Source organism: Pelodiscus sinensis, chromosome 2 (genome assembly GCF_049634645.1).
Source record: "Pelodiscus sinensis isolate JC-2024 chromosome 2, ASM4963464v1, whole genome shotgun sequence".
Lineage (NCBI taxonomy): Eukaryota > Metazoa > Chordata > Testudines > Trionychidae > Pelodiscus > Pelodiscus sinensis.
The window spans coordinates 212,056,971-212,201,149 of NC_134712.1; the positions used below are offsets into that span (position 1 = coordinate 212,056,971).

At 43.2% G+C, this 144,179-nt stretch overlaps 1 long non-coding RNA gene across 1 annotated transcript; it reads right to left on the minus strand.

Annotated features, from left to right (window-relative positions):
* Window positions 1-4,903: 4,903 nt before the first annotated feature.
* LOC112544340 (uncharacterized) lies at window positions 4,904-94,468 on the minus strand. Its single transcript, XR_012901104.1, has 3 exons — window positions 94,362-94,468; window positions 85,354-85,455; window positions 4,904-5,597 (listed from the first exon to the last, which is right to left on the minus strand). It is a non-coding gene; the product is annotated as an uncharacterized LOC112544340 (long non-coding RNA).
* Window positions 94,469-144,179: the final 49,711 nt, after the last annotated feature.

The following is a 144,179-nucleotide window of genomic DNA, read 5'->3' on the forward strand; positions in this document are numbered from 1 at the left end:
CTGCAAAGAAACAAGGTGTCATTTTTAAAACAAGATTTCCCTTCACATATTACAACCATCACTTAATTCCTTCCACACTCCCATGGAGTCCACCTTTTATCTTCACATTCCCTCAAATCACTTGCTTTGTCCTTTCAAAGGAAAATGTTTCTTATTCCTAGTAACTTTCCAATGTTTGCTCTACTTTCCTTATTCCTGCTAAATGACTTTTCCCAATGAGACAGGTTTGTCTACTATTAATTTGGTAAGGGAGGGTGAGCTTGTTCACTAAGCCTCATACCTCCTGGTCCTTTTCTTAAGCATATTCCTGAGGGAAGAAAAATAAATAAATAAATCTGAGAGTTGCTTTAACTCTCAGCACCCATCCTTAAGGGAATCTAGCTTTGTCTGGGTACTGAGGGACATGCATTTCTACCTCTCTAAGTCTGCAGCAGAGGTATCAGCCAATTTTGAAGAACACCTCTTTACAGGTTTTCCACAGAAGACAAAAGCTGCAGCTGTTTCCCTCTCCTTTGAAGTTGAGGGTTTACATATACACAAGTAAGTTAGTCAATTTGTCTTCTAGGTCTGAAATTGTATGGACAGCAATTAACACTTGATCAGACCAAGGGCTATGCCCGAACCTTTGCAAGATTTTGTTCAAAAGGGGTAACATCTTTTACAAATGCCAATTTCTCAGTCTTCTCTCTGCCTTCTCAAAAGACTGCTTACATTTAAACTTTTCCTAGTATACCCAACCTCCTATTGGGACTAAAATAGCAATACCAATACCTCCTTTTTCTTTCTTTCTGGAGGGTTACAATTTGAACTTTCTGGTCTCAGGTAGTTTGCTAATCAAACTTAGCTATTACCTGCAAAGCTTCTTTGTGCTGCCAGCTAGGGCATTTGCACCACAAAGGAAATCACAACCTGGTGTGGCTCCTGGAGCTTTCACAGCATTTTAGTTTGTTTGCAGTTTTTACTCATTCTATAGTTTACAGGAAAATGTGCAATCTTTGTTTACAACACTACTTAGCCACATTAAACTTTGCATATAGTGTAACTCTTTCTTTATGCTTACAGTTTTCCTGTACCTTCATTAAACAACTTGGACTAAAATGGTCTTACCAAACCAATCTGTTTTAAACCTACAAACAAACAAGATTACTGGACCTTGAAAACTTCATATATTACTTACACTATATATATATATCTACACACAGATACACATACATTCTCTCTGAACCTTTCTTACACTATTTCTACATAGCTGTACAACAATTACATTCCCTTTTTATTCATTGGGGTAGTTCAGTTCCAATAGAACCCCCTCTCTTTAGAGTTCTTTTAGCAGTCTCTCTAATCAAATGTTCAGATTTGAATCAAATTTGCCTGGATTATTTACAGACATTCCTTTGGAAAAAGGGCCCATTTTTCCTTCAGAATGACTGTAAAGAAACCACAGTTTTCTATCTACACCATTTTAGCATTTGCACAACTGCATTTGCTCTCCATTCTCTGCAGAGTTTAAATTCTCTGTGTTCTCTTGTCTTAAAACACTTTCTTATCTCTAAAATAAAAACTGGCCTTGTTTCAGATATTACTCTTGTAAGTATGCTTAAGGACTTAGATTTCCAGTACTTACAGCCTTTTTCTCAGTTCTACCACAAGGCTTTCAATCTTATCTGTTACCTGCCTGCTTGTCTGGGCCTGATCCTGTTTTCCTTTTTCTGCCTGCTTGCCTGGGCCTGATCCTGTTTTCCTTGCAAAATGGAAAGTGGCTCCTTTCCACAGACTCAGGCTTTGTCCCATTCTTTAGCTTGCAGGCAGTTCTATACTTACAGAACTGCACCCACAAATCCTCAGGATTTCCCCAATCCTTTCCTAACATTTCTCTATCCAATTTTGGGTTGCCCCAACCTTCCTGGGCAAACCCTTTCCCTATACCACTAAAATCCATGTCTGTCATGACAGGCTTCATGTTGCTGTATGTGAACCAGTAGCACAATCCTGCCGACTACGCCAATTCTGTCAGCCGACGGTCAGGGCAGTGTGTGTGTGTATGTTTCCGAGAAAAGGTTTAACGTCCGTGCCTTTACTGCTAGGACCGGGGTCCCATCGCAGAGGGTGGCCAGCAGGCCAACAGACGCCCCGTTATATAGGAAGAGCTTATTACATCTTAGATTTCAGCTGCTAGAATTTCATAATTCCTTCGCAGCGGGCAGCCTTGAGGAAAGACTGAAAGATGCCCCAGTGGGTCCTGTCACCTGGGAGTGACACAGATCCAAACGCCCAAGCTCTTCCTATAACTGTCCCTTTAGACCGGCTGAAGTTCTTTTAAATTGTGCTTGGTTCTGTTACAGCAACTGAAGGAGGCAGGTTAAAGCTTAAACAGTTACAGGTTTATTGAGGAAGCTTATAAATCATATGGTTGCAATGGCTATTGTTCTATTTCTTAACTATTAGCAAAATATAGGTCTTAAAAATGGTTACAAAGAAGATAAAGATAGAAAAATAGAAATAATGGTACCAAGTAACAGCTTACTCTTTCTATGTGTACACTTAAGACAGAGGACCACATCCAGGTACCATTTTTACCCCCTTCTGTGCCTCTCGACTCCAGCATGTCAGGCCAGGGCCGGTCCCTCAATTCCTAGGAAAGACGAAAATACGAGGTGGGCGTCCCCATAGAACCTCGGGAGGTCAAACACCTAACCCGACCAGCAGGTAGAGGGTAGAATGACACTCAAAGTGAGTGTGTGCTGGGCCCAACTTTTATAATCATGGGGTCACGTATTTCTCTTTCTTATCTTAATTGCCAATTGATGCTGGTCTGTCTGCTGTGAGACCAGTTCTTACAAGGGAGTTGTGAACTTAATTTACACTTGTAAGAGAGATTTGAGATGATTAAATTTTGAAGTACAGGACATTGTTTTCTCAGTGGGAAATTCCTCTTCCTGGGACTGTGTGTGTTCGAATCAACATAGGTGCCAGCCGCAGCCTCGAGGCCAGCTTATTGACTTAGCTGCTTCTCTATCCACATATCTGTGTTTCAGCTTCTCAGGATCAGATGTGCCAGCATAGACTATGCTGATATTATTGCTCCTTCTCTGCCCTGTGCTTCAGAGAGGCAAATAAGATGGATAATATGGAGGCAGGCTGTCTGGCCACACATGTTCTGCTGATTTCTCACCTTAACTGCTTTAATCTCTTCACTGGCTCTCCCCACTTTTTCAGCATGTTAAACATAATTGAATTCCCATAAGCCATCTCTCCGTGCAGAAATCCAGTATTACTAACACATTTTCCTTTCCTGTTAGTTTCCCATTTTTAACATCTCCCAATCTATTTTATGGTCTATCTAAAATTCTTGTTATTGGGAATGTTTCTTCCACCTCTTCCCTCAAAAAATCAAGCAGCAAAAAAATGGTCAGCTCATTTAGGCTCAAAATGAGAGATGCCAAGTGGTGCCAAATCATGTGTTTCCTGGATTAAATTCCATCATTTGCTCTGTCATTGTTGGCTGGTAATATAAAATTACAAGCATAGCATTTGGGTTAAATTGAGGTCTCTAGAATGATTTGGCCCACAATGCTTAGGGACTTGACATTGCTTTCCCATTGTGCCTCAGCAGTTGTTTACAGCAGTTGTTCAACCACTGTTAGGTTCATTGGAACATTGTTATGGGACAGTAAAATAATGGAGTATGAATATTGAACTGCACCCATATTACAAGTCTGGAACATAATCCGTACCCATCTCTTCTGTAATATATACATTCTTTCCCATGTTTCATTCTCCGAGAGATATTGTACAGTCCAAACACCATATTGACACCACATACAATGCCATTGTGACTAGGAATTCTATGAGACAATTACAGAAAGTCCCCAGACTAAGCAGATAAACTAAAGCTCTCTATATTTTCATTACTCTTTAACATACTAGTGAGTTATTTCATTAAACATTTTAAAACCATACACATTCTGAACAAAATATCCCATTTCAGGAATTCACTTCCTGTTCTTTTCTGCTTGTTACAGTAGTGAGGAATTTTAATTTCCTTCTACTATGAGCATTTTTTCCCAAATTATAAATCATCACCTTTAACTGTGTATTCAGTTTTGGTCACCCAATTTCAAAAACAAGATAGCAGAAATAAAATGGGAGCAATGCAAGCTACTAGAAGCATGGAACAACTCCAGTTTGGTAAGAAATTGAAATGGTTAGTAGAGAAACAAGAAGGAGCAAGAAGGAGGTGACACAAGAAGGGTATATACTGTAATAAAGAGTACAAAGAAAAATCAGACACTTTTGTTTACCATCCCTCATAATTCAAAAATTAGTAATTCATCTAAGGATTTTAAAACTGAAAGATTTTTTCCCTTTAAACATGGTATTTAACTGTCAAATTTATTTTCACAAGGTGTTAGGAAAGTGTTTAGTAGGAAAGCATTTATCATTTATCCAACATTACACTAGATCATTTTATGATTACCTGTTTTGTTCATTCCCTCTGGGACATCTGGATTGGCCACTGTTGGAAGACAGGATACTGGGCTAGTTGGACCTTTGGCCTGTCCCAATATGACTGTTCGTATGATCTTATTGGATTTGTAAAAATATATACAGGATATCAGTTTTTTGCTTCAGGATATATGACACACACTAAGGATATGTCTACACTGGTGCGATCTTGCGCCAGAGCTATGCAAATGAGGCTAAGTGTGGAATATTGCCGAGCCTCATTTGCATATATAACGAGTCACCATTTTTGCGGAAGAGGCTCTTGCGCAAGAAGGAGCTGTCTACACTGCCCCTTCTTGCGCAAGAAAAACCCTCTTGCGCAATGCCATTATTCCCGAAAATAATCAGCGTAGCAGCATTGCGCAAGAGGGTTTAGACATAGCCTAACTGACTGGGTTTAAGAAAGTCTCTTCAGAAACTTTTTGTTGCATAGTTGATTATTACAGCAATGTAAGCAAGCAGAGATCTGGCTCTGTTCTTAACAGGAAATATTCCGAATATATGTTATCCAAACAACCCCCCTTCCTCTGTTTGGCTTTGTGAATGTCCAAGGAACAAAGAGCAGCATGGAAGCCCTGCATTACTCTGGGACTTGGGAGACCTGGAGTCGATTCCCTGTTTTATTATAGACTGTGTCCTAAGACAAGTCACTAGTCTCTCAGTGCCTCAAGTCTCTATCTGTAAAATGGGGTTAAAATATGTATCTACACTGAAGGCATGTTGTGAGGATAAGTACATTCCCGATGGCCAGGTACTGTAGTAATGTGAATATAGAATATAGAGATATAGACAAACCTTAGCATAAGCACTTTCTTCTCAAGACTAGCCATTCCTAGGATTTCTGTGCAAGGCCTCTTCGGGCCCAGTCTGCAGTTCCAACAGCCTATTGTTGCCAAGAGACACACTCCTTTCCCTAATGTCTAGATTGGAGATAACAGGATGAACCACTAGGAATCAGCAATAATTACTCTCATCTTTATGCAGGTTTCAAGCACATCTCATCAGGATTCATCCATATGTAGTGGCTGAGAGTTTACCATTCTGATGCTGGTTTTTTTTTCACCCTTCTTTGAAGCAGCTGGTGTTGATGACTGTGGGAGACAGGAAACCAGAAAAGGTGAACCAATTGGGCAGTTACTACACTCTCATTACATATACATTTGGACTAAAATCTTCCATATGTTTTTGAAAGGGATATTTAAATATATGTAGATGGAAGCAGCATCAGCAAGAACAACCAAGTTATATCCCACAGGTTAGGGCATGTGCACAAGAGGTGGTGGCATAGATTCAATTCCCTCCCACCCCCAAAGGAAAAAGTATTTGAACATGAATCTCCCACTGCTAAAGAAAGTGCACTGAGCTACAGGATATGGCTGAAAAATATCAATGCTAAAATAATATATAATATCATTCTAAAGGCCAACACAAGAATGATTTGGATGACTAGGAATATGCAGTGTTTTTTCTGGGTACAACACTCCACTAATTCCCCATGAAACATTACACAGTAGCTTGTTTGCAACTGTACCATAACTAGAATTCTTTGAGCGGGTCAGCAAACATACAGACCAGAATGATACAGTGGACTTAGTATATTTAGATTTTCTGAAAGCTTTTGACAAGGTCCCTCACAAAAGGCTTGTAAGCAGAGTAAGCAGTGTGGGATAAGAGGGAAAGTCCTCTCATGGATTGATAACAGTTAAAAGATTGGAAACAAAGAGTAGGAATAAATGGTCAGTTTTTAGACTGCAGAGAGGTAAATAGTGGTATCCCTCAGGGATCTGTACTGGGGGACAATGGTGTTCAACATATTCCTAAGTAAATGGTGAGATGGCAAAATATGCAGATGATACAAAACTACTCAATATAGTTAAGTACAGAGCAGACTGTGAAGAGTTACAAAGGGATCTCACAAAACTGGGTGACTGGGTAACAAAATGTCAAATGAAATTCAATGTTGATAAATGCAAAGTAACGCACATTGGAAAACATAACCCTAATGAAACATATAAAATGATGGGGTCTAAATTTGCTGTTACCAATGAAAAAAGAGCTCTCAGAATCATTGTGTATAATTCTCTGCACATTCATCCAGTCAATATGCACCCACAGTCATAGGAATCATTAGGAACGAGATAAATAATAACGCAGAAAATATCACATTGTCTTTCTATAAATCCATAGTACATCTAAATCTTGTATAATATGTGCAGATCTGGTTGCCCCATATCAAAAAAGATATTTTACCATTAGAAATTTTCCAGAAAAAGGCAACCCAAATGATTAGGAGTATGGAACAGCTTCCATATGAGAAGAGATTATTCAGACTGGGACTTTTCCACTTGAAAAAGAGATGTCTAAGGGGCAGAGTATAACAGAGTTCTATAGAACCATGACTGGTGTGGAGAAAGTAAATAAGGAAGTATTATTTACTCTTCATAATACTAGGGGTCACCAAATGAAAATAATAGGCAGCAAGTTTAAACAAACAAAAGGGAGTATTTCTTCACACAGTGCACAGTCAACCTATGGAACTCTTTGCCAGAGGATGTACTGGAGGCCAAAACTATAACAGCATTAAAACAAAACAACAAAACAAACAAAAAACTCTCCAAAACCTAGATAAGTCAGCAGAGGATAGGTCTTTCGATGGCTGGATGGGCAGGGATGTGAAACTAAGTTCTGAAGTGTCCTAGTCTCTGTCAGAATCTGGGAATGGGCAACAGGAGATGGGTCATTTGGTGATTACCTGTTCTGTTCATACCCTCTGAAACACTGCCATTGGCCACTGTCAGAAGACAGGATACTGGACAGGATGGACCTTTGCTCAGACCCAGAACAACTATTTTTATGTTATGTTCTTAAGACTGGAGCTCTATTGTGGACTTCATTATTCCTTTCTATAAAAGCAAAAATAGACAGAGAGCATGTGGAAAGACTGCACTTTCTTCAAGGGAGTAATACAAATTTACACCATTGGAGTATATGGCCTATACTCACTTTTAAACTTCTACTGCGTTGCAGAGTATTGCTGATCTTTGAATGAATGCCAAAGTGAGGTAAAACTCAAAGCAGAAACAGATGTCAGTGACAATAATCAAGCTGCAAAATATTTATGTTTCATATATGTTTATGCCTCATACCTATGTAGTAGGGAAGAAGAAATATTTAAGAATCTTGCACCTAGAAGGCCCTGAATGTTGCTTGCCCCAAAATGTCTTTCATTTTTGTCGTCCCTGTTTAAATGACAGTACATTGACTCTGAATTGTTTTCAGCTTTTTCTGCTAAGCATTATGGGAGCCCACTCTTAAGTGATTGCAAATGTTTCTGCTGTAATCATTTCCATTAAAGACGCCAGCTGGATCCTCCTTTGTAACTAGCTAATACTTTCACAGTGCGCGTTTAAAACGTTAAGAACAAAATGGTACTAATACCCTGCATTGGTACAACTATAGTTGTTAAATTCTAACGTGCAGGTAAATGATAAAATGAATGTATAAAGCAAGGAGTCCTTAAAGCAGCAATATTCTCAAGAAAGAATTCATTTTCAGTGCACTGCGGTTTTGGAAAGCAGACCAAAAGAAAAATGAGATTTCCAGAAAAAACAGAGTAACGGGCCAAACTAAGCAAAATACTTAAAGTGAGCAAAGCAAACCAAGAGTCTGTTAACAGTTTGTAGCAAGAGTCCATATTTTCTTTTCTAACCTCCAACAGAGAGAACTTCGTTTTGAGATTAAGGGAAAAAACAGGAATAATGGATTGCTGGGGTTTCATTGCTTGTGCAGAAAACAGGATATTCCAAAGCAGATGTAATTGTATGCCTTTGTGTGGGACTTAATCCTTTAAATTTAAAAATGAAAGCTAAATCACTGTATACTCTGTGCTTTTGGTTATCTCAGCTATTGTATTTTTGGGTAGTCAGCCTATATCTCAAGGTTACATCAGATTCTTTATGTATTTTCAAAAGCATGAACCTTGTCTTTGCATGAACATTTCTCCTTCAAGTTACAGGAAGAAGAAAAGTACTTGGGAGAATCTGAGTTTACTGTGATATATTTGCATGAGCTGAGAGGAAGGTGGAGAAACAGAGCCCAGCTTTGGCACTGCAAATGTTTTCATCATTGTTTCTCAGCTTGATGAAGTCTTCACAGTCTACTTATCAGAATTTCAGGGGACATTTTATTAACCTGTTCATTAGTCACATTAGGGAGGATTGCTCTTCACTGTTTCTAAATAAATCCTCAGGGGACCAAGCTGTCTAAGCTCTGGTTTTGGATCTTCTTCGGCTAGAGTTGTATAGTGGATTTTTACATTTGAAATTCAACCTGGTGCAGAGGATCAGCACAAGTACTGTATGCAGTAGTGATGACATTATTTTTATAGTTGGGTTGGTAAAAGCCAAAACCACGTATCTGGGTTGTTATTACTACTTCAAGTGAGGAGGTATAGCAGCATTCCTAGTTCCTAAAACTTATGCCTACATGCAGCTTAAGTCCGATTTGTGCTTTCAAAATGGGACACATGTAGTCCAAAGACTCATGTTGGCTCACTGCACAGGGGTGAATTTCACCCTAACAGAATTGTTGAATCCCTGGAGATTGGTTTTGTATCAGAAAGGACAGCTCATCTCTAAAGTTTTATTGCCAATGAAAAGAAAATGTTTCTGTATTTGCTGTGAGAAAAGGAAAATAAGCTGAAGGCTGAACCAGGTTGCAGAGATGGGATGAAGATACTTGTTGTGGGAAGGCAGAGCTACTTCTGTCCTTCAGATTCTTGTTGGACCACACAAAGCCACCATTATTAAAGCCAGCAAAGTAGGAGAGCCAGTGCTGCTTATTTACTTGTCAATACCTCATCTTGGTAATCAGCTACATCAGTAAAGGCCCTATTTTACTCCAATCATAAAACCTTCCAATACATTACAATTATTTGATTATCTGTAACCATTGATCCTATTCATATAAAACTTTTTAAAATATCATATATTTTATGAAGAGCATGTAAGGTGACCTAAGGAAAATGTTGGGGTTGTCTCCCCCCCCCCCTTTGCTGCTTTATGATTCATCTAAGTAGTCTGGCAGGATTTAATAAGAGTCCAGTTTCTCTTTTACCTTGGAAAAATCAATATGGTGTGCTCTAATTTTATTGGCAGAAATCAATTGAGGTCATAGCTTTTCTCCAGCCTTTAAATCAAGACAGAATAAGGGTCTAAATGAATTTTTAAACAAAGGTACCTTTTGTCCCAAGTGTACCCCAGTGAGTCTTTTGATCTTAATATGTATTTAAAAATCATCACTTTATTTCCCATTTAGTCAGTTTTAATGGTATCTGATGTCATCCACTCAAGAGAGTTCTCCATTCACCCAAAGAGATTTTTAGGAAACATAAAGTAGACAAATTTTGAATTGATAATATATATTGTAGGGAGAAGACTGCAAACCCTAGAGCAGCAAGAATGTATGAAATGCAAAAGTTCTTTTTCTTTACTTTTAAGAACAATTACACTATTAAAAGAAGCCATTCAGCCCAGATGGTTTTCATCCTTTTGGGAAGCATCATCTCAAAATATTTTACTTTTTTAAATTGGTTACTATGGAGGATCGCATCTCTCAATTGGATTTAATGGGCAATTCCAGAATAAGATTGAGACCTAATAACCAATGCCCAGCAGAGCTAGAGGGGAGGAGAACCCTGCATTACTGAAGTACCACCCTTTGGATGTGATATAAAACTGAACTTTTGACCACTTGTGCTCTTTAAAGGTCCCATACCACTTTGTGCAGTGGGGGAGGGAGAAGGGGATTTTACCCTCCACCTTCTGGGGAAATCCAACAATTACCTAATTGAATTCCATCTACTTGAATGTCCCTGTAGTTTCAGCTGGTTGTAGAATCAATTTCCATGCCAGCTGCTGTCAGTCACTGTTGAATATGCTCTACCTAAAGTGTCATGTAACTTACTGTTTCTGCATTCTCTTTTAGTTATATATGCAGAAAGTCCTGTGTATTTAACTACCCACAGCAGTGTTTCTAGGCTTAATTAGTAACTTGCTAATTACTAAACTGTTTTGAGAGGCTTGGAGGAAAAAAGGCATACAAACGAAGAGAATGTTTTTTTTTTATTATTGTTGAGACAGTTTCCTTTTGTGGCAGGGGAGGTGATAACAAAGAGTCTTGCTGGCCTAAAGCATGTCCTAAACCTGACATAAAAAAATAAATGTGAGAAAATGGAAATTGGGTAGGTCCATTTCCTTGCCAGGCTACAGCACTGCTGAGCAATGCTGCACGCTGACAGGAGGAAATGGGCAAAGCTATTATGCAACATTAGTATTAAGGGTCAAACCCTAAAGAATGTAAGCCATTATAGCAACACTGATCTACAGCTGTTAAGTATCTGGCCCAAAATGAGGACTCCTTCACCCCCGACAACCTCAAGGAGCCCCCAGCTTTGGAATTAAAAGAGTAGGAATCTCTAGTGATGAAATTATCTGCCTCTCTAAGCAAACTCTGGGTGAATTTCCCTTCATGAGGAAAGAAAAAGATATACAATGGTGTGCTTGGTTCTCCAATGACCTGTAGCTCAGTGGTATAATTAATTGTCTTGTACAGTCTCTGGCTGAGAAATGTAAATACCAACATGAGTATCCCCCTCCTCTCCATTTCTAATGCATGTAAGTGCTGGTCACATGGCAGCATTGGAATTTGTGTAAGATTTTTCTCATTAAATAGAAATAGCTGCCAGTTACATGCTGTGGTCCGAGAGAAATATTTGAATGTATAAACAAAATGATATGGAAACAATGACCACATCACAGTCAGTCTCAGGCTAATTTCCCCCTTGCAACTAAAAGGTCTGCTTCATTTTCTCCTTTTGAAAGTCTTCACCCAGACATTTTCTCCCTGTTAAAAAAAAAAATTGCCCAAGTTAGTGCTTTTTTTTCCCTTTCTTTTTTCAGTAAAGGAAAAACACTAAGAGGCTCAATAAAGAGACTATTTTAACTTGGAATGTCAGTGATGTTTTAGGATGAATTGTGACAGTAATCCACAGCTTGTGGTAAAGGACAGGGATAAGGCCCACCATCTGGCAGCAGCTCCTGGAGGCGTGGTGCCTTAGGAGGGCACAAATACCTGATCCTGCACAATGCTTCAGGCAGGCACAGTGCTTCCAGGATAGCTGTAAAAGTATGACAGCCACCCAGTCAGTGGAGTGTGTGCTCTTCCCAGTGTGGAGCCAGCTCCGGCAGCTGATACAAAAGGCACAGGATCACGCATGACCCTTTTTTAGTCCCTTTAGGGAGTCTGGAACCACCAGTGGTGCTGGACTCCAGTAGTCCTCCTCTTCAGAGCCCATAAAGGCTAGGTGATGACCTGGCCTCTCCATAGGGCACATGGTGGGGAAGATTGTTCTCCCAACTCTGTGCACTGGAACTGGGGCAGGTAAGAAGCCAACCAATAACAGCAACAGAAGCAGATCTGACATGAAAAAATAGCCAAATTTTACTCAGGCAAAGAAGAGAGCTTGGCCTGAGTAAGAACTGAGTAAAAGCAAAGTAAGGGGTCTCAGGATTTGTCTGAGTGCTGCTGCATGAAGGTCTTAAGATTTTTCTGAATGTCTTTACATGGGTGGGAAGTAATACAGCAGTTTCCATGGCAAACATACACATTTAAACTAAAACAGCAAGCACACTGGCTAGAAAAACCTCCAGGCAGCTTTGAGCTGTACACTGGGTTTTTTTTTTCCTTTCTAAAAAGAATAGACTGAGCATAGGGAACTTTTTAAACCAATCCCAGTCATTTTTTGGAATGTGCTGCCTTCTTTCCATGAAGGCAAATTGCAGCACAAGTGTGTTGGATGGAAGGGAAATATATATTTATGGATTCCTTTGGGGTTTTGTTATTTTTTGATGGAGTGTTTCCCATAATCTAAAGTAAAATTGCATAGAAATGTCCACATATGTTATATAGTAGCATTTGTCCACTACAGCTAAAGAGTAGGATTCCATTTCTTCTAGTATTAGTGTTCTGAATTTTTTATCCCAGTTGAGACTCAGTTGTCGGCATTACACCTTAGTGTCTGCAGGGAGATTATAAACTTTGCTAGGACAAAGATACAACTATTTAGAGTCACAATTAAAACAGACAAGGAGAGGTGTTTATACTTTGTCTCTTGGGATTGCAGAAGTAATCCATGAGCAGCACTATGCATGTTGGGGACTGGTTTCTTAAAAATTCCTCTGGGTGATTTCCTGACATGCTGGTCTATACAACTAAACTGTGATTTTAAGGAATGAGATGGAAGTGTACCATGCCAGAAGAGACTTGTGGAGGCATTGTGGAGTGTTGGGGAGGACAGCTGCAGCTGTACCCTTTGAAAGGGCACAAGATACTCACCATCTTATGCGTAGCCATGGCTTTGCTCTCTCTTGATTCCTCCTTGCTCCTTTTGGAAATGCTGGTGCAACAGTCCCGGAGTCAGGAGCAGCATGCATGCTTTCTAAGTGCAAGAGCTAGGACTGTGTGACCAAAGAAGTGAGGTGGGAATAGGTTCTTCACTCTTTTCTTTCAAGATACAAAGCAGCAAGTGAGCTTTGAATGCTACGAGAAGTTGCAGTAATAGACATTTGAAGATAGAAATTCAGCAGGAGAATATTTTATTTATCAATACCTATGTATGAACATTAATAGAGATGTAGCTGTGTTAGTCTGGTCTTGCTGAAACAAAAGACAGGACTATGCAGCACTTTAAAGACTAACAAGATGGTTTATTAGGTGAAGTGGGTCTGGCCCATGAAAGTTCATCACCTAATAAACCATCTTGTTAGTCTTTAAAGTGCTGCATAGTCCTGTCTTTTGTATGAACATGTAGCAAATGCTAGTTACATAGTGTGACAGTCAGGCTAGGAGATTACAAGAGAGTAGTGGAGGAGCAATATATTAGCCCCAGATTAAATAGGTCTCTGATACTAGGATAGACTAACAAGGGCTGATCCTGAGCCAGCAGGAACCTTCCAGAATCAGTAAGAGCAATCAGGCCAATTAAAACACCAGTTAGGAGGCTTCCAGACTCAAGGGAGCCAGATTAATTAGAACTCCTGGGGACCAATTAAAAACCAGTTGAGACTGGTTTAAAAAGGCTTCTTGTCTGTTTGCTTAGTGTGTGAGGAAGGAGTGATGAGAGTAAATGTGGTAGAGCGTCTGGGTGAAGAAAGTGCAAATGGATGCCAAGAGGAAGAACCTCCAGTAAGGAAGATGCTGGGAAAGTGGCTGGTGCTGTGGTGGTCAAAAAGGCAAATAGGATGTTAGGCATTATTAAGAAAGGGATAGAAAATAAGACACAGAGGCTGTGTCTACACTGGCCACTTACTCTGGAAAATCAGCCGCTTTTCTGGAATAACTTGCCAGCTGTCTACACTGGCCCCTTGAATTTCCGGAAAAGCACTGACGATCTAATGTAAAATATGCTGCTCCCATTTGGGCAAAAGTCCTTTTCTGGAAAACTGTTCTGGAAAAGGGCCAGTGTAGACAGCACAGTAGTGTTTTCCGCAAAAAAGCCCCGATCGTGAAAATGACGATCGGGGCTTTTTTGCGGGAAAGCGCGTCTACATTGGCACAGACGCTTTTCCAGAAAAGCATCCTGCCAATGTAGATGCGCTTTTTCCGGAAATACTTATAACAGAAAACTGTTCCGTTTTAAGCATTTCTGGAAAAGGGTGCCAGTGTAGACGTAGCCAGAATACCTTACTGCCCCTATATAAAACTATGGTATGCCCATATCTTGAATAGTTTGTACAGATGTGGTCTCCTCACCTCAAAAAAGATATTTTGGCCTTGGAAAGGGTTCAGAAAAGGGCAACTAAAATGATTAGAGAAGAGAGGCTAAAGCAACTGGGAGTTTTCAGTTTAGAAAAGAGGAGACTGAGGGGAGATATGATAGAGGTCTATACAATCATGAGTGGTGTGGAGTAGGTGAATAAAGAAAAGTTCTTCATTAGTTCCCATAATATAAGGACTAGAGGACATCAAATGAAATTAATGGGTAGCAGGTTTAAAACTAATAAAAGAAAGTTCTTCTTCACACAGTGCACAGTCAACCTGTGGAACTCCTTGCCAGAAGAGGCTGTGAAGGCTAAAACTATAACAGAGTTTAAAGAGAAGGTAGATAAATTCAATGAGGTTAGGTCCATAAAAGGCTATTAGCCAGGGAGTAGAAATGGTGTCCCTGGCCTCTGTTTGTCAGAGGCTGGAGAGGGATGGCAGGAGACAAATTGCTTGATCATTGTCTTCGGTCCACCCCCTCCGGGGCACCTGGCACTGTCCACTGTCGGGAGACAGGCTACTGGGCTAGATGGACCTTTGATCTGACCCAGTACGGCCATTATTATGTCCTTATGATTTTGAGCTGTTAGAAATGTTACAGACAGCTGCTATTATAGGGTCCTTGGGATGGATCCTGGAGTAGATAGCGGGGCCAGGTTCCCTGTATCAGCAACTCCGAACTTTAGGACTAGAAAGAGACGGGTACAAGGATTTGTCCTACCCTGAAGCACTGGGAAAGGCTGCAAATATTATGTAGTTTGGTTTCTCCTCTTTTCCTTCTGCTAGCCCATGATGATGATAGCTCAACAAAGAGCAAGCTGGTGTTTAAATTGAGGTCTGCTGTGAGCCTCTGAGGCAAGTAAATCCACCTTAAAATTCAAGATACACTAAGTTTAAGGAAGAGTTTTATCACTATTGGTGTTAGAAGTGGGACTGATGCACAGCGCTGTGGAAGAAAATTAATTTTTTTTCCATCACGATGGATGCAGTAGTACAGGCTCTAGTTACTAGTACAAGCTACAATAGTTCAGCAAGAAGCTACCTGAGCCCAGATGAATGCCCAACAGGAGGCAGTGAGGCTGCAGCAGACCAATCAAATGATGCTGAATCAGGCAGCCCAGGATTCAGCTCTCCTAGTGGCCCAGCTGAAGTCCCTCATCCCTTGAAGGAGTGGAAAAAAGGATGAAAAGCCAAGAGGTTTTTTTTACCCAAGATGAATATGGAGGATGATGTAGAAGCCAACCTGCTTACCTTTTAAAGGGATGCAGAACGTGATGATTAGCTGAAAGACCATAGGTCAGTATCCTCATCCCCTTTCTGTGTAGAGAAGCCCAGAAAGTTTTCTATGGTCTGCCAACTGATACAGCAGCAGACCATCCTCAGTTGAAGGCAAAAATCTTGGCCAGAAAGGAATAACAATCATGGTGTGGCCCGGCTGTATTACAAGTGGAAATACAAGGAGAACAAACCTCCATGTTCTCAATTATATGACCTTATACCCTTCACACACAAGTGGTTATGACCTGAAGTTCGTAGTTCTGAAGAGATGCTAGAGGTTCTGGTCACTGACTGATACATGAGGGTCATATATCCGTACTGATACTTATGTATCTTGGTAAGCCAGAACATCCCAGCCCCTTATGATGAGGCAGTCATACTAGTGGAAAAGTGAAGGGCCACAAGGGAACTGACCCGTCCAGTTAAGGAGGAAGACCCATGGGTTACACTAATAGCACCAATCTCCAGAGTATGGGTAAATGAACCTCCAGTGAGGTCCAGGTGGAAGAAGGAGGGAGTTCAGGACCCACTGGAGGCCACAGAAACTCAGAGCACCAAGAGTGAAGGAGTTCTGGACACTAGACTCTCCAAGCTGAGAGACCAAGGGATGCCTAGAACTTTGCATAGATGCTACGTTTGTGGAGAATGGGGATATATAGCTGGACAGTATCCCAATACTGAAGAGACAAGGCAGTGCAGTTTAGGAGACTGGGAAAACTCATGCTCCCTGATCCACCTTGGCTATGTCTACATTGGCGGGTTATTGCGCAAGAATGGCCATTCATCTGGAAAGCGTACACACTGCCTGCCTGCTCTTGCGCAAGAAGATTTACAGTACGGTGTGGTAAGAGAGGGCTTCTTGAGCAGGTGCTACACTCTTTTTAACAGATGTAAGCCCTCCTGCGCAGGAGCTCTTGCACAAAAGGGCAGTGTGGACGCTTGGCAGGGATTTCTTGCGCAAGAAAGCCCTATGGCTAAAATGGCCATCAGAGTTTTCTTGTGCAAGAGAACATCCACACTGCCAAGGATGCTCTTCCGCAAAAGCACAGCTCGCACATGGCAGTGTGGACGTTTTCTTATGCAAGAGGCCTTGCACAAGAACCCTTACGCAAGATGTTCTTGTGCAAGAAGCCACAAGTATAGACATAGCCCTTGTGGGGGTCGCACTAACCCCACACAAATACACTAAGCCAGTAAGAGTAAATGGGGTAGAAACCACAGCACCAATAGATTCAAGTAGTGCCATCACACTCATCTCAGGGAAACTGGTGAAGCATAGTCAGTTACTCCAGGTGAAACATACAGGGGTAACATACGTCCATGGGAAAGTTTGTTATTACCCCCACCATCCCAGTAATGATTGAAATCCAGGGGAACAGTGGGCATAGTCCCTCAACTCCCACTAAGGACCCATTGGCTACGTCTAGACTGGCATGATTTTCCGCAAATGCTTTTAATGGAAAAGTTTTTCCGTTAAAAGCATTTGCGGGAAAGAGCGTCTAGATTGGCACGGACGTTTTTCCGCAAAAGCACTTTTTGCGGAAAAGCGTCCGTACCAATCTAGACGCGGTTTTTCACAAGAAAGCCCCTATCGCCATTTTCGCCATTGCCATTTGCGCAAAACAGTTTTTAGTTGTCTACAGTGGCCCTCTTGTGCAAAAACATTTCTGGAAAAGGGCTTTTGCCCAAATGGGAATGTCAAAGCATTTGCACAAGAAACACTGATTTCAGACAGTAGAACGTCAGTGCTCTTGCACAAAATCAAGCGGCCAGTGTAGACAGCTGGCAAGTTTTTGCGCAAAAGCAGGCGCTTTTGAGGAAAAACTTGCCAGTCTAGACAAGTTTAAGGAGTAGCTTTGTCATAATAATTGAATGTGCTATTAGAAAATGCTTGAATACCATAATGTTGAAGGTAGTAAAAGAACCCCTATAGTGCAGTACAGTGCAAAGCAGAAGAGAGAATTTTGTCCAAAGTTACAGAAAATATCAAAATCTTGATAACCCAAGGATACTTTCAGTAGTGTGTATAAGATGCATATTTTAGTTATATATATTTTACCATGTGAGCATTTATAATATATTGTGTGAACTTGATTCTCACCAAAAATGTTTGAATTACTTTTATTTTCAGGAAATAAACCCAGATTCTATTCCAGCACAACATACCTATTAAACTATATGAAACATGGTAAGCAATGTATTTGACATGTGAGGCCAAAAAAACCACGGAAAGTTCTATTAAGTTTGCTTATATATGTGTATGTTTATTTCTAAGTGGCTGATCAGTGTAACTGTCCAAGCATGTGATTTGCATGCAGCAGTATTCATAATAAAATATATACAGATGAATAGCTGTGTAGGTTCAATAAGAATTTGACCAAATACATACTTGAGAGTTTATTTCAGATAAGACTTTACAGAAACACCTGCTTTTGATCACAGAAGTTAGCAGTGCATGTTCCAGCCTGTTAGGTGTACGTTACATTGTGAGTGTGAACTGAGAAGCAGTTTCCATCATGTCATAACAGACAGTCTGGCTTCATAGCACGGTGCAAAAGAAGTTCTCCAGCTGCCCCATCTGAGTACGCCCCTGATAACTGCGAATGCTCTAGCATGTGTATATATATAGCTTAAAGTTTAAACCAAATTTAAAGTTGCTTGGTGGCAGACTTGACAGCAAGCATTGATTACAAGAGATAGAAGTATTTTTAAAAGAATTATTTACATGCTACAAGTTAGAGACCAGGATGCTGAAGACTTCTTGCTGCTTTCAGAATGGGCATAGCATGCGAAGCCAGAGTCTGAATTTCCCTGCATTGCCTACTGATATCTTTCAACCCTGCTCCGAAGTACTACTCAAACTTGCACTGGAGTGCGACAACCTTAAAGCACTTGAGGGCTATGTCTCCACTGGCGGCTTCTTGCACAAGATGTGCTTTTGCGCAATGCGCCCATGGCAGCGTGGATATGCGGCAGAGATTCTTGCGCAAGAAAGCCCTATGACTAAAATAGCCATAGGGCTTTCTTGCTCAAAAGAGCGTCCACAGTTGCACTCCTTGCACAAGAGCTATGTTCTTTTCTTACAAGTGTAAGCTCTTGCGCAAGAGAGCTTACACTTGTAAGAAAAGAGAGTAGCTCCTGCACAAGAAGCCCTCTCTTACCACGCTGTACTGTAAATCTTCTTGCGCAAGAGCGGGCGGGCAGTGTGGACACTCTGTGGATTCTTGCTCAAGAACAGCTGTTCTTGTGCAAGACCCTGCCAGTGTAGACATAGCTGCAGAGTGCAAAAGTGAATGTTTCTTTCAGTGCATGAGTAATGGACAGCTCGTGCACAAAATACTATAGCTGAAAAAGAGAAGTTAAATATATAAATAATAGGTAGGCCTGGCAGTACCTCCTATTAAGATTGCCCAACTTTTTCAATTTAAAATGCTGTGTTCATCAGTACTTATAGCTTTGCCCGACTTCAACTGTTCGAATTTCAACTGTTTCAACTTCAACTGTTTGTATTTTCCATGGCAGGTATCCGTCTGATGTGTGTGTGTGTGTTTTTTTAATTTCAGACAAAATGGTTGAGCCATCCCTGAGAAAAAGTCTACAGTCCTAGGCCGTGTCCACACTCAGGGGTTCTTTCGAAAAAAGTACCCTTTTTTCGAAAGAACTTCCCCTGCATCCAGACTCAAGCCGCGTTCTTTCGAAATTATTTCGAAAGAACGCGGCTTTTCTTTCGATGGCGGTAAACCTCGTTTCACGAGGAAGAACGCCTTCCTTCGAAAATTCCTCTTTCGAAGGAAGGCGTTCTTCAATGTAAAGAGGCCGTCTTCGAAAGAGAGCATCCAGACTCGCTGGGTGCTCTCTTTCGAAAAAGCGGATTTCCTCTATCGAAAGATCCGCCTGCTGTCTAGACGCGATCTTTCGAAAGAGGCTCTTTCGAAAGATGCTTTCGAAAGAGCCTCTTTCGAAAGAAGCCTGTAGTCTAGACACAGCCCTAGTGTAGACCAGGCTTAGAAAAGACACAGCTTCCACATGTTCAGTAGAACTTTGATTTTAGCTGCTAAATTCCCCAGAGATTCAGTTTGCACTGAGAGTGTCCCAATCAAGGTCTGAGCCAGATTTTCATTAAAATAGAAGCATTTGGCTACTGCAGGGCATAATAGATCCAGGAACTTAAACTGAGAGCGGGGAGATTATTCCTCCTGTGTTTTCAGTCACTCTCTTCTGGTCCAAGCAGTGTGTAGTAGAAAGCTTCCTGATTCAAATATAAAGGGCAAAAAGCCAGACTCATAGGAGTAGAAGTGGGAATAGTTTGGGAAATTCACCCTAATCTATTTGTGAATTTGTGTCAATTTACTGAATAGTTTAGACTGAAACAAAAATATTAATCTTTTCAGTAGAGTCTGGAACAAAATGTTTCATTTTAACTCAACTCAACAAATTTCATTTCAATTTCAGGCATTTTCCCATAGGTCAAGGATTAGATTCACAATATGGGAGGTCTTCCATCCCTCCTGCTCTCTTCATCTTTATCCTCTTCCCCATCCCTAGTTCCTCATCATGGTCAGTTTTCTTGCCTGGGCTCTTTATCAAATGTCACTTTGCCCCTGTCTGGTTCCTTATAGTAGATTCTGTGTCCAGCCTGTCCCAGCTCTCTTCTACTCTTGCTCATCATTGTATCTTATCATCCTTTTCCCCTCTCTTCCTCTGCTTCACTGGTTTCCAGTCTCCTACCACAGCCTGTCCTAGTCTATCCCCTACTCCTTTTTGTGCAAAAACTGCCTCTTGCACAAGAGCCATTCTTCCTGAAAAAATGAGGAAGAACGGCTCTTGCACAGGAAGGGTCTTTTTGCGCAAAAAGGAGCCGTCTACACAGCTCCTTTTTTTACACATGAAGCTTTTGCCCAAAAATGGCCCCTAATTAATTATGTAAATGAAGCACAGCGATATTCTACTCTGCGCCTCATTTGCATAAGTTTTTGCAGAAGAAGGGTGCAGTACAGATGTACCCTTAGAGGCATCTAAGGCCTGATTTTTTAGAGTCCTTAGCAGCTGGGAGGACGCCTTCCAGCCCATGTAGACAGACATGTACTAGCTCTACTTGAGCCAATGTGCTAATTATAGCAATGTGGACATTGTGGCATGGGTTAGCCACTCAAGGACAAACCCAAAGGCTTGGATGGGCTTCTACTCTGGTGATTAGCCAACCCTGCCACAGTGTCTACATAGGATAGCTTGAGCAGTTAGCATGTGTCTGTTTACCTGGGCTGGGAGGCACACCCCCCTGTGGCAGAGATGTACCCTCATTGACCACCCATGAAAAATGTGGCTTGAGTGACTTGTCTAGCATCATACTAGAACTCTATGCCATAGGAAGAGAGAGTTCTCCAGAGCAGCATTCATATGCATTAACTAAGAAATTGCCCTTTTTTTTCCTGCAGTCCCTTGCCTCATTCACTGCACTCTCTCTGACTTCTGCAAAATAGGCAGGGATCCTACCAACAAAAGCCTGCTTCAGTATATAACCATGTTTTGTCCTCAGAGAAGGTCCATTTTGTGCCCTGACTTGGGGAGAGCTATGGAAAAATATATGTGGTCATAAAAACAACGCATAGTCCTGTGGCATGTGATATGTGATCATGTAATTAAGGATCATACTATAATGCATATACACAAGCAGGCTGAGGTTGCACAGGTAAGCTTAATTCTGTCCTTTGTTAACTTTTGAGTGCTGGACTTTATGCCCTTAATTCTGTTTTAGCATATTTTGATATGCAATATAGATGATTAAGTACAAAAATGCCTATAAAAATCATCAACTGTATGAGAGAGACTAATCAAATGGTGGCTTCCTCATGTTAAAAAGTATGGAACTTAAGAAAATAAATCAACTCATTTTTCTCTTTAATGGCAGACGGCTTTAAGTACACACTTCAGGAGAGGTTTCAGTTAAACCTTAAAATCATGAAGGTACACAAATCCCAGGGCATCAATAAAACCAAAGAAAACAGTGCCAGGCTGCCTGAATCAGTTTACATGCTAGACCTTTTAAACTAGCTACACAAAACTGTAACCACAGAAGAGTTCAAGAAACCACTGAAACAAACTCCTGTGGAGCTCAGCAAGGAGCCAACTGTTGATGCAAGAGGGAAAAATATTTCCTTTAACACTGCATCTAAATCCTGCAGTTCCCATCCGAAATGAGGAGTGGCATTAACACAAGCTTTGTTTTACAATAAAATAAAATAAAAATGTAAGGGAAACTAGATTTATCTGGCATAACTTAGGTCCTTCAGGGCAGGAGAAGGGGGAGGAAGGGTTGTGGGAAGCAGGGTTGGGAGATGAGGAGGGGCTCAGGGCATGAGATTTGTGTGTGTGTGAGGGAGTGCTGTAGTCATGGGTTGGGAGTGAGGAGAGGCTCAGGGCAGGACCTGGGAGTGTGTGTGGGAGGTGCAGGAATCCGGGTTGAGAGGTGAGGAGGGGCTCAGGGCACAGGGGGTTGGTAGGTGGAGGGGCTGAAATCAGGGCTTGGGGGTGAGGAGTAGGTCGGGATTGGTGAGGTGTGGGGGCTGGAGTGAGGTTTGGGATCGAGGGGCTCCGAGCAAGGGAGTAGGTGTGTGAGGGGTGAAAGAGCTGATAGCAGCAATGCTGCCCACGTGGCAGCTCCCTGTGGGTCGGTACAGTGAGGGCCATGCTGCCTGGGCAGTGCCTTCCTGGGATAGGCATGGCGGGGGTTGCACTAAGCAGAGAGCTACTCCCTGGGGCTTGCAATGGCAGATGGGTGGTTCCTCTGGGGTGGCTGAGGCAGGGAGCTTCCTTCCCTGGGTGCAAGGCACCCAGCACCCTGCCCTCCGTTCCTCCCTATTCATCTGACTTTGTTTCATATTAAATCGCTCTTCTTTTCCTCTGTTCTATGTATGACATCGGCTTTCTCAACAGCGTTCTGAGTGTATTCTCCCACACGGTCCTTCACAAGAGGATCCTCAAACCCTCTCCCTTGTTATTGTCAGTCTAGGTGACCCCCTGATTCCATAATAGCTATAAGAAATCAGCTGCCTAATTCATCTAATTAGTTAATTATCTTGAGTGTACTGCAGAGAAAAAGAGATGAACGTTGGGAGGGAGAGAAAAGAAACAATATAGTTGTGGCTGGAGATCGCTAGGGCAGGAGGAAGAGGAGGGTTTGAATGATACAAGGGTGGGAATTTAGCATGTCTAAACACAACTGTACATAACTAACAAGATGAGTGTTCTTCATTGCCCTCATCACTTTATGCATGAGTTCTGTATAATTTCCTCAAACCATTGCTCTTGTCTACGTATGGTTTTTGCATTGATTTAATTGCATTCGTTTAGAAAATGTACTGACACAAGTAATACTATTACATCCAAAAATAATGTTAAAGGAATGTTAAGGTTGCTAAGTCAAGCACTCAAAAGTTAGGAAATGCTAGACTTAAGGTTGCTTATGAGCCCCCCACCCTTCATGCATATTCAGTATGATTTAGTATTTATTACATGATCACTAGGGGGTGGTGCCCCCTGCTCACTATTCTCACCAGTCCCCTTCTCTAGGGGCAGGCAGCCCCAGTTCTCCTGCTCCAGCCACTGGGGAGGGCCAGACCAAGGCGTGACAGCCCTGGCCTGCCCTGGCTCTCTCCCTCTGGCCGCTGGGGGTTGGGCCACCACTGTGCAGGTCTTAGCTCTCCCCCCGGCCACCAGAGTGGGTCTGTGGTTGAGGCCACACTGGTCTCAGTTCATCCCCACCTGCTCAAGGCTGAAGCCACTCAGGTCCTTGCTCCCACCTTCTCCTGGTTCTTTGTCCCTGCACATGCCCACCCAGGGAGGGGGGTCAAGGCCTGGCCACACCTCCAGCCATGAGGGTGGAGGCCTCACACCTCCTGGCTCCCCCTCTGAGAGTGAAGGGAGTGTCGCTCCCAGCCACCCCCGCTAGGGTGGAGGCCTTATGGCTCCTGACCCCTCTCCCCCGGGCGAGGGTGGAAGGTGGGCGGCTTCTACCCCTGCCACGAGGCGGGAGGGTGCGCAGCTTTTGGCCCCTCCCCAGAACACTGGGGAAGCCATGTGGCTGCCTCCCTGTCCCCCCAGAGCTCCGGGGAGAGTAGGAAGGCCATGAGGCTACCACCCCATCCCCTGGAGCTCCCGGGAGACTGGATAAGCTGTGTGGCTGCTGCCCTACCCCTTGGTGCTGTAGAGAGACTGGGGAAGCTGCATGGCTGCTGTCTCACCTCCCAGAGCTCCAAGGAGGCCACATGACTACAGCCTGCCCCAGGACCAGGGAGGCCGGGGCCTTCAACACCGGTAAGGGAGGGAGGAGGAGGCTGGGTCGGTGAGGGGGGAAGTGCTGCAGGACAGAGAGTGACATGTCATCCCACAGGAAAAATCTTTTTATATATATATATATATATATCTAGAAAGATATTTTATTTTAAAAAAGTCTTACAACCAGCTTGTCAACAGAGGCAAAACTATATTATTTTCCCCTAATCTTTTCTTTCAGAAACAAAACTTTAACTGAAACGGGGCCTTATATTGGAAAGTGTTGGACAGCCTTAACACTAGGCAGTGCTAACTTTGCTCCTAATAACAAACACCTTTATGAAGGCACTTAAAGACTTACGTGGCATTGCCTGATTCTCCCACCAGGGGCATTCTGTCTTCCTCCACCTCCCGCCCCAGCTCCCTCGTCTTCAGGAGTATTCTGTCTCCCCTGAGCCCTCCCAGCCAGCAATGGCCTTTGCCGCCCTCTGGTGCTGTGGCCAGAGGACAGTGGAGGAAGAGTTTGCAGTAGGGGGCTACTTACCTGGTCTGGTGGCAGGTAAGATGACAGAGCCCTAGCTCTGCTGGCCACTCTCTGCAGCTGCCCCCAGTGGTCACTCTGAAGTACCTTGGCCTTGGCCTTGCTTTTAAGTTAGGCCACGAGGAAGCTATATAGCAAATTTGGTGGTCCTACCTCCATTTAGGAGTTCTTGAACAGACTCACAGATGGACCAACAGACAGACTTTATAAAATGTATAGATAGATAATTGCATCAACACTAGGGAGTTGCATTGATTTATTAACCGTTTCTAAACCTCTATTGTTAAACTGGTGCAAAAGCTGTGTGTAGACAAGACCTAATTAGGCTAACTGTATACATGGACTGTATACTCTGTAGGACAGGGATTATTTGGAAAACAGCGTCCATGTTTTGGATGCTACTGCAGTACAAGTACTAAATACTATTTTAAAAAAAAATCAAAACACTCTAAAGTATAAAAAAGTTAAACTATAGTAAAATTTTATAAGTAATATAGTATTATAACATCTACCATCAGGCTTGATGTTTCAATTTTTATATATACATTTTGTGTTGAAAAGTGCAGGCAGAGGAGTATGATGCACAGAACTTTGGAGACAAAAATGCTGGTTTATTCTGTGACTAATCTTTATTCCTCATATTCCATATTCTGCATTGTTTTAAGAACTCTGGAGCACAAGGATTCCACCCTTGCTGATGTGGCACTGGTTATTCCAAGCCACCCTAGTTAGTTCTTTTTCGTTTGTCAAATAGAAGGTATTTCTATTACCTCCGCCTCCCCTTTTGTGCACTGGATCTCTACAGACGTGGCAACTGACTGAATCACATCCCAGTTATACAGTATTAATGCTGTAAACCTTATGACGAACACAACGCCAAGGGATTCAGCAATTCCAAATTAAAAGCACTGTAAAAAGAGACACAGAATATATATTGCCAAAATTTCTTCAGAGCTTTCTGAATTATATTGTCTGTCCTGTGAATGCTTAGAATTGCTAGATTTCAGGATTGATGGCCTAGGTTATTTATTGCCTCACCCTCCTCAAATACATAAACTGTTGCTGTTCCTGAATGAAGACTGAAAGATCAGGTCTAAAATGTGTAAAGGAGAGAAATCTTTGACTTGTCTTTCATAGTGTCTGCTTGCTCCTTTTTTCAGGGAGAGCACTGGAAGTCTACAAGATAAAATGACTCATTCCCCTGGACTTTTAATTTTAAGTGTCTCATCCTGCTACGAGTAAATCCAGGCTATGGAACACCCTTCTTCAAACAGGGTTTTATGACCCCAGCTCCACGTCATCCTGCAGCTCTCAAATCCCTGGAATGGTGTTATGGAGTTTCAGGAAGGGGGGAAAAATCCTCGGGCTTTCAATTTGCAGGTTTTCTTGCACTCTGTTAAAACATATGTGCCTTTAGCACATAGGCACATGTTTTGCCAACATTCTTTCCAAGTGCATTTCTCCTTCCTAATATTTGCTCTGGAGCCCAAGGAAAGGTAGTTCTCTTTCTTTTTCACAATAGAACAGAAGATTTGTACATTTCTTTTCATGCCTTTGTCCAATTTAGTTCAAGTTGCAAAAGGATTTTCATTCTTTATCAGTTATAATATTTCCAAAATGCTCAGCTTTTTACAAATGAAAACATATTGATATGCAGGTGTCAACGTTAGTTAAAACATGTAACCTGGGATGTGCAGGGGAAATCAATAGGCAGATTGTGGGCCAAATCTGGATCATGAAATACTTCTGAATAGGTTCCAAAATATTTTTATTTACTTATAATTTTTTATTATTTTCTCTGGATCTTGAATGTACCTTGACCAATAATTTAGACCTTATGAAAAAATAATTGCCTTTCTCAGAGCGGTAGCTGTGTTAATCTGTATCTGCAAAAACAACAAGGAGTCCTGTGGAACCTTAAAGACTTAGGGTATGTCTACACAGTAAAGTGATTTTGAAATAACAGCTGTTATTTCGAAATAACTTTACGAGCATCTACACAGCCAAACCACTATTTTGAAATTAATTCAAAATAATGGAGCGCTTATTTCAAATTTGGTAAACTTCATTCCATGAGGAATAATGCCAAATTCGAAATAGCTAAATCGAAATAAGCGCTGTGTAGACGCTTATTTTGAAATATGGGGCCTCCAGCCACTCTGGGCCAAACCAGGAAAACTCTTCTGCTCCCTCCAGCCCCGGAGCCCTTAAAGGGGTAGACTCTGGCCACAGTGCCTGTGCCAGCTGCAAGCCTGCCAGCACAGAACCAGCAGTCGCTGCCCCGGCCCAGCATAAGCCAGAAACCCACTGACACCCAGACCTCCACCGCTCCCCAGGAGCAGGCTGGCAGCTCCCAGGAGCCTGCAAGGGGCCACAAAAGGTGGGCACCTTCCTGTTCCAGTGTGGAGATCAGGGACCTGATTGAGGTTTGGGGGGAGGCGTCCAATGTCCACAATCTCTGCAGTAGATGCAGGAATGTGGCTGCCTACAGACGGCTGGCTGACAGCCTGGCCACCAAAAGCCACATGCGCACCCAGGAGCAGGTGCGTATGAAGATATAGGAACTGCGACAGGCCTATGCCAGGGCCACAGGGGGCAGCTCCCAAACAGGGGCTAACCCAGACCCCTGCCCCAATTATGATGCCCTGGACCACAGCCTGGGGGGCCAGATGGTCTGTGCTCCTCAGGTGGTCATCAACCCTAGGGCAAAGGGCCCTGACCAGGGCATGTAGAGGAGGAGGACGATGGCCAGGAGTCGCAAGAGCCTGGAGAGAGCATGGCACTCACCCAGGACCCCTGAGGCGTCACAGCAGCCATGTCACCAGTGTTGTCCGAGGCCGGGGAGGCCTCAACATGTGAGTGCCATCACTGTCCCCTTATGCGGGGAGGGGAGGAGGGGGAGACCAGGGACTGCACGTGTGGGCCTTGTTCACCACGGAGCACACAGCAACCTGTGCATGTGCTGTGCCACCCTGGGCATATGACCCTGGCTGGCTGCCACACAGGGGCCCTGGCCTGTTACCCACACGTGTGTATGTATGAAGGCACCTGACATGCTCCTGACCCTGGGGAGGGACACTGCATGATGCCCTCCCTCCACAAGCCCCCTCTACGCAGAGGCAGGGAGCATCTCCCCCCCTCCCCACACTATATACAGCACAGGGGCCTGGGTGCAGTCCCGGGCCAGGTCACATTCCTAGGGATGGCAGGACGTGCCATACATGGCCTGTGTGCAAGCACATCGACTCTGATGGTGCAGAGACCTGCCGTCCTCGCCTTGCAGGGGTGGGCTGGGCTTCACCCACTGTGTACTCAGGGATAACTGACCACTTCTCTTGTTTCTCCACAGCCGCAGCAGTTTCTCCACAGCCGCAGCAAGTGCAGGGCGCACCACCCTGCCAGGACAGCCTCCTGCACCCGGGCCAGCAGGCTGACCTGGAACCAGAAGGAGTACCAGTGGCAGCACCTGGGGATCCTGCAAAGGCATGTCCACATCCTGAAGCATGGGGTGTATGAAGACCTGCAGCTGCAGTGGGAGAGCTGGCGGGAGCTGCTTGCCCAGGGCTGTGCCATCTGCGACCACCTGCAGATCCTGGTGCAGAGATTGGTGCCTCCTGCTGCTCCAGCCCCTGCTGCTGCCCCAGCTATCACTCCTCCTCCTCCTCCTGCTCCCCCTCCTGCCTCTTCCTCCTGCCCCCACTCACCCCACCCTCCATACCTGCTCCCCGCCGGGGACGCCGAGGCCCCCGCATGTGCAGTGCTGGGAGACAGGTGGACTAGCAAGACCCTGAGCCCTGAGCTTCTCCTCCCCTTTCCTCTCCTTGCCTCCCCCTTCCAGGTCCCTCCTCCCAAGTTTACCCCTCCCCTCTCCCAACCTCTTGCCTCCTCTCTCCTGCCCTCTTCCCCGCCCCCCCATCCCAGTTATGTTCAATAAAGAGAGTTTGGTTTTGGCAACACACGTGTTTTTATTTTACATCAGGAAGGGGGGTTAGGGAAGGGAAAGTGGAAGGATGTGAAGGTGGAATAAAGCACAAGGCCCCAGTGGCGCACGCCCGGGATACTTCACTCCTCCTCCGTCTGGAAGCTCTCCCACAGGGCCTCTTGGATACCGAGAGCCCCCCAATGGGCCTTCTGGCTGGCAGCCATGCGGGGCTGTGTGTACAGGCCAGCCAAGTGGTTGGCCTCTGCCATCCAGGCTGGCAGGAAAGCCTCCCCCTTCTGCTCACACAAATTGTGCAGCACACAGCACGCCGCCACCACGTTCAGAATATTCCTCTCGGAGAGGTCCAGGCAGGTGAGGAGGCTTCTAAATTGGGCCATCAGCTGGCCAAAGGCCCCCTCCGCCATGATGCGGGCCCTGCTGAGCCTGACATTAAAGGCCTGCTGGGAGGGGTTGAGGTGTCCCATGTAGGGCTTCATGAGCCAGGGCTGTAGTGGGTAGGCTGCATCCCCCACCAGGCACACAGTCAAGTCCACGTCCCAGACCCTCATGTGGTGGTCAGGGAAGAAAGTCCCTTACTCCTCATGAAATGAGGGTTACATAAGTTGGAGTAAGAAACACATTGTTTTTAAATTATTTTGAAATAAAGGGCTTGCTGTGTAGACACACACTCTGTTGTTTCAAAATAATCATGCAGTATAGACATAATCTTAGTTTTTAAGGTGCCACAGGACTCCTGAGTGTTCTTTCTGTTACCCCCATCGTGCTATCTCTCTGATATCGTGGGACCTATATGGTTACAACTATCCTGCATGGAGTGTTGCTGCTAACATTCACAAGGAAATAACACTAAACTAGAGGAAAGAAGATTTGCTCAACTGCAGGGTTTGGGCTGAAAAAAGAAACTTCTACTTAGCACTACTGCTATGCAGCTAGAGAAAAATTGTGCATTTTGCTCCAAGAAGAAAAACTGCAATAGAGCATGAGCAATTGTCTCCAAAGTAGGGTTGGGAAGAACAATTTTAATGAACAGCAAATGTTTGGCTTTTTAAAAGCAGTGGTGGGGTGGGGTGGGAGTGGGAGGGAGTTTCCCTGCTCCTTGCCATAATACAAACACTATATGTGGCAGGTTTTTTTTTTAACTTAAAATCTGAGCTTGGTGCTGTGCAGTTAAAATTTTCATCTGGAAAACACATGCAGATTTAGCCATGATAGAGTCAGGGACTTGGCTGCACTATTCAGACTAAGATAAAAGGAATCTTATGTAGGAACTGGGCCAAGAGAAAACTGCTTGTTTCATTTTGTGACATGTCAAGGAGATACATATCATACAGTATGTAGGGGTCTTGCTATGGCTCAAGGTGGATGAAATCCAGAAATAGCTTTTGTTAAAAAACCCTTCATACTTGAGCTATTCCGATATGCTACAGTTACATACCAGTTTGAATAATTAGAAGTCTTTAAATACTTTAAAGTAAAAGAGGACTTTAAAAATGGATTTGATATATGACTAGAGCTGGTCAAAACACAGGAAAATTATATCACAAAAAAATCAAAATTTCAAATTTATTTCTGTTTGCAAGGTTTGGGTGGGATCCATGCTCCCCCCCTTTTTTTTTCTAAATATGCCTTGATTTTTTAAAACCAAAAATGGTTTTGAACATTTATCAAAAGTGTGTTTTCTAGTTAGAAAATGTGTTTGTGGTAAATGAAACACATGGCACAGGCAGCTAAAGTTAAGTTTCCTCACACTGCTCTGCCGATGTGTCCTGGGGGTAGTTCAGTCTCCATGCCTTTTACTTTATTGGCCTTTTCTGTTAAGGTTTCCAATTGCACAAGCCCCTCCCAAGTAACCATACTGGGGAGCTGAGCAAATGAGCAGGGAGCCAGGATGTGCAGAAGAATCCGCTATCTGGTCCATAATGAGGCTGGAGAGCAGCTCTGGAGAATGTATTAAAAAACAGTGACGGGGGTAGATTCTGTGGGCCCTTTTGGGCCCAACCATGTGTAGAGAGGCCACAGGAGAAAAGGACCAGTGAGGCAAAAGGAGCTGGAGCAACGAAGATCCTTAGGTTCCTAAGTCCAAAATTTAAGTGCTACTGACATTCTTAAAACCTTACTCAGCATTTCTTACTCAGCAGTTGCCTAATCTTGTAGACCCCCTACATTTCTCCTTGTAGGCATGCACAAAGCCACTTAAATCCTGATGCTACCTCATAACTAGCAAGCAGCTCAGAGGTCTAGCTCATTACTAAAACCTAGTGACATTCTTAGATTCCGTATTCCTCATTTATCAACCCAGTGAGACCTAATCTAGCAGGTGTCCTCAAAGCCCACCTGCCAAATTGGGGCTCACACAAAAGGCAGCTGGGAGTGAGCAAGTTGGCCTTTTTTCAGACAAAAGTGCATATATATCTCCAAAATGCTGAATGGGCCAGTGGTTAGAGCACTCAGCAGGGAGGAGGGTGATGCAGGCTCAAAACCCTCAGTTATAACTTAAATATTAACTGGATCACAGTGGACCTGTTCCACAGAAGAGAATGAGCCAGACCCACACCAGAATGCACAGTAACTTAATGGTTAGGAACTTGGTTCCTGGACAACCTGGTTCAAATTTCTCATCCAAATCAGACAGTGCAGATATTTGAATATGGGTCTTCTATAGTAAATACAGTGGTTAGGGCAACAGGTTATAATGGTGGTGGTGGGATAATAAGAAAGGGTTGACTTGAGTAACTTCGAAGGCACCTCATCAACTTGCTGCTTCTGAAGGTCCCTTTCTTTAGGTGCCTTACTCGCCCCATGCATTGTATGAGGAGCCTGGTCACCTAATTCAGGGCTGGCAGGCAGCTGAGGGTCTAGCAGTCCCTTTGTGAAGCTAGCCCTTGATCTTTTAGCCCCATCTCCCATGTACATGTTATTCAGGGAATCCACATGGTGCTGAGTTCTGCACTGCACGGGGGCTACCATTGAAAGTAGTGTCCATAAGTTTGTGGGACATGGAGAGAGGCTCCCGTTCAGTCAGAATTTGAGTTAAAACAATTCATGTTATCATGACCTTAAACAGGTATCAACTGGTGATAAAGTCTAGAAATTATTCCAGTGCTATATTTAAACTGGCAGCTAGGTCATTTAGACCTTTAACAATCTATTGAGACATCGAGTCCCCTTTTCATTTAAAATGAAATGAACCCCTATTGGTGGTATTATTTATACTGCTTAGTCTAGGAAGTTGAACATCAGTGAGATGTTTATGATCGATACTTCCTCCATCCACTTCTGGAAACATCAGATATTTGTACTCAAAGAGCATATTTGCAGACATTACTGGGCTAATTGATTTGAAAAGCTTGCGTGTTTAAGAATGTGTGATTCTTTTCTCCACGTAACATGACTCTCCACGCAACATGACTGTGTCATGTTATGGTCTAGATGGTGCTTGGTCCTGCTGTGAGGGCAGGGGATTGGACTCGATGACCTCTCGAGGTCCCTTCCAGTCCTAATATTCTATGATTCTATGATTCAGGAAGCTTTACTTAGCCACATTCACTCAAGCATCTCAAAGCACCCTAAAATGAATGGACAATCTCAGGGCTCTCTATCACTTCCTGCTGTCTTCCTCTAGTACAGCGATGGCCACATCTAGTACACATGTGGCTCGTGAAGAAAAAAATTGCGGCTCCTGACAGAACCGGGATGGTTCATAGCTCCCAGTGCTCTGCGTCATATCCTGCATGTGCAGGCCGGATCATACACACAGCATCCCAGCCTGCACATGCTAGCAGCCGGCTGCTGAGTGCAGGCAGTGGTGAGGCCTCCAGGTGTGGGTGCAGTGGTGGCACCAGCAGCGGCTCCTGCTTCAGGACCTGGGCATAAGGTTAGTGTGGGAGGGAATTTGGGGAATTGGGTTAGAGCCAGGGGAGAAGAGGAAGATGCCTGGCTTTGGAGAAGGGGAGGGGGGGGGACAGGAGTGGGAATCGGGTGTGGAGGAGTGCTCATGCATGTGGCGGTAGCAGCGGCTCTGGCTCCGGAACCCGATCATAAGGTTGGGTGGCGGAGGGGGATTGGATTAGAGTGGAGAGGGGAGGTGTCTGGCTCTGGGGAAGGGGAAGGGAGCAGGATTGGGTTGGGGGGTACGCCTGGCATGCCGGACGCTCAGTGCACATGGCTCAGCACCTGGAAGGAGACACGCAGCTGTAGCGGCGGTGGTGGCTCAGAGACCCGAGAATTAAGTTAGAGCAGGGGGAGGGGGATTGGGTTAGAGTGAGAGGGGGTGCCTGGCTTTAGTCTGGGGAAGAGGAGGCGAGGGGAGAGGAGAGGAGGGGGATTGGGTTGGTGGGGGGTACACACAGTGTCCCAGCCAGCACATCTCAAGGTCAGCCGCTCAGCGCACGCGCCCCAGTGCCCGGAGGGAGATACATGTGGCTGTAGCAGCTGTAGCTCTGCCTCTGGGACCCGAGAATTAGGTTAGAACCTTTTGTGTGTGGACGCTTTTCCAGAAGATCTCTCTGGAAGCTTTCAGTGTAGATGTACCCTGGCTGCACGTAGTCTCTCAGCCCAGCCCCGCCCTACTGGAGCACATTGTCTTTTTCAGATGCAGCATCCTTTCCCTCCTCATCCTCCCCATGTATTCACCACCGCCCTTGTAAGAGAATTTCCTCCTTGCCCCACTATATAATCTGACTTTGGGTTTTATATACAATTAGTACCAGGATTTAAAACTAGAAATCTGGGGCCTCTATAGAAAAAAAAATGTTAATCTCTAATATAGAATATAATCAGAGAGCACTGACCTGTAATTTACTTGGACAATCGCTAGTGGACATGACTGAACCGTATGAACACAGCACTCATAATTATCTTTTGACAAGGAATGAAATGTTTAAAGAGAGGAGTCTGCTTTGAATACTGAAATGTTTGTATGCTTATTTAAGCATAGACTGTCATGTTTTGATGGTCACAGGTATGCAAAAAGTTAATCAATGCATGTAATTATAAACACTCCATTTATTAGTTTGAGATTTTCAAAGGAGCAGTTCCAGCAGCATAGCACTGTTAGGTTTGTGTGCCTGCATCGCTCAGAGGTGTGGATCCTGCCTTTTGAAACCAGTTTTGCTTTACATACGTTGAAATAGGCCTCACTTTTTAGCAACTAGGCCCTTCAAATCACTTCAGTAGGCAGAATTAGAATTTTTCTCTTTGCCAGTTAGAATTTACATTGAGGTTTATGTGCGCCATTGACATTAATGGTAAAACTCTGAATGGGTGCATGTTCGAGGCCATGTCAGCTAAATAACATTACTTATATTTTTGTTCAGTGATAAATGACAGAACAGATTTTAAGTAAACTACAAAGACATTTACACAGGAATAGCATTCCAAAGGGGCAATGCATAAATTGCATCATGAAAAGACCAGCCCCATATGGAATTGTGCATCAGAGTCAGATCTTGCCCCCTCCCCCCCAAGACAAACTTCATTTTTACTTCAAGATTTAATACTTAAGTGGAACCTTACACAAACAATGGGTTTGGAATATGTAGCAGTCTTAAATGGATATTTATATACTACTGCTATATAACTTGCTGCCCCACTGACTTTTAAGTGGTAAAAAGTGTTTTTAAAAATATTGTAACAAATAGCAGATGGGGAAACTGAGGCACAAATAAGTGACTTGCCCAAGGCCACTCAGGAATTCATTGTCAGAGCCAGGAAAAGAACCAAGGCCTGAGCTCTAATTCAGTGCTTCCCATCATAAAACAATGTGTTTCATTTCCAAAGGCACGTGGCAATTATAGAGCAAAAGGGGTTTATTTTAAAGTCAAATGTACTGTATCATGATACCTAGAAATACCTTTCCATTTAAATAGAGAAAATAAACTTCATTATTCTGGCAAAGGGATTCATGTACATATCTTTCCTTTCCTTGTTTTCCTTTGTTCCCTAATGAAAGGGTTCATGGAGACTGGAGAAAGTCAGCAGCAGACATTTTATTTCTCCAGCTCATCACATATTTATATAACCAAAGTGAAATCTGTTTTCTGTTAGAAAAGAGTGGAGGGCAGAGTAAGGATTTTTTTTGTATGTTAACAGATCCAAATTTTGTCTGGAAGCTGTGCTGAAACAATAGCCTAAAAAGAATACATCTGGAAGCCATTAAGGAAACTTGCAGTGGACAATGATTAAAGCAGGATGGAATTTCTGCTTTTTTTTAACAATATCTAAGCCAATCAAGTGCTGCTTTTCGAAACTGGAGTTGGTCTTATGAATATGCAAGCAAGAAAATAATCCACCCCTTTACTTCCCAAGGGCAATTCCAATTATCTCTTCTGAAATGCTCCATTCTCCCACATGGCAAAAGAAGCCCCAGATCCCTGCCTCCATATTTTGTGAGTTCAAATTTATTTTATTTTGCACTGTTATTTTTCCACAGTAACAGCTGGAAAATTAGCTTCTCTCTCACTTCAAAGAGCAACAGCTAGAACATTTGCTAGTGATTACATTGATATAGTAAGATGCAGCACTATAACTTAGCATTAAAAAGAGACAGTAACTGCAAGAACTGCCTTACAAATGAATGCTGATCTCTTGGATCCTATTCAATCTTCAGATGAATGCCCTGCGGATACATCACTTTCCCATTGCAGCTAACAGCAAGAGGGGTAGAATGCTGCGGTGACCTTCCAATAGCACCTGCCAATATATGCAGTGGTAATAGCCAGCTAATTAATGCAGGGTTACTCCCACTTTCCTCTGTTTTTCTAACTCCAGCCCTCTCTTATGTCCTCCTTCTGCAGAGCATGTCTGATGCTGCTGAGACCTGGAAGCTTGATTCTTTATTATGCTGCTGAGGCCCAAACTTATTTAAATCTTTTCAAACTACCTACAAAGGAAAGTCTGCTGGGCGGCACAGTCAGATTCAGATATAGTCCAGACTACAATTACAAGTCTTCCAAACTGAAATTATTAATAAATATGTAGTTACCCACAGACACCAACTCTTCATCCCTCATCCCCATCACACAAGACCTTCTAAACAGAAAGGCTGATGACTAACTAACTCACCAACCATTTTCCGTGCCTGCAAAACACACCAGGTTTGAAGGAAGACAGCAGTAATGGCTCCTCTGGACTCCTATGCTTATATCCAGTTCCACTATTCAAAAACACCATCAGTCCTACACCTTTGTTCTTCAGATTCTCCATCTCTACAGTAGGGATAATGTTATTTACCTAAAGGTCCTTGAGATCTGTAGAGGAAAATGACTACATAAGAACATAAGAACAGCCGTACTGGGTCAGACCAATGGTCCATCTAGCCCAGTAGCCTGTTTACTGACAGTGGCCAGTGCCAGGTGCCCCAAAGGGGGTGGACCGAAGACAATGATCAAGCGATTTGTCTCCTGCCATCCTTCTCCAGCCTCTGACAAACAGAGGCCAGGGACACCATTTCTATCCCCTGGCTAATAGCCTTTTATGGACCTAACCTCCATGAAATTATCTAGCTTCTCTTTAAACTTTGTTATAGTCGTAGCCTTCAGAGCCTCCTCTGGCAAGGAGTTCCACAGGTTGACTACTCGCTGTGTGAAGAACTTTCTTTTATTAGTTTTAAACCTGGTACCCATTAATTTCATTTGGTGTCCTCTAGTTCTATTATGGGAACTAATAAATACCTTTTCTTTATTCACCCTCTCCACACCACTCATGATTTTATATACCTCTATCATATCCCCTCAGTCTCTTCTCTTCTAAACTGAAAAGTCCCAGTTGCTTTAGCCTCTCTTCATATGGGACCCGTTTCAAACCCTTAATAATTTAGGTGCCCTTTTCTGAACCCTTTCTAAGGCCAAAATATCTTTTTTGAGGTAAGGAGACCACATCTGTACACAGTATTCAAGATGTGGGCGTACCATAGTTTTATGCAGGGGCAATAAGATATTCTGTGTCTTATTTTCTATCCCTTTCTTAATAATTCCTAACATCCTATTTGCCTTTTTGACCACCGCTGCACAGTGTGGAAGTTTTCAGAGAACTATCCACGATAACTCCAAGTAAATGCAATTGTTATGACATGTTAGTAGAATGGTGCAAGGAACAACTGAGTTCTATTCCTGCTACTATCACTGACTGATGGTGTTGATTTCTGCAAGTCACTTGGGCCCTTATCAATGACAGGGATTTAGGCAGTGCATTGCTGACCATCACAATGCCTACGTTAGGTGTCTAGAAAATCACAGAAACAACTCTGTGATGCACAAAAATTAGTTATCTAGACCAAAGTTCTCTCTATTATTTTCCATCCATGTGTGGATTTTTCCTTCCAGGTACCGAATAATATTTCATCTGCACCAGAGCATGTGCAAATGTGCAGCACCAGCCCACTTTGCTCCACTTCACTGCAGTGGTGGGAACTGGAGTGCCCTGAGGCAAGGGTGCTTGGCTTCCTGCTGCTGTAGTGAAGCAGTCTGAGAGAAAGTGGTGGGACAGGTTGGGGTGGAGCAGGCTGCTGAGTGGCTTTGACTCCTGCCACCATGGTGAGTGCAGGAAGAGGCGACCCTTGCTGCCTCCCCATGCTAGGACTCCAGGTGATCTCCCAAGCTACCTTGGGCCCCATCCATAGGATGGTTCAGGTGAATACCACAGGGCTCCCCAAAAAAGGGGGCTGAGGTGGCCGCCCCAAACCAGCTTATGGACGGGTTGGCTCTGATGGCCAGCACCTTCTCCTTAGCCATGAGAGAGTCCTGGTTATACCCCTTCTCCTCAACAGACAATAGGGGAGAATTGAACCAGGGTCTCCCACATCCAGGTGAGGATGCTAATCAGTTGACTAAAGGTTAGAAATTAGGGCTGCCTCACCTCAGGCTATTTTGTGTGGGATTAGGTCGCCTCGGAACATGCTTCCTAAAAGGGTGTCACGAGGAGGAGGGAGAAGAATTATTCTCCTTGGCCAGTGTGGATAGGACAAGAAGCAATGGGCTTAACTTGTGGCGAGGGAGGTTTGGGTTGGTCATTGGGGAAGATTTCCTGGCAGGGTGGTCAAGCACTGGAGTGAATTGCCTAGGGGGGTTGTGGGATCTCCATCACTGGAGATATTTGAGAGCAGGTTGGACGAACACCTTCGGGGATGGTCTAGACGGTGCTTGGTCCTGCCGTGAGGGCAGGGGACTGGACTCCATGACCTCTCGAGGTCCCTTCCAGTTCTAATGATCTGTGATTACTGGACTGGGCCTTGCACATGACTCAGTCAGCCAGCAAACATCTCTCTTCCCTTTGGTTCATAAACCACCCAGGGCCTTAAATGGGAAATAGGTGCCTTGGTGCCTAAAGTGAGACACATGCTTAGAAGTAGACATACAGCTGCCTAGAAAATGTTTATTGCAAAAGATTAAGTGCAGAGCAATGTTAGGAGCCTATAGGGTTAGATGGCAGCCAAGTGGGAGTTTTGTTGATGCGTAAAAATGTGACATATGCCCATATCCCATCCCACTATACCTCTGTGTAGGATGAAGATCATTACTCCCAAGGGTGTTGTGAAATTGAGTTAGTGTTTGTATGGTGTTTCCAGATATAAAATAGTATGACAATGACCATCACACATATCTACAGCATAACTGGCTGGAGAAAGTTATGACACTTAAAAGAGAGTATAAACTTATGTGTTCTGCAAATGAAACTTGTCTCTTGAAATTCCTTTTCTGTGACTTCTCTGACAATATCGAATGACATACCTGAATGTAAGGTTGAGTATTTCATATACAGGCAATCCCCGAGTTACGCGGATCCAACTTATGTCGGATCCGCAGTTACGAACGGGGTTTGCTCCGTGTCTCCCTGGTCACCAGGGAGACGGGGAGCAAAGCCTCTGAGGACGCCGGCAGCGGGACAGCCGTGGTGCGTCTGGGCTGTCCGCTGCCCGCGTGCTCCGCAGCTTTGCTCCCCGTCTCCCTGGTCTGCTGGAGATGCCAGTTCCGACTTACATACAGATTCAACTTAAGAACAAACCTACAGTCCCTATCTTGTACGTAACCCGGGGACTGCCTGTACTAAAATCTAAATTCTGACATTTCACAGTCCTAGGAGAAAGCCCTAGAAAGGGAAGCAGCCAAGCAGTGGGGAGTGTGCTCAGTAGTCCTTACTGTTTCAAAATGATCAGCATGTACTCCGCCCAGTGGCAGCAGTAGGATGCCAGCAGGTGTGTAAGAAGGTGAATTGCTAGGAATGCATGAAGTCATCTGAGGCTCTGGAATCCTACTGGTTGCACCTGCTTTCTTCTGATCCCCCTCAAAGAGCATTAGTGGCAGCCTCAGTACAATAGTAATGGGCTCATCAGATAGTAATATACAGTAAAACTCCGAAGGTCCGGCATCCAACTGTTCGGCACTCCCGATACTCCGGCATCAAAATGCCAAACACTCCTGACCAGCTGATTAAAAAGCTTGCCGCTCAGCACAGGTGCTGGCTGTAACCAGAAGGAGCATAAGGTTGGGGGAGGGGGGGGGGGAGGGAGTGGGATCGTGTTACAGTAGGGAGAAGAGCGTTTTGCTTCAGCAAAGGGGAAAGGGGAGGCAAGGAGGAGGAGGATCAGGTTACAACATGGAGGAGAGAGAGCAAAGAGGAAAGGGGAAGGGAGGGGGAGGAGGATCCGGTTACAGCATGGAGGAGATGTGAAGAGGAAAGGGGAGGAGAGAGGGAGGGAGATTGTGTCCTGGCCAGCTGTTAAGTGTGCATCTGTACTGGACCTCTTGATTCTCCGGCAAATCTGATAATCTGGCATCACCTAGGTCCAAAAGGTGCCTGATTATCGGAAGTCTACTGTAAATAGAGTCTGTCTGATTCTTATTATTGATTGTCATAGTGGCCAGGAGCTTCAGCCAGCATCCCATTGTGGTAGGTCCTGCACAAATAGAACCAAAGGTCCATACCCAAACAGCTCACAGTCTAAGTAATCCCAATACTTCTTCCCCAGCCCAGGCCACTCCAGTAACACTAATCAGAATTTAGACCCCCGTGTTATTTTGGCTTTTGGGTCCCCCACAAGGGCTGTTTCAGAGATTACTTTTTTAAAACCTATGATGATCTACAATGTCTTTGCACCTGTCATCTAGACAGCCACTCTCTAGTCTTTGAGGGTATGTGTACACTGCCACCCTAGTTCAAACTAGGGTGGCTAATATAGGCATTTGAAGTTACAAATGAAGCCCAGGATTTAAATATCCCGGGCTTTATTTGCATCTTGCCGGGCGCCGCCATTTTTAAATCCCCGTTAGTGCGGACTCCGTGCCCGCGGCTACATGCGGCATGGAGTAAGTAGTTCGAATTAGGCTCTCTAATTCGAACTACCGGTACACCTCGTTCCACGATGAGTAACGGTAGATCGAATTAGAGAGCCTAATTCGAACTACCTACTCCGTGCCGCGTGTAGCCGCGGGCACGGAGTCCGCACTAACGGGGATTTAAAAATGGCGGCGCCCGGCAAGATGCAAATGAAGCCCGGGATATTTAAATCCCGGGCTTCATTTGCAACTTCAAATGCCTACATTAGCCACCCTAGTTCGAACTAGGGTGACAGTGTAGACATACCCTGACTGAGTTAGACTCATTTTTCTCTCCTGATGTTTTCTCAGCTTTGTGTTTGGCGTTTCTCAGCTTTACTCAATAGTGATGACAGAGTTGTTAGAGCAACAGTCAAGCCATTATTTCCTTCCTGCACACCATTAAACTCTGGCCATTTGGGACTGGACAGAGTTTGTCTGAGGCCAGGTGCAGAAAGAAGACAAAAAAAATCTATAACAACAATATGAAAGGAGTGTACAAGATTCTGTCTCTGCTATGTTGCTCAGAACCTCCTGATATAGAATGCAAAGTGAGGTCAAAGTGCTAAAATATAAGTAATACAAGAAAAATATGATACAAAATATTGGAAGCATACATAAGAATACTAACACAGATAATGTTGGGCCAGATCCTGGGGTCATTATACATGGCCAGAGTATAAAATACAGGAGACTGGAGTAGATGACTTCTCAAGTTCCCTTCCAGTTTTATACTTCTAGGGTTCTAAACATAGTTTTATTGAAATCAGTGGAGCTATTAAATGTTGCTGTGTCCTGGCCTAACATGATTAATTAACACCTGGAGGGAGGTCCCATTTCTTGGGTGACAGCACTAAGGAGGTAAACAAATCATTAGGAAGAAAACAGAACCCTTGTGCTATGGAAGGTAAGTGCAAAGGGCAGAAGGCTAAGAAGCCACAATGTCTGAGCCAGCTGAAATAAGTCTTCTTTTTAGCAATGGAGAAGATAAATTAGGAATATAGAGATGAGGTAAAGAATATGTCAAGAATAGGTCAAGCATATACAGGGACATGTTGCTCAATGATTTGTTCCTGCAAATTAATCAAGCTAATCCTATGCTGTGTGATGCAACCTCTAATAAATGCAATATACAGTAATGTGTAAATGTATGTAAAGGAAGAGGTTTATCTGTGTGGTACAACCTATATCCATCCCCAATGCTTGAGCCTGATCTGCTCAGTAATTTTGCTTTATGACAAATAAAGGCACCTCTATGGCAAAGTGTAGAGTCACACTGAGTTCTTTTGGAACCCAGATAACTGGATTAAGTGTTTCCCCAGAACTGGACAAGTGTTCCAGATAAGCCAAGTGAAAAAGATCTCAGAGGGAATCCTGCCATTAATTGCCAGCAATTGGTCCTTACTCAGGTTAATCTACCAACAAGGAGAACACTTTGGCTACAAAAATAATACAATGGAGCTTGTGGATTATTCTTGGTTTAATATGAATAAACATGGGCCAGACTTTCAGGCAACTTATATGTAACTTTCAGGCAACTTAGAAAGCTTCATTATGTGACTACTGTATTTAAAAAAAGGATTATATGTGTGGTACTATGCTCCTATATTTTTATGGAAATGTGTTTTTGAATATGAGTATGCATAACTTAAATACGCTTTATTTGAGCAATCACTTAAATGTCACTTTTATACTTAATAAAATCACTTTTGTTTATTATCAAACCCAGTGTAAATACTTGTTAATTGCACTGGAACAAAATCCACAAATATCTCTCTGACATTGATAAAGGAAACAAACTTTATGCACATTCTCTGTGTAAAACTTTTATACGGAGTAAGACAAATGCATCTGGGGTTCTGATCCCATTGGGGCTGTACATCAGAATGCTATGTCAAGCCCCAGAGCTTGAGCTGTTCTGTGTCTGTGTTACTCTGCTAGGGGTTAGCCCAACTTTGGGCCTTTTCTGGGGAAACCAAAGATTCTGGCTCAGCAGGGTGGAGGGGAAAAGAGGAGGGGGACACCCAAGAGGGAAAATAGGCGGGCACAGTGGTATGATCAGCCTATCAGGTGACAGTCTCAAGGGGCTCTCTGTGATCCAACCCATCATAATATGCAGTTGTGATTTTGTGAGCTTTGTGAAAGGTGCAAGGTAGGATGAAATTTTGCAGGCAATGCTGCATTAACTTACAGTAACCAGGACCACACCTTCTACAGGAGGAATTAATTTGTGGAAGAGTACATTGGGGTAGTATGATCATGAGATCACCATGGATGCTGAAAAAATGATCCCCACGACCACTGTGAACATACATTCTGTCGTTTTGGATTTCTGCTTGTAGTCACTGACATCGCTGATCACCCAAGCAACTACCTTAACGCTGAAGTTAGAAAATGATGAGGGTTCCTTCTAAGGAACCTGACTACCACAGGTAAACAGACATAATGACAGTCAAACAGGACTTAAAGAGTTCTCCAAACAACCATTAGATATACTGGGCTTGCAGTAATGTGGTATAATATCCAAGAACAGCAGCAGGCATCACCACTGGAATGCGGAGGATGAAACTGCCAAGTTTTCCAGACAGTGAAATAAGAGAGTTTCCAGATTTAAGTGGGTGTGGGGCTGTTCAAAACTCAAAGGGAAAGCCATAAACCCTTCCTAGCTCACTGCAGTTGGTTCATACGCTGTAGGTGTTTTGTTTTTCCAACTCGCTTTTTCATTTCTTTCCCTGAGCTGTAACTTTCACTGCATTCTGCCTGCAAAGGAGCTCCTGCCTCTCATATATTTCAGTGAACAGACCCAAAGGAGGCAGGGCAAACAGACATGCAAACACAAATGGAAAACAGCTATAGAATGACAGCTGGGAAGACTGAGTGATCAGTAATGTATTGCTAATGTGTGCTCCTAAGCTTTGTGCGCTGATCTTTCAGAAAGACACAAAGAAAAATGAATAAATACTGTATTTGCTGCAACAGCCTTGGTGTGTTCTCCATTATTGTGTTCTCTCTCCAACCTTTGCAGACAAGCATTGTACAACATCTGAGATGGATTTCTATTTGGTGGTCTCAGCCCAGTTTTGAGTGGGCAGATATCTACATCATATGCAAAAACAAACAAAAAGCACTTTTGCTGGCAATCTGAAAGTAGGATTGGCTCCTGGGCTATGCACTGTCCCCTAGAAGTGATCCTTCCATGTCAGGCCTTCCTGAGGTACACCAAGAGAGCAAGGGGAAGTTTTTCCTCTCACTGTTTGTACAATTCCACTTTTTTGAAGAAGTAGAGGATTCAGCCTCTACTTGATGAACCCAGAAGTAGAGGGTTCATCAAGCTGGCATGTTTCCCACATGTTGTAAATTTGTTGGGTTACTATTTCTCTCCTTACCTCACAACAAACAAACTTGGAGGTCACCCTTTAATAACTCTGTACAGTATTGGCTAGTCATGAGGGGAGAGAGAGAGAGAGAGAGAGAGAGAGAGAGAGGAAAGCAGACATTACATATGATTAACAAAGCCTGGTGGTTGTTGCCATTTGGAAGTCTATTAAACTATCTTCCCTGAGAAGAAAGGAACAAGTTTGGGAACTGTTCAGTTGCCAGGCTAGTGACCTTCCTTTCTTTTTCCAGATCCAGGGAGACTAAGCCGTGGCATCTGAGTGTAACATTCCCAAAGAGAGGCAGCGTGGCAGTTGGAGAGAATCAATGGGGCCCCATGTGAGGTCAGACGATTAAGAGTAAGGTCTGGGAGCCAGGTGAGATGACATGTGTGGCCAACATTGATACAGCACACATTTTTACAGGCATCACAAAGATATAGTCAACTATAAATACAAAAAAACGAGCAAAACAATATCACCAGAGTCTAAACAAAGAAAGAGAATAAAGTTAATAAAAGGTTAATAAAAACAATACCAAGTGTCAAAAAAATCTGAGTAAGGTAGTCATGTTAGTCTGTAACTTCAAAAATGAGTGGAACCTTAGAGACTAACTATTATATATAGGATCATGAGCTTTTGTGGGTAAGACCCACTTCATCAGATGAGTTGGAGTGGAACTAACAGAATACAAGTTATGTATAACAGCAAAAAGAAATACCTGTCATCATAGGTCCTACAACTGGTCCTATATATTATTTTCTTTTGGCTCTCAGCCCCGGTCTACACTAGGGAGTTATTTCAAAATAATTCCCCTTATTTTGAAATAACAAGCAGAGCATCCACACTACCAAGCCTGTTATTTCAAAATAAGTAGCTGGTTATTTTGGAATAATATTTCCTGCTTTCCACGAGGATTAACACTTATTTTGAAATTGAAATTACAGTAGTAGGGACTCTCCAGTTCTGCTATTTCAAAATAACTACTCCCCCCAGAGTCATTTAAAGTAATTACTACCCAGTGTCCCTGTAGTATGGACACGCTATTTTGAAATAGTTATTTCTGGAGTTATTATTTCAAAGTAAGTTATTTCAAAATAATTTCCTAGTGTAGACATGCCGTAAGGTGCACAAGATACTTATTTTTACTAGCACATGTCATTATCTAGCAAGTTAATCATATGCTCATATGCAGTAAAGGGGAATGAGACAAGGCAAAGGAGGGTTTTAAGAAGGGGCTGAAGAGGGAGAATATGGAGCTGGGTAAAAAAATATGCCCTTCCCTCTCTCTCCTACAGAAGTTTCAATTTTTCATCAAAAAACCAAGGACCTGAAAAATCAAATTTTTTGGTTAAAAACTGAAACATCTCTTGATGAAAATGGAACATTTTCTGCTATGGGGTTGTCAGTTTTCTGGCAAAATTCTTTAAAAAAAAAAGAGTAGATTTTTTTGTAAAATTGTCTTTGAACCGAAATGTCAATTCTCTGCCAAGTAAATGTTTTGACAGGAAACGTTTAGAGAGCAAGGTTGCCTGACACATAGGAAGAGAGAAGTCATTCCAGTTGTAGGGAGAAGGGGAAGGCACAACAGGAGCTATGGCTATGTCTACATGAGACTGCTTTTTCAGAAAAAGGTACGCAAATTGTACTCCACAATTTGCGTACCTTTTTCCGATTGTTTTTTCGGAAGAGGCTTTTCCGAAATTTGACCCATGTACACTGGGCCAAATTTTGGAAAAACCTTCTCTTTTGGAAGAGCCCTTCTTCCTTGTGAAACGAGGTTTACAGGACTTCCAAAAAAGCACATCTGCTCTTCTGCAAAAAATGCGTTCCCTGGATGCAGCAGAGTTTTTCCGGGATACCTGTGGTATCCTGGAAAAATTCTGTTGGGTAGACATAGCCTACATGAAGGAACAAAGTGATAAAGTGGGGATGGGGGTGGATGAAGTGATGCAAGGATTAACAGGTGAAAAGTGATGAGATGGGCAGAGGATTGGGAAAGAGCTGGGAGAATACAGAGACTGGAGCAGGACTGAAGCTGGTATCACACTAAAGAGAGGAGAAACTATGGCCACAATATAGTCAAAGAACTGCAGTAGGAGGCCCCAGTGCTTTCACAGGACCATCACCCACAAGTGCTGCTGCATTCTCTGAGCAGCCAGACCAGACAGCCTATATTTTGAACCCCATAGCAGGGGGTTCTTCCTTTCATAAAGAAGCAGGAACTAGACAGGACAAAAAAGTCCTTGTCTGAAGGAAGGAGTGCCATGAACAAGAGAGCAATTAGCCTATGAGTTGAGCCACTGGAACTTAGGATAGGCACAATGTGTGCTGCATACTGCACTTGAAGGTTGGGAAGGGGGGGGTCACCTGACTATTGTCCTTAATGGAAGGTCTTGCAGTCAAGGGAAAACTGACTGATTAGTGTCACAGTCACTAAAAAATGATACAGAAAGGTCCCAGAAAGGCCACCTGGGTGTTGCTCTCTAGGACAGAGTGGATTGTTAGTGGGATAGGCACACGGTTTTTTGGAAGGCAAACCACACCTCCAAGAGAAGCTGGCTGGTGGCTAACTTAACATTTCTGGCCTACGTCATAGGCATAGCCACGGAAACATGAGACAAAAATGAAGATTTTGGAAAAAAAGCTAGTTGGCGTTCAGGCAAGAACATAGTTCTGAGCCTTCCCTTATCATGAGACAGCTACTTAGCACAATGGATAAGGGAGGGTGCAGTTACCATTCAACTCCCTGGTAGCCCCCATGCAGAATTTTGACTGAGTCACCCAAAGTTTCTGCTTTGGATTCCAGCAGCAGCATAGCCCTCTGGACCTCCTTCAGAATGCCTTTGCTTGTAAAAGCAGAGACCGTTTTAAGCCTTAAATGCAGACTTCAGAACCTACCCCATGATTACTGTTGATGAGCTGCTGAGGGAAGAGGTCTTTTTCTCTTTTGCACCATGGTTTTCCCTATGGCAACGTGTTTCTAACATTGATTCTTGAACTTTAAAACTCAATAATTTGTTTAGTTTTAAGCACTGTCTTCCTCCTCTGCCACTAAGTGCTCTCTGCTTTCCCCTGTGAGGACCTTCTGTCACTTTCTTTAACCTCTTTCCCTATGTACTTAAATGGCCCCATGAAAGTGTGTCTAGTCCTGATGGCTAACACAGAAAGGTGTCTTCCTCAGACTATTCAAACTGAACACCACAGACTGCTGATTTTAGCTTGGCTTCCTATTCCTCCCTAGCATTGGTAAATTAAACTTCCATTTTCAGAGTCCAAATACTGTTCCATGGTTTATGTGATTCCTTTAATTATGGCTTGAAGTATAGGGACAGGCATTTCAAGATACCAACAATTACCTGGAACGTGTCATTAGAGAGAGAATTACTGAGGCCTACTGAATCTCTGGTGAAACATCATGGAAAGTAAGTGAAGCAGAGAGTGCAGAAGATAGAGCAGTAATGCAGTTTAAACATTTTGGAGGAGTCATATTGCAATGCAAGGGTGATGTGATAAACTAAAATTTGAGATGATCATCAGCTTACCATTGATTTACCTGGAAATGCATTAAAATAGGTTTTCATCAATCAAGTGAATACTGTGTTTGAGATGCGGCTCATTTTAAGATGGCATAATTGGCGCATATTTTATCCTCATTTCTTTGTTTAAAGAGACTTGGCTTAGAAACAATGCAGTTACAGCTATTTGTAAATTCAGTAGAGCATATGCTTGTCAGTTTGCTTTCCTTAACTTGTGCACATATTCAGAACCCTGTAGTTACATCTTTGCATATATAGTTCTCTGACAATGGCAGTGGATAGTGTGATGGAGATGGATTAAACCTAGCAATAGTTTAGAACAGAAGAACTTTCATATTTAATGGCAAAATGGCTCTAAATTCTGCAGCAAGATCTATCTAGTGACAACTGAACTTAGATTCTGCGATGCTCTGATGAAATTTTAGTGGGCATACAGATCACAGAGTATGTTTCATATCCCTGAGTTTATAACTGTAACTCTTAGAATCAGGTTTTGAAATGAATTTACTTTGGAATATGGATTCACAAATTTGACCACTCTTTCCAGGAAATTTCCTCAATAATTCATGTAAATTATGCTCCATCACCAAAGCTGTTTTGCTCAAATATTTCCTACAAATGAGCAAGAAAAGAGTGCACATCCAGCTGAATTACTTTTATGAGAAAATGATATATCTAAACCTTTTTTGTAGTGTTCTTCCATCTCTATTATAGAAAACTCTGGTAGTACTATTATCAAAATATGGCTAGCCTCATGTTGCATGAGATAACATAGTGCAGGTGAGAGTGAGTTTTGGAGGAGCAAATGTGGCATAATATCATCTTGTGGTTCCCTGATCCTGAGTTTGGCTGTGGGCTGACTCAGCTTTTATCATAGTTCAGAGCCACCTCAAGGCTTTGCTAAATTATGGCCAAATTGCATCCTAAGGACCATTTCAGCAGCCAGTGATCACCAGAGCACAGCCACTTTGGCCAGGCTTTCTTTTTCCCAGCTATACCCCAGTGCTTGGAATTGTGGTATTTGTGTGGATGTGTCAGTAGAGAGCCACTATAGATGCTCTATATGCCATCTGGAGTGTACCCCTACACTGGGGAATGCACAGTGGACCATCTGAGCTGGGTTCCCATCTGGTTTATGCCACTAGAGCAGAGACAGGTCTGGACCCAAAAAAGCAGACTTTTATTTCAGTCGGTAACCATACCATTTTAGGTCTTTATTTTAGGTTTTTGCTTACCAGTAATGATAATCCCCCATTTGATGTTGCCTTGCTTTATTACATTTCTGTATTTTCCCACCTCTAGTCACATAAAACTTTATATTTGTTCATTCTTGAGAGAAATAATGTATGAGATGATTTCACCTTAGCTCTATTTGAGAAGGTGCACAAGGGTCTTTCTTTCTGGCCCCATGGACTTCAGAAGCAAGTTTCAGTGCTTTCCAGTGTCCAGCATTCAGACACAGTCCTGATAATAGAGATAGAGTTCTGTTGTTACTGGTGTTTTGGCATGGTAATGGCAGCTGGCATGGGTCAATGTTATAATTTTCTATTACTATTTATAAAGAATGTTTTTATTTCATCAAGAAAGTTTATTGCTATCACTGCTTCATTCCATAGAATGGTTATTCAAAATAATAAAGATAAACATGTGATCAGGGACAATTGGGAATTAGTATGCAAAGACTATTCCTCACTCCAGTTCTCTATAGCAATTCATACTTCAACTGCTTCCTTACATCAATCCATATTATGAATAACTCCATCCCGCATTTCATAAGTGGTCATGTCATTTGTAAGTACATTGCAAGGCTCTAAAATGCCATACCCTTCCAAGCACCCCACAAGCACATTCATAAAGATGCTATTTCCCCTTTTACTGGGTCATGTAAGTCCATAACGTGGGAGCACAAAGCATCCCTGATTACTGTTGCCCAGATACATCCAGACCCAGCTGTGGTCAGCCTTTCTGGCTACATGTACTGATTCAAGGTCCTCTTCGTGTCACAGGCTCATTCAGAGGAAAATGGCTCTCCTAGGGCTTTACAAGCATTGGGAAGAGCACAGAAAGCCCCAGTGATGCGCAGAGCACTGGTAACACTGGAATCCAAATGGGTCTGTAAACAGCTCAAGCAGGATTTCAGTATGCCAAATGCACTTTAAACAACCAATTTGCACCTCCTGAGTGTGTAATTAAGTTGTCACTTGCCAGAGCTCTGAAATCGGGGTATGATTTCATAAGCCAAGTCACAAGCTGCGTCCTTCAAAATAACAGTGGGTACAGTAACTCCGTTTATGACAATGCTATTTGATGGGAATAGTGCTGCAGTCTGCCCTTGAAAGTAGGCTCCTTATCAGCAGAAAACCCTGGAATCATGAAGCTTTCCTGTATAATCCATATCGATGTTCATAAATCACTCTCCATGGTCCATGAGGGCCTGTATAATAATAGACTAGTGCTCACTGCAGTTTGTGCTGCATCAATGGACCCTGTCACTTTGGGGTAAAACACACACCTGATTGCTGCAGAAACCTTCACAACCACTTGACTTGCCAATTCCAAAGTGATCTGCAGCAGAGCTATAGCAGTCTAGGATAGCCAGCTTTCAGATGGCTATAGCAACCTGGTTTTGGATGGTCAGGGGTGTCTTCGTGTTTATGTCTTTATGCTAGAGAGTCAGGACAAGCTGCTCCCAAAGTTCTAGAACTGTAGTTTTCTTCTTGCAAAAGTTCTAAACCCACTACTACCTATCCATGGTATAAAGTTATATTGAGTGTTTGCCTTGCAAATCTGTGTAACTGCAACTTACCAAACAGGATGAGAAGCATAATGAAGGCAAAGTGCAATACATGGCCCATTGAAGGGAAATATGGCATTGTGTAGCATCAAAGGACAACGACCTTGTTAATTGCTTTCGTCACTTTCTCCAAGCAGCCGTTAAACCTCACTGACAAGGAGAAATTTGGAATCTTTGCCTAGACACTTACATTACCTTTTTAAAATCAAAGGCTGTAACTCATTTGTGTGTGTATGCTTCCTGTTTTAACCTTGGTAAATACTTCATTTCTTTTCTTTGTTAATACATCTTTAGTTAGTTTAGTACAAGACTGGCTATATGTGTTGCTTTTGATATGAGATCAGGATATAAATGACCTGGGATAAGTGAATGGTCCTTTGGGACTGGGAGTAACCTGAATATTGTTGTGATTTTTGGTGTAAAGTCACTGTCTATGGGTGCAAGACCAGTCAACACAAGGGAAGTGTCTGTGACTCCATAATGAGAATGCTTCAGTGCTTTAGGAGTTCACACTTCTTATTAGGTTAGTAAAATTTAATTATAGAACATACCACCAGTTTGTGGTGTCAGCTCTGCTTTTTGACAATTTGCCCTGAGGTATACATTGTCAGTTGTGCGACACTCCAGACAGCATGAAAAGTGGTAACATGATAATAATTCACACAATAACAGAGAAAGTGAGACAGGAACAGATATCATTAATAGAAACGTGAAAATTTACTAGAAAATGGTCACTAGGCCACCAAAGAGATGCCAACCTGAAAATTCATATATGGGCTTTTATAGCTTATGAACTCAGGTGTTGCACATGTGAGATCAGAACTTGCTACAGCTTTTAAAATACTTGAAAATGTACTATTACAAATCTAAAATGCCAGAAGAAACAATGGGTATTAATTTGAATGGTCCGTAATAATTTGAATGTATTAGTGCAATACTCAGGCTCCGGGTGTAGGCAACCAATCAGCACCAAGTAAAACATAACACTTCCCCAAATGCCTGGAGGTAGACCATATTGCCAGTATATGATTGACCCAACAGAGAGAGTACACTTCAGGGAATAAGTGGGGTTGGCAGAATAACCATTGAGTGGATACATAATTGGTTAAACAACCGCAAACAGAGTAACTATTAATGGAATGATTTCAGACTGGAGGGAGGTCTCAGGTGGGGTTCCAGATGGATTTGTTATGGATTCAGTGTTGTTTAGCATCTGTATTAATAGCCTGTAGGAATAGAGAACATACTGATCAAATTTGCAGGTGGCACAGAGCTGGGGTTCAACACTTTGGAGGATAGAGCTAAAATTTAGAGTGATAAATCTGAGAATTGGGCTATAGACACTAACATGAAAATTAACAAAAACAAATGTAAGATGTCCCTTAGGACACATCTACACTGCAGGGCAAAAGTCGAATTAAGATACGTAACTTCAGCTATGTCAATTGCATAGCTGAAGTCAAAATAGCTTAATTTGGCTTTTGGCACTGTCTACACAGCAGGCAGTCTAAGGAAGAATATTCTTCTTTTGACTTCTCTTGCTGTGTAGATGTGCACTATGGGTATGTCTACACAGCAAAGTTTTTTTCGAAATAACAGTCCTTATTTCAAAATAACTTTCCTAGCCAAATTGCTATTTCGAAATAAATTTGAAATAGCGGAGCGCTTATTTAGAATGTGGTAAACCTCATTCCACGAGGAATAACACCAAATTCGAAATAGCTATTTCAAAAAACTTGCTGTGTAGACACTTATTTCAAAATAGGGGGCCTCCAGCCTTCCCAGGGTGCCCTGGTGGCCACTCCAGCCTCAACCAAGAACATTCCTCTCCCTCTCCCCCTCCCCGGAACCCTTAAAGGGATAGACTCTGGCCACAGTGCCTGTGCCAGCTCCAAGCCTGCCAGTCCAGAGCCAGCAGTCACTGCCCCTAACCCAGTGGCCCCAAAACATGAGCCAACAAGCCACTGGCAGCCAGCCTTCCACCGCTCCCCAGGTGCAATCTCCCAGCTCCCAGGAGCCTGCCAGGCCCCAGAGAAGGCGGGCACCTTCCTAGTCCAGGGTGGAGATCATGGACCTTATTCAGGTTTGGGGAGGATGCCCCCAATGTCCATGATCTCTGTACTAGATGAAGGAATGTGGCAGCCTGGCCATCAAAGGCCATATGCAAACCCAGGAGCAGGTTTGCATGACAATCAAGTTGGTCCGGCGAGACCCCCAACCCTGACCTTCCCCTCCCCCTTCTTCCTCTTGCTTCCCCCTTCCAGCTCCCTCCTCCCAGGTTTCCCCCTCCCCTCTCCCACTCCCTCTTCTCCCACCTCCTTTCCCCAGTCTCACCAGAGCTTCATTCCCCACCCCCATTGTTTTGTTAAATAAAGAGAGGTTGTGTTCATGAAGATACGTGTATTTTATTTGACATCAGGAACAGGCGCTAGGGAGGGGTAAGTGGAAGGATGTGAGGGAGGAATGAGGCACAAGACCACAGTGGGGCAGACCAGGGAGGCTCTTAGTGCTCCTCAGGGTGGAAGCTCTCCCATAGTGCCTCCTGGATACTGATAGCCCCCTGATGGACCTCCTGGATGGCAGCCTGCAGAAAGTGCAGCCAGGCTTGCAGCAGTGCGTCCAAGAGAAGCACCAGAGTGCCCAGGGGCAGCTCTGGCTCTATGTTGCAGAGTGCTGTGGTGTCCCGAGTGAGGGCAACCAGAGCATGCAGAGACAAAATGCTTTGCTGTCCCTCATCGAGGTAGACAAGCAAGCAGGGAAACCTGAGAACTGGCTGTCCAGGGGGGTCCCTTTAAGCACAGACCTCAGATAGCCTCAGGCAGCAGCCCCACACAGTAAATCCTGACCTGGTGCCCTGCTAGAACTGGTTCCAGCCAGCCTTCAATGCAATTCAGAGTCTACTCAGTGTGGACGCACTATTTCGAAATAGCAAAATGCTATTTCGAAATGCATTTTGTGTGTAAATGCGTTATTTGGAAATAAGCTATTTTGAAATAACTATTTCAAAATAAGATATTTCAAAATAACACTGTAGTGTAGACATACCCTATGTTATTTCGAAATAACATCAGTTATTCCGGAATTACACTGCTATGCAGATATATCTTTAGGAAAGAAAAATCAAGTGCACAAATACAAAATGATTTTGCAGCAACACTGCTGAGAAGGATCTGTGCGTTGTGGTGGATCACAACCTCAATATGAGTCAGAAATGCAATGTTGCAGAAAATGCAAATGCGGTTTTAGGTTGCATTAGTAGAAGCATAGAGTACAACTCATGGAAGATGATAGTATTCTCTACTCAGTACTGTTTAGCTGGAGTGCTGTGCCAAGTTTTGGTCACCAATGTACAGAAAGGATGTAGAGAAACTGGGCAGGATCCAGAGGTGAGAGATAAAGATGATCAAAGGAATGGAACACAAGCCCTGTGAGCAAAGGCTGAAGAAACTAGGCATGTTTAGTTTGGAAAAGAGATTAAGGGGGGGGATATGATAGTAGCCTGCAAATACTTGAAAAGCTGCCATAAACAATATGGGGAAAAACTTTTCTATCTTGCCACAGAGGGCAGGACAAGAGGCAATGGGTTCAAACAACAGCACAGCAGATGTAGATTAAATCTTGGGAAACATTTCCTTACTGTAAGAACAGTAGGACAATGGAACAGACAGCCTAGACAGGCTGTGGAAGCTTCTTCACTGAGGTTTTCAAAAAGAGACTGGCTAGCCATCTGTCTTGGATGGCTTAGACATAACAAATTCTTCATCTCAGCAAGGTGTTAGAGTACTAGATGATCCTTGTGGTCCCTTTTTACCCTATGAATCTATAATAGCTTCAGCCATGGGCTGCTGGTGAACCCCTGTCTTGGGGAGGCTAGAGAGCGGTGGCCAAATTAGTCTGTACGGGTGTATCTGCACAGCAGTTATTTTGAAATAACTGATGTTATTTCAAAATAACAATGCGAGTGTCTACACATCCATTCTGTTATTTCAAAATAATTTTGAAATAATGTACGGTTTATTTAGAAATCTGTAAAACTCATTCCAAGAGGAATAATGCTTATTCTGAACTAGCTATTTCAGAATAGCAATTGTGTGCATGCTCCACTGCTACTATTTTGAAATAGCTCCTCCCCAGGACCATTCAAAGTAATTACTCCCCAGTGCCTTAAAGGGCTCTAATTTGAGGTAGCACATCTGCGTTAGGGAATCCTGCCCAAGATAGTGGCTATTAATATTTCAAATATGAATGAACAGACATAAAACACACTATCAAACCAACTAAATAGGAAATAATACACTCAAATGAAGGGCATTTGAATTGTAACAGTTTTTCATTCTCTACGTTTGGGTTTAAAAATGAAAACAAGGTTTTACAGATGGTGAAAAGGGAAGCAAACACTTGTCTATGCCACCATTTCGGTTTTGCTCCGAGAATGGGAACATACTGAACAACAAAATGCTACCATCAGGGATGAAGTCCATTCCTTCAATCCATACTCAAACGTGTAGTTCCACAAAAGTTAATGGGAGTAAAGGCTGCCTTATGGCCTTGCATTAAATCCAACTGTTAACTACAATAAAGGTTTTTGTGAAGTTAACTGTGTACATTTTTCCATTCCCATGTGAATGTTTTTATTCTTTCCCACCTTACTTCCTCCGGCAAGGGTATGCAATGCACAGGTTTCATTTCATTTTTCTATAGGTGTAGTCAAACTTTTGCTCGCAGTAAAACTGTAGAATGGCTATTAACAGTAAAGGCCTTTTACATTTCGATGTTCAATTCATCACTAATTTTGGGAGCCGTAACCAATGATATTGGGTTAATGTTTATAAACTTTTGAGAAGACAAACCCTATATTAGGGAGCATCACACACATCAGACTCCGAAGAGGAAAAAGAATCAACTGTTTTTCATACATTTGAGGATGAATTCCAGTATTATTGATATATGTATAATAAAGTTACAAATTGAAAATAAATTTAGGCTCTTCAGATCAATCTAATTCAGGTAATTTTTTATGCATCTTAATTCTTCATTTTTAAAACGTTTTTCTTGTCCAGATACTGTGACTTCTGTTTTTAGTTATACTTCTGCCAAAAGGAAATGAGTCCAACAGTTGTCTCAGTTCTATCTTACCCTCAGCTCAATTTTTTAAGTCTATGTGTGTGATTGTGTGTGTGCATGTAATCTTCAGAGAAAGCTGACGTGACATTCAAGCCTCCATATTTAAACCTGGAAAATTGTTTTCTGACTGAATAACCTGGAATTAGCTCTGTTTCAGTTTTTGCAAATAAGCACACACTCCTGAGGGAATGGTCTGCTTAGGGTATGTAGACTTCTGGAAATTTCAATGACTTCTCAACCTTGGAAACAGTTCATCTTGAAGAAGGGTTGCAGCATATTGATGGGGTGGAGAATTCTGTTTCCCATGTTGCAGATCGAGAGAGGAGTTTTGGTTTCCACAACTACCAGTCTTGTGCTTTTTTTGTATACTGAAATTCATGCAAACTCAAGAGGGAAAAATAAAACCTAGAGGCTGATTCATGCGTCTTTACATTTAAAACTTCCCAGCATTCTCTACACAGCCCAGATTCTTTGACTGTGCTCTTTGCATTTTACATGAAACTCACCAAGTGAATACATAGCCCCTCTAGATAGACAAGCATTTCCATAGATGCAATGGTAATTGAATACAGCCATTGGCAGAAATGTAGAAACCAGAGTGCTGCCAAGATTTGACTTTTTTTTTATTATGTTGGAACGTTCAGCCTTCCACAAAAAGGAATGTGCAAGAGCAGCATACAAAACGCTATGCAACTGATTCACATTTTACAGACGTCTAAGAATCAGTTTGGTTTTATTCATCTAGATTATCATGCTTTACCCTATTCTTTGTACCTTTATATCAGAAATATACATGATTGTTTTCTACAGTGTTTATTCAAGAGCAACTGATCTTCTTTAATGTTAGTGCTGCTCAATGGAAACAAAGATCAAATGCAAAATGAAACTAAAAACTGTTTAAAAAACCAAGAGTTGTGTTTAATTTACACAGAAAATATTTCATGTGAATAACGCTGAAGCACAGTAATGATCTGTAGGATGAAGAAGAGAGGGAATTGTCTGAAATCAAAAAATCCAACCAAGTGAGGTGGAGGAGGTGACGTGGCTGTCAGTAGCACCAGTTATTTAGAATCAACTGGAAGAGCACATGCCTCAAATTCTGCATGCCAAATAAAGTTCTTCTAAATGATATAGCTAGAGTTCCAAATGAGACCTGGCATGTCAGATTTGATTTCACTAGAACCACAATACTATGCATAGTAATTAGGCTGGTCAAAAATATGGGAGGGGTCAGTTTCCTTTTGTTCAAACCCCTTTGGCTGTAGAGTTTGTTACATATGTGAGTAAAGGGGCTGTTGTTTTACTCAATTAACTGTTCATTTGCATGTAATTGCATGCATAACAGAAGGTGGAACAAGTCATATGCACAGAACGCATGCATTTTAACACTAAGTCTCAGTCTGTCATACTCTTATCCCCCAAAATTCTCAGTCAGTTCATATTTTTTAAGCCTGAGAAGAATGTAGACTATATTGTGCCAGGGTCGATCCATGGGCCTAATGCTTTTACTAGTTCTTATGGTTTGATATTTGCAAAAAGATCAGTGGAGCAACTTGATGGGTGCATCTACACTGCATCCTTACTTCGAAATAAACTACGCAAATTGCGTAGCTTGTTTCAAGGTAATTTCAAAATAAAGTGCTATTCTGAAACATCCCTTAACCCTTGTGGAAGGAGGGTTACAGGGATGCTGGAATAGCATGCCTGTTATTTCAAAATCTATTTAGAAATAATGGGTTGCTTTAAAGACGTGGACTAGCTATTTCCGGATACTTCTAGTATCCGGAAATAGCTCCAAAGTGTAGATGTAGACTCAGGAACTTACTAAATATTGCTTCAAGAAGATAGAGGAAGAAGACATAACCTAACCCCTTCATTATCAGAGATCAGAAAATAGGTTTTCTGTTCAGGTCTGCATTGCTCTCCATACTCAGTACAGAAATTATAACCTTTTAAACATGCAATGTTAACAGTTGGAGGGTTTCATTTAGACTTAAAACAACACACATTTTAAAAAACTGATAGAAGACAATGGAGGAAAAAGAAAGTATTTGAATGTAAGAGAAGCTGAGTGTTAAGGTCTGAATGCTCTCCTCAGTTTTGTTTGCAGAAGGACGCTAAAAGGTGCAGAAAAGAACAGTGGATCTGTGACATGCTCTTGCTTCTGCCAAGCTGATGTTGGTCGTTCCTTAGGTATATACCTTGAAGCCGAGCTATAAACTAACCAAGAGTGGCTTGGGTTTCAACTTTTTCTTTATTCTTCTGTAAAGTGTGTCTCACCATTGCCCTGCATGTTAGGCAGACACTCAAACTGGTGCAAAATGGGTCTAAGTACCTACTCTAGATGTAAGCGAATGAGAAATCAACCTTATAATCACGTAGAACCTTACATGGACCCACTAACTTTCACCTACTCATTACATAGTCCAATTATTTTCCTTTTTTATATTTTCTCGTACTTAAACAACAAACATACTTTCTGCCACAATGAACTACTATTCTTTGACAGTGCATCCTCTGTCTGTATGTATGTCCTTTGTGTGGGTCTTTATTGAACTGAACACAAAATGGCTGCCTCTCTCCAGGTATAGGTAGCCTCAGAGCCTTAAAGGTGCATTATGTAGGCAATAAATAACATAACAGTTACATAGCAATCACCACCACGCTTTCATAGGAAGACTAGTGAACAGGTTTATCAACTAAATCAGGAATTGATTATTTAAAAATCAGAAAGCTGACACTAAATAAAGTGTTATAGGCTGAAACAACAGGACTGGCTGAATTGAGATTATTAGATAGGCCGTACATCTTCGTGCTGAGGGAATGTTTCATACCAGATTAGAACATGAAGCTTTAAATTACAAGTCACATTGTAACTAATTACTACAATTTACTACATTTTGTATCTGTGGTTTGTCTTCCTTCTGAGTTGCTCCTGCTGCTCTTTACTTGAATAGTCATCCCTAGTTCACTTTCACCATTTCCTTAGCAAGATCCTGAGACCAAAGCAAATGAGGGTTGCTTTTGTGGCAAATTGTAGAGGGTAGTGTGCCACATGTACTCATCCATCTTGAGTCACGGTGGACTCATTTTGAAGCAGTTAAAGTGCTTCTCCCAGGGTGTGTCTAAACTACACCTCTTTGTCGACAGAAAGATGTAGATTAGGGACATCAAAATTGCTAATGAAGCTGGAATTTAAATATCCCATGCCTCATTAGCATAAACATGGCCACCGCTTTTTTTCGAAACAGTTTTTTCGGAAAAAAATGGCAGTCTAGTCGAAACTAAAGCCTTTTTCTACAGATCCTGTAAACCTCATTTTTTGAGGAATACAGGATCTGTCGAAAAAGGCATTAGTTTTTTCTAATCTGCGTCTAAACTGTCTTTTTTTTAAAAAAAAACTCCGTTTAAAAAAGAAGCAGTGGACATGTTTATGCTAATGAGGCATGGGATATTTAAATCCCTGTTTCATTAGCAATTTCAACATGCTTAATTTGCATCCCTCTGTCGACAGGGATGCAGCCGAGACGTAGCCATCTTGAGTCACAGTAGACTCTCATTTCGAAGCAGTTCAAGTGTTTCTCCAGGGACTACCTTGTTATAGATAGAGAACAGCCCTGCACAGATCCCTGTAAAAACAGATTCTACTTTTCTTGGAGCAAAGCTGTCAAGAGAGAAGCGAGGATGTGGAAAAGGAGAGAAGACCTTAAGTACAATTTCCTTCCATTGCTGAACTCAGTCAAACTGCCTCTCATGATTTCTTTTAAAGATTTTGTTATTATAGGCCTGAACTAGGAAAGACTTTTTTTGGCCTTCTCAGACAGCAAGACTTGGCACTCAGTCAAAGCACAAGATCCCACTGAATCAGCCTTTACACCTGTGTGCACTCTGCTTCCACAAATATTTCTGTTACCTACAACAGAGGGGCTTGCTTAGTATTTACTGGCAGTAGAGACATGAGTTTACTCTTTCTATTAAAATAATTATTGTGCTGAATATGTCCCATTAGGCAAAAATGTGTGAAGGGGAAACAAACCCAAATCCTGAGCGGTGGGTTTCCTCCTAGTCTGAGGTGGAAAATAAGAAGGCAAGTCGCTGGGCTTATGCCTCAAGGACAGCAGAACCCACAGACCTGCAGATAGGAAAGGACCCTACTTTTGCAACTCCTCTGCCAGCTAGGAAGACTCTTCCTCTGCACTTCCTCTTAGTGTGTCTTGTCACCAGCAGCCAAGGTGGCCCAAATGGGCCAGTAGCCATGCTGCCACTGGCTGCTGGCCCACCTTAGGGTTCTTTGATATCTTTCTGTGAGGAACACATACCAGGCAACCAAATGAATGCTGCTTCATCCTGTATTAGCATTCATGGCTTTTTTTTCCCACAGTCCAAGGGAAGGGGGTGGAGACACATACTGTACTGCTTAATGCAGCTCCTTCCCCTGACCAGGCCCCTCTGTTCTGTACGGCCCACTGATAGCGTGGATTTTGTGTGGAGGAGAACTGGGGAGACATGCAGTGGGTAGGGGAAAGCCCATCCCATATAATTCCTTTTGTGTCTCTTTATAAATCCCTTTTCACTGCTTCTGTGATTTTGCACCCTGTCCATCATGCAGCTGAGAGTGGAGGAGGGAGAGTGATGTTAAATACAAAAAACAAGTTCCCAATAAAAACTTTATCACAGGAGTGCTGTAGCATTCTCCCCTCCCCGTTTGGACTCAAATGGTTTAGACTTGATTTGACTGGCTAGTCTCAAAGCTGTTTCAAATGTGGTTTGTCTCCATCCCCACAAACTACCCTCTTCAGGAAACACAGATCATCATGTCGCAGTGCAGATGGGGCCCATTAGTTAGAGGTTACAGGCTAGTAAGGAGTAAATCAATTCATCTAGCATAAGAAATAGCCTGAATGTCAGCCCAATCAGAACCATTTAAGAGTTGTTGAACTTGAGTGTAGGTGTTAAGTGTGTTTGTGTGTGTGTGTGTGTGGTAGGAGGTTGCTGTACAGCATTTTAGCAGTTAATGAGGCTGGTGCTCTCAAGTGATGGTTATTGTCAAAAAAATGTGCATGTTGCATGCCCTAGTGAGCAATGCAAGCAGGATGGGATGCAGGAAGCTCCGATTCCATGTAGTTTGTATTTGGAGATAATGGATGTCTTACGGCAGTATTTCTGAAAGTGTGCCGTGAAATCACTTTGAGAAACACATTAACTGGCCACCCCAGTTTATTTATTTACTGGCACCGTGGCCACAGAGCCTCATGGCTCCAATTGGCTCCGTTTCGTCCTTTTGCAGCCAAGGAGGACTACAGGGCAACTGTGGCTGGTTTTAGGAACATGTGAGAAGGGGCACAATCATGCAGAAGGCAGGGAAAGATACTTCAGAAGGCTCTGATTAGTTCACATAAGTTATGATGAATTTGCTCTGTCCTCATGCAATTATCCCAGAGTTGTGAGCAGCAGATGCACTCAAGCTAGGCTCTCTTTAATAAAATCCCACAGAAACCCTGAGCTCAGATTATTCGAGTTCTAGTAAAAAATTTGTGGCGGCAGCAGAGGTGTCATTATGATTCCAGGCCCTGGGCAAGGTAGGGGGAGGCCATGCTCTGAGGTTCAGGAAGGGGCAGGCCTTGGGCGAAGGGGTGAGGCTGGGGCTAGCCACCCCCTGCCAGCCATTTAGCACCACTGGGAGTGCAGCACCTGGGCCCTAGTAGCAATTTAAAGGGTCTGGAATTCGGGCTGCCACCATTGCTGCAGTAGCTGCAGCAGCAGCTGAGAGCTCTGGGCCCCTTTGAATTGCTGGGGCCCAGGGCAGTTGCCTATTTGACCCTCCCATCAGTGGGCCTGGGAGACAGAAAGACAAGGGGGAGGACCACACTGACAGTCTCTTAATGGAGTTCTTTCCAGGTTGTTCTGCTGGGGACCCACTGGAATGGAATCAAGGTCAGACCCCAAAGCCAGTAGAGCTACTGGGAATCACTGGAGGGTCAGGCCTGTATCTCCAGGCTCTTTTTCACTTTGTCAGCAAAATGCAGCCATACTGACATGGCTTCCCCACTGGCTGCCATCCCTTGAGCCAGTCTTTAAAGGCATGGAGTGGGCTTGCCTTGAAAATGCATGCTTGCCCAGGCTGTATTACTTTCTCAGAAGATTCCCTATTGGGCTGGAGTGTGTTATGGGTCTTTCCTGCCCTGCATGGGGTCCCAGCACATTATTTTCCACAGTAGCAACTCCTGGACATCGCAGAGAGCTCTCCACAAGGTCTGGTGGGAATAGTGCTATATATTGGACTGATCGCCTTTCCACATAGAAGGGAGTCAGATGCACAAAAGCTGGGTCTATTGCATATTTCTTCACATGGCAACCTAGCCCCATGTCATTAATAGGGCCCATGGAAAGAGTCACTGGGCAATTGGTATACACTAGCAATAACTGAGGGAAATGCAGGGGAAAAGCAAGTAAGAGAGATAACAGATGGGAAAATTGTGAGGGAGTGGGGGAGGGAGAGAAAAGAAGGGAAAACATTGGAAGAATGCTGAGGCCAGTATTGGGAGAGATCAGCTACACTACATCGTAGTTCATGATGAGTCAGTATATCTCGCTGTGATTCGTTGCTTCCTTGTCCGACTATAGAACACTTCTGGGGGCTCACACAGCATTTAGTTAATGGACCAGACTTATCAATAGTGTGATAACATTTTGCTTTCTGCAGTTGAATTAGATGGCAAGGATTGAGCTTCCTTTATTGCAAATATAATGGAAGTTACTAAGGAGAGAAAGAGAGAGAGGGTATGTCTACACTACCCCTCTAGTTCGAACTAGCGGGGGTAATGTAGTCATCCGCAGTTGCAAATGAAGCCCGGGATTTGAATTTAAAAAATATAGGACAGACCTCATATCTTATGCCTCTGTCTTGACTTGAATTTCTGGGGGGCAAGTCTTTTGTATCTTCGGGTTTCTCTTTCTCCAGCTCTGGATGCTGAGAGAACCCAAGGCCTCAGGTGCTGGGCCAAAAGCAGTGGTTCCTGTCCATTGGTGGTGCATCTTTTTTCAACTCACACCTGAACCTATTCCCTGAGTGTGACCACTGCAGCACTGAAAGGCCAGGGGTGAGAGGGGAGTGAAAAGATACACCCATGAGTATGGGGGTCCCTGCTGTTGAATCACTGGATAAAAGGCATCGAGCACTGATTTAGTACAGGACAGGCACTTTTCTGCTTAAATAAGGGATGTCCTTTGTAAGATGGAACTGTTGGCATTGGCAACCCTTGCTGAAGGGGTAGAGGGTGGTGATGGAGTGGAAGGTGCATGGGATAGAATAGCAGCTCCCTCAGACTATGTGTAGTGGTAGGTAAGGGGAGTCCTAGAGCACTGAGAGTGTCCTGGAGTAACTGGAGACAGTGGAGGGAGGAAGGTGAGGAAGGCGAGGGGGCAACCAAGGAGGTTTGGGTAAAGGTGTTGGGGAAATGAGGATGCTGGGTCTCCTGGACTCGTGTACCAGCAAGGCTGCATGGATGATGTGGCGTTTCCCTTGTAGTTCATCCTCCTGGCCTCTACTTGCAGCTACAAAAGTAGGTATTAAATAGGCAATTTATCAAGTCTCTCCTCAGATTCCTACTACCTTCTTCTGGTGCCCTCGGATGAATCGCACGTCAGAGAACCTAGAGGAAAACATACCTACAGAGAGGAAAAGAAACAGCTGTGCAGGGTGCCTTAGTTTCCAATGTGCCATGTACTTCCTGAGCCGAACAGAAGAACTAAAGCAGTAAGAAATCAGGACCAGGGAAGGCAGATCCTGGAAAAGAAATTGAGGCAAGGAAAGAAAGAGTGCCAGGAAAGGCACAGACCCAGCCACGTGGAGTGAGGGAGATACAGCACTAAGAAAGAATGTGGTGGAAGTGGAATGATGAGTGACTGGGACAAGATGATGGTAGAGGAATCCAGGAGAGGTGCTTTGGAAAGACATTGCTTCGACTGGAAGGGAGATCTGGGGAAATATGGGATGGAAAGGGTGTCTGGGCACACATTAAAAAAGAAAATGCAAGTCTCAACATTGTATTATGAAAAATGCTTGTGCACTCCCTAGAAACTTTACTCACTGCCCTTGTGGCATTTTGTGAGAAATGTCACTCACAGACAGCACAAAACTGGCCATAAGTCCCACTAGCATGCATAAGTTTGATGTGGAAAAAACGAAGTTGCCTTTGCAATTATCTCCTTTGGACCCAATCCTGCCATGTCAGGTGCCAAACATAGTTAGCTGGCATTAAATCCAAAGTACATTTGCAAGTAGTGGTTGGCCCATATTTCAAGATTGGATTCTTTGAATTTATCATTTAAAAAAAATTAGGGAGTTAATATCCTGCAGAATTTTCCTAGATTTATCCAGCATAGTTTCCTTTGAACCCTAGGAGTTGCACAGCACTCATCCACGTTGACTAAAATGAAAAAAAAAAAAAAGAGCCACACATGCGCATGAACACATCTGGAGCCAGATCCTTTGGCTAGTGTACAATTCACAGCCCTTTTAAGGAACGGGAATTCTGGCAAGTTTCATGGTGCGTGGAAGCTGGTTTCATTTTTCTATTTTTGCATGGGGAGGGAGGTGCAGGCAGGGAAGAAGGAAGGGAGGGACAGACTGTGGGGAATGAATCACTCAGCTAAAAGGCAAAGATATTAGCATCGTTCTGTGAAGAGAACTATTTCAGATCACACTCTACTTCATGCAAGGTATGGGTTGGTAGGTGGATTATCTTAGGGCCACTGTCAATTGATTCTTTATGTCAGGAGTGGAGAACCTTTGTTTGGGTCGGGGGCTGCTGACCCACAGAAAAATCAGTTGGGGATTGGGAGGAGTTGGTGAGGGTGCTGAAGTGCCACTGTGGGTTTCCCAATGCTGGGGAGGCCCTAAGCCTCAGAGGTCGGATCCAGGCAACTCAGGGGCCACATTGGGCCCTGGGCCTTAGGTTCCCCACTGTGTGTTATGTGGGCCTTAGGTTCACCACTGAAAGAACACTTTTGATTCCTCACTAGACAGCCATCAGCCTTTAGTTTAGCGCCTTCTATCTCACTTATTTTGATGGTGACCCACTTAGCTTTGAGAGGCCATAGTTCTGGCCTTGCCAGTCAAGCTCCTTTTGACAAAAAACTGCAATATGGGTCTAATTAGGTTACCCTTTGTTGATATTTAAAGTGACAGTGACATGAACATGAAATTTTTCAGTTAACTGGTGACTTTGAAATGATGTAGAAAGGCATCTGAAAGGCTATGAGGACTATTATTTTGAAGAAAAAACATTTTATTCTCCTTATGGTAAGAACCTGAGGAGACCTACAAACTGCTTGATTGAAGCTTGAGCTTGACCTCAAAAGTGGGACTGACCTTTATTTACATAGTAAATTGATCTCAGGGAATTGTTTTATGAATTCCATAATTCACCTTAAAAATGAGTTGAACTTTCTATTGCTGGCCTCTTAAAATAAACAGTTTGTGAAACACTCGCTCAGACTTATTAATTTGGAAATAAGACTCCCCCATTATGTTCAAAACTTGAGTATTTTATTTTTAACTCTTTTTTTTCTAAGCTCTTTTCGTAAATCAACCACTCTGTATTACAGGGTGTTTCCAAATACAGAAGAATCTCTAGCCAATTGTTTTTAAGCAACTTTCCAAGTGGCTGCACTGTTCAGCCTCAGAGACTGAGAATGCCACGTCGATCTTCAGTTTTAAAGGCTGAGAAAGACATTCTGGTTGCTTTTGCAGTTCTTGATGTGGTTCTGGGCGGTAACTTCCAATTGCCAGTATAGGTTTTTTTCCCCTCCGCTGTAAAGACATCCAAAATTGTGCTTGGCTAAATCTACAATAAATCTTTCTAAAATGCAAAACTGAATCACAGGGACCATCTAGTGTTCTCAGTGGTGCATTCTTCACAATTACTATTATCCGGGTAATAAAGTTGCAAACGCACAGTAGCCTGCTGGTTAAATCATTTCTATTTTTAAGTAAACAAGGGAAATACAACTTTTAAAATAAAAATATTAAATACTGCTAAATATGAATACCATAGATCTCTGGGATAAGGTTTCAAGGATGTTAGTCTATATAGGGGGGAAACAAAAATATATGAAGTGGGATTTGGTAGGTGCTCAAAAATTCCCCAAAATTAAGACTGGGATTTCAATGTATTTGCAAGGAATCCATTGCTACCCATTTACTTATTTTTATAAAATAAATAGGGTGACCATATTTCCCTATGCTGCATACAGAACAACTGGTAAAATTACTTGTATTCAAGTGAGTTCAATGGCAATCAATCAGAACTATGCAATTTAAATGTTCAAATTATCCTCAAGATGACTGAGCCCCTGTTCCTGGGCCAGAGGGCTTGAGTTTTTCCTGGGTGCCAATCCATCCAGAGGCAGTGGGGGAAGGAAGGAGCCTGCCATCCAGGATGTTAGTGAGCTGAAAGATCTCACCAGGGGCTGGTTCTCTGCACAAGGCTGGGAGTGGGACACACCTAGTCCCGAGGCGGTGGGGAGATGGAGGGTATGGAAGAGCAGTGGGGTTGGGAGAAGAGTGAATAGGCAAAGCAGAGAGAGCATGTAAAGAGCACATAAAGAGCCATGAATAGCAGAGGTGACATGTAAACAGCCATCACTTGCCCACAGTTACCAGCCACCACAGCTATCAGCCAGTCCTGGCTGGAAACAGGGCAGGTGGGGAGGGGAGAGCCTGCTAGCTAAGGGTATGTCTACACTACAGCACTAATTTGAACTAACTTAGTTCGAATTAGTTAATTCTAACTAAGCTAATTCGAACTAACGCGTCTAGAACTAAAAACTAGTTCGAATTAGCGTTTTGCTAATTCGAACTAGCATGTCCACATTAAGTGGACCCTGAACAGGGCTTAAGGATGGCCGGAAGCAGTGCCGGCAGGGCATCAGAGGAGGACTTAGAGCGTGGAGATGCTGTCTCAGGTTAGCCGAGAGCTGTGCTTAAAGGGTCCCGACCCCCACCCCGGACAGACAGTTCTCAGGGGTGCTCCGCTTGAAAACCAGTCCTGGCTTGGAGTGCCCAGAGTGCCCACACTGGGCACATCACACCACTCGGCCATCAGCCCGGCTTCACTTGCCGCAGGCTGCCATCTGGGGAGAGGGGGCAATTGGGGGGCTGCAGGAGAGCTTCCACCCCCAGAAGCCTGCAGAGCCAGCCCAGTCCTCCCCATCGGGGGCTCGTGCCCCATTCCTTCCTCACCTCCTTCCACTTACCCTTCCCTAGCCCCTTTTCTTGATGTACAAAATAAAGGACAATTGTGTTCAAAAATGGAATCTGTCTTTATTGAACAAAACTGGGGGAGACTGGGAAAAGGAGGTGGGAGAGGGGAAGAGAGAGGCTGGGAGAGGGGAGGGCAACTACAATGATCAGGGGTTGGGAACAGGTCCCATATGAAGAGAGGCTAAAGAGACTGGGACTTTTCAGCTTAGAAAAGAGGAGACGGAGGGGGGACAGGATAGAGGTCTCTAAAAGCAGGAGTTGGGCGGAGAGGGTGCATACAGAAAAGTTCTTCATTAGTTCCCACAAAGAAGGGCTAGAGGACACCAAAGGAAAGGAATGGGTAGCAGGCTTCAAACTAGTAACAGAAAGTTGTTCTTCACAAAGCAAAGAGTCAACCTGTGGAACTCCTTGCTGCAGGAGGCTGTGAAGGCTACAACTAGAACAGAGTTGAAAGGGAAGTGAGATCAAGTGATGGAGGTTGGGTCCATGGAGTGGTATTAGCCAGGGGGTAGGAGTGGTGTCCCTGGCCAAAGTTTGGGGAAGGCTGGAGAGGGATGGCACGAGACAAATGGCTTGGTCACTGTCTCCGGTCCATCCCCTCCAGGGTCCCTAGGATTGGCCGCTGTCGGCAGACAGGCTACTGGGCTAGATGGACCTTTGGTCTGACCCAGGACGGACATTGTAAGCTCAGGGCTCAGGGTCGGGGGTCTCAGTGGACCACCTTGATTTTCATGCACTCCTGCTCCTGGGTGGCCAGGCTGGCAGCTCTCCTGCCCTAGACGGCTCCCTTCTTGTGCCTAGTGCGGAGATCGTGGACGAGGTCCATGATGTCCTCAGTAGCCCAGGCGGGTGCCCACCTCTTGCGGTCCCGGGCAAGCTCCCGGGAGCCGCCAGCCTGGTCCCGGGAAGAGGGGGAGGGCTGGGGGGCATCGGGTGGCTGGCTCGAGCCGTGCCAGGTACAGGGTCTGCTGGCTGGGTGCTGGCAGGCTTGCACCTGGCACGGGCACTGTAGCCAGCCCGTGCCCCTTTAAGGGGCCCGGGGCCGGGAGGGGGGCATAGAGTTTCCCTGGTGTTGGCCAGAGTGGCCACCAGGGAAACCTGGGAAGCCTTAGCCTCCCACTAGTTCAAATTAAGGGTCTACAAAGCCCTTAATTCGAACTAGCTAGTTCGAACGAGGCTTAATCCTCGTAAAATGAGGTTTACCTAGTTCGAACGAAGCGCTCCGCTAGTTCGAATTAAATTCGAATTAAATTCGAACTAGCGGAGCGCTAGTGTAGCACCTATTAATGTTAGTTCGAACTAACGTCCTTTAGTTCGAACTAACTCTGTAGTGTAGACATACCCTAAAAGAGGGCACACAACAGGGACTGCACTGATGGATCAGCAGGGGGAGCAGCCGTCCCTGCGCTTTTCAGCATTCTCCAACCACCAGCCTTGTACTCTAACCTCCATCTTCAGCCACTGGACCCTCCTCACCAGTAATAGGACCCAGCAGTACTGGTGAAAAAAAAGAGACAGAAAATATGGGCCAAATTGCCTTTTTTTAATGGGACACAGGCTAAAGGACTTAAATCCAGGACTGTCCCTTTTAAAATGGGACATCTGGTAATGCTAGATATGGGGTTCAGTCACCCCTGCCAGCCAGAGGAGGGCACCCCTGACAGCACAGCACCGCCTATGGGAGTAACTTGGAATGACACCTTATTCATCAACACTGTTTATTAGAGCAGTGTTTCCCAATTTTATTTGGCTGAGGAACCCTTTTCAGCTTTTCAAAATTTCAAGGAACCTGTAGGTTTGTCAAGCAAAAAAAGGGGGGGGGAAGAGAGAGGGACCCACCAATTCATGACCCAAGACCCCCCCCCCCCCCCATCTCCTTTCTGTGAGGCCTCATCCACTCTGTTTCCCTCCTCTCCATCACTTGCTATACCCAGCCCTTATACTTGTCTCAACCTAGTGAGTGAGATGTGGGGTGGGAATGAGGGATTTGGGTGTGGAAAGGGGTGAGAAGTACAAGCTCTGGGAGGGAATTTGGATGCAGGAGAAAGGGCTTTTGACTCAGGGAGGGGGCTCTAGGCTGGGGAGTGTTGGGTTCAGGTGGAAGGTTGGGGTGCTGAGCAAGCCAGGGCTTGTGGATGTGAGGGTGCAGGAGTTTGGGATGGATATGTGAGGGACTCAGGGCAATAAGGTTGTGAGTATGATGGGCTCAGGACACAGATTTGTGATGTGTGGATGGTGGAGGAATGTTGTGGCAGAAGACTGAGGATGTGGGGATGCAGGAGTGTGGGGATGTAAGAGGCTCAGGACAGGGGATTCCAGTGTACGATAGGCTCAGATTTGGGGTCAGGTGGTGCAGGAGTGTTATGATGTTGCAGTGAAATGGGGGTTTGGTCCCAACTGGGGGCTTGTTGGCCTGGCTTCATTTTTAAATAAAATATTATGTCAAACTCAAAAGGTTTTAGCATCGTCTTTATATGTGAGAGGGGTGAGGAACCTGTTTTGAGTCAAAGGTCACTGACCCACAGAAAAGTCAGTTGGGGCCACACAAGTGAGATGCAAAAAAACAAAAATAAGCTCCTCCAAAAAACCCCAAGCCTCACTAATGTGGTCCCAAATGTGCTGGTGGGGGTAGGGGACAGAGTGCTAGTGGGTGCTGGGAAGAGGGTGCTGCTGGGTGGAAGGATGCTGGCTCAGGTGGCAGGGTGCTGGGGCAAGGTGCTGGGACAGGCAGGTGGCAGGGTGCTGGGGTCAGGGACATGGTCCTGCTGGGCACTAGGGTGACTGGCAGGGTGCTGGGACAAGGAACAGGGTGCTGCTGGGTGCTAGCGTGGATGGCAGGGTGTTGGGGCTGGGGCCAGGGCCAGGGCCAAGGTGGTGCTGAGTCCTGAGGTGTGAGGCAAGGTGCTGGGGCCAGGGCGGTGCTAGGGTGGATGGCAGGGCTGCCAAGGAGTGGGATAGGGATGGGGTGCAGGATCTGGGAGGGAGCTGGGGGGCGGAAGGGGACAAGGTCTGGGTAGGGTTCAGACCAGATAGGTAGGGTGCAGAAGCAGGCTGGATGTAGGGTGTCTGTCTACGAGGGAGGGTGCGAGGAGGGGAATTGGGTAGGAGTTGGACCTCCCTGATCTGGCACCCTCTAGACCTGACTGGTCCCAAATGAGGAATTTTTGGACCAGGGGACGTCATTTCAGGGCTATGCTTCTTTGCACCTCTATGCTTCTTTGCACCTCTATCCCCTGCAACCAAACTAAGCTGCCCACCCCTGCTGGTTCCCTGCACTTCCCCCAAAACCATCCCTCACACTCCAAGGGAGTGCAGCACCAGTTCCCTGCAGCCCCTCACAGCCCAGCTGAGCTGCCCGTCTGTTCTGTATGCCCTCCCCCATCCACCTCAGCCCAGCTGAGCCCTGCACTGGTTCCCTGCATGCCTCCCCCACAACACAGCTGATCCTCGTTTCCCTGCACCTCTCTAAGCCCCACAAAACTGCTGAGCCAAGAGCCGATTCCCTGTCCCTTCCTCCCCTTGAGTCTAGCCCTGGTTCCCGGCACCTCCCTCCTCCTGCAGTCAAACTGAGCTCTGAGCTCCACACACACACCCCACCCCATCCCACCCCACCCCACCGCCCAGCCCAGCCCAGCTCCCCAGACCTCCCCATTCTGCAACCCCAGCTGAGCTCAATTTCCCTGCACCTTCCCCCAAACCATGTAGACATGCTGAGCCAGTGCTGATTCCCTGCCCCTGCCTTCCTCCCTCCCCTTGGCTGTGTCTACACTGGCACAATCTTGCGCCAAAGCGGCCGCTCTTGCGCAAAAATTTGCTGCCTGTCTACACTGGCCGTGTGTTCTTGCGCAAGTACACTAACGTTCTCATGTATGAAATCAGGGCTTCTTCCACAAGAACTACGATGCTCCCACTCAGGAATAAGCCCTTTTGAGCAACTATTCTTGCGCAAGAGGCCAGTGTAGATAGGCAACATGAATTTCTTGAGCAAGAAAGCCCTATGGCTAAAATGGCCATCAGCACTTTCTTGGGCAAGAGAGTGTCCACACTGCCATAGATGCTCTTGTGCAAAAGCACAGCTCGCACATGGAAGAGTGGATGTGTTCTTGCACAAGAAACAACCAGTGTAGACATAGCCTAAGAGTTTCCTCACATGAGCAAAATGAATTTTGTGTTGTGCACCAGTACTGAGCTCATGTGGATTGTTTGGATGTGCCACCCAATTTATTAATAAATATTTTTAAACCTCTACCTTTTCCCTCTGCTGCCATGTCAGCTCCCCTGGTGCCTGCTGCCCCCCGACTCCTCACCCTCCTCTGCTGTCCTGACTCCTGCTCTTCTCACTGTCCTCAGCCCTCCTGCAACCTGCCCCGCTCCACCAGCCATTCTCTCCTCCCTGTGCCCACTTCTCCAGTAGCCCCATGTGAGCTACCCCTCCTCATCCCCTTTTCTAACACCTCCCTCTACAAACCTGCCCTGCGTCTCTCCTCTGATGGTGGTCCCTCCACTGGGCAGGTGTCTGCCCAGAATCCCCTGGCACCTGCACCTTCTCTTACCCCTGCACCCTCCTGGTGCCTCCCCCTTCCCTCACTTCCCCTGCCCTCTTTGCTCCATTATTCCCTGATGCCCACCCCTCACCACCCTCTGCCCCCATTCCCCTCATGCCCCTCTGCCCTCACACATGACTTGCTCCAACCCAGCCTTCCTCATGCCCACCCCTTCTTTCAAGCCTTCTCCCAGCACCTCCCCTCACCCCTCTAGCCCCCAATGCTCTTACTCTCTCCCCTCCCAGCATCAACCTGTCCCCCTCCCACTGACACCTCCTCTCCCCTCCTTCCCTTTTCCTCATTGTCTGTGCTTGGCCCCCTGGCAATTGTCTCTCTTCCACCCCTGTCCCTTTGGTGCAGTGGTCCCCAACCACTGGAGGTTGCTGGGCACCAGGGGGTGTGGCCATTCGCCCGCCAGGTGCCAGAAGGCGGGGCAGGGCGGGCCCCCCGCCAGCACCACGAGCTCGGGGCCAGAGCCCCCCCCAAGTGCCGCGAGCCCGGGGCCGGCACCCCCCCCCAAGTGCCACATGCCTGGGGCCGGCGCCACTCCCCCCCCCAGAGCGCGGGAGGCCAATCTGCAGCGCTCCCGGGGCCGGCGCTCACCTTCAGGGAAGGTCGTGCACGGCAGGGATGGGTCCGGGGGAGAGACGCTCTGGGGCCGGGCTGGGAGGACGCGTGCGCGGGGTCAGGACCAGCTACATGCTGGCTAGCTGTCTCTCTCTCTCTTTTTCAGAGGGGGCGGGGGAGCGCTGGCTCCTCGCGGAACCCCTCTTTGAGCACCAATTGGAAAACACTGCAATCCGTCCACATCCTTTCTGTAGAGGGGGGCCCAGAACTGGATGCAATACTCCAGATGTGGCCTCACCAGTGCCAAATAAAGGGGAATAATCACTTCTCTAGATCTGCTGGCAGTGCTTCTCCTAATGCATCCTAATATGCCATCAACCTTCTTGGCTCCAAGGGCACACTGTTGACTCATATCCAGCTTCTCATCCACTGCAATCCCCAGGTCCTCTTCTGCCAAACTGCTACTTAGCCAGTCAGTCCCCAGCCTGTAACAATGCTTGGGAAAACTTGGATACCCTGCAGGCTTTGTTGCAGGAGAATGTGCTGAAATCTCAGAAACAAGTTGAGCTCAATGGCCCCAAATGTGAAAATTAAAATCCTGTTAGAGAGTTTGTTGTTGCTGCCAACCTTGAAGTCAAAACTGCTAGTCAACTGGCAAGGATCATTCAAGGTTTTAAACAGGGCCAGGGCAACTGATGATGAAATCTGCCATCCAGGGAAGAGAAATGAGACAGAAGTACTGAAATGAGACAGAGGCACTGGGGTACTGAAGACTTGAAAAGTCATTATGCCTTTTTCACCAGAACCTGAGTTTGAGCTGCCAGTGCCCTTAATCGAGGGTGCTTGAAAGAAAAGAAACAAAAGGAAATACATATTGTAAATACAGTAAATTGAAGACCTCTCCTTGGTGTTCTTAGCATTGTGAGAACATTCCAACAGACTCTGCCATCAAGTGCAGATCATCATGGGGGAAAAGGTCCCTGAGATCTGACTAGGACCCTATCAATTTCACAGCCATGAAAAATGTGTCATTGATTAGGAAATCTGCCCTACACTGTGAAATCTGATCTCCCCATGCTGCTAGGAACCTGAGGCATTCAGCTGCTACTCTAGCCAGGCTGTGAAGGGACAGGAGTTGACCTTTGGCTACACAGTCACTCTTGGTGGGGAGATCTGAGACACGGTGCAGAAATGAGGGTGTAACCAACTCAAGACTGTACAGAAGTGAAGATGGTATATTTAGGACCCCATCCCCACAAAAACTTTTCAAACCGCCACCCCACATTGTGCACAATCCTATTTTGGGTCAGGACCTGCATAGGATTAATAGATTCGACCTTATCTCCTAGTGTAGACATGACCTAAGTTGCACAGGGATCCAAGTCTGTCTGATTCTGGGAAACAAAACAACTGTGAAAAGCCACCTTTGACTCTTCCTTCTAGTTTTCCCCCCAACCACAGCTCCTCTGGAGAGAATCCAGCTCATATATATATATATATATATATATATATATATATATATATATATATATATATATATACACAAAGTACTCTACCCATACTCACACTTTTCTAAACCTTAACTCTAGTATATTTGTATCATGGCAAAAGTGAAATGCTCTAGTGTGTGTAGTTATCTTAGTTACCACATGGTGTCTGTAGTGTCAAGGAAAAGAAATCACGTAAAAAATAATTTGACACTTGTAAGAGAGGGATTTGCACAGAAACCCAACCACATTTGTTTGGAGTTGAAAAGAGGACAAACAGATGTATATTGAAACAATAAATATTCTTTGTTTCTTACTATTAATTAATTGCATCAAATGGATGTTATAAATCAAAAAATCATGGATAGGAATGAATTTCTAGTGGGTCATCTTCTATGCCATTCCCTACATTGTATCAGCACTGATTTTACTGTCTCCAAACCAGCTGAATACTTATGAAAAATAATATAAACCACTAAAAGGGTAATACAGTCATCATAGCTTCAACAGTTCTTAGTACCAAAACCCGGGAGAATTCTAGTTAAAAACTAGGATAACACTAAGGATTCTTACAGGATCAAATCCTGCAGTTCTTACTCAGGCTGGATTCTCTGAGGCTATGTCTATACTGCCCCCATTTTGCGCAAAAAATATGCAAAGGAGGCGAAGCATGGACTATCGCCATGCCTCATTTGCATAATTAATGAAGCTCCATTTTTGCGCAAAACCCCTCTCTTGCACAAGAGTCATTCTTCCTGAAAAAATGCGGATGAAGGACTCTTGCACAAAAGCCTCTTGCGCAAAAACGGAGCCTCATTAATTATGCAAATGATGTGTGGCGATATTCCACGCTTCACTTCATTTGCATAGTTTTTGTGCAAACGTAAGCAGTATAGTCATAGCCTGAAAGAGTCTGCAGAAAGTGCTGCATGACTTGTAGCAAATGCTCCAAGAGCTGAAGAGTGCCCAGAGGCAGCTCCTGCTCCATAGAAGAAAGTGCTGTGGTATCCACATGCAGAGAAAATGCTTTGCTGTCCCCAAAGAGGTAGGCAAGCAACAGGAAAACCAGAGAAATGGCTATCCTGGGGTGTCCCTTTAAGCACAAGCCTCAGGCAGCCTCAAGCAGCTGCAACATGGAGTAACTACTGACCTGATTCCCTGCCTGAACTGGTTCTGGGTGGCCTTAAATGCAATTCAGTGTCCAACCAGTGTGGACACTCTATTTCAAAATAACTAAGCGCTATTTCAATAGGCATTTTGTATGTAGATGTGCTATTTTGAAATAAAATATTCCAGAAAATCTCTTCCAGATTAGCTTATTCCAAAAAAAATGTGCAGTATAGACATAGCATAAATGGGCCTTCTCCTGCCCTTCCCTTATGTAGGTCGTGGAACCAGTCAGATTAGAGAGTCAGCAGTGGTGAGCCAGGATTCAGTTAGGAGACCCTGATTTGTAATGTACTGGTGTTGTGGTCTGCATTATTCCTCAGAGGCTGAGCACATCATCAGCATTAATGTCAAACCAATCTTATAGCTTTCTTTGATAGGATAACGAGTCTTGTGGATAAGGGAGAAGCGGTGGATGTGGTATACCTAGACTTTAGTAAGGCATTTGATATGGTCTCGCATGATATTCTTATGAATAAACTAGGTAAATACAACTTAGACGGGGCTACTATAAGGTGGGTGCATAACTGGCTGGATAACCATACTCAGAGAGTAGTTATTAATGGTTCTCAATCCTACTGGAAAGGTATACCAAGTGGGGTTCCGCAGTGGTCTTTTTTGGGACCTGCTCTGTTCAATACCTTCATCAACGATTTAGATATTGGCATGGAAAGTACACTTACTAAGTTTGCAGATGATACCAAGCTGGGAGGGGCTGCGACTAATTGGAGGATAGGGTCATAATTCAAAATGATCTGGACAAATTGGAGAAATGGTCTGAGGTAAATAGGATGAAGTTTAATAAAGACAAATGCAAAGTGCTCCACTTAGGAAGGAACAATCAGTTTCACACATGCCAAATGGGAAGCAACTGTCTATGAAGGAGTACAGCAGAAAGGAATCTAGGGGTTATAGTGGACCACAAGCTGAATATGAGTCATCAGTGTGATGCTGTTGCAAAAAAAGCAAACATGGTTCTGGGATGCATTAACAGGTGTGTTGTGAGCAAGACACAAGAAGTCATTCTGCCACTCTACTCTGCACTAGCTAGGCCTCAGTTGGAGTATTGTGTTCAGTTCTGGGCACCGCATTTCAAAAAAGATGTGGAGAAACTGGAGAGGGTCCAGAGAAGAACAACAAGAATGATTAAAGGTCTAGAGAACACAAGCTATGAAGGAAGGCTGAAAGCATTGGGTTTGTTTAGAAAAGAGAAGATTGAGGGGGGACATGATAGCAGTTTCCAGGTATCTAAAAGGGTGTCATAAGGAGGAGGGAGAAAACTTGTTCATCTTGGCCTCTGAGGATAGAACAAGAAGCAATGGGCTTAAACTGCAGCAAGGGAAGTTTAGGTTGGACATTAGGAAAAAGTTCCTAACTGTCAGGGTAGTCAAACACTGGAATAAATTGCCCAGGGAGGTTGTGGAATCCCCATCTCTGGAGATATTTAAGAGCAGGTTAGATAAATGTCTATCAGGGATCGTCTAGACAGTATTTGATCCTGCCATGAGAGTAGGGCACTGGACTCAATGACCTCTAAGGTCCTTCCAGTCCTAGTATTCTGTGATTCTATGATTAACCAGGTGCTCATATAATCATATCATGAAACTGTATCTTAGTTTAAGATCATGACTCAATTTAAACACAGAGACCAGCTCTGGGGGTGAAACATTACAGCTATTTAGCAACACACTGCAGTACCATTACCACAGTGTAGGAAGAGGAACTGAATATTTTACCCACTTTATTCTATGAAACGCTGCTTACTCCAGGACCTGAGATGATCAGATCATTCTCCAAAGGGGCTTCCTTTCCTACAGCAGGCTGCTGTAGAGCTTCTGAGCCATCACCTTTAGCTGACCTTAAATTTGCAGCAGACAAGCTAGTGTCATACAGAATAGCTGAGAGAGAATCTCCGAGGATTGCCCCGTTATTCATTTCTGGTTTTTCGCTTTTTCTTTTTAAATAAAGTTTTATCTCTGATTAGAAACATCTTCAGTCATTAATTAGAACATAAAAAATGGGACAATCCTAAACAGGATGCAAGCTCGTCATTCATTTTAATAGCAACTCGTCACCATGCTCAGATATCTAATGGTATTTAGTGTTGCTGAGAACAATTCCTAAACACTTTTAAAAATCTGGGCATCAGTGGGGAGTTATATGGTCCCATTGTGCCTCAGCCCCAGACATATTTCTGGCTTGGGGCCAGGCTCCACCAAAGCTTGCCGTCAGCCGTTCCTGCATCCCCGCCCTGCCTGCCACCCCTGGGTGACTTGCCAATACTTTGCCTTTGGGGAGTAGACAGTGGGTTGAATTCTATTGAGAGTATTTGTTACATCAGCAGTTCTAGCAACCAACAACTGCTGAAGGTGGAAATGGGCTCTAGTTGCCAAATCAGATGCAGATTTTCAGTACTATAAAGCTTGACATCTTCATTCTGGAGTTTTGCGTCAGCCATTATAGGAGATTGTCATCATTTACAAGATTTGGATCTGGGTCACAATTTGGATTTAACACTAGAGGTTTTATGTGTTTGAATCCAAACTTTTCCCTCTATGAAAGGGTTACTTTTTCACTCTGACCAGGAAATGGGAAGTCCCCGTCCTATCTAGCACTGAAAAATCTCTGTTAGCAAAGCCAAATGAAAGGGGAATTGCTCTTTTGCTATCACAAAACACATGACCACTTAAAGGAAGAAAGTGTTTTTAATGAGCATTTTAATGTATGAGAGACCTGCAAACAGTCAAAGATGCACAAGCAATTAACAGACATGCCAGAAAAAGAGAAAAGAAATTATGGTTGATCCTGTAACAATTACTCAGATGGGTAGGATCATTGTCTTTAGTGGGATGAGTCATATAGTAGTTCAAGCCTACAGACTGATTTAAATGTTCTTAGGGCTGCATAAGCTGATAATAGTGAAATAATTATTTTTGCAGTGTAAATGATGGAAGAGCAATTTTCCTGTTGAATTAAACCAGAGAGTGAATTCCCTTCCTCCTTGCATTGCTCAGTCTTCAGGGGCTCCCCTTCCAATTCCTGGAGCACAACATTTCAAGGAAATCACTTGGCAAATATGAATTATTTATCCAGCCACCCACACATCAAATCCACAGTTGAATGCTCAGATTTAGAGAGGTTTGAATTTATTAGTGCAGAGAATTATAATAAGAAAAGAAATCTTTGCAAATTCAAAGCTCAACTAAAGAATTTGGTAAAATCTCAAGAAATGCAGTTGTTTTGTTATTTTCCATTTGCATGTGCATGTCCAATTTTGTCTTATTTATATATTTTAAAATCTTTTCTTTATTAAAAGAAGACTGGGTTTCCAGCACCAGTTCAGGGAATGAGAGTGAGAGCACACAAGTTGATTATAGAAGAACACAGGAAAAAAGGCTGTGTCTCTGGTAGGCAAGGTGCTTGGGCAGATAGGACAACACCTAACAGTCTTTGAAACATTGGAACGTTTTCTTTGCCATTCCCAACACTTAAAACATTGGCATTCTGCACTGGCTGCAACTTTCAATAAGCCTTGGTGTGTCGTGCCGGTGCAGAGAGCATTGCAGTGCAGTAACCTAATCTAGGAGTGACAGACCTGGATAATGGTGGCAAGTGCCACCTCACAGATATGTCACAATCTTTGTTCTAAACAGAGTTAAACAAAAATGTTAGTCATCAAACACCTGTGACTCCAAGAACTGAGAGATCCAGAATATTTGGAGGTGGGGAGCCACATTAACAAATGATAGATAAACCCCTGACTCATGGGCAGTCCCCATCTCTACCCTACTTTCTTAATGAGTCTCCAAAGCAACCATCACTGCCTCTCAGCTGCTAATTCCATTTCTCATCACATCCAAAATTTGTCAGGCGCTGGGGAGGTGAAGTACAGTCTGACTGCAGCACAGTCCAAACTTCCTCATTCTCTCCCCAACACTGCTGCACACATGCACTAGAGGGTATGTCTACACTACCCTCCTAGTTCGAACTAGGAGGGTAATGTAGGCATACCGCACTTGCTAATGAAGCCCGGGATTTGAATTTCCCGGGCTTCATTAGCATAAGCGGGGAGCCACCATTTTTAAATCCCCGCTGCTTCGAACCCCGTGTAGCGCGGCTACACGGGGCTCGAACTAGGTAGTTCGGACTAGGGTGCCTATTCCGAACTACCGGTACACCTCGTTTCACGAGGAGTAACGGTAGTTCGGAATAGGCACCTAGTCCGAACTACCTAGTTCGAGTCCCGTGTAGCCGCGCTACACGGGGTTCGAGCAGCGGGGATTTAAAAATGGCGGCTCCCCGCTTATGCTAATGAAGCCCGGGAAATTCAAATCCCGGGCTTCATTAGCAAGTGCGGTATGCCTACATTACCCCGCTAGTTCGAACTAGCGGGGTAGTGTAGACATACCCAGACAGACAAGAAATTCCCAAGTAAGCCTTCAGTGGATGAGCAATTGCCCAACATTTCCCACAGGGATCTCTGAGGACAGTACTTCATCAGTGTGATCCCATCTGTCTCTGACAGGATCCACAGCTGAATCGTTATATCGAAGGAGGTAGCTAATAATAGGTCCCAAGAGAGTCATGGTGGAGCAGTTTGTCTGTTGCTGGGAGATGGTTATTAGCCCGGGTGACCAGGGAAGTTCCCATCCTGTCCTCAGACTGAAAGCTGGGCTTGACAAAGAAATTTGATGACTCTGGCTGTTGATAAAATTGCTACTGCACCAACTTTTCAAAATCTGTGACCAAAAAAAGCAGGTTAGTTACAAAGTGAAGTGCAATGAGAAACTTGATATCAAAAGATTGTGTCCTTCCTGAGGGCTCACTTAAGGGAACTTGGTAACCAACCAGCTCTTAGGCCAGGGATGGGCAAAGGGCCTCCACAAGCTGAATCCAGTCCACCAAGTGGGTTGATCCAGCCTGCGGCGGTTCTGCCACTCCTCCGCCACCAGGCCAATCAGGGCCTAGGGGTATGGGAGCACGTGGCACTTAAAATGAACCCCGGAAGTTGACTCTAAGCACCACGTGCTGAAGGGCAGGGAATAAGAGACTTCACTCTCCTCCTTCCCCCAGGCCAATCAACGCTTGGGGGTGAGGGCAGTGCATGAAGTCTCCTCCCGCTCTGCAAGAGGCTCAGCATTTAGAGTCAACTGCCAGCTGCTGCTCAGCTTGTGGGTGACTCTAAGCGCGGCGCTTCCTTGCAGGGTGGGGGCAGACTTCGCACACTCCTTCTCACTCCCAGACTCTAATTGACCTGGGGGCACCACGCAAATATCCTCCCACCACCAGGGGCACGGGTGCCTACAGGAACTGACAGTTCTCTCGGGGGGAGGCAAAGACTTAATGCGCTTCCCCACCCACAGACCAATCAGGGTCTGTGGGCAGGGAAACATAGAAGTGCCCTGGCCCCGCACCATCTGCCTGAAGCCCTACCCCTTCTGGGGTGGCCTGGGGCCACTTCAAAAATTTCTGAAGTGTCCGCCAGTCAAAAATTATTGCCTATCTCTGGCTTAGACAGACATTAACAGTCTCAAACTAATGGTCCCAAAACCTCCCTTTGATACTTAATTTTATTAACCACAAAAATTGGCTCTGTGGATGTGGGAAAGTCAGTGGATGTGATGTACCTTGACTTTAGCAAAGCATTTGATACGGTCTCCCACAATATTCTTGCCAGCAAGTTAAGGAAGTATGGATTAGATAAATGGACTGTAAAATGAATAGAAAGCTGGCTAGATTGTCGGGCCCAAAGGGTAGTGTTCAATGGCTTGATGTCAGGTTGGTAGTCGGTTTCTAGCAGAGGGCCCCAAGGATTAATTCTAGGGCCAGTTTTGGTCAACATCTTTATTAATTACCTGGATGAGGGGATGGATTGCACCCTCAGCAAGCTGGCGGATGTCACTAAGCTAGAGGGAGAGGTAGATAAGCTGGAGGGCAGGGATAGGGTCCAGAGTGACCGGGACAGATTAGAGGATTGGGCCAAAAGCAATCTGATGAGGTTCAACAAGGACAAGTGTAGAGTCCTTCACTTGGGATGGAAGAATCCCAAGCATTGTTATAGGCTGGGGACTGAGTGGCTAAGTAGCAGTTCTGCAGAAAAGGACCTGCGGATTACAGTGGATGAGAAGCTGGATATGAGTCAAAAGAATGTCCTTATAGCCAAGAAGGCTAATGGCATATTAGGTTGCATTAGGAGGAACACTGCCAGCGGATCTAGAAAAGCGATTATTCCCCTTTATTCGGCTCTGGTGAGGCCACGTCTGGAGTATTGCGTCCAGTTCTGGGGCCCCCCACTATAAAAAGAATGTGGACGCATTGGAGAGGGTCCAGCAGAGAGTGATCAGAATGATTAGGGGGCTGGAGCACATGACCTATGAGGAGAGACTGAGGGATTTGGGTTTATTTAGTCTGCAGAAGGGAAGAGTGAGGGGGGATTTGATAGCAGCCTTCAACTTCCTGAAGGGAGGTTTCAAAGCGGATGGAGAAAGGGTATTCTCAGTAGTGATGGATGGCAGAACAAGGAGCAATGGTTTCAAGATACAGTGGGAGAGGTCTAGGTTGGATATTAGAAAAAATTATTTCACTAGGAGGGTGGTGAAGCACTGGAATGTGTTACCTAGGGAGGTGGTGGAATTTCCATCCCTAGAAATTTTTAAGTCTTGGCTTGACAAAGCCCTGACTGGGTTGATTTAGTTGGGGTTGGTCCTGCTTTGGGCAGGGGGCTGGACTTAATGACCTCCTGAGGTCTCTTCCAGCTCTATGACTCTATGAAAAAGAACAGATCTAGTGCCCAGAAAGCTCTGTAATGTTTCCAGCACAACCGAGTCCTCTGTGAGTGAAATTGGTGAAAGGTGAAACAGAGAGAACATATGACATCTTCAGACAAGGCCGCAGCATGGAAGCCCCAGCCCTGCAGCTGGCCAGGAAGAATCAGGCTGGGGTGGGCAAGGCTTTACTCCAGGGGTGGAACCTCATGTAGAGGGGAGGGACTGGGGCTTGCCTTCCCCAGCTGTGCCTTCACCGGCTGCCCATGGGCTTGAGTACTCTTACAAATGTTTCCAGAAGTAATAGTATTACTCTGACTTCTGAACTGAGATGTTGTGGGGGAAAACTAAAGCATCCATAATCTCTTTGGGGCAGATAGAGCCTTTTTTGTTATGTGTCTGTACAATTCTAAAGATAGCATGGCCTTGGTCCATGTTTGGGCAACTGCAATGCAAATTATAAATAGTAACAGCTAGAGCTGGACAGGAAACAGCGTTTCAAATCCATAAAAAATTATAGAACTTTTTCATCTTGAATTAGGATGAACAAAAAAAACCCCTCAAAATATTGCACAAAACTGAAATCACGCAACTTTGCGTTTCAGAAACACCCAGACGTCCCCACTGCAGGAACATTTCACTGCTTCTGAAATAAATAGGCTCCCCAAGATCCCCAGAGGCTAATCTGGGAGTCTGAGTCCTGGTTCTGAGACAGACCGCCTTGCATGCTGTCATGGAGTCTAGATACCTGGCCTACCATGGAGTGGGTGAGCCAGAGAGCTGGGAACAATATTCCAATGAAGAACTGAAATTTGTCATCAAAATGAAATTTTTTCCATGGAAAATTTCTGTTTGTGAAAGGTGAATTTTTTGTGGGCAAATCATGCTGACAGAAAATTCCCATCCATCAATGGTGATAAATGACCAAATTCTCTGTTGATATAAATCAATACAGCTGTACCAAGTAAAAACTTTAACCTAGAGGAATAAATATTTTGAACCAAATACATCCAATTCAATAAATCTTTGAGTGCCTAAAATTAGGCACTTACATCCATATTTCAGTTGGCAACTAAATAAATCTGCTTTTGAGAGAGTGATTTAGTGACTGCCACAGAAGCCGTGGGTACTAGGCAGCTGTGAAATGAAGCGCTCATTTTAAGTACCTAACCTCGGGCATCCAAGTCTCAAAATTGTGGCCTGTGTTTTGTATCACTAAGCATAAAATTACAAATAGCTCTACATATTAATGCTGGCCCCTTTTTAGTGCTGTTGTAAAGCAAATGCTTATACTGTACTATCTATACTCAAATTCTTTCCAGTGTCAACAACATTGTTCAGACTTTATAACTTGTTAGGGTGGAGCTGACCTACTATAAAACAATATCAACAATTCCATTATATTTCCCATTCTATACAAAGCCCAGCATCTTTCTGTAAGTTTCCACATTCCTATAGTGTTGAATTAAAATACAGGTTGAACCTCTCTAGTTCAGCACTCTCAGGTCTGGCAATATCTGAGGTCCTGCATGATTTTAGTTAGCTGGATATCGACTTATTATCAAGTTTCCCACAGTCCCAGAAAATTTGTTTACTGACACCTGTTCTGGCTCTCAGTGATTGGTGCTGTTATTTAGCGCTATTTTACCACTAAATGTCTTCTAACAGCCCAGTAACCAGTGGAAGTGTTGGTAATGCTGCTGGACAATATTGAACCTCCTGGTGTTCAATGTTGGTTAGGCAAATTCCCTGGTTTGGCATCAGTCAGGTCCCAAAAGCGCTGGACTAGAGAGGTTCAACTTATAAGTATTTTATCATATACTAAATTTGCAAAGTGTAATGGCAGAGTTTATAAGTTTTATCACCCCCCCCCCTTTTCAAATACCTATAATAATTAGAAGGCAAAATTGAGATTCTAAGACAAATATACACGCTACAATGGAATTTTGATTGGGACCAGCTTTATATTGTACCAGTAGAAGAACAGCACACTCTAGTGACAGATATTTTCCCACTATTTAAAAGCCATGTTCTCTGAGGGAAACTGCTCCCAGAATTACTAATTGCAGGGTTTATTTAATGCTGCTACTGATATTCTTTTGAAATAATTTTACTCCAACATGCCAACTTGCTCAACCATATAACATATGCTAGGATAATGTCCCTTGGGTTTCATACAAATGAGCATAGCTGGAATACAGTTAAAATCTTGGTTCAGTTAGAGCTGAGCAAAAATCAGAATCCTTTATTTTTTACCTCACAGGTTAAAAAAAGACAACTGGAGAGCAGTTTTGAAAGCAAATAAACAGATTTTCACAGGAGAATGAATTTAGGACCAAGATGAGGCAGATGTCCTTCTCCCTTGCTGTGATGGGGCACCTCGGCTCTGCACTGTAGAACAGGCTGTATTTACCCCAATAGAGGGGAGCGTTACAAGGACTAGGCTTAAGGGCCGTATTTACCCAATAGAGGGGCATACTTCAAAGACCAGGCCACAAGGCTGTTTTGACCCTGATAGAGGGGAGTGTTACTAAGACTGGGCCTCTGGACCATAGTGACCCCATAAAAGCTGGATTAACCCCATAAGAGGGGGATCTGGGACTCAGACTCCAGTCATTGGGCAATGCAGATCCCGATAAGTGGACCTGTGGGGGATTTTGACGGTGGGAGTCCGCACGAGGGGAGCTCGCCCCTCAACACTTTCGCACTGCACTTGTGTGGGAATAAGCATACTCTGCCTGCAAGTGCCAAAGAACACAAATGGAGAAGAGGGACTATCTAATACAAATGTGTCTGAGTGGAGGGGATAGGCAATATTATGATCTTGTCTTTCCTCTCATCTTAGTAAGCATCAATAGGGGAGCACAAGACTGGGATCAAGTTACATTTCTCTTCCTAGTGTCCCAAATACCACAGCCTCCTGCTACCTGTAGGACCTGTGTGAGGTAGGGAAGTGCACAGCTGCACTTAAATTTTGAATTGATCTGACTTATAGCAACTGAGTGTCTCAGAAATCAGGCTGTCTTGAAGTGGAGGATTAAAAGAAAAGCTGATATTTGGATGAAAGAAATAATACTTGCAATTACATTCCTGAGGACTAGAAGATTTCATGCTGTTTTAGCACTATGCACTCGTCAGACTGAAGGAGCATGGAAATAAAGAAGTTTATTATCGAGACAATTCAAAACTGAGTGCCTCTGAATAAAGTTTGTATCAGCCATCGGCAAAGCAAGAAAATCTCACTAGCATTCATATATTTATGTCAGCAAATTGAACACTTGCATTTTAAGATAAATTCAATACTACTAGGCTATGTCTATACAGCAGCGTTATTTTGGAATAACTAATGTTATTCTGAAATAACACAGTTTGCGTCTCTACACAAGCAGTTATTTCAACGTAATGACAAAATGTTGAGCTGGAGGACTGCTTACTCTGACTCCTGTAACCCGCATTGTACAAGGAGTAAAGGAAGTTGGGGGAAGAGTGCTCTATCTCAAAATAACTGCTGTGTAGACAGCGCCAAAAGTTGAAATAGCTTATTTTAAAATAAGCTATTTCGACTCAAGCTACGCAATTAGCATAGCTTAAATTGCATATCTTATTAGCTATTAGCATAGATTAAATTACGTAGCTTATTTCAAGTTTAGCCCTGCAGTGTAGACGTGCCCTATGATTTAGTGTGTTAGTCCAGAAATTAAAGAGCCCAGAACAGATTCCTCAAACTTTGGTCTATTTGCAATTCATGAGGGAAAGAAACATGGGATAATTTTACTGCATAGTATCTCTCACATGAGAAGGGCTTCTAAAGCTTGTGACCTTCCCAAATTCATCTTTCAAATCATTCACATTTATAACTTTTAAATTATTATTTTTCTTCAAATCTTCCAATTTTGTAGAAGAAGGGAGTCTTAAATATCAAGCTAAATCTGCAGATTGTGCATACTGCAGTTTAAACCAAGTTTTTGAGGACTTCAGTAACTCAGCCAGATGATATGGGCCTATTACTGGAGCGGGTGGGTAAGTTTCTGTGGTTTGCAATGTGCAGGAGGTCAGACTAAAACATCATGGTGGTTCCTTCTGGACTTAAAATCTATGAATCTATAAGTTAAAATTGAGCTTTCAACCTTAACTCTGTCTTTCCCAACTGTTGCTTGTTTCCCCACCTTTAATGCTTCAGCAGCTTTAGTATGCTGTATGGAATACTTATATAGACCTAAATAAATGTAAGATGTAGACAAATATGGATACTAAATGCCCTAGATGTCTTTAATACTATATTGTTGCTTTTCATGCTGTTCTTTTGTGTGTGCTTTCTGTTTCACAAATGTATTTGATCAAATACATTGATTAAATTAAAATGTGCATATTTGCTTATGGATAATACCACTGATATTGATTTAAGCTTACCCCAATCTTTTCACAAAGGTTATATTTCTGCCTACACATACATTAATGGTGGGTGCCCGGGGAAACCAAGGAGTGGAATGTCACTGACTTGATTTCCTGAGAATTTGATCACATGCAACCCATGGTGATTTCATTTAACGTTGTAGGTGATGATTACCTCTGGAATTAAGAAACCAGACTACTTTTAGATACATACTAGTAGTAAAAATTCACAAAACACATTAAAATGAAAGCAGCAATTTACTGAGGTTGCAAGAAGCCAGACAAGTTAATTATACGCTTTAGACTCTACTGTCCTTGCAAGTCCTAGTACACAAACATTTTTCTTTCTAGAGTTTATGTATTGAGGGTTGCTGTCACATGGTCCTTTCAGGTGACTGACAGAATAATTTGAAGTCTTTCACAATAGTGCTTAGAGCACAATCCCTTTCTTCAAAAATGCTCACCCCTAATGGTAATGGCCTCTAAGGTACCTGACATGACAATGGTATTCACATTAATATTCCAATGTGTACATTAAATAAAACCATGGGCACTTTGTGCAGGACCTCTCTCCATTAATGAGATCATCAGCAAAAGAAAGGACATACTGTCTATTCTAAGGGTGCAATATAGTATAGAGTAGAATTTTAAGTGTACACATTACTTACATATGGCTCTTAACTGGCCCGATAAAAGGACTTCTGAAACTACTGTACATTAACTTGTCAGCATTTCCTGTCCACTTTCAGATGTCACCAGCCTCCATTGACCTAGTGAAATAGAAATAGCATGAAGCTGGTGAAGAAACATGTTCCTGTCTTGTTGTTGGCTGTCAACACTCATATGCTTGAATCTGATTTTTGTTAGAAATGTATGTGTCTTGTTCTGTTAGGCAATAGTTAGAGGTCAGATCCAGCATTTTTTGGCTTGGACCTTAACATCCCTGAACTATGAGAACTTTGGATATGGATCTGAAATTTATGGCAGTACCCTTTATTATATACACAGTAATTTATATCTCTGACAAACGTCAACAAAACTTAAAAGCAGCCAATAATTGTCTGCAAAAGCAGCCCATAAACCTCACCCACAATGAAAATACATACCCTTTAGCAGATAGATATGGCACATCACTCTAGCATAGCTATTCACATACTACTGGTCTATGGGACACTAGCTGGTGATCTGCAAAGGCATGACTAGTTAGTTGGTGCCAGATCCTCTTCCTTGTTTTCAGATGGCAAGTTGCATTAAGACACCAGGTTACAATTGAAGAAGTTTCCCAATATTACTTTCCTTATAAACAATTGGCTGTAGTTGCAATAAGGAAGTTATATCCTCACAAATGAGAAGGAGTTAATGGGTAAAGAAGTGTCCAAGAGATGCTATTAAGTGCTGGTCCATATTATCAAAATACTTGAGGGCCCCTTGTCAAAAAGATGCCAACGTTGATTTATGGCAAGCAAATTTTGGACCTTGGGTCCCTCCACATAGACTGCCTTATTGCTTATATACCTACCATCACCTGTTGAAAAGTCAGGAGAAGCATCTGTAGCCAGACAGGAACCCCCTTGTAACATCCATTTTTGCTTGCCTGGAGCATACAGGGCACACAGAGCAGAAGGCCCAGGCTGCTGTGACCGTGAATGGCTGTAAACAGAGATACGCCAATTGTTGACCAAGAGGCTGCCAAGGAGTGCCCTTGACTCAAACCCATATTGATACGAACACACATCCATCCGCGGGGGGAGGAATCTCTCGCCCAGTAAAAAAATGTCTAGTGCTCACAATTTAGTTATCTCTCTTGCAAGTGTAAATTAACTTGAAACTTGCTTGTAAGAACTGGCGCCACAAAACGGACCAGTACAATTCGGCATCTTAGATAAGAAAGAGAATACGGGCCCCCAGGGGTATAAAGATAGGTCCAGCAGCGCATTTTCTCTGAGTGTCAATCTACCATCTATCTGCTGGTCGGGTTTGGTGTTTGATCTCCCGAGGTTCCAAGGGGACGCCCACCTCGTATTCATCTTTCCTAGGAATTGAGAGACCGGCCCTGGCCTGACACGCTGGAGTCGAGAGGCACAGAAAGGGGTAAAAATTGTACCTGGATGTGGTCCTTTGTTTAAGTATAAATATACATAGACTTAGAGCTCTTTAAAGATTAAGCTGTCACTTGGTACCATTATTTCTATTTTCTATCTTTATTTTCTTTGTAACCATTTTTAAATCTGTATTTGTTAGCATTTAAGAAATAGAGCAATAGCCATTGTAACCATATGCTTTTATAAGTCTTTTAATAAACCTGTAACTGTTTAAGCTTTAACCTGACTCCTCCAGTTGCTGTAACAGAACCAAGCACAATTTAAAAGAACTTCAGCCGGTCATAAAGGGACAGACATAGGGAGAGCTTGGGCGTTTAGATCTGTGTCACTCCCAGGTGACAAGATCCGTTGGGGCACCTTTCCAGCCTTTCCCAGGCTGCCCGCTGCGAAGGAACTTTGTGTTCTAACAGTTAAAATCTAAGGTGTAATAAGCTCTTTCTATATAACGGGGCGTCTGTTGGCCTGCTGGCCACCCTCTGCGACGGGACCCCGGTCCTAGCAGTAAAGACACGGACGTTAAACCTTTTCTCAGAAGCATACACACACATACTGCCCTGACCGTCGGCTGACAGCATCCCAGGTGATGAGAAGCGTTTTGATAGAAGATAAGGGAAAGGGCTGTCTTGGAGTTAAGCCTATGAACCCATGAGGAGCTTCTAAAATAGATGATGAAACACTTGATTTCCAACTCCCAACAGCCTAAGCTCTTCAGATGATATTTTTTGCAAATGACATTGTCCTAATTGCGTCTCAACCTGAAACATATCAAACCCTCCTCAATGACATCAATAAGAATGCAAAGGAGATTGGCCTGATCATCCACACCAGAAAAACTAAGTGGATGAAGAAAGCATATTGTTCAGAATACGCTATGTAGCTGGATGGACAGATTGTCGAGCTCATGCATCAATATGTACATCTTGGACAAGCATTGTAGATGGACAGTGAGTTGGGCCTGAAGTTGAGCAGGAGGTGGAGGTTGTGTTGGATTGCTTTTGGGAATCTGTAGGGCATTTTTGTTGAGACCAAACTTTCCACCATTGCAAAAGCCCATCTATTTACCAGTATCCTTCTGGTTATGCTGTATGGCTGCGAAACCTGGAACATGACTCTTACAGAAGAATTTAAGCTGCAAACTACCCAAAGAGCAATGGAAAGACGCATGGTGGGTGTAAGTAGGTTACAGCATGTTACTATTAGCGATTTGCGTATAAGACACTGTGTCAACGATATCATCCAAGTTATGGAAAAGCAGATGGGCTGGACATGTAGTGAGACTGAGAGACAACAGATGGACAGCACGTATAATCCACTGGTATCCATGAGACATAAAAAGAACAACAGGGGTACATCTATACTGTATGCTTATTTTGAAATAAGCTATTCTGGAATAGTTATTCCAAAATAGCTTATTTAAAAATAAGACATCTACACTGCAGAGAAGCCTCAAAATTAATGTGAGGCAGGCTTCCCTAATGTAGCTGTGCTATCTCGATTTAGAGCCCCAAGAGGCTCTGGGGAGGAATAACTTAGAATGGCTTTGGTAAGGGGCTAAATTGAAATAGCAGCAGTGGAGCTTCTATACATGCCTTATTTCAGAATAGTTATTTTGGAAGAGGAGTTATTCCTCATGGAATGAGGTTTACAGAAGTTGGAATAAGCTGCCCGTTATTTCGATATTAATTTGAAATAATGAAATTACTGTGTAGACGCTCGCATTGTTATTTCAGAATAACACTAGTTGTTCCGAAATAACAGTGCAGTGTAGATGCACCCCAGGACATTGGGTGGATCCTTTATAGAGGATTCATGAAAGGACATGGATGAGAACCACACAAAATAGGACAGCAAGGAAAAATTGGGATGTACATTGGTGGCGAGACTATTTGCATAGATGAAATCACGGATCTTCCAAGTATCAACCTAAGTCGTGCAGCTCCTTTGAAAATCTCAGCTTTGATTTGCACTTAGTAGTCAATTGAGAATAGAGCTAATCAAAACTCAGGCTCTGTTCCATGTCGTGATGGGATGCACTCACCTCAAACTGGATGAGGAAGGATTAACTCCACACTGTGGGTTGAGCAAACCTTGCCTTCATCACTCTACTGGGCATACTCTCAGTGCCTTGGTGTAAAAGGGAGAAGCTGAACTCAGTTGTGGGGGACTGGTGGGGAGGAAGGATGTATGCTACTCGCTCTAGCCAAGAATCAGCTGATGCCTGAGCCTATAGAAACCAGAGATGTCACAATCCAGGCAGATACCAAGATACCTTCAGAGACCTTGCTGCGTTCAGAGTTGCCAGGGACAGCGCAGATTGGAGCATCTGGATAGAACTGAGATGTTCAGATTATGGCAGGAGGAACTATGGTAGGAAGCAGCCCAGGGGAATTGGATGGGGTCCAGTTATTGAAATGGAATCTTGAGTCTATGTATTTGGATCAGAAACCACCTCCCCCACCCTCCCACACACATACTGATTCAGTGGCAAAGAGACAGTGAGGAAAAAGGTCAGCAGACAAGGAATAGGAGAGGTACTCCGGGTACATACCCTACAAGTGTGGTTTTACTCTCCTGACTTAAATCAATGCTTTAGTGTCTATGCTGCTGTTTACACCCATGTCTAGTGGGTTAGTGGTGGTCCCTCCTTGTCAGGGTCAGTGGGAGGCCACTCCAACTCACTACATAAGCAGGCATTGCCTGTAGTCAGGAAACTAGCAAAGACTGAACATCTTTTGGGTCTGGCCTGTAATCCAGGCAGAGCAATGAGTATCGGGGTCCCAGACCCTCAAGCAGAGCAAGGTACCAATCAGCCTAGGATTCCTGCCTGTAGTCAGGGCAGACCAGCAAACAGTTAGGGGCTCTGGCCTGCAATGAAGTTTGGGCAGCAAAAGAGTCTCTTCCCACAGGTCCTCAGTCAGGGTGTGGCAGTAAATAGACTATGGCTCTGACCCGTGCTCAGTACAGAGCAGCAAAGGGGGTCAAGCATGCTAGCTTTGGCAGGCAGCCAAAAATACAGACCTTGTGGCTTAGAGAGGGGAGGTTGCCACCCCCAAGGGGAAGTGGCAGGGGGTCAAAGGGCCCAGACCCACCTGACTCCACCAGGGACCTAATAGTGAGAGAATATTCCACCACTGGATCAGCAAGGAATCCATCTGCAGCACACTGACTATCTCTGGCAGCCACACAGCCATACTGGGGCTTGCTCCTGGGCCACTTACAAGCCCCTCCTTGGAGTGTCCCTGGTTCATGGGGTTCCTTCATTTCCTTGGATTAGAAGGCTAGTGGCAGTCCCAGCAACTCCTCAGTACCCGGGCCAGTGGGTGGCTCCACCATCTCTGGTCAGTCCATGGCTCTGATATGGTCTCCCAGTTCAGGACCAGGCAGGAGACATCTGTCTCCTCTGGTGGCTGCAGCACAGCTGAGTTCCAGGACCCACCCTTTATACATGCTGTTCTGCCCCTGATTTTCAATGGGAGGAGCAAGCACCACCTGGCTCAATCCACTGGGTTCAGAGCATGGTCCTCCCCCTCTGGCTCAATGAAAGGCAACTTCACCCCACTGCAGCATGCTAGCAGGGCTATGTGTGTATGTGTACTACATTCTGCCTAAAGAATCCTGCAGTGTAGCTATACCCATAAAGTGCGATGGAAAATGCATAACCATGCTCAAAGTTAAACAACAGTGCAGAATTGCTGGTGGCATCTCTTTTGGGACAACAATAAATTCAGCACAGAGGCAGAGACAGTGGAGTGAGAACGGGGTCCTTTCAGCTGGAGTTGAAACAATTTTTAATTCATTTCACATAAATACTATGGCAATGGATGTACGAAAGAAAAGAAGGAAAAAAGTAATAAATTCAGCACACAGTTTCACACTCACTACCTGTAATGATCTAGAATTTTTTTTATCTTATAGACTCTATTAATGGGTGACCAACACAGAGCAAGTATGGAGAAACAGAATTTCTAAAATCTCCAGGGGAGGACATCCACTGGGATTATTGTATGTCAATCTACTAAACTAGATTCTAAAAATTCTGGGTCTATATTAGTAGGATAATTGGAAAGTGAAGAAAACTTCCTTTTTATTTAAATTTGCCTCCATATAAAGAAAAACCTCAGATCCAATCTACACAGCATTCTAAGTGTTCTAATTTATTTCTGTAAAACTGATTCAGCTTCCTTAGCTCCCAATTCTTGTGTCATGTCAGTTTAATTAAAGATTTGTCCTACCGGATTCCACAGTGGCAAAGTCAGGAAAGTGTCGAACACTTCAAAAACCTATTCATTTCCCCTGCTTTGAAAAGCAACTAACTCTTCAGTGTGACCATTGCACCAATAGGTGGCACCATTCCACTTTCCCAAACTTACCTTCTTGTAAAAACTTTAAAAAACAAGGTAGTCTTGCAGCACCTTAGAGATTAACAAAACACGTAGATGGTATCATGAGCTTTCGTGGGCACAACCCACTTCTTCAGATAAACTCCATTCATCTGAAGAAGTGGATTGTGCCCATGAAAGCTCATGATACCATCTACATTTTTTGTTAGTCTCTAAGGTGCTGCAAGACTATTTTTTTTTAAAGTTTTTCCAGTTACCGACTAACACGGCTATCCCTCTGAAACTTTTTACCTTCTTGTAGACCCAGTGAAATTCTGCTGGAACCTCACTCAGTCTCAGTCTCAATCTTGCTGTTTGTGTGTGTCTAGCCTTTGCAGCAGACATGATCATTTCATTTTCGCCATTTGTTTTGGTGCCATCATTCCAAATAAAATATTGTACAAGTTCAGTATCATGGCATAACTTCACATATCTGTCCAGAAGAGGATGGCTCTATTTTTGTAAAAACAATGAGTTGTCCTGTGGCAACTGAGGGCATGTCTACACTGGGGAGTTATTTCGAAATAACTAGGGAAGGGCATGTCTACACTACCACCCTAGTTCGAACTAGGGTGGTTAATGTAGGCAACCGAAGTTGCAAATGAAGCCCGGGATTTAAATATCCTGGGCTTCATTTGCATCTTGCCGGGCACCGCCATTTTGAAAGCCCCGGTAGTTCGGACTCCGTGCCCGCGGCTACACGCGGCACGGAGTAGGTAGTTCGGATTAGGCTCTCTAATCTGAACTACTGGTACACCATGCTGCGTGTAGCTGCGGGCATGGAGTCTGAACTACCGGGGCTTTAAAAATGGCGGCACCCGGCAAGATGCAAATGAAGCCCGGGATATTTAAATCCTGGGCTTCATTTGCAACTCTGGTTGACTACATTAACCACCCTAGTTCGAACTAGGGTGGTAGTGTAGACATACCCGAAGAGTCCACACTACCAAGCCCACTATTTCAAAATAACAGGCTGGTTATTTCGAAATCTGTACTCCTGCTTTCCTGGAGGAATAAGCTTATTTTGAAAGTTATTTCAGAATTATTATTTCAAATTTTAGTTATTTCGAAATAATTTCCAAGTGTAGGCATGCCCTAAGGTGCCACAGGATTCCTCAATGTTTTTCTAGATACAAACTAACACAGCTACCCCTCTGAGTCTATTTCTGTAGTTAGCTGCTTTCCAAACCAGGATATATGTTTGAACACAGCCAAAAAAATTAGATTGCAAAAAACATGTTATTGAGCTTATAAATATATGCTCTTCACAAAGTTGTAGAGCACATTTATCAAACATTTCAAGACTACCAGCAAATGCATTTTAAAAGTATGAAAGTAGTTTGTTGCTTCAGTCTAGTTTGTTGTGAACAGTGTCAGCGATATAAAACGAACACACTGTTGACGTTCTCAGGAGTCTCAGAGGCCAAAGGCTGTGAGGAAAATGAGCTGTCTTTTCATCCTCATGTGGTTCCTCCAAGGGCAGATTTAATGTAAGCCAGCCCAGCCATTTAGATTTTTTTAAAATGCCCATCACGCTGTTATCCGAGTGCCCCAGGGCTGAGGAATGTTGTTGCACAATGTAGAGAACCGTTCATCGCAAGCTATCTGTTAATTAGAGAAAACTAATCTGGAATAGCTACCTCAAACCTTTCATAATGCAATAACAGCTTCCTTCTTGCCTTCCCTCCTCACCTGCCCTATTTGGCTTTCTGGGTATATATACAGAATCCAAAACACATCTATTCCCCACCACCATAAAGCAGAGAATGAACACATTTGCCAACCATTGCTGTTTGTGTGTTGTATCCCTTTTGCCCACCCTTTGTCTACATTATTTATGTAGATTGTAAACTCTTGGGTGGGGGGGCAGCAAAGCCAAGGACTGTATCATACATGTTTGTAGAGCATGTAGTAAAATGGAGCACAGATCCTAACCGGGGCCTCTATTGGTATGTCTACAATGCAGTAAAAGAGCTGCAGCTGACCTGGGTCAGCCGCTGCTAGGGATTAGGAAGCAGAGCTAAAAATTGAAGTATAGATGTGTGGGCTAATGGGCTTGATGGAATCCAGCTTCTGGGTTGAGGGGGTTGTTTCTCAGACAATGTAAACAAAGGCTGGAGCGGAAGAGGTGCAACGCAGAAGCAGCAATGGTTGGCAAATGTCATACTCATTAAGCTCTGAAGTTCACCTCCACTATGGGGTTTCCATCCTGATCCCTACTGTCCACCACACTGCCATTTTATCCCCACAGCCTGGGCCCCCAACCCAAATCAGTGACCAAGACTCTGAGCCTTACTGCTGTGATTTTTTTAGGGCAACATAGATGCATCCTTTTATTTTGCAATAATAATAATTGATACTCAATACAAATGCAATGAATACTCCCATATACTAACATTCAACACAAATACATAGTCCATGCAAACCTAGGATGTTGAGCACTGGGAAGATGTTTGATTTTCAAAAGAACTGAGCTCCCTGATCTTAGAAATTAGGCTTTCATTGTAAAGAGCTACCAGCTTGTTAAAAGACCTGCACGAGTCCAAACAGCACTCTGATGCTGTTTGTTTCCCTAATTATCAGGGCTTGTTAGTTATACAAATAACCAGCTTCATTGTGGAAGGTGTGTCTCCTGCAGCATAAAATTAGAGGTGATTGTTTTTAAAAAAAATCTGCCAGTTTGTGTCTTTTTCCAGATAATGACACACACAAGAGGAGGAAATTGGTTTCCATTCAGAGGTTTCCTAGCAACAACACAGGTAATGCAGAAAGCCGGGATGAGGTTGCATACTCTTGGTAACTCAAATGGTTAAAACAACAAAGCCTCACAACATTATCAACAGCTGTTCTAGAATAAAGAGTTGCTTGAGTAGGGATCAGCTGGTGAAAGGTTGGAATGAGTAACAGCTATGGCTTTCAGCACCCTTCTATATGCAACTTGACAAGAGGTGATCATGAGGCATTTACAATTAACAGGAGTTTGGAGGGAAAACTCAAATCCAGCAATATCTTAGCAGCCTGACAGTTTGGTAAAAGTTTCTCAGGTTATGGAGATAACAGTGGGGCTTGAGAGTAAATGGGCTTTGTGATTATTTCCTAAAGGGAATGTCAAATACCCAACCAAATAATTAACCTAAAATCATCATCACCTCAATCTACATGCTCCGATTTCGAATAGTTAAAACGTCCACCTACCTTTCATTTCTGAATTTTGTGGGGGGTTTTGTTCGCCAGAAACAATAGCGAGGGCTCTGCTAGCTTTCTCAGACACACAGAAACAGGACATTTTACCAAAGACCTCTATGCACCCTCTGCTGGATTTATTCAGACTAGCAAACACTATTTCTGCATCTGGAAAGTCACCAACACTGATGCACAACACAAGCTGTATGCAAAACACACTCACATTGATGTTGGACACCATCAAAAAACCCAGATCCCATTTTTTGCCAAATAGGAGAGAATAAAGTCTGTAAGGAAGCATCAGTTAGAAATGCTACATACATCCTATTGACCTGCTGACATTGGTCAATGAAACTAGTATGGAACAGACGCAGAAATAATCTAGCCTTTAATTATGTTAGCAAATCTTCACACTCAATCCACTCTGTGCTCAGAGTTTTAGCCAAATAATTTGTAGTAAAGCATCAGAAATCTGATTCCAGTCGTCAACAAAATATCAAGAGTCACAATTACAGCTGAAGCAGCCTTGCTTAAAAAGGGGCATAAGAGCAATCGGAACTGTAGCAGCTTCTCAAATGGTCTTAATGAAGCCATTATAGTCAAGAAAAATCCTTGTACAGTTTATATTGTTGGTGCTGAAATAGCAATTCTACACTGACAGCAATGCTAATTTAGAAATACAAGCTCTCATACAAAACAGGATTCCTATGATAGAAACACAGTTAGCTTTATTTAAAATTGTATGTCCTCCCCTTTTCCTCTAAAATATTAGAATCCAAGCATGTGTCCCTAGGTGAAAATGACTATTTTCAGACTTCCAAGTTTTTCCTGGTTTTGCAAGTTACTTATTTTTTCATTTCATTTTTGGGTAATGGTTTATGCAGCTCCAGTTGAGAGCATTAAAGTGCATGCACAGACTACTGAATGCTCAGTTAGACACAGACACGCAGTACTAGTATTTCAGTGTAACTTTATGTGTATCTCAGCAAGTTATTTTAGATTGAATCCAGGAACTATTAAATACTGATAATATGTCAATACACTTGAAATAATTTGTGTAGTGCAATATATAGGAGTCACAATCTTACAAGTTAAACAAGAATGCCACCAGAGTCATAGTGCTGGGAATTTGGTTTGGTGGGGGGAAGATGGTTTTGTAATATTTGCTACCAAATGGCACACATGGGAGGGATGGATTTGCTGCTTTAAAAAAAAGTATTTTAATGATAATGGTCTGCTTAGTGGTTAGAGGCAAGGACAGACTAACATTTATATTGAAACAAATAAATGTTGTAATTGAAAAGTGAAGTTGCATCACAAAGCAAATTTTGCTATAGTAAAGGTCACTTAACTAGCTTTGGGCAAAGTTAGCTGCTCTATTGTCATCCATTATGCCAGCATAATAGGAAGTGTAATAGCCTAAACACTATTTAGTCCTCCCAATACCTTTCTCTGTTTAGGTGGCCCATCTAGTCTACTTTCTGCTGTCTATTGTTCTACACAGAGCTGAAGGCACTTCCCTGTACCAACAGCACTTCAAAAACTGTGGGGAGAAAATGTCTTTTTAAAGGACCAGAGTTTGAAAATGTTAAAGTTTTGCACTCAAACCAGCCACAATGATCCACTAAGGCTTATGTGACAATTGATTAGTACAATTCTCTGTTAATATATTCTGGGGCCTAATTAAGAGCAAAAGGGGAAAAAATGACCAGGTGGCTTTGATCTACAGCTCCTATTCATATCAGGAAGCCCAAGTGTTGAAATCCTGTAATATGCTCTGGCTCATTTGCTATTGTCACTGCATGGCATGCTATGTAATGTTATACAACTCCCCACCACATCAGCATCTACCCTTCAAATGTCTTACTTATGCCATCAGCTCATTAACTAGAGAAGCCACCTTCCGCAGGGTGATCCCCACATTATGCCATTCTCTCAACATCAGGATCTAGTGCTACATTGTCAGGACTAGCTCACCACAGAATTTGAGAAAAATATCTTTCCTCATTATACAAGTGTAACTTGGTCCATCAGTTGATAGTTGCAGTCCAGACCCCAAACACCACCCGATGAATAGTTTCCAGAAGAATTGTACAAAGTTAGACAGTGCAGGGCTGGTGGATGGATATTGGGGAAGTACCTACATCTGATCTCCATCTGGACAAGCAATATAGCACCAGTGCAGTTCACCAATGCTGAGAGCTTTGGGTAGTCTTTAAGAACTGCCAATGAGAAACAGGGTCACTGAATGCAGCAGAGAAAGCTGCGAAGTTTCATACAGCTAGAGGTGAAAGATAATGCAAGTAATTTAGTGAGCTAATGTGAATGTGACCATAGCTTTCAGTTAACTCCTCTCCTCGAGCATTGAGGGGTATAGCACACAAAGCCACTCACAACACTTGGCAGCCGGGTCTGGAGCAAGTAGGCAAATGGGTAGGCAGGAGTGTGTTTAGCGGTGCTGGGGACAGGTGGTGGGGTGCTGGAAGTCAGCTGGCAGTGCTGAGTTAGGTGGGTGAGTTCTGGGGTGCTTGGGTCAGTGGGTGCAGTCTAGCAGTTGCGAAGTGTGGAGGTGCTGGGAGGTGTAAAGGCTGGATGAGTGGATGCTGTCTAGGAATGCTGGAGTATGGCAGAATTTGCTGAGTGTGAAGGGAGGAGGGGTCGGCCGAAGGAACTGGGGTGGGGCATTGAGTGTTTGCTGCCTGGATGGGGAGTGCTAAATGAGCATCAGAGGAGTTTGGTGAAGCTGAGTGAGTCAGTGGCTAGTACAGAGCCCCCGCATCCTACATCACCATAAATTGATCAAACAGTGTTGTCCCTATTAACACTCCCCCTCTCCACCACTACCACACACCTCTAGCTGCTCCTGCTCTGTTTGAATTCCTCTAGGGCACTATCCAGGTGAGAAGCAATCAGGCTCCTGGGAGTTTTTCTGAAACCAGGCTCCACAATGAGCTAGCAAACAACAGCCCCTGCTTGCCCTCAGCTATGCTGAGGAAAGCGAGACACTGTCATGAGATGCATGGTGCTTGGAAGTCAGACCTTGTCATGCACTCAAATTCCCAAGGCCACATCCAGTAAAGAGTGACAGAGTGTATACATTGCTGGCTGCAGATTAATGAAACAATCCTGCAATACAAACCTATTGTTCAAGAGCTGATGGTCCTGAACAAAAACCTATAGTATAGGCAGGTGTAGTAAGATTTTGGTTTTCCCTCCCATGCCAACTTCGGATAGGGTGCTATGAAGCTACAAGGTCTTCTCCCTGAACTACACCCCCACAACCAAATATCTTTTAAAAATCAGTTGAATTTCATTGCCAGGATCTAGTTGAAATTGAAAGCCAGTGTAAGATGACAGTGCTCAACAAATCCAAACAATGCGGAAAAACCACTGGGGAGATAAATTCTGGGAACATTCATTAATCCAAGCATATTGAGACTGTGGCCAAATACTGCAATAGAGCCAAGAACTATGCTCATATTATTATGCTGAGAAGTGCTGGTGACTGTTTAGATCACAACTCTCTTTGACATTGGGCATGAACACACCTTTCAGTTAAGGACTGTCAGGATACATTGTTCACAAGCCCTTCACTTAAAACAAGCAGGTGTGATGAACCTGCCCAGGAGTTCTGGATGAAATAGTGATGGGGTCTTGTTTTGGGTGTGTGCTGCAAAGGAAGGAAAAGGAGACTAAGGCCTGGCCAACACTAGTAAGTCAGGTTGGTAACTGTCACCCAGGAGTGTGAAAAATCAGAAGGCAGCATTGCACATTGATGTGCTAGAGACTTAGGTCCAAGGCCAATCTGGGACCCTTTCTAGCATGTTGATGAAAAAGGGAACTTATGCTAGTCATGTGTTGGCTCTCTGAAGGGTGGTCATGGCCGACAGTTCAGGCTGTGCAGCCTGCTGGATGCTATTGTCACTGTCATCCTCAGAAGAGGCTCTTTGCCTAACCCCAAGGCGCAGAGCTGAGGGTCGCGAAATGAAAGGTGCTGCTGAACTGGCGGAAAAGACAGTTGACTTGGCAATATCACTCCAACCCTTGCTGCAATTGCAGTGCTCTCAGAAACCATCTGCTCTCTGAGCTTTTGACAATTAATGTCATTTGGCTGTTTTATGACAAGCTGCCCATAGAAGGAAAAAAGGTAGATTATATAGAGATTCATATTATTATCAGAGGGGTTTGTGTGAGAGTAAGAATGGGCTCTTGGACAAAATGCCATAAACATGTGCTTGTGATTGTTCATAATCTTACTACATCTAAAGTCTTATAATTTAAATATGTGCTAGCATCATGACAATACATAGTTTCATGTCATTGTCCCATGGCTTAAAACATTTTAAAAAGCAATTTCAAGTGTATACGTGAAAGGTGCTTAATTAATATACACTGGAAACTGAAATCCTTTCTCCACAAAGTAGGATAGGAATGTAGAAATTCAAATTTTTCACACCTGCCCAGTCAACATAATTCAATCCTGTGCTTGAGAACATAAGACAGGAGACAACATAATTCTTTTCAATATTTGGCATCTCTCCTAAACTGAAAATAAGAGTCCTAACTGCAATAAGGGATTTTGTGTAGTGCGGTCTGAAAAAAGACACATAGGTTTTGTGCTTTTTTTAAAAAGAAAGTTTGTTTCTCTTTAAAAAAATGTTTACCATTTTTCATTGGAAAAGGGCAATGAGCTAGAAATAAAAATGTGACATTTTCCCAAAACATGCAAAATTTATATTTTTGTTTTATTTTGAAATTGTGTTTAAAATATTAGATTATAATGAAACTTTCCTACTAAGAATATTGTTGTCACATAGACCATGTTTGTTCCAAAGCAGCTGTTTTTTGCCACAGAAAGCTGTTGCCTGGGAAGTGACCTGAGACTCTGAAGGTATTTTGCACAAGCCTCTAAGTGGCCATCAGATGGTCATGACTTTCAGTCACATACAAAAATTCAGCTAGATTTGAATCAATATTTACCATGAGAGTTGAGTAAACATTGTTGGGCAAAAGTTCTGCTGGGGCCCTTCTATTAATTAAGATCTCAATTTCCTTTAGCATAGCATTGGTTTACTTTTTATCAGTACCACTTCCTTGCCTGGCAATATGACTTACTTGTGACCTTTTCAGCGTATTGAAGATTAGCTGAGCAAAACCTTGCTTCCTAACATCTGCTCTTAATTTACCTCCTAATTCTCAGACATAGCTTTTGTCGTTTAATCTGTTCTGGTCTAAGAAAAGGGTAATGTAGTTGACATTTGGTCTACTGTGCATTTGAGGTAAAGGATACTTTGATTAAATAACCCCTCCCACATCTGCTCTCTAGTCTATGGTATATAGCTGCCTCTAGATGATTATGTGTAAATATCAATAGCACTTACAGGACCTGAGCACATGCATCAGGAGGAAATTGGTAGATTCTCTACTGTGTTTTTGGCTTATTCTCTTGCCGCTCCTTCCTTGCCGTTGTGTAGTTTGGTTCATTATTCCTCTTCTGAGTTTGTGTGTCTTTTTTGTGCTGTATTAAGGAAATATCACATCCCACAATTCTAAAGGACGTTTTTACTAACACAATCCTTAGATTTATGTTTCACTATTTCAGTTCTATGGTATCCCATAAGCTTGTTAGTGAGCCACTTTTTGGCATTGCCAACATAGACAGTTTACGAAGCATAAGGTCATTTTTCTAACCAAGACCATTAATACTACACCTTACTTTTACCAGTAGGTTTTTTTTCCTTATAATATATCCCTGATAAACTCATGTTACCATCAGTTGGATTCTACATGAATTAAACAATACAATTACTTATTAAATGTGAATATAAGGCTGTACACTAATCATATGGTCTTATCTCTACAATATTGTACATTCATCAAACTTAGCTAATTTATTGCAGGTCTTGCACTCCGTAAAGTTTTTTTCAGATATTCTGTGCTGTACAAGACCATGGTTACAACTGTGTGCAGTTAGAATGAGACTAAAGTATATAGATTAACTAAATCACTACAACAGTGTTTGAAAAGGGACACTTTTGTGGAGTTAAAATGAAACTAACAGAAATAATACTGCCCTTACTGGAATGACAGCAGAAGTCACAACGGTTTAGGTAAGGAATAGTCACACAATGAAGGAACTCCATGGGACTGGCATTACAGTTCACCTCTGGTGTCCAAAGTGGTGTATCTAAGAGGAAAAAGACAGCAACAGAAGTAAAGATAACTCAAAATAGAAAATAGCAATTAATGAACTCACAAAGTTTAAAAGATCAGTATGATTCATGTGTTTTTGCAATGTACAATACTTATCCCCTTATTCTCGCAAATCTATGTTCTTCTTCCAAAATGGCTCCAAGCCTTCTTGCAATGCACTCCCTACCCACAGTCACCTATATGAGTTCCTGGAACAGCTAGTACCTGACTTAGCATATTCCAGCAGATGCTGAAGATTTCGTTATTCAGATCCAAGAATATCCTGAACACCAGCACCGGTAAAACTCAAACCAGGAGCATTATTTAACTAGACAAAACCAACTGTTTTACTCTCACTATGCCAACAGGAGCTGTGCTCAGCTTTTCTCAGCCATTTTTGTCTCTCTCATGTGATGCACTTCTTGATTATTTATTTGGAAGAATGAAGTTGTCTTTTGAACAAGAAGTGCAATAGCGACTTTGGGTGAACAGTCTTAAAAAACCTACCAAGTCCCACTTGCCTGTCCAATTACCACTCCGTTTTCCTTCTCCCTTTTATTTCTAAGCTTACTGAACACACAGTTTACAACTGATTTCTGGAATTCCTCTTCTGCAATTCCAACTAAGATCTTTTCCAGTCTGTTTTCTGCCCCTTGCACTGTTCTGAAACTACATTAACCAAAGTCTGTAATGACCTCTTGTCAAGGCTTTTTCCCTACTCTGGCATGATAAATGCAGAAGTGGGGGCCCACAAAAGTACCCCAAAACCTTATCTCTCCAGGCTTTGGTATAAAACTTCCCCAAAAAATCTTAAAAACTTAGATTTTGGCGATAAAAATCCACTGCCACCACCCAAGCAATGATAAGAAAACCAGGGGAGAGATCACTTGGGAAATCTCACCCCTAAAGTAAAAACCAGGACACACAAAAAATAACTAATACCAGGTTAATAAAAAGAAAAGAGAAAGAACTTTTATTATCACAATATTCCTGTTGCAAGCATAATGACTAGATGGAAAAGTCACAAATTAATATACTTATGGGGGGATTCCACCATGGGCCAAAACTACAAGGTAGAGGAAACCCCATTTTTAAACCCCATTCCCAAACCATAAAACAATAAAACCTAACGGATTTAATCTAAACTTTACCCTACTTACAGATAGTGAAGAGTCTTTTCTTGGAGGGGTATGTCTAGACTACATGGCTTTGTTGACGGAGCCATGTAGATTAGGTTTCTAGACATAGGAAAATGAAGCAGCGATTTAAATAATCGCCGCTTCATTTACATCAAAATGGCTGCCGTGCTGTGCCGATCAGCTGTTTGGCGGCACAGTGCGATAGTCTGGACGCTCCGCGGTCGACAAGGGAAGCCCTTGTTGACCGTCCCATTATGCCTCGTGGAATGAGGTTTACCGGGGCGGTTGACAAAGGCTTCCCCTTGTCAAGGGAGCATCCAGACTACTGCGCTGTGCCGCCAAACAGCTGATTGGCACAGCACGGCAGCAATTTTGGTGTAAACAAAGCGGCGATTATTTAAATCGCTGCTTCATTTTCCTATGTCTAGAGACCTAATCTACATGGCTCCGTCGATGGAGCCATGTAGTCTAGACATACCCATAGGCTACGTCTACGCTGGCCCCTTCTTCGGAAGGGGCATGCTAATTTTGAAAGTGGGAATAGGGAAATCCGCGGGGGATTTAAATATCCCCCGCGGGATTTAAATAAACATGGCCGCCGCTTTTTTTCCGGCTTGGGAAAAAGCCGGAAAAAAGTGTCTAGACTGGCCCGATCCTCCGGAATGAAGCCCTATTCCGGAGGATCTCTTATTCCTACCTGAAAGTATAGGAATAAGAGATCCTCCGGAATAGGGCTTTATTCCGGAGGATCGGGCCAGTCTAGACGCTTTTTTCCGGCTTTTCCCCAAGCCGGAAAAAAGCAGCAGCCATGTTTATTTAAATCCCGCGGGGGATATTTAAATCCCCCGCGGATTTCCCTATTCCCACTTTCAAAATTAGCATGCCCCTTCCGAAGAAGGGGGCCAGTGTAGACGTAGCCATAGTGTCTGTCCCCCTCAGTAGCTGGAGAGAAACTGCCCAGGGACAAAGGAGGGAAAACCCCCAAAATTCCTTTGTCCCAGTTTGAAATCCCTAGCTGCATTTCTTTTGGATGAGCAGATACCTGGCTAGGTAAAGTTAACCCCTTAGTTTCCAGGCTGCTACCCATCTCTCATGATCATGACACCTCTTGTTAGCTAAAGCTTAGAACCAGTGCTCTGTCCTCTTCCTCCTTGGCTTAGCAACTACTTATGACAGTCAACAATGATCTTCCTGAAATTTTGTCCTCCCTTGCCTTTCATGGCTCAGCCCTCTACTGAATCTCTGCCTTCCTTTCTAATTGCTACTTCGGGTGTCCTTGGGAACAACCTTTTCAACCTATTTATATATTGGACATTAAAAATACTCCATGGAAATCTGCTGCAGTTTTATGGACAGTAATTGGTTTCACAATCTTTTTTACAGTATGAGGAGGCCTATTGACTCAATTTTAAAACAAAGAGCTAGCGTGGTAAAAATTAATGTAGAGTGTCGTGCAGATTTTGAATGATGAGATGGACAAAAAGGCTAATGTTTGGATCCTGATTAGTTTTAAGAAAATATTCGAAGTTCAGATTTGAGAATAAGATTAGCCTTGGTAGTGATAAAATTGCACGGGACTGTCCTTAGGAGCTGTTGCATGAAAAGGACAGAAATTCTGTGAGACCATCATGTCTCATGAGGCTTTTTCAAGCCAAATCTGTAAATAGTTTTTCCTGTTCTTGGATCTGAGCTGGACCTTTAAAGCTTCTATTAAGGGATTTAGTCCCCAAGCTCCCTTCCACACTCCCCCACAAATTCGGGGGGTGGGGGGTTGGATTTGAAGTTCTATTTCAGGCTCATTTCTAGCTCTTCAGTCTTGACTGATGAAGACTGAATTTGGACCTATTGCCTGACTATGAGAAAGGGTGTGTTTCATTAGCAGACTGCTTTAGCTTTTAAACACTCTTAAATAAGTTTGTGCTGAAACACCTTTTCTTTTAAAATAGCCAGTTAAGGTTGTGACCTGAGCCCACTTTTAATATAATTAGATTGATCAAGCAATATCATAAATAATAACTTCCCTGTGTATTCAAGCTATGTTTTGCATGCCCTAGTGGGATTTGTTTCCTTGCTCTCCAAAGGCTTAATTGATTCTTTTTAAGTGCCTGTTTTATTCCCTTCTGTGAGCTGCATTAATCACTTTCCATTTTATTACCCCTATGGTGCACTCATTCACAAAAGCAACACAATCATGGCCTGATATTACTGCTGGTGTGACATTTGCAATGGAATCCCTTAAGACATATGAGTTGGAGTGGCAAAGAATTTGGCTCTGGATTTAGAACATAAATCCCCTCCTGTTTGTGTTTGGTAGCATTTTGGAGCTCTGTGTTTATTAGTTTACTCAAAATAATTGTGAAGAAATTATTATTCAATATGTTGAGAAAAGCACTGCATTCTTCCAGTAGAGAGGCCCCGCAGTGATGTAATGTCTCAGATGGACTAGCAGCATTTAAGGGAAAGATACTTCCCAGTTTCCACCTACTACAAACAGCCAGGAAATGGAGTCGAGCTCACAAAAACACAGTTATCAGACTTCACTGTTGTACTAGGCACAGTAGTTAAGATCAGAGACTGACTTGTATCCCAAAGTGCAGGATCCAAGATTGGGACGAAGTCTTTGCAACAGGGCAGGCCCCACTTCTATCGTGAGATCCCATATAAACAGTTACTGGTGTTTGTTAACACCTTTGTGGGTTTATTTATACTATCCCCATCAGGTCACCATCACAATCCAGAGCAGCAATTCTATCTGCAGCTTTCCCTACTCCCCAGCCCTTTCTCCAGGGACAGGAAGGGAAAGAACTCAGTTATCATTCTGGGGCTGTGTCTGGACTGCAAGCCTCTTTCGAAAAAGAGCATCTAGACTAAAACCAGTACTTTTGAAAAAGGAAGCAGCTTTTTCGAAAGAGAGCACCCAGGCAGTCTGGACTTCTGTAAATTGAAAGAACACAGCAGTTTTTTTGATCGCGGTAAATCTCATTTTACGAGGAATAACGCCTTTTTTTCGAAAGTACTCTTTTGTAAAAAGGCACTATTGAATGCAAACTGTGCTTTTTCGAAAGAGAGTGCCTCGACTCTCTTTTGAAAAAGCAGCTTGCTTTTTTGAAAAATCTGCTTGTAGTCTAGATGCTCTCTTTCGAAAGAGGCTTTTTTGAAAGATTCTTTTGAAAAAGCCTCTTTCGAAAGAGGCTTGTAGTCTAGATGTAGCCTCTGAGATATTGTTTATCATCAAGTGCTTGCTAGGAAAAGGATAACATGGATGATGTGTACTGGCAGTTTACAAACTCAAGAAGATATTCAGTGACATACAGTGCCACTGAAAAGCCTTGGGACGATAACTTGATCAGTCACCTTGTGCCTTTGCAAAGAAAGACACATGCTGAGTAACTGCATTGTCAGAGTAAGTACTCCAATCCCTCTTTCTCAGCTCAAGATTTCATCTATTTCTCTTGTATAGTTGTTCTCTTCCATAGTTGTACAGCCTGTCCCCCTTCTTATCTAAGGTGTTTGGGATATAGTTATATTGCAAATTTTTGGAAAATCTGTAAAGGCTATGACACAGAAAAACTCAGTGAGCAACCGACTCTTACTGCAGGAAAGCTATAGAGAAAATACATTTTTAAAATTCAGTTCTAATGATGAGAGAGAAAGTGATTTGCATACACATGAAAGAACAGATTGCTTAAAGTACAAGAAGATTGCCTCCATCGTTTGTAAATGCCTAGCAGGTTGATTAATAGATGTTACTCAGTGATGGCATTTTAAAGTTGTTCTCTGGTGCAAGCGTCAGGACATTTTCATTTGGGGGACTGTCCACATGCTGTAGCAAGTTTGGCTTTGCCGGTCAGAGAGCAAGATCTGCTGGGCACTGCAGGGACCAATGGGGACACCTTGTGTGACTGTTCACAGGAGATCTGTAGGTGTGTGGAGTGTGGGGTTGGGAGAAAGGTGCAGGCCCACCGAGCTACACACATCCACCTGCCTTTGCCCATTGCAGACTTAGATGCAGCCAGCAAAAGATTACTTGTGACCTCAGAGCAGCTGAGTATATTTCACAGTTGTTGCAGATAATGTAGGAAGGGTTCCTTCTCCCATGGTGATCCCTGCAGTGCAGCCTGTTTCATGTTTTGAATCCATTCCCAAAATTAGGATCTTCGTAAATATGTATATGTGGACGTTTCCTGATAGAAGTGTACATTACACTGTAGCTCTTCGGTGAAGATTAATATAGCAATTGCAGTCCATTGTCGTCATCGTTTTGCAAAGATGATTTCTCTCAACTTTTTTCCCTTCCGACCTGAGCCCTACAATCATGCTTTTGGTTCTAGAATGAAAGGTGTGGGCTGTCTGCTCCATCTAAGCCTTATTATACCTTATCAACCAAAACTTCTTTCTCTTGTATTGCTTCTAGGCAACAGCTGACTCTTGAGGAAAAAGCAGCACTTACAACCCACACAATGCACACACCCACACAGTGAGTAAGAGAGGCTTGCTTAAAGTATTTGAAAAACATGGTAATGAAGACTAAATTACTTCAAAAAGAACTTGAATCACACATTATCCCAGTCCATTGACTGATTCAAGTTATTTCCTCTTTGTAAAAGTCTTTTCAACTTTGTTCAGAAGTAATAAGTTTCACGATACCATCCTAATTCCTATCAGCCAATGGGAGCGCCACCCGCCCACCCGGCGTCATTGTGACAATATTACAGGAGTCTTGGGCGGTGTTTCCTCTAAGATTTTCCACCCACGAGTGGAGTGAGTTTTGTCTTGTGCATCAGTATTGAGTTCATGTGTGCTTGTTCGGACATGTGCCACTGTGGCACCCAAGTTATTCATAAATATCCTCGCCCTTCTCCTTCGGCTTCCGTGTCTCCCACCCTCCCCTCATCCCATCTGCTCCCCTGGTGCTTGCTGCTGCCCCCACGCCTCACTCCCCTCAGCCCTTTGGGGACCTCCCCCCTTACCATCCTCCTTGAGCCCTGCACCCGCCCTTCTCTTCCCCCTGTGCCCACTCCTCCTCTAGCCCCCCTCTGATCATCTGTAGCTTCCCCTCCCCAACTCCTCTCCTAACACCTCACTTTACCCACCTGCCCTGACTCTCCTCTGGTGCCCGTTCCTTCCCTCAATGTGTCTGCCCTTCTGTTTCGCCCCCACAATCCCCTGGCACGTAAACCTTTCCTTACCCCTGCAACTTCCTGGTGCCTCCCCCTTACCTGACTGCCCCTGCCCTCCTTGCCCACTTTCTCCCTGGTGCCCACCCCCTCACCACCCTCTGCCCTAGTTCTCCTTACGCCCCTCTGTGCCCTCACATATGACTTGCTCCATCCCCTGCCTTCCTCATGCCCACCCCTCCTTTCAACCCTTCTTCTTCCAGCACCCTCTCCTCCCCTCTTCTCTTCCTCCCTCTTGCCTCCATTGTCCCTCCCCTCTTCTCTCCCATCATCACCCTGTCCCTTCCCTTCTCACACCCTCACTGACACCTTCTGTCCCCTTCCCCCCTCCTGCCCTTTTCCTCATTATCTCCTCTTGGCCCCCTGGCATTTGTCTCTCCTCCACCCTGCCCCTTGGTGCCTTCCCCTTTCTTCTGCTGCCTGGTCCCTCCCTCTCCCCTCAGCACAAGCCCCTGCCTCTCCTCACCCCCACCTTCCCCACAGTTTTCCCCCTGCCCCTTTCCTAACTTTCTACCTTTGACATATAAAGCAGTTTACAGGGGCTGGAGCCAGGGCCATTGTGCAATGTAACTGCATGCTGGGACTGGAGCAGGGGCCACTCACAGTGCTATTTTAGTACCACAGTCCCGGCTCCAGCTGGAATAAAGCGGCAGCCACATGAGGCCTGTTCCAGCTGGGGCAGCCTTACCGAAACAGCCTCACCTCATACCCCCCAGCTCCAGGAGAAGCAAAAGGGCAGCCACCAGCTGCCAGGAACCCACCAGGTCACCGGCGGCTACTGCCACCACCACTTACCACTCACCTTCCTGCTGGAACGGAAGATAAGTCCTTTTGTGCAGTTCTTAAAATGATGTGGGTAGACCTAAAATTTTAAGTGCGTGGTGCACAGGTGCACAGTTTAGAGGGAACATTGGTCTTCATTAGAGATTGTTGGACATTGGTTAGAGAAAATAGCATGCAACCAGAACCTTCATCCAAGACACAAAGAGAAAGACCTCCAAATACTTTTGAAGTTTGGAGCAGTTGGATTATTTTTCATTCTTGATTACTGTTGGAGGATGTAAAAATTAATAGGGGTCTGAAATGGCTCTACATTAGTGGGCAAGGGTTCTAGCCAGAAAAGGAATTGCCATTTCTCTTCAACCATGTTTTCCCCCTTTGTCCTGGCAGCCTTGGAAAATAGATAAGCTTGCATCTTGACTTTGTTGTGTCTTTTGCTGACTGTCATTGGCTCTGCATAAAATATCTTCAGGGTTGAAATCCCTTGTAATCTCTGTAACCTGCTAGCTTGTAGCATGGGAATGTGTTGATTTAATTGGAAGTTCTATAAATAATTAGGGGCAGGTATAACTATATTCATTATTTGCTTATTAATATTCATTTTATGGGAGTTAACATTATTAAATAAGGCTTTAGGAAAAGTAGTGATAGACATGTGAATTAACATACTAAACATGATAAAAGGGTGTAATTGTCACCAGAATGTGGCCATTCCACCATTGTCTTGAATGTCCGAGGTAAATGTGCATAGGCAATAAAGCAGTCCTTTCTATCCCATCCACTCCTGGGTCACTTGTTTCTTCTCTAACAGTTACATTTTCTGATTCTTACTGGTGCCATAAGCAGAAATAGTAGGCTACTATTCTGAAGCTTTTTGTAGATGGTTTCTGCTTGGCTGAAAAAGAGTGATTACATGTATTCAAACAATCTAAATTGAACCAAATTTATTAACTGTTTGAAGTTTGCCTCTGATCATGTCTGCTTCACAGCGTGATGCCATATGAATCACATGCTATAATAACTATGGACAATATAGGAAGTACTAAATCACACTCCTCAGTACCTATCCCTGCTCACTGATTGAGCTCTTTAATCTTTTATTTCTCCGTGTTAGAATTCCAGATGGTTCAGGATGCTCTCATGCTTCTAGAGAGGTAGTTAGAGTTGGCTATCAGAAGATTTCACTCTACAGTTGATAAACAGTACAGCTTATAACACCAGGTGCATATGGCAAAATGTGCTGTTCTTGGGGTAATCGAGGTAGGGGGAAGAGGGACTCAGACTAATTCACCACCTGATCCATAGTTTGTTCTGCTCATTTGTATTTTAATTTGGAGGCTAATACATTTAATCAAGAATAACTTCTCCTAGCAATGAGCTACAGTTTGAAACAATGGCTTCACCATGTGCTAATTTTACAGTGAGATGAATTGACAGATTAATCAGCTTTGATATACAGTATTGGCAAATTCCTGACAAAGCTGAATGAAAGCATTTAATTCGTGTGCTGGTTCAGAACATTTTAGCCAATACAGAAGGCGGCCTGTTGACACTTCCTGATTGCTCTCTCTTCACAAAATGAACTTCTGCACAGATCATGACAACAGAAACAAGAGGCGCATAGGGGATGATTTCTGTCTGGGAACTTCTGGTTTTGATTCATTTGCCACAGTTGAATGGATGCATTCAATATTAAAATAAAACAAACTCTGAACAACAATGACAATGTTAATCCATTCAGATTAGCTGCTGTCACTGATAACAAAATTACTGACAAGCTGCTTTCTCCCTGCATCTTATAGGATGAGCATTAAACAGGATGCAGAAGGTGACCTTCTTGAAAAGGGAGGCCTTCTCCATTACTAAACTCATGATGAGTACATAAAAATCCCCTGGGATTCACTCACTGATTGAATCTTAAGATTCCATCAAGAGCGCCAAATGACTGCAACTTCTGCTTCAAAAGTAGAAAACAACCCCACATAGATGGTGCCAGAGCATTTGATTTCATAAGAGTTTATTTTTTTCTCAGAAGCAGGTTTGGAAACTAATCCAAATATCTGCAATGTCAGTGGAAAGTGTAATAAATGCAAACAAAAGGAAGAAAGATCCAAAAAACTGAACTATGGAAGAGGTCTAAAGAAGGAAGATCTAGAAAGAAGGAAGGACAGTGTGCGAAGTGCCTTCCAGAAAGTTCAACTTTCATATTGATTGTAAAAGTAGATAGTAGGAACACTTCAAAGCTGACAACTGAATAAGTCAGCTTCATAGAATCATAGAACCACAGAGCTGGAAGAGACCTCAGAAGGTCATCAAGTCCAGCCCCCTGCTCTAGGCAGGACCAATCCCAACTAAATCAACCCAGCCAGGGCTTTGTCAAGCCAAGACTTAAACACCTCTAGGGATGGAGACTCCACTACTTCCCTAGGTAACCCATTCCAGTGCTTCACTACCCTGCTAGTGAAATAGTTTTTCCTAATATCCAACCTGGACCTCTCCCACCTCAACTTAAAACCATTGCTCCTTGTTCTGCCATCTGTCACTACTGAGAACAGCCTTTCTCCATCCTCTTTGGAACCTCCCTTCAGTAAGTTGAAGGCTGCTATCAAATCCCCCCTCACTCTTCGCTTCTGCAGACTAAACAGACCCAACTCCCTCAGCCTCTCCTCATAGGTCATATGCTCCAGCCCCCTAATCATTTTGATTGCCCTCCGCTGGACCCTCTCCAATGCGTCCACATCCTTTTTGTAGTGGGGGGTCCAGAACTGGACACAATACTCCAGATGTGGCCTCACCAGAGCTGAATAAAGGGGAATAATGACATCTCTGGATCTGCTGGCAATACTTCTCTTAATGCAACCTAATATGCCATTAGCCTTCTTGGCTACAAGGGAACACTGTTGACTCATATCCAGCTTCTCATCCACTGTAACTCCCAGGTCCTTTTCTGCAGAACTACTACTTAGCTGGTTGGTTCCCAGCCTGTAACAATGCTTGGGATTCTTCCATCCCAAGTGCAAGACTCTGTAGTTGTCTTTGTTGAACCTCATCAGATTTCTTGTGGCCCAATCCTCCAATTTGTCTAAGTCACTCTGGACCCTATCTCTTCCCTCAAGTGTATCTACCTCTCCCCCTAGCTTAGTGTCATCCGTAAACTTGCTGAGGGTGCAATCCATCCCCTCATCCACGTCATTAATAAAGATATTGAACAAAACTGGTCCTAGAACCGAACCTTGGGGCACTCCATTAGAAACCGACCGCCATCCTGACATCGAGCCGTTGATCATAACCCACTGGGCCCGGCCTTCTAGCCATCTTTCTATCCAAGACCTTCAAGCTGGGAGGTCTTGGAAGCCAATTGAAGATACTCTGTAGTATCATTTTAAGATATCAGTAATTGAGTCCCTGCAATATGGAAGGAAATGCCTGTCAATGGGAGAGTATGGCAGCTAAAATAATCTATGGAGGTGTTGATGCTAAGCAAGGATTTCTAGTAACACGACGGCTGTGTCTAGACTGGCAAGTTTTTCTGCAAAAGCGATTGCTTTTACGGAAAAACTTGCCAGCTGTCTACACTAGCCGCTTGAATTTTCGCAAGAACACTGACGATCTAATGTAAGATTGTCAGTGTTCTTGCGCAAATACTATGATGCTCCCGCTCAGGGATAAGCCCTCTTGCGCAAATGTATTTGCGCAAGAGGGCCAGTGTAAACAGGGGAGGACAGTTTTGTGCAAAAAAGCCCTGATGGCAAAAACAGCGATCGGGGCTTTTTTGCACAAAACCGCGTCTAGATTGGCACAGATGCTTTTCCACAAAAAGTGCTTTTGCACAAAAGCATCCATGCCAATCTAGATGCTCTTTTCCGCAAATGCTTTTAATAGAAAAACTTTTCCGTTAAAAGCATTTGTGGAAAATCATGCCAGTCTAGACGCAGCCTTAGGGCACGTCTACAAAGCAGGGCTATTTATACTGGAAGTATCCCAAAATAGCTACCCTGTGTCTTTTGAATATGCCCGCTATTTTGAGATGGGTCTCGAAAGAGCAGGTGTGCTATTTTGGCATCCCTGTAACGCTCGTTCCACAATGGTTAAGGGATGTCTTGAAATAGCATGTATTTCAAAATTCAATTGAAATAAGATACACAATTTGCATAGTTCAAATTGCGCATATTATTTCAAGTTTAGGGTGCTATATATATGCATGCTTCGAGAGTGTTTGTCTTTAAAATGTAATATGGGCTTTAGCTAATTTTTTTTCTGAGGCAGTGAAGAAAGTAATACTAATACACACTACAGAAGACAGAGAGGCTAAGTACTTCATGTCTCCCTTATCTCACCCTTCTCTCCAAAGGCATTAGTTCTATTTAAATATCCCCCGCGGCATTTGCATTTACATGGCTGCCGCTTTTTTCTGGCTTGGGGATAACCCGGAGAAAAGCACCAGTTTAGACGCGATTCTCCGGAAAATAAGCCCTTTTCCGGAGGATTTCTTATTTCTACTTGAAAGGGCTTATTTTCCGGAGAATCGCATCTAGACTGGCGCTTTTCTCCGGGTTATCCCCAAGCTGGAAAAAAGCGGCAGCCATGTAAATGCAAATGCCGCGGGGGATATTTAAATCCCCCGCGGATTTGCAATTCTGACTCATCTCATTAGCATCCCTTTTCCGGAAAGGGATGCCAATGTAGACGTAGCCTGTTAGTCTACATGATCTCAGTTTAAAATTTGCTTTAAAATATTTAGTTAGTGTGTTGCTGCAAATTATAAAATCACATCTCTAAAATTCATTATCCCTCTCACCAGGTCTGCCATTGGGTTTAGGAGCACCAGTTTAATAGTACTGCATAGGACATGATCACATGCACAAGATCTCATCCTGGCTTCCACCGGCTTAGTGATTCCTTGAAGGGTGACACCAAAAGCCTGTCCAATGCCAAAATCCGATCTTCAGGTTCTTAACTAAGGGTATATGTACCTCTATAAAATAAGAGATAAGGAATCTTTTGGAAAAGGCTTTATTTTCCACAAGATCAGCGTCTAGACTGGTGCTTTTTTCCAACAAAGCTCTGTGCGGAAAAAAAGCGGCAGCCATTTTTATGCTAATGAAGCAGAGGAGATTTAAATCCCCGCTTCATTAGCAATTGCGATACATCTAATTTACATCCCTTTTATGAAAGAGGGATGTAGTCTAGATGTAGCCAACTAGTCTATTTTTTTTTTTACCCCTGGTAGCTCAAATTTAAACACAGCAGGACAGAACATAGGTGTATAACAGATTGGACATATAAAGAACAACAAATAGTCTAGTAGCACCTTAAAGACTAACAAAACATGTAGATGATATGATGAGCTTTTGTGGGCAAAACCCACTTCTTCAGATGTGGGTTTTGCCCACGAAAGCTTATGATACCATCTATGTGTTCTGTTAGTGTTAAGGTGCTACTAGAGTATTTGTTGTTCTTTAAATTTTTCCTGTTACAGACTAACCTGGCTACCATTCTGAAGATTAGACATATGTCATACAACTTCTCTCCTCTATCCACTTTATTCTTTCTACTTTCCTCCCCCTTACTGTCACTTTCTCTCAGTTTTATATCCTCCCATTGCTAGACCAAGTACCTCATTAGCCCAACAATTGCTACCAAAAGTCAGTAATTCCTACCAGAAGAAGGTTGATTGGTTACAATTAAGACGGCAGCCTTTTCTGTGCGGCATTAACCTCAGTGATTAAGGTACTAGGATCAACACTCTGTCACACGCTGCCAGATTAACTTCTTGTAGAACTTAATTAGCCAATTACATTTTACCAGCAATTGTGTCAAGAATAAAGGAGTAGGAAACCTGTCCTCAATAGTGACTAAGAGCATGGTGTCTCAGACTTCAACAGCAAAAAGAATTAATCTTCAACTTTCATGGTTTCAAGAAGACTAGCTGCTAAAATCATGTCAGCAGTGAATAACAGCACTTTACATGTTCAAAGTACTTTGCTGACACCAGCTAATTGAAGTGAAGAAAGAAAGGCAGTCATCAGAATGAAATTATTTTAAAGCATGGGTGCCCTGTAACTTAGTAAATCATGGTTGGATATATTAGTTATAGAGGGTTTTCTTTTCAAAACATTTCAGTAATTCCACAAAAGGAACGTTATTTGTTTTTTAAATTGTCACTCCTTTTTGCCTCTTTCTGTGACATCTACATTGCCATTAGAACTCATGCTTCTGCTGCTACTGACCATTACAAACAGTTCCTACTGTCTTTGTTTCAATGCAGTGGCAATGGACTCTAATGTTCTTTATCTTGTATTGGTGTGTAAATGGATTTCATTATTCTAGTGAGGGCACAAAGAAACTAATTAAAAGAACACACAAATACATTTAGTTTTTACTTCAGCACTCACCAGTGAATTAATTCATCATTTGGCAACAGAGATGAGCTTGTTAGGACATTCAGTAATGCAATCTTACTTGTGCATGTTAATGTAACCAACAGCACAATGATTCAGATACAACAGCTGAAAACCAGTTTTTTTTTCTTTAGAGTTAAAAGTTCACCAACAATCACTGTGATAGCGAAATTTTAGGAATGGATACAAACAATGAAAAATAAAGGAAAAATTAGATAAAAATCTCCACGACTTAGGGAGAGTGAGAATGACACATGGTGTCCTTCTCAATACTCAATATCATGGATGCCCAGATAGCAGCTGTTGCCAGAACTGCCACCTTTCAGCTTAGGCAGTCCAGGAGAGATTGTCTTTATGTATCAGCTGATGAACTCAGTCATGGAAAACCATGTTTTTAACATGCATATTGAAGTAATACATCCTTTAACCAGGTCTCACATGGGAAGACTACCTGAACATTACAGCTAATGAAGCATGCAGTGACTTATCTGCTAAATGGAGCAAATAATATGTTATGCGACCCTTGATTCTTTAATATCCTAAATGGTGTTGGACCCAGCTACCCAAATGAATGCATCTCTCTCTGCTTCTTACCATGCTGGATATGCTCAATGTGGATTCTAGAGCTGATGAAACTTAGTTTGGACTTCCAAGGCAGGGACAGAATATTTTCAGCAAAGGCCCTTTACTCAGAAAGCACAAAAATCCTCAAAGAACAGGCTTAGCCCAAGTTTTGCCACCTTTCAATGAGATGAAAAATTTTTCAGCAAGCCCTCCAATGAAAGTGTCTGGCAGCATTTCTCCAATGGTGGGCTCCACTTGGGTGAACAATAGTTTATAGGCAGGGTTTTAACGATGCAATAACTCAAAAACAGTTAATCTAACTTGCAAGAATCTACCATTTCATGAGAACCACATAACTGGCACCAAGAGTTTACATCAATAAGATCCCTAGAAATGCGTATGTAGTATATAAATATTACATTTATGATTAAAAATAATGGCTCATAAAAGAAATAGAGGCTTCATTTTTGGCATGGGGGATCCTCCAGGTTATTAAGGGACCCAACTTAAAGTGAAATCAATGTGTGTAAGAAATTTAAAACCCTTTGAGGTTCTTGGACCTATTGTCTCAGCCATTATCACTCTTTAACCTTGAATTCCTAGCAAACTTTTTATTCTATATAGAATTTTCACCAAACCATCAATGTTATAATCAGTTATCCTAAACATCAGTCTTCTGTACCTCATATCACTTCTTTTAAAAGCCTTCTTTGAAATCTACTGCTTCATCCAATCAATCATCATTAGCTTTTCCAAGATTTCAGTTAAACTCTGCAAGCCTGACTTCTCTCCATTTTAAATAGTTACTGATTGTCATTCGTCCATACTATAGTAATCCAAGAGCTCTCGCTGATTGGAGAGGTTAGAGCCTATATAGATTTTGTTTTGTCTGACTCAAAATTCTTGGTATTAATGGAAAAAACAATATATGTTTCTGCCTCGTCTTAGAAATCTTACTTTTTGATAGTAATAAGCTGATAATCTCATGAAGCAAATATACCACTTGTACTGCAACAAATACTAACATTGGATATGTGTCCTTTAGATGGTAGAAACAGAGTTGTTGTAGAACTACCCAGTAAGGGTATGTCTACAAATCACAGTTATTTTGGGATACCAGAGGTATCCCAAAATAGCTACCCCCCCCCGTCTTCACAAACCACCTGCATCTCATCAGAACCCAGCCCTCTCCCAATGGCACATAGGAAGGGGAACTTTCTCTAAAATAGCCAAGTTCCCAAATATAAAGGGCTTTATAGTTTAAAATGAGCACCTGGAACTGAACATGTTACAATAAAGGCAGACACTGCAATGCATAGAATGCAAGTATAATATGCTCTACGGAGCCAATTCTAGCAAGCAAATTGGTGGCTGAGTTCTGCATTAATTAAAGCTTATCTAAATTGTCTTCTGTTGCTTGGCTCCTTTGGCATGGCAAAATTCCCCACTGGGTGGTGAGAAGGAGCCTGCTGAATTTCACTTCATCAGGCGAGGAATCTTCCCTCAGCCCAGCAAATTCCTACAGTTGCTAGTGGAGACAGACAGGGAAGTAGCAGCAGCATTCTTCCTTTCTTCTGCTGTTGCCTATGCCCTGCCCCTGGCTCATACTCAGTGCCAATACATCTCTCTTAACACCCTCTTTCCTCCTTCTATCACCTAAAGAGCAGACATAGTGAGGCTGAGGAGATAGCAGCATGGAGTGAAAATTGGATTCTCGATGTCAAGAGGATGGCTTCTCAACCAAAGACTTTTCTATTACTTATTAGGGGCGGGCATGTTCCCATCACACATTATGCCACTAACAATCTTAATCAATAATGGATTGATGATTTTCACCAGCTACGGGGAACATGGAGTTTATCATGTAGATTATAGTCCAAAGCTCCTCCAAAATGTCTGTAACCTGTATATAAACAATGTGAAACCCTGAGTATGCAGTAGATTTGGTCTCTTTCTTGTTTGGATGCTGGTTTCACTGGAGCACCAAACCGGTTGAAATGTTATTGAATATGCTAAGTTTCCTCTGTGGTAATAACTGTTCAAGATTCTTTTAATTTGTAAGAGATTCTGTAGTAAAATTTCATTCAGAATGTATTTTTGTAAAAGTGTTCAGTATCCTAAGTCGGCATGAGACTATTGAATACTCAGAGGGTGTGTCTAGACTACATGCCTCCTTCGACGGAGGCATGTAGATTAGCCAGATCGGAAGAGGGAAATGAAGCCGCGATTAAAATAATCGCGGCTTCATTTAAATTTAAATGGCTGCCCCGATCTGCCGATCAGCTGTTTGTCGGCAGATCGGGGGAGTCTGGACGCGATGCCCCGACAAAGAAGCCTTTCTTCATCGACACAGGTAAGCCTCGTGAAACCAGGTTTACCTGTGTCGATGAAGAAAGGCTTCTTTGTCGGGGCATCGCGTCCAGACTCCCCCGATCTGCCGACAAACAGCTGATCGGCAGATCGGGGCAGCCATTTAAATTTAAATGAAGCCGCGATTATTTTAATCGCGGCTTCATTTCCCTCTTCCGATCTCGCTAATCTACATGCCTCCGTCGAAGGAGGCATGTAGTCTAGACACACCCCAAGACAATTGCAAACAAGGTTTTGTTGAATTATTAGAAAATTGGTCTCATTTGGTGTTTCTGTATCAGACCTATTAGTGAAGGCTCTAAATCTACACTATTATCTCCATGTAGACACTTCTTGGTATATTTTCATGAACATTGGTTTGTGTATTGTGTGGGCAACAAAGCATATATACCTATGTTAATATTGTGTAGTTGGATCAGTTTTAATTATGAATAATAGCTGTTCTCTGTAGCTATGCTCATTGGCTGAATGACCAACTGACAGACAGACATTCGGGGCACAATTCTGATCTCTGTTACTCCAGATTTACATTAAACTAACCAAGGTTAGGATATGGACCTCTCCTTAATTCATTTCAGAACATTTCTAAGGGTGCTGGTATCAATGGAAAAAATACATTTTCATTTGGCTTAATTGTTTGCAATAAATGAAAATTATATCTTCTTATTCTCCTCCAAAAAGTCACAGTTCATCCCTGAATTCAGAGTGAATATGTGGACAGCTTTGAAGCAAAAAAGGGTTCAGGTTAACAGTAACTTAACAACCAAGCGGCATCCTGTAAACTTGCACAAATATAGGAATTCATTGTATTAAGTGAAAGCTAAACCATGAAGACTCTGAATCCTGCCTGTGACACTACACATCGGGCAAGGTGGTGAACAAGGATACATCATAGAATCACAGAAGAGTAGGGTTGGAAGAGATCTCAGGAGGTCATCCAGTCCAACCCCCTGCTCCAAGCAGGACCAACCCCAACTAATCATCCCAGACAGGGCTTTGTCAAGCCGGGACTTAAAAACCTCTCAGTATGGTGATTTCACCACCTTCCTAGCTAAACACATTCCCATGCTTCATCACGCTCCTATTAGTTTTTCCTAATATCCAACCTAGACCTCCCCCACTGTAACTTGAGACCATTGCTCCTTGTCTGTCATCTGTTACCACTGAGAATGGCTTGGCTCCATTCTCTTTGGAATTCCCCTTCAGGTAGTTGAAGGCTGCTATCAAATCCACCCTCACTATTTGGTTTTGTAGACTAAATAAACCCAGTTCCCTCAGCTTCTCCTCATAAGTCATGTGCCCCAGCCCCCTAATCATTGTTGTTGCCCTCCACTGAACTCTCTCCAATTTGTGCACATACTTTCTGTAGAGGAGAGTGGGGGGAGATGAAAATAAACGCAGTACTCCAGGGCTGTGTCTACATTGCAGGCTTATTGTGCAAGAACAGCCATTCTTGCGCAAAAACTAGCCAGCTGTCTACACTGCACGCATGTTCTTGCGCAAGTAAATTTACAGTATAGCGTCGGAAAACAGGGCTTCTTCCGGAAGAGTTATTCCTCTCCCCATGAGGAATAAGCCCTCCTGTGCAAGAGCTCTTTCACAGGAAGGAAGTGTAGTCAGGCAACATGAATTTCTTGCGCAAGAAGCCCCTATTGTTGAAATGGCCATCAGAGCCTTCTTGAGCAAGAAAGCGTCCATACTGCCATGGATGCTCTTGTGCAAAAGCACATGGCAGTGTGGATGCTCTCTTGTGGAAGATTTTTTGCACAAGAACTCTTGCGCAAAACAGTTCTTGCGCAAGAAGCCTTAAGTGTAGACATAGCCCAGATGTGCCCTCACCTGTGCTGAATAGAGAAGAATAATCACTTCCCTCAGTCTGCTGGCAGTGCTCCTATTAATGCAGCCCAATATGCTGTTAGCCTTCTTTGCAACAAGGGCACACTGTTGACTCACATCCAGCTTCTTGTCCACTGTCCTTTTCTGCCACACTGCTACTTAGCCAGTTGGTCCCCAGCCTGTAGCAGTACCTGAGAGTCTTCTGTCCTAAGCATAGGACTCTGCACTTGTCCTTGTTGAACCTCATCAGATTTTTTTTTGGCCCAATCCTCCAGTTTGTACAGGTCCCCCTGGACCCTATCCCTCCCCTCCAGCATATCTCTCTCTCCCCTCAGTTTAGTGTCATCCACGCACTTGCTGAGGCTGTAAACCATCCCCTCACCCAAATCATGAATGAAATCATCCCTGTCTATCCTGGGCGTTCCCTCTCTTAGAAGAGTTCTCTCAGTCAGCCCCTTTGCCTGTTCCTCCAGTTGCTGAATGGCAAACATGTCATGGCAGATGCTCTGGGGCGTGGGCAGGGATTTTAATGTAACTATTTTTGGAGGGGCACTTTAAACAGCAGTTCCCCACCTACTGCCCTTAGACCCCACTGCCTCACTCACCCTTCTGGTCCCTATACCTCCCCTGTCTACCAGAGACCTCTGCTGCCTGCCTGTGATTTCCATCCATCCCCCTAGCACTCCCAGATCTTGCTGTCTCACCCTAGGGTTGCCAGGTATCCGATATTCAACAGTTTGATTTTTGTGCCCTCTGTCCAGTAAAAAATTCAGAAAAAACATGTGCAATGTCTGGTATTTTCTGCTTTTCTGGCTGGGCGCCTGATAGAAGCCTGGCGGGGGCAGGGTGAGTGGCTGGGGAAGCGAGGCCGCAATCAGTGCTGGGACCCCTCGGCTTAGCTGGTTGTGTGTGGAAGCCTAGTAGGGGTGGGGGGAGTGGCTGTGGAGGAGATTTTAAAGCTGGGCTGTTGATTGTTACTTATAATAAAGTTCCCATTCAGTGTTAAGCATAGTTGTGGTGGATTTTTTGGTCAACAAATTTTTAGCACGTGTGTTCAGTATTTTTTGGGAAACCAACTGGCAACTCTCCTTCACCCCCACCCGTTATCCAGAGCACCCCAGGTTGGGTCCAACAGTTACTTGAGGCTAGGGAAGAGGAAGAAACAGGACTCTGCAGAGCTGTGCTGCCAGCCCGTCTTTCCTGCTGCAGGCGCCATCTAGTGGGGCTTAGTGGGAGTGCTAGCTACGGTGTCTTTCCTAGGCATACCCCTTCAGCGCTGCTCACCCTGACTCTCCCTCTGGCAGAGAGGTGGGAGGATGGCTTGGAGGAAGGAATTCAGGGCAGAGGGACAGAGCAGAGGCTTAGGACAGTGGCAGAGATAATTATGGGGGAGAGGGGGTGCATCTAGACTGGCAAGATTTTGCGCAAAAGCGCTTGCTTTTGCGCAAAAACTTGCCAGCTGTCTACACTGGCAGCTTGAATTTGCGCAAGAGCACTGACATTCTAATGTAAGAATTCAGTGCTTCTTGCGCAAATACTTTGACGCTCCCACTCAGGGATAAGCCCTCTTGCGCAAGAATACTTGCGCAAGAGGGCCAGTGTAGACAGGCACCTTAATTTTTTGTGAAAGAAAGCCCGATGGCTCAAATGGCCATTCGAGCTTTCTTGCACAAAAGTGCGTCTATACTGGGCACGGATGCTTTTGTGCAAAAGCACTTTTTGTGCAAAAGCATCCATGCCAATCTAGATGCTCTTTTGCGGAAATACTTTTAACGGAAAAACTTTTCCATTTAAAAGAATTTCCACAAAATCATGCCAGTCTAGATGCAGACATGCACTGATTACCCCCCATTGTGCACACCCCTGCAAGATGCTTTGACATCATCCTTAACATGTCCCAAGTATTTCCACCTTTTTTTAGATAACTTTTGGTCAAAGTGAGTATGATGAATCTCTGCATTTATTGTAAATTCATTACATTTAATACCTACCATCTTTCTAAGGCATTTGCTTTTAGGGACATTTTTTCTGGTTCTCACATCGATATGTGAAGATGAAATAACACTGAATGGAAAATAGGGTGAAAGAAAGTTCCTTGTTTGTTTTTTGATTCACTGAAAACCATGCCATATAAATGCCATAATTTTCTTTCCTTCTTTAGTGGCCTGATGCAGCAGCATGGTGCAGTGTTTAATTTGTAAACTGCCAAGAAATTATAAAGTACTCACATGTACCTGCAGGTGTTTCTTACACATTCCCTGTAGGTCACCTCCATCATGAGTGAACCACTTTGGAGCTGATAAGTTTAAAGATGAGAAATAAACAGAGTCTGAGCAGAGCTCATTAAAATCAAAGGACAGGTTCCCATTAATTCTACTGCAGCTTGTCCTGTAATTGGGCAGGGGTGGCCCTAAGTGGTTGGAGCATTAGCTCACTACACCCCTTGTGGGAGCAGTCAGGGAATCCAGGATTTCCTATTCTTTTAGGTTCCAAGTCAGGGCGCTAGGGCAGGCAATTCAGGTGTATCTCCTGGCTTGCCCCCTATTGTGTTGCCTTCTATTGAATCTTCAGAGGCCCAGGGGGGTCTGGCTGTTTTTTCCCTGCACTCACAGGCTGTGTCTAGACTGCAGGCTTCTTTCGAAAGAGCCTCTTTCGAAAGCATCTTTCGAAAGAGCCTCTTTCGAAAGATCGCGTCTAGACAGCAGGCGGATCTTTCGATAGAGGAAATCCGCTTTTTTGAAAGAGAGCACCCAGCGAGTCTGGATGCTCTCTTTCGAAGACGGCCTCTTTACAGTGTAGAACGCCTTCTTTCGAAAGAGGAACTTTCGAAAGAAGGCGTTCTTCCTCGTGAAATGAGGTTTACCGCCATCGAAAGAAAAGCCGCGTTCTTTCGAAATAATTTCGAAAGAACGTGGCTTGAGTCTGGATGCAGGGGAAGTTCTTTCGAAAAAAGGGTACTTTTTTCGAAAGAACCCCTGAGTGTGGACACGGCCACACTGTCTACACTGAACCCTTAGCTCAAAATAAGATACATGATTTGCGCTATGCAAATTGCATATCTTATTTTGATTCTTTTTCAAAATAGGCTATTTTGAAATTTGGCGCATCTACACAACACCAAATTTCAAAATAAAGCACTACTTTGAGACATCCCTTATTCCTCATGGAACGAGGTTTACAGGGATGCCGAAATAGTGCATCCACTATATTTTGATATAGCGGATACATTCTAAAGACACAGTGAAGCTATTTCGGGATACCTTTGGTATCCCGAAATAGCATTCCAGTGTAGACATACCCACAGACTGCCACGTCACTGTGTCTCTGGCAGCAGTCTGTAGCTCCATCTTGGGACCTACACTGGGGCAGTATAGGACTCTTGCTATATCCTTCAAGGAGCTACCAGTTCAGGCCTGCTTCGTTGCACTGAATACCTTGACTCAACTCTGCTGAGCCCAGTTAAGTTTCTCCTCTATTGAAAGCTTGCCCAGCAGATGCAGCTGGGTGGAGCTGTTCCTTCACTTATTGTACCCCAGTGTTGGATTTGTACACACATTGAGGAGGTGGGAGAGGAAGCATAAAGAATGGAATGCAAAGGATCAAGAGCAAAAACCAGCAGGAAGGTTGGCAAGAAGACTCCATAAGGAACCATTTCACTTTTAGACTGAGCTGCCTCTGAGCTAATCACAGGATATTTACTTAAAGATCTTTCACAAGCTGACCCTTTAAAGAGAGCAGACTGTGTTATGTCTATGTCCTCCCAAGGAAAACACCAGCATTCAAGAAGTTACTGATGGCTTCAGTTTGTCGTAGTACTAACTTTGTGTAATACATTAGACATTTCTGGGTGGAGAAGCATAGATAATTTGAAAGCTACCGTAAAATCTTGAGTATAATGCGCACCCTGACTTTTGAATCTTAGCATAATGAAAAAATCTGAACTCCTATATATAATGCACACCTACACTGCACCTATATAGCTATACTCCTATATAGCTTGTGCGCAGCCCACAGCCAGGAGCTGACCTGCCATCACCAAGCCCAGCCTCGCCCGCTTCCCTGAGCCGCCGGCCCTGGGCTGCAGGAGAGCAGGAGGGAGGGACGCGCGGCTCCCACCTGCAGGCTTGCCCGGGAAACACACGTGCAGCCTGGGGAGCCAGCGGCAGAGTTTGAAACCTGCCCCCCGCCCCTCTGGACAGCTGCTTGTGCGCCGCGCCGAGCTCGCACCTGACGCAGCCTGAAGGAGCACCGGGCAGGCAGTGAGCCAGTGCGCTGCAGCCTGGCAGCGCCGCTGGCTCCTTGCCTTGTCTGTGAGCATAGTAGGGAGGCGGCCCCCGCACTGCACTGCAGTGGGAAAGTTTCTGTGCAGAGGAGAGGGGGAGTTCCCTGGCCTGGGGCTACTTACAGGTTTGTCAGCTTAAAACTTAAAAAAATAACTCCTATGTATGATGAGCACCCCGACTTTGACCCCCCCAAAATCGGGAAAAAAGTGCGCATTATAGTTGAGATTTTACGGTAAATCCAAGTTGGGCACTCCGTCTCTAGTATTAATCTAGCAAATTAAATCTGACAGGGTTCTTGTACTGACCATTCTTTTTCCATGCTGCCAGCAAATGCTAAGAATATAGCTGACATTATGCTTGGGATGAGCATCTCATTTGCATTAAGCTGAGTAGAAAGTGGCATTTTTCTTTCCTCAGCAACACTAAAAGAGCAATGTAATTTGCTTTTCTGTAGCCAAACCAAAGCATAACTGTGGAAACACAGAATGTAGCCATCAGTGATATAATTACGTAGAACAGAAACATGGAAACTACATTAATCAGTTTTCAATATGAAAGCCACTCTTCTGGAACAAGCACTCTTAATATTGGATAAGCAAGGAGACGGCTACAGTTGGTAAACTAAAGAGTCTTGTGACTGGTGGTAAAAACTATCCCTCATCTGATTTCTACAGTACAAAACCTGTGTTCTGGCATATTCATGAACCCTCTAAAGCTAGTGAAAAGATGTTACTGCATATTGTCATCCATTGTTATTTAGGCATGTGTTACATTTGTGGGTCTGACAGTTTCTAAAATGGAGAGGATGCTGTTTTACTTTTGAAAAATCCCCTCCCTCAGAGTTGGTCTTGTTTGCGTATATGATTAATGGTGACCAACATTTGGAATATCACATTCTTTACTATGTAGCATCAGGCCAGAGTGACTCCACCTGATTAAAATAACCAGATATCTTTTGGTAGTTTCAGAGCTCAATGCATTTGTAGAATATGGAGTGAGTTTTTCAGTGTGGCTGACCATTTGTCAGATCAATGAAGACAAAGGAAGTTCTCTTCCTTTCATACCATGAACACTGAATAACAGTTACAAACTGAATGATATTCTTCCAGATCCTGGGATAGGTTCAAACTGCACCACTCAGAAGGCTACACCCACCTGATTCCTGGCTGGAGGCCACATCCATCCCCAGGGGAAAAAACCAGGGTGCCTTAGGAGTGAAAATTATGCTATGTTGCCTAGGTCCCAAGATTATGTCTGCACTGTAGGCTTTTTGCACAAGACCAGCTGTGCCAGCTGGACATGGGACAGGGGTGGAGGCCTTCTGGCCAAGAGCTGTCATACAGCAGGCCATGCACTGATGGATGGAGGGGAGGGGGGTAGCCAGACCCCCATGAACTGCATCTTGCCTCGCCACCAGGTTTGCACTCACATACTCTCGTCATCAGCCAGTCCTCACTGGGGCTATGTCTAGACTGCAGGCTTCTTTCGAAAGAGGCTCTTTCGAAAGCATCTTTCGAAAGAGCCTCTTTCGAAAGATCGCGTCTAGACTTCAGGCGGATCTTTCGAAAGAGCAATCCGCTTTTTCGAAAGAGAGCACCCAGCGAGTCTGGATGCTCTCTTTCGAGGAAGCCCTATTTACATTGAAGAACGCCTTCTTTCGAAAGAGGAACTTTCGAAAGAAGGCGTTCTTCCTCGTGAAATGAGGTTTACCGCCATCGAAAGAAAAGCCGCGTTCTTTCGAAATAATTTCAAAAGAACGCGGCTTGAGTCTGGACGCAGGGGAAGTTTTTTCGGGAAAAGTCTACTTTTCCCGAAAAACCCCTGAGTCTGGACACAGCCTGGTAGGCATGGGCTGGCAAGCAGGGGTCCAGCCAGCAGCTGGACCCACTAGTACAGATAGGGAAGGGCATGAGTCAGAAAATATTGGACAATTTGCCCTATTTTAAGAAAAAATTGGGATACCATCAGGAGGGTTTAAATATGGGACTGTCACTTTAAAAACTGGGCATCTGGTACCCTAAAAACTAGAGTAAGTGAAAGGAATATCAGGCCAGAAGGATTCTTGGATGTACTTGAGACAAAAGCCAAAAGCCATTCCTGATAAAACTCCACTGAACTCAATGGGTATGTTTGGCTCATGTTCAGTGTATTCTCTAATGTGATATCTAACTTAGACTGCAAAAAATGAAGTGACCTAATTAAATGCCCAATAACAAAAGACTTCCACTGACTTCAATAGCATTGGATCAGGTCCATAGTGTATTGTTTGGTGTGTAGTCATCTCTGGTTCTTAAAGATTCATGAACACACTAATCAGGGTGCAGCTCCATTGAGTTCATGAGTCAGGCAGACAGCAAATTTGAAACCAGATGTTTCACCATAAAGTAAAGAGAAGTTTTAAGGTGTGAAAGTCAGACCTCCCTTTGCTCTAAGATGGCACAAAGCAGCAGCATCGTGTTCTTTGGTTTCTTATTAAGCAATTGGCCATAATCACCCATCTCAGAAATTTGTCACATTTGGTGCTTTTCTAAATAAATGAAACAGATCACTTTTTCTTGTCAGCATAAGATACAAAAAAATTATGACTGCTTTGCATTGCTTGTTAGTTTAGCTCAACTGCCCTGTAATATACAGTTTGATTTGTACTGATGTACAACCATTGTGGTCTCCCTGAGATCACTGTGAAAATAAGACTTCCATCCTAGGAGCTTATTTTACTGAGCAACAATTCTCAAATAAAGAAATCATATCTTTTCAAGCAATGTGACCAGAGCTATGTGACAGTAGAAGAACAGTTTTGTGAAAAAAATCAGTTTGCATTGACAGCAGGACATGGGCTGAATGTAATTTTGACTTAATTATAAGTGTTTTTTGTGCAAGACAATAAAATAGGTGTGTGACAATAGAAGAGGAGGTAGAGTGGAACAATGAAGCTGAAAGTATAGATTATTGTCTATGGCCTTTCTTTACCTGCATGATCAGAAGCATTTATGCTGAGAAGTGTAGAAAGGAAAGTTCTTGAGTGCTGTGTTTAAAAACCAGTGCGATACATCCCCCAGAACTGGATTATAGTGTAAAGGGTGAAACAGACTTAATTGAAGTAACAGTTGTTTACAGTGGTTCTGAATTTGGCATTATATTTATCCTCACTTTGATGTCTTATTAAGTGGATTGATTCAGATTGCTCTTTGATGACATATTATATCCACACATTCAATATACATGGATCTGTTTGCTTCTCATTATCCAGGATGCACAGAGAATATATGTATCACAGACTGGTACTTAGCATACCCTCTTCTTTTTAAAGTTGTGACAGAGCTTACACTGCAGTGGAATGACCTAAGATGTTCATTTTAGCTTTCAGGCCACATAACCCCTGAACAGGCAGGAGGATGAGTCAACTATGTGAGAAGTCTGTGACATTAATAGAGGAAAGAAGAGTGAGACGTATAGTATGTTAATCACTAAACCCCCCAAGAAAGCTTGCTGTGTACAGCCATTGCAAATTGTACCAGATTAGCAAAATGCAGGACAATGTAGCACTTTAAAGACTAACAAGATGGTTTATTAGATGATGAGCTTTTGTGGGCCAGACCCACTTCCTCAGATCAAATAGTGGAAGAAAGTAGTCACAACCATATATACCAAAGGATACAATTTAAAAAAATGAACAAATATGAAAAGGACAAATCACATTGCAGAACAGAAGGGGGATGCGGGGGGGTGGGAAGGGGGAGGAAGGAAGGTAAGTGTCTGTGAATTGCTGATATTAAAGGTAGGGAGAGTGGGATGATTGTGAGTTAATGGTATTACAGGTGATAATTGGGGAAACTGTCTTGGTAATGGGTGAGAAAGTTCAAAGACTTGTTAAGTCCTTGTTGGTAAGTGTCGAATTTTAACATGAATGACAGTTCAGAGGATTCCCTTTCAAGTGCAGATGTAAAAGGTCTTTGTAGCAGAATGCAGGTGGCTAAGTCATTTAGAGAGTGTCCTTTCTGGTTAAAGTGGCAAGAAACTGTTTTCTCTTTGTGATCTTGTCTGATATCTGTTTTGTGGGCATTAATCCTTTGGCGAAGTGTCTGAGATGTTTGTCCAATGTACATAGCAGACGGACACTTTCGGCACATGATAGCGTAGATTATATTTCTGGATGCGCAGGAATATGTGTTCTTGATCTTATAACTCACTTGGTTAGGTCCAATAATGGTATCAGCAGAATGAATATGTGGACAAAGCTGGCAACGGGGTTTGTTGCAAGGGAAGGTACCAGGGTTGGTATTAGTGTGGTATGTCCTGTGGTGGTTGGTAAGAATCATCTTGAGGTTAGGTGGTTGTCTATAGGAGACTATGGGTCTGTCTCCCAGAGCCTCTTTGAGTATGGTATCCTGTTCCAATATAGGCTGTAGTTTATTGATAATGTGTTGGACAGGTTTAAGTTGGGGGTTGTAGGTGATGACAAGTGGTGTTCTATTGTTGGTTTTCTTGGGTCTGTCTTGAAGTAGATGGTTTCTAGGTATTCGTCTGGCTCTTTCAATTTGCTTTTTTGATTCTCTGGGTGGGTAGTTGAGATTTATAAATGCTTGGTAGAGATCCTGAAGCTTCTGGTCTCTGTCAGTGGGGTTAGAGCAGATGCGGTTGTATCGAAGGGCTTGGCTATAGACGATGGATCGTGTGGTGTGTTCTGGATGGGAGCTGGATGCATGTAGGTAACTGTATGAGTCAGTGGGTTTTCTGTAGAGAGTGGTGTCTAATTTTCCATTGTTGATTTGTATGGTGGTGTCCAGGAAGTGGATCTCTCGTGTAGAATGGTCCAGGCTGAGGTTGATGGTGGGGTGTAGGTTGTTGAAATCTCTGTGGAATATCTCCAGTGTTTCTTGGCCATGTGTCCAGATCATAAAGATGTCATCGATGTACCGTAGGTAGAGGAGGGGTGAAAGGGGACGGGAGTTGAGGAAACGTTGTTCTAGGTCAGCCATAAAGATGTTAGCATACTGTGGGGCCATGCGTGTACCCATGGCTGTGCCGCTGATCTGGAGGTATAAGTTGTTCCAGATTACTGTATAGTTGCTTAGCAATGTCCATTCATGCTGCATACAAGATGGTATCAAATGAGGACATTTTCACAGACATTTAGTGTGACTTGATCTAGCAAGTCCTGTATACACTTCTGTAAATCTCCTGTGAGTTTATATCAAAATTTGTTCATCTCTGTTTCTTTTGAGGCTAGTGAAGGTGTCCACTGATAAGGTGCCCTGTAATATTAGGTCAAGTCAGTTAGCCAATGGAAAGTGCTAACAAAATTTAACAACAATCACATTTTAGGCAAAACCCACTAGTTTCTAAATCTAGGTTAAATTTAATCTAACATATTTAGCATTTTATACCTCTGGAAAATATTGACCAAATATAGCTTTCAGTAAAGTGATTTCAAGGTCCATGTAGATCTCACTAAAAGTACTACAGAACACTAAAGATAGCAGTGTATGGTTCATTCCCCTCTCACACAATCTGCCAAGAGTGGTCCCTTCTGAGAAAACAAAATCAGTGGGTATGTCTACACTACCCCGCTAGTGCGTGGAACGAGACGTACAGATAGTTCGGAATGGCTTGCTAGTCCGAACTATCTAGCCCATGCCTCGTGTAGCTGCGCGGCATGGGGTTCGAACAAGCCGGAATTTAAAAATGGCGCCGGCCGGCTTATGCAAATAAAGCCCGGGAAATTCAAATCCCGGGCTTCATTTGCACGTTCGGTATGCATACATTACCCCTCTAGTTTGCACTAGCGGGGTAGTGTAGACATACCCAGTTTGAGTTGCATCACTTTTCTGTATCTTATTTTGGCCTTCTAGAAAATAAAAATCTCTAACATTTCTTTGGGTTCAGTAAATGTAGCTCTGTGATTAGTTCTATCTTCTTAATCCTCCCCAGCATCTGAGGGCCAGGCTCGAATTCTGGTCCTGCCTAATGGATAAACATTATCTTGCATGACAGTTCATTTTCTGGTCCAAACTATTTTTCATGAGACAAAAGAAAAAAATGAGCGATTTAGTTTCCCTACACATTTTCCATATTAATGCTCGCACACACAGCCACATACTCAGTGTCAATGGCCATATGATAAAATGCCTTTATTGTGCACATTTCATTGCCTTTATTGTGCACATTTCGTTGCCTCTATTCCACCAACTGATCTATCTATCCCTAAACTAATCCTAACACTCCCCAGAATAGTTTTACACTGGTTTCATTAAAGAAAAAATAAATCTATCTGTAATGGATTGTTTCCCTGAAATATGTATTTCTTCTTTACAGGTACATGGCCTCGGAAGACAATATTCAGCTTGCTGGCTCTGTGACAGGCTGAAGGCCTGTCATCTTGCAACCTTGCAAAGTTAGAAATAGGAGAGCTATAGGAGAGTTAGAAATAGGCGAGTTATAGTCCTAGCTTTGCTGTGGGACAGAGGAATTGCTTCTTGCTATGAAACATGCCTTTACAGCAGTCTTTAAAAATGTGATATTTGCATGTATAAAAAAACTATTGCAGATAATTTCCTGAGATGTAAATGTATTCAACTAGAGTTCTTTAAATTTTCACAGATCCTGAACACTCATGAGTCCCAATTAATATAAGCAGTGAGAAAAATCTTATCCAGATAAAAAAATCAAACTTGTAACAGTATTATTTCCATCAACAGAAATATATTGCCTATTCAAAATATTATTTATCTAAGGGGGGAAGAAAGTCTTTTCCACAAGTCTTTGTAGTACTGTAAAAAGACTGGATAGAAAGCTGTTACATGTTTGTGTGCATAACACACTGCAATAGACATTGTATTTTGTTTCAGAAAGAAAAATCCCCATTTACATTAAAAACAATTTGTAAGTAAAACCCTCAACATTTAATATGTGGAAAGTTAAAGATGACATAGGTTCATTACAGCTGTAAGTGACCTTATGTTTGACCCTTCCCTGGTAAACAATCCTTAGATTTGATTTACAAGCATAAATGCCATTAGATCTTTCTGTACCAAAATGATGTTGTCATGTGCTGCACATGCCTGCCTACAGTAATTTGTTTTAAATTCAATTTCATTTTAAGACATGACAAGATAATGCTTGTTAATGACATATGTTCCATTGGGTGCTTGAATCAATAGTAGACAGCAGTTTTCCAAGGGAAATTGTAAATTGCAAAGGCTCCAAATGTCAAATCAAATGACACATTGTAATTGGAGATAATAGTATCATTTGTCAATTTATATACCTGCTCCCTGTGGTATAATCCCTCTGTCTTTCATACTGAATAATTAGTCAAGTTTTCAGTACAGATGGATTTGGGTCACTAATTATTCTTTAAGAAACATGATAGCATAACTCTATATTTCAGGGAATGCAGGCTAGTAATAGCTTGGCAGCATTGGGACATGGACAAGACACATAACTATACAATTGCAGCCTTTTAGAGCAGCATGCAAATTATTCTTCTCTGACACCTCAACAGGTTGACTATTAGTCTTTTTTACTGTTTATGAACTGTCTCCAAAGAGAGCCCAATTTTTGCAAAATTGTATGTTATTTAAAATCATTTAAATAATACTTTATGTGCATCAGTCTGGACTATGGATTTGTCATGGATTATTCCCTGAAAGCATTCATTCAGGAATTTGATCACAACATACTGCATAATCATAATGTACTAATTTGTGTTATGTCACTGAGCACCAAGATTGTATGAAATTGGGTTTGTTCTCTGCTTCATAGGTGCTTAACAGTTGTATATTATCTTATCTGATTTACATCTTTTTTCTAATTTCTCTTCAGAAGTTAAAGGTGGTGATAAGTATGATTGTTTAATTACAATAATGAAGTGCAATTGTCTTTCTCTAATTACTCCAGAGGCAACTAATCATGCTGGTGGTGTGAATGAGTGCCATTACTGTATGCAGAAAAACATCAGGTTCTTATTCGGAAAAGACTTTATATTCTTAGAAGCCTCTCATTAATTGGAAGTTAATTGCTCAGAGCAATCCTCATTTTGTTTTGTTGACTGCATGTCATGTTTTTTTCCTCTATTGGTTTTCATGTTTTATTCTCTTACCTCTATCGTAAAACTGATTTTAGTGAACAGACATATACTATAGGGCTACGTCTACAATGGCCCCTTTTCCGGAAGGGGCATGTTAATTTCAGAGATCGCAATAGGGAAATCCGTGGGGGATTTAAATATCCCCTGCGGCATTTAAATAAAATACTTTGAAGGTAGGAATAAGATCCTCCGGAAAAGGGCGCTTTTTCCGGAGGATCGGGGCCAGTGTAGATGCTCTTTTCCGGCTTTTCTAAAAGCCGGAAAAAAGCGGCGGACATTTTTATTTAAATGCCGCGGGGGATATTTAAATCCCCCGCGGATTTCCCTATTGCGATCTCTGAAATTAACATGCCCCTTCCGAAGAAGGGGCCAGTGTAGACGTAGCCTAGCTGTCAGGTAGTCACTGTTATAATTAATTAGTTTTCACTGGTAATCACTTCTCATGAAATATGCATGATATGCACACAAAGCCACCTATGATAAGAATGAGACCTCTCTATTCTATTTTAACCAGAACTAACAGCTCTAATTATTTTCTTACCTAAGCATTGACAATACAGTACAGGATGAACATCTCTAGTTCAGCACCCTTGTGAACTGACCGTTGCCGAACCAGAAAATTTGCTGAACCACAGGTGGTCAATATTGTCTAGCAACATTACCAACACTTCCATTGCCTACTGGGCTCTTAGAAGACATTTAGAGGGAAATTAGAGCTAAGTAACAACATAGAACACTGGGAGCCAGGACTGGTGGCTGCAAACAAACTTTATGGGAAACTTGCCACGCCCATCATAAGTGGACATGCAGCTAACTCAAATCATGCCAGACTATGGATGTTGCCGGACCAGAGAGTGCCGGATTAGAGAGGTTCAATCTGTATCAGATTATTTGTTCTTCTGCTAGGGAGGTATCTGTTTATTATATGTTTGCATCTTTCCATGACCATCATATTGCTCCCTATGTTTAGCCATCCTTAACATAACTTCCCCTGGTGACTATTTAATATCCTTTTCTTACTGTACAGGCAGTCCCCGATGTACGCGGATCCGACTTATGTTTTTCTCGCCCCAGGGCTCGCGGGCGGTGGGACCGCCCAGAGCGCAGTGGTCCCGCCACCGCGTCCTCCGGGGTGAGAAAAGCTGCTCTGGGTCTCCCTGGTGTGCTGGGGGGGACTCCCCAACACAGCAGGGAGACAGGAGCAAGGCCACACAGATGGCGGGACCTCTGCGCCTCCTCGGCTTTGCTCAGGTCTCCCTGGTCTGCTGGGGGAGCAGGGGGTGCAGCTAGTGCGCCTCCCCCCCAGTAGACCAGGCTTTTGTTGCGGGACGCCTGGGGTAGAGCAGCTGGGGTGCTGCCGGGTTGGTCCTGCGGGGACCTATCCAGCAGCGCCCCAGCTGTTCTGTCCCAGGAGTCCAGATTCAGCCGCTGTTAAAACTGATCAGCGGCTGATTCCAGGAAGCCGGGGGCAGAGCAACTCTGCCTAGGGCTTCCTGTAGTCAGCCGCTGATCAGTTTCAGCAGCGGCTGAATCTGGAGCCAGTTCCGACTTACATACAAATTCAACTTAAGAACAAACCTATAGTCCCTATCTTGTACGTAACCCGGGGACTGCCTGTATTACCAATTATACTATGAAAGTACTTGATCACATATTTCCCTCTTCTAAAGCTATTGAAAGGGACAGAGGCCCACATCCTCAAAGATATTTAGATATCTAACTCCCATGTCACTGGGCCAGAAAAGTTTTTATTAGCACAGAAGAAGTCCTAAGATCTTTGCTGTAAGGTTAGCAGGCCAAGGTATGTTGACTGAACAGATACAGGAACCTCAATAACTTCCTTCTAAAATTATGTTTTTCACAATGAAAATAATTTGGGGGGTGAGGGACGTGAGTGGCTTTTAGTCAAGTCTAGTAATGAGCTCTGGTCCTAGAATATGCAATAGAATCTTAGAATTTGGCTAGCTATTGCTCTCCACTTGGTTATCACAGTTTCTGTAACCTTCTTTTGACTTTTCCTTATACTGAGGACTCCTGGATTTGGTATTTTTCTCCCCCAAATGCTCAAATCATTTTACCCAGAATTTGAAAGTTTCCCTTGATGAAGGTCATTTATGGTATGTGTACCCAGTACGATTCTGTATTCTATTAGTGCCTTAGGATTCTGTAAGTGGTATGATTATAGTTACTTTGTGTTAGCATCAGACAATGTGCTTGAGGCAAATAAAAGCCATGGCAAAGAACAGAAGCTATTTATTACGAGCATATTTTGGCATAAGATACTGGATGAACATTGCAAAAAGAGGCCAGCCTTGCAAAAACACTTTGCCAGTAATGCTGCCAAGGTGAATGGGAGCATTGGTTCTTTGCACCCAACTTTAGTTATGCGCCCAACTTTTCTGAAAACTGTCTTATTTGTAAGTCCATGCTCCCTTTTTCTTTATCTGACAGCTTCCCCAGGGGGCAACAGTCAAACATTCCACAGCTCCGAAAATATCCCTTAGGGATAAACACCTACTGAAATTCATATATGTTTCACAGTTTCTCGGTATAAGTTGTATGCATAAAACTGGAGCACAAAGACAGGGAAAGTCATGAAAGAAATCCCTTAAATATGTAAAGTAAAACATAAATCTTCAAAAATCCCATTTTATTAACAAATAGCTAAAATATTTCCAGGGAAGTACAAAAGTTTTGTTCAAGAATGCAGCCATGCTCCCTTGTATTCATTATTGTCAGATCTCACAAGATGGTAGGTCAAGTCAATACACGAAAGTGAGACCTCCCATGAACCTTTAGTTTCTAAAGGTTTAGTTTCTTCCTTCCGGATTAGCATTAGCATGTTTCTGTTGATAAGTAAAGTGATGTCCGTTTATGGGCAGTAAAAATTCCATGTCTCAGGTGTGTGCTATAGTCTGCTTCAGTTGGTTATAGCTGCTGCTGTCTCTCTAAATATAGCCTATGTTTAACTGGCTATGGAATCATAGAAGATTAGGATTAGAAGAGACCTCAGGAGGTCATCTAGTTCAACCCCCTGCTCAAAGCAGGACCAATCCCAAAAAAATTATCCCAGCCAAGGCTTTGTCAACCTTGGCCTTAAAAATTATTAGGATGGAAATTCTTCCACTTCCCTACATAACCCACTCCAGGGCTTCACCAGCCTCCTAGTTCAATAGATTTTCCTAATATCAACCTAGACCTCCCCCACTGTAACTAGAGACCATTGCTTCTTGTGCTATCATCTGTCACCAGTGAGAAGAGCCTAACTCCATCCTGTTTGGAGCCCCTGTCAGAAAGTTGAAGGCTGCTATCAAAGCCCTCCTCATTTTTCTCTTTTGTAGACTAAACCTAGTTCCCTCAGCCTCTCTTCATAAATCATGTGCCCCAGGCCACTAGTAATTTTCACTGCCCTCCACTGCACTCTCTCCAGTTTGTCCTCATCCATTCTGTAGTGGGAGATCTGAAACTGGATGCAGTATTCCAGATGTGGCCTCACCAATGCTGAATAGAGAGGAATAATCACTTCCCTCAATCTGCTGGCGATGCTTCCATTAATGCAGCCCAATATTCTATTAACCTTTTTGGTAGTAAGGGCATACTGTTGACTCTTATCAAGCTTCTCTTCTACTGTAATCCCCAGTGTTGTTTGCTTGCTGCTGTTAATTGTTATCTAATACTGCTGTGCACTGCTACATACCTGCAGAGTTCTACTGCAGGGGAAACAATATTTCAATAGCAAGTTAAATGAAAAGTGTATTTACAGTTTATGGTTTTATAGGCATGGATGACTGTGAGAACTGATGAGTTGGAGTTACAAAGTGCAGTTCCAACTCTGAATCGGAACTCATTAAAGCTCAGTGGAGGGCCGAAGGGGATCTATGATGTTCCATGAAGTACATGCATAGCTATAATTATGAGACTTTCACTAATTTTGCAAAACCTTCTAAGAACTACAGGTCAAAGGCGCTCCAGCTGCATTAAGTATTATCTTCCCGCAAAGAATATTAACAAAATAATTACATGGTATCAGTTCAATGTCTCTTTACCAGGACATAGACATCTGCTCTCACCTGACACCAAAGCCTACATTAGGTAACTTAATGTTATACAGATTATGAGGATTTGTAGTTCTACAGGATCTATGGTAGGTCATTTTGATACAATTGTTAGCTATGGCTTTATTGTGTACAAAAAAGTAAAAGAAGAGATCCATACATCATAACCCTAAACTCAGACAGGCTTAGCTCTACTTTAAAAATACACAATCAATATTTCAGTTTAACAAAAAGGAAGGTGCTTAACTATACACTTTGTTAATGTGAATAAGGGAATGTATATAACCAGGTACAATACAGCAAGTCAATTTAATGATGATAATGAGGTCTACTACTTCCACAAACAAAGGGAGCAAGCTCATAAAGTCATAGAAATTAGAGATGGAAAGCATCTTTTCTGGGGTCATCCATTCCATTTTCCTGCCAATCCTGGATTGAAAATCTTGGGAGGAGGCTCAAGGATGAAAAGGGATCAAACAGATCTAATTTGTACAAAAGTAAGTTCTCCATTTTCAACCCCATGAACACTAGTTATAGGGCAATGCAGAAGGCAGGCATGCCATTGTCTGATTCAGTTTAATGTTCAAATGTCTGCAATGTAGGATGAAAAATAGAGGCAAAGATAGCATTCAGAATGAGCAGTTGTGTATCATGTGCTAAACAGAGTGTGGAATATAGGCCTTTATGAGTTCTTGCTTATAGGGCAACCCTAGAGTACTGGGAAGAGAGAGAACAAGTTCATTGAACAAACCAGAGAACAGCAATAGATCTTTTTACAACTGCGGAGTTCCAAGCAATTGAAAAAGCACCAGCTGTTCAAGCAATACTTCATAGCCACATTCCTCCAAACCAGTAGATGGCCTGATGACACTGAAGAAGGGGAAAATTGAGACTAATTAAATCAAGTGATAGATGAGAAACAACTTTGATTAAATTCTCAAGATACGTAGGGTGAACATGGGTGAATGAGAGCCAGAAGGAAATGAAGGAATAAATATAATAGAGGCCCCATTAAAGTTGCCATTAAAAATAATAAGTCCTGATCATCAAAAATGCGTCTTTGGAATTTGAGCTCAGAAATGCTGACTCTCATTTATCTAAAAACCTCCATCAACACTTATTTGTGTATGCCACAGTTCACAGATGTTTGCTTAGATTTTATGTCTTGTGGCTTGGTTTTCTGTATTTCCTTTTGGCTTCAATGTCATTTACAGTCTTCTAGTTATAATTTCCACAACAACTGGTCAGGTTGAAGAAATTCCACACGTTTGTGTAAACATGTATTATGTATAGCATTATTTTAGGCAACAAAAGGAATTTGGGAAAAAGTTTCTTCAGAAAATGTAACTGATACTAAATTAATATAAACTTCTCAGATTACAATCAATGTTAATCCCAGGCTTTGAGAATGTTCATCTGATCTTTTATTTATGTATACATTGCATACATATACATGAAATTATATACATACATATTGTAGGAAAAATATTAAAAGAATTCATAACTGCTCCTGCTTACAATACACAGTGGTTTAGATGATCATTACATGAACTGCTCTTTGCAGTAATTAAATCACAATACACTATTTGTATTGCAAAAAGTGAAGAAATATCTTTTGATCATTGTAAAAATGTTTAGCTGGAATTTACATGTAAGAGTGCAAGTTGACTTTTGCAAATATATTGTATGAAAGATATTTCAATGTTAGTAAAATGTACTGCTGTAAGTCTTAAGCTGGCAACAACATAGTAGATTTAAAGTATAATGTCTTGATGCTTTATAAGACATTTTCAACTATCATTAAAAAATTATCATTACAAAGGTAGGTGAAGGATCTCAGATATTAATAATTGCAAATTGCATTGGTAGAGAGACAATGAAACACACAATTATTACAAAATTGCTTAATTATTGGTATCATCAGGCTAAGGTTTGTTCTCACTTGAGCTATTTGTTAATGGTCCTAAGGCGCCAACTGTGGCACCGAGGGATTGCCGGAGAAAAAGAAAACTCTAGTTATGCCCCCTGTACTTTCTCCTGGGAAGAGCTGGAAGTGGTTGTGGGGGCTTATAAACAGTTATGCTGGCTTTTTGCTATCAAAGGTTTCCCTTCTGCTGAGGATATCCTCTTGTGGAGGATTATCTTGGCTTTAGGGACAGTCTGCACCAGCAGCATAGCAGCAAGCTACCAGTCTGCAGCACAGGACTGGTATCAATCTGTGAATACTATCCTGGAAATTGTATTATTTTATATTGCAAGCTCCCACAGCTGTAATTTGACTCTATGCCACTGTTTGCAAAAGTGGGTCGGCACTACTGACATGATGACAAACTCCACTTCTCGCTAGGTTGGCGCAGTGGTAGTCAGAACTACCCTAGCACTGCTGGGTAAATAATGACAGTTGATTAAACAAATGCAGAGGAGAATAACTAATGAGTCACCCAGTCCCATAACATCACAATAATTGTTTAAAAGAATTGTTTCTCTATTTCTATTTTCCAGCCAGAAGCAGGTGTACTTTTAGCACTGGTGAAAGAAGGCTTCAGGCTGTGCCTTCTAAATAAACCAAAAAACAGAAAACTCCCTAAAAGAGTGCTGTTTGAGGCCCTGAAGTACCTTTTGAAATTAGATTCTGCTGGTTGAATAGAGCAATGCTTTGAATCCCATATATGTTGGAGAATGACCTTGGGTAGTACGACTTTATAACATGAATCTTTAATAGTTCTCAGCTACTGTTTTTATTTAAAGTCCTTCTCCACTCCTCTCCAGCATGTGCAGACACACACACACACACACACACTGGTATCACCATTCCATCTTCAGTCTGTAGCTGAAATGAGGCTGTGATTTTTTTTTAATATTCTGACTTAGTGCCTCTCTGCACTGAGTTTTCCACTTAGGGCACTAAGAAGGCCTCCTTGAGATAGCTGGACTCTCGCCAGAGTAGAGATGAATGTCTTCAGAGTTGGCTGCAAAAGACAGATCTGCCGAGGAAGTAGTTGGAATTTTTTTTCTTGAAAGAAGATTGAAACAGTTTATTGCTGCTGGTGCTTTGAATGATATGAAAGTAAAACAACTCACTGGTAATTGGATTAAAGCCCAAGTCTGTAACTTCTTTTTTCCTCTATGCTGACTTTACTGGCGAGGGTCATAGCAGCAGAATGGGACTAGGGAGGATCAGACCTCCTTTCTCTCTGCAACAAGTTCAAGCTTCTACTAGGGGATTTCCCAGTGTTTCCAGGCCTGGGAGATATAATCCCTCCAGCATTCCCAGTGGTACAGGCCCAATATTGTGTCAATAGGAGTCTCCCAGGGGGCATCGTTATGAGGTGCCTGAACCACCTCAATGGGCTCCATTTGAACCAGAGGAGTAGCAGCTCTACTCCAACGCCCTCCTGAATAGCCAGGCTCCTTGCCCTATCTTGGAAAATCCAGCCACCTTGTGGAAAAACCTCGTGTCTTCCACTTGTACCCGTGATCTCACCCAAACTCCATGTCCATAGATAAGGTTGGGGACTTACAGAGACCTGTAAACTGACAGCTCCATCTAAGAACCCAGCTCCCACTTCAACACCACCACAGATCAGTGCCCTCATCATGGCTGCCGCCGCACCAGTCTACCAGTTGATCTCATGCTCCTGCTTGCTGTCACTCGTGATCTAGGTCCCTAGATACTTGAACTCATCCACTCAGGGCAGCTGCTCCCCCCTCACCTGGGAGAGCAGTCTTCCTGAGAGAGAACCATGACCTCTGACTTGGATGTGCTGGTTTTTATCCCATCTGCTTCACACTCAGCAGCCACTGAAGAAGCAAGAAGGGCAAAATCATCTGCAGAGATGCTACCTCTGAGTCCCCATACCAGAGACACTATACAGTTCAGCTGCACCTTGATATCTTTTCCACAAAAATTTACCAATAGTAGTGGAGAGAAGTCTCCCTTGGTGGAATCCAATGCCCACCTTAAATAAACTCAATTTAATGCCAAAAATACAAACACAGCTCTCACTCTGAGAACAGAGAGACTGGATAGCATGCAAGTGCCTCATATTCCCACAGTACTTCCCACAATGTATCTCAGGAAGCAGTCACAAGCTTTCTCTAGGTCCACACACCGAAGACAGAGTGAGCAAACTCTGATGACCTCTCGAATTTCTGTGAGAGAGCAAAGAGCTGATTCATTGTTCCATGGGTGGGATGGAATCCACATTGTTCCTTCTGAATTGATGTAACCTCCTCTCCAGCACCCTGGCATAAGCTTTGCTAGGGAGGCTGAGGAATGTGATCCCCTGAACACACCCCTCAGGAGACCACACACTCTGGTCTCCTTGATTGAGACCATCACCCTGGCTTGCCAGTTCAGAGCTACCATTCCCACCTTCTGTGCAACATTGAAAAGGCACATTTTTCACGACACTCCCAAGGTTGTCCAATGCTTTCAACATCTCCAGAAGTCTCTATGCTTTATTGAAATATCATAACACAAACTTCAGTGTTTCCGAGCAGCCAATAATCCCTGCTGTGCTCAACAATTATCGCATCCAACAACAGCCACCATGTGCGTTGGACATCAAAAAGATGTCATACAAACATCAGGAAGGGACATGGGAGGAGCCCAATAGCTGTGCACAATAGTAAGGCTGGGAATGTTGGTTGTCTTGTCAAGTTCGTTGCTCTGGATTTTCCTCAGTAGGAGTCTCTGTCTCAATATCTACAGGCTCAGCTTCCTGGTGAGATCTTATCAATCAAATCAAATTAAAATTAAGTTCTGGAAAACCAGGGCCTATAAAACCCGAATCCTAGCATTACCTATGGCTGAAAAAGGCAAGGCTATTAGTATAGAGGTTTCCAAGTAGGCAGTTTGGGCGAAAGTGATCATGAAATCATAGAGCTCACAATTCTAAGGAAAGGTAGAAGGGAGAACAGCAAAATAGAGACAATGGATTTCAGGAAGGTGGATTTTGGTAAGCTCAGAGAGCTGATAGGTAAGGTCCCATGGGAATCAAGACTGAGGAGAAAAACAACCGAGGCGAATTGGCAGTTTTTCAAAGGAACATTGTTAAGGGCCCAAAAGCAAACTATTCCTATGTGTTGGAGATAGAAAATATGGCAAAAGACCACCTTGGCTTAACCACAAGATCTTGGATGATCTAAAAATAAAAAAGGAGTCCTATAAAAAATGGAAGGTAGGATAAATTACAAAGGATGAATATAGGCAAACAACACAGGAATGCAGGGGCAAGATTAGAAAGGCAAAGGCACAAAATGAGCTCAGACTAGCTACAGGAATAAAGGGAAACAAGAAGACTTTTTATAAATACATTAGAAGCAAGAGGAAGACCAAGGATGGGGTAGGCCCACTGGTTAGTGAGGAGGGAGAAACAGTAACAGGAAACTTGGAATTGGCAGAGATGATTAATGACTTCTTTGTTTCGGTCTTCACCAAGAAATCTGATGAAGGAATGCCTAACATAGCGAATGCTAGTGGGAAGGGAGTAGGTTTAGAAGATAAAATAAAAAAGAACAAGTTAAAAATCACCTAGAAAAGTTGGATGTCTGCAAGTCACCAGAGCCTGCTGAAATGTATCCTAGAATACTCAAGGAGCTGATAGAGGAGGTAGCTGAGCCGCTAGCTATCATCTTTGGAAAATCATGGGAGACAGGAGAGATTCTAGAAGACTGGAAAAGGGCAAATATAGTACCCATTTCTAAAAAAGGGAAATAAGAACAACCCAGGAAACTACAGACCAGTTAGTTTAACTTCTGTGCCAGGGAAGATAATGGAGCAAGTAATTAAGGAAATCAACTGTAAACACTTGGAAGATGATAGGGAACAGCCAGCATGGATTCGTAAAGAACACATCATGTCAAACCAATCTGATAGCTTTCTTTGATAGGATAACGAGTCTTGCGGGTAAGGGAGAAGTGGTGGATGTGGTATACCTAGATGTTAGTAAGGCATTTGATACGGTCTCGCATGATATTCTTATGAAAAAACTAGGCAAATACAACTTAGATGGGGCTACTATAAGGTGGGTGCATAACTGGCTGGATAACTATACTCAGAGGCTACATCTAGACTGGCATGATTTTCCGCAAATGCTTTTAACGGAAAAGTTTTTCCGTTAAAAGCATTTGCAGAAAAGAGAGTCTAGATTGTCACGGACGCTTTTCCGCAAAAGCACTTTTTGCAGAAAAGCGTCCATGCCAATCTACACGCGGTTTTGCACAAGAAAGCCCCAATCGCCATTTTCGTCATCGGGGCTTTTTTGCGCAAAACAATACCACGTTGTCTACACTGGCCCTCTTGCGCAATACTATACTTGCCCGCAGCATAGTATTTCCGCAAGAACACTTACATGAGATCGTCAGTGTTCTTGCGGAAATTCAAGCGGCCAGTGTAGACAGCTGGAAAGTTTTTCCACAAAAGCAGCTGCTTTTGCAGAAAAACTTGCCAGTCTAGGTGCAGCCAGAGAGTTCACAATTAATGATTCACAATCCTGCTGGAAAGGTATAACAAGTGGGGTTCCGCAGGGGTCTGTTTTGGGACCAGCTCTGTTCAATATCTTCATCAATGATTTAGATATTGGCATAGAAAGTACGCTTATTAAGTTTGCAGATGATACCAAGCTGGGAGAGGTTGCAACTAACTGAAGGATAGGGTCATAATTCAAAATGATCTGGACAAATTGGAGAAATGGTCTGAGGTAAATAGGATAAAGTTTAATAAAGACAAATGCAAAGTGCTCCACTTAGGAAGGAACAATCAGTTTCAAACATACCGAATGGGAAGTGACTGTCTAGGAAGGCGTACGGCAGAAAGGGATCCAGGGGTTATAGTGCACATGCTGCACTGGTTAGACCTCAGTTGGAGTATTGTGTCCAGTTCTGGGCACCGCATTTCAAGAAAGATGTGGAGAAATTGGAGAGGGTCCAGAGAAGAGCAACAAGAATGATTAAAGGTCTAGAGAACATGACCTATGAAGGAAGGCTGAAAGAATTGGACTCGTTTAGTTTAGAAAAGAGCAGATTGAGGGGGGACATGATAGCAGTTCCAGGTATCTAAAAGGGTGTCATAAGGAGGAGGGAGAAAACTTGTTCATCTTGGCCTCTGAGGATAGAACAAGAAGCAATGGGCTTAAACTGCAGCAAGGGAGTTCCCAACTGTCAGGGTGGTTAAACACTGGAATAAATTGCCCAGGGAGGTTGTGGAATCTCCATCTGTGGAGATATTTAAGAGTAGGTTAGATAACTGTTTATCAGGGATGGTGTAGATGGTGCTGGATCCTGCCATGAGGGCAGGGGACTGGACTTGAAGACTGAAGTACCTCTGCTCTGGAGCTGGGTATATGGTTCCCAGTTCTGGCAGACAGACATGTGCTAGTATGGTAAGAATATGGTAAGAGTCCTGCCAGAACTAACACAGTCAGCAGCTCAGACTTTTTCCCAGAGTACAAACCAACACCAACCTCCTGAGTACATACTCAGCCAGCCAGCCTGAGCTTCCATGAGTTAGCTCTCACTGAACTGCTATTTTTAGAGGACTAACTTAGACAGAAGTATATTCCCAGCTGCAGTGGGAACTACCCTTAGTGTATTTTACAGAGAAATATAAAATTAATCCAAGCATATTTTCACAGTTCAATGAAATAACACTGACTGTTACTGGTAGTTTTAAGTGGTTACCCATTTGTAATCTCTTCTACTTACAGCCTTTATTTGCAGCATGGGTGGGAAGAACCAAACACCCAACCAAACACCATTTAAACTATAATATCCCAGTAAAGCAGCCCTTTTCCCTTATGGAACAATCAAAATGCAATTACAGCTGAACAAATATTTCTGCATACATTCTGTTCTTTAATTAAATATTGTCAGAGGAAGAAATCTCTTGGCAGTCAGATGTTCTCAATCACCAGCACACAATTGTGAACATGAGTTTAAATAATGATAGAAAAGTTGTAATATAGATATTCCTGACAAAACATAACTATTAGAGAGAAATCCTAATTAAACATCTGAAGGTCTAGGACTAGCCCTGGCACTGCTCATAATCAATGAAGGAATGAAGTAGAGGCTATTTTAAATACAGTAATGTCAATAACTCAGACAAGTTCTGTCTGCACCAGTAAAAAGGGTTAGTGAGTTCCAGGCTTGGTAGTAATGAAGATTCTGTTTGATGAACTGAATCTCATTTCTCATTTGCAAGTTATGTGGGCAAGGTACAAAACCAGAGTAAGATCCAGTGCCTACCCCAAAGAGCTTGACATTTATATAGATAAGACAGACAAAAGACTGAGTGGGGAAAATGAGGCACAGGGAGAGAAGTGGTGTACCGAAGGCAGGGGTGGGGAATGTAAGGTCTGTAGGCTGGATCCAGTCTCCAAGGCTCGGGGTTCCTCACAGTACACACAATCTACTATCCTGGGCCCCCGTATGCTCTGGTGTGTGAGAGAGATGTGGGGAGTGTCTTTCTCCTTCTCAGGGGGGCCATATCAGTGAGGGTTTTTTTGTTTTTTGCTTCTCAGCTTTGTGCGGCCCATGACTGATTTTTCTGTGGGCCAACAGCCCCCAACTCAAAAAAGGTAATGCACAAATGTGTCTGAGAACCAGAAGTGTCCAGAGAGTTGTAAGAAATCCAGATAGATTTTTCCCAGCCTCTAGCAGCCTGGCCAGTTCCATATCACCACAGCACTGGCTATAACCTCAGTTGTACCTCATGATCTCTGGGGTAAGACTGCCACTCCATGAACCATGATAACAGCAGTATGATTGAGCTCTTCTAGTTCTTGGCAAGCCCAAGCTTTTCTGAACTTTTATTCTTCCTTTCTCTGTGACGAAGATGTGTCAATTGTCAGTTGTGATAGCCCCAAAAAAAACCTTTGATTACAATGAATGAAACAGCTGCTGAGGAAAGATTTATAAACAATGAGAAATTGAAGTGGCC